This window comes from Gallinula chloropus, assembly GCF_964237585.1.
Source record: "Gallinula chloropus genome assembly, chromosome: 16".
In the NCBI taxonomy this organism is placed as follows: Eukaryota; Metazoa; Chordata; class Aves; order Gruiformes; family Rallidae; genus Gallinula; species Gallinula chloropus.
The window spans coordinates 12,598,923-12,743,101 of NC_140101.1; the positions used below are offsets into that span (position 1 = coordinate 12,598,923).

General features: G+C 42.9%; 5 protein-coding genes and 1 long non-coding RNA gene across 6 annotated transcripts in view; 2 read left to right on the forward strand and 4 right to left on the reverse strand.

Annotated features, from left to right (window-relative positions):
• The window catches only part of MAP1LC3A (microtubule associated protein 1 light chain 3 alpha), a 14,795-nt gene extending 12,020 nt beyond the window's left edge, over positions 1–2,775 (reverse strand). The window contains exon 1 of the mRNA XM_084271399.1: positions 2,651–2,775. Coding sequence (XP_084127525.1) covers positions 2,651–2,690 — 40 coding nt within the window. The 5' untranslated portion in view covers positions 2,691–2,775. The remainder of the gene's footprint in view (positions 1–2,650) is intronic.
• A 3,183-nt stretch (positions 2,776–5,958) lies between these two features.
• Positions 5,959–12,355, reverse strand: DYNLRB1 (dynein light chain roadblock-type 1). The gene is made up of 4 exons (XM_084271616.1): positions 12,246–12,355; positions 9,429–9,504; positions 7,851–8,018; positions 5,959–6,485 (listed from the first exon to the last, which is right to left on the reverse strand). The coding sequence occupies exons 1-4, from the start codon at positions 12,246–12,248 to the stop codon at positions 6,442–6,444; spliced, it is 291 nt and encodes a 96-aa protein (XP_084127742.1). The 5' UTR covers positions 12,249–12,355; the 3' UTR covers positions 5,959–6,441.
• A 4,913-nt stretch (positions 12,356–17,268) lies between these two features.
• ITCH (itchy E3 ubiquitin protein ligase) lies at positions 17,269–72,746 on the reverse strand (the record flags this gene model as incomplete). Its single annotated transcript, XM_084271443.1, has 24 exons — positions 72,690–72,746; positions 47,978–48,068; positions 45,594–45,732; positions 42,621–42,745; positions 41,373–41,510; positions 39,280–39,322; positions 37,071–37,240; positions 35,771–36,005; positions 35,040–35,135; positions 32,843–33,017; positions 31,848–31,914; positions 29,914–29,998; positions 28,589–28,717; positions 27,885–27,957; positions 26,899–26,970; positions 24,804–24,892; positions 23,990–24,149; positions 23,503–23,636; positions 21,013–21,153; positions 19,267–19,387; positions 18,801–18,905; positions 18,474–18,570; positions 18,030–18,102; positions 17,269–17,368 (listed from the first exon to the last, which is right to left on the reverse strand). The coding sequence occupies exons 2-24, from the start codon at positions 48,045–48,047 to the stop codon at positions 17,269–17,271; spliced, it is 2,637 nt and encodes an 878-aa protein (XP_084127569.1). The 5' UTR covers positions 48,048–48,068; positions 72,690–72,746.
• A 134-nt stretch (positions 72,747–72,880) lies between these two features.
• Positions 72,881–75,593, forward strand: LOC311197658. Its single transcript, XR_014617649.1, has 3 exons — positions 72,881–72,942; positions 74,868–74,942; positions 75,168–75,593. It is a non-coding gene; the product is annotated as an uncharacterized lncRNA (long non-coding RNA).
• Positions 75,594–83,118: 7,525 nt separating this feature from the next.
• AHCY (adenosylhomocysteinase) lies at positions 83,119–110,131 on the forward strand. Its single transcript, XM_084271630.1, has 11 exons — positions 83,119–83,159; positions 84,897–85,087; positions 87,105–87,180; positions 88,735–88,887; positions 94,179–94,291; positions 97,052–97,259; positions 97,997–98,084; positions 98,981–99,098; positions 104,625–104,819; positions 106,665–106,800; positions 109,931–110,131. The coding sequence occupies exons 1-10, from the start codon at positions 83,132–83,134 to the stop codon at positions 106,794–106,796; spliced, it is 1,302 nt and encodes a 433-aa protein (XP_084127756.1). The 5' UTR covers positions 83,119–83,131; the 3' UTR covers positions 106,797–106,800; positions 109,931–110,131.
• A 7,583-nt stretch (positions 110,132–117,714) lies between these two features.
• On the reverse strand, positions 117,715–123,478 carry ASIP (agouti signaling protein; the record flags this gene model as incomplete). Its single annotated transcript, XM_084271442.1, has 3 exons — positions 117,715–117,891; positions 119,380–119,441; positions 123,298–123,478. 3 exons carry the CDS (start codon positions 123,476–123,478, stop codon positions 117,715–117,717), a joined length of 420 nt encoding a protein of 139 aa, XP_084127568.1.
• Positions 123,479–144,179: the final 20,701 nt, after the last annotated feature.

Below are 144,179 nucleotides of genomic sequence, written 5' to 3' on the forward strand. Positions count from 1 at the left end.
TGGGGAGCGAGGCCAATCGACTCTGAAATGAGCCCCCAGGTCTAGGTGCAAGGTCCGTGTCTGTAGCGGCACGGGCTGCGCTGCAAACAAAGCTGGGAGCCTGTTGGCAGCCACACAACAGCTGAGCAGCCAATTCAAAACAACCACTTCAAGAACAGCGGGGCGAGGGAGCTGCGCAACGCTCCGACAAGGCTCACGGACAGCAGCGTCGTCAGGCTGCCGCACGCGCTCGCTACAGCCAGGACACGCTGTTCCTTTGACACAGAGCACAGCTTTGTTCGGAGAATTGTTTTGGGACACCCACGGTGGATGCGACCACAGAGGAGACACCTCATCACCCACAGTCAGGTCCAGCACATGAAAGCTGAGCGTCACTCTCAGATTTTACTCCCGTGCACCCAGACCAAAGACGCTCTGCTGGACCAGTCACAGAGCATCGCCACCCTCTCACCACCAATGGCACACTTCATCACAGGAGCAGTCAGTGCTCAGTGCCCTCAACACACTGTGGCTCAAACACCTGGAGTTTCCCAGCCAGTTCTTTTTCCAAGTCCTCAGTGATAAAGAATAGAAATCCAGACATTTTGTTCAGGATAGATCCAGGAGAAAGCAGATGAATAAGTAGAATAAATTGATGGAAAAACAAATCCTCAAAGTACAAGACAACATGTACTGAGAAAGCAGAATCCTCAGCAAGGGGTGGCAGACCAAGACCTAAGCAAGCCACTTGCCATGAACTTAGAGCCTGAGAGCTTTTTGTAAACAGTCATAGTCCTGACTCTGCTTTTTTTTCTGGCTTTTTGGAACTGTTCCACTTCTATAAAGTTCTGAAGCCTTAAAAATTAAGCCATTCTGAGAGTACAGTGTCACTGGCGATGTTTTCCATCAGCCCTCTCCAACTGCGTTATAAACAATCGCTTCCTGCTCCCGTTGTGTAATGATTCAAAGACAAAAACAAGTTGTATTTACTTTCTCTGACTGAGCAATTCCAGCCCTGACCCAAAGCAACCGTGTGGGCTGCCAGACCTCCTCCTCCTTCCCCTCCTCCTGGCCCAGCTCTGCAGACCAGTCAGCTGAGAGAGCAAAAGGGCAGCGGAAAGTACACAGAAACAAGGAGCACTTACAGGTGCTGCCACCAAACTCCCTCTCCCCCCTCTCTCCCTCCTGGGCTATTTTAATCCTGTCTCCTTTCAAGCACTCCGAGCCTCAGATCTTGTTTTCCTTCTGGCTCATGCAAAGTCTCAGCAATCTGCACAGGCAAACCAGGCTCCTCCTGACCTCAAAAAGCTGATTCTCAGTGGTTTAACAGCAGGCAGTTACTAAGGGTTTGATTTAGGACTTCCCTGCTTTTACTATGTGGCTGAGAAGAAAACAGCAGGGTCCCAAGCAAGTCTCCCAGGGCACCCAGGCTTCATTTTATTCTTGTTTGTGCACATTCACTTGGCTCACGGCTGTGGGAGGGGAAGGCTGGGTAAGCTTTCAAGGCCTGAAGGGTTGTGCCAATAAATTACCAAATATTTACAGTTTCCAAGAGAGCAGAGGGGGGTTGGATGGGCACCAAAAAGCTCCAGTTTTGAAACTCACGTAGGAAACACACCCTCACCTGCCTTTGGACAGTGTCTGAAGCAAAACGAGGCCTTGCCTGGCACGAATACACCAATTTCAGCACCATTCAAGGAGCAAAGCTCAGCCGACAGCCCCCTTGGGATGTCACCTGCCAGAAACACGGCCTCTCCCCACGCCAGCTGGCCGAGGGCAAGAGAAGCAGCAGTTGATGCTGCCTCCCGTGTCGCTCTCAGGCCTGGCAATCAACCCCAGTCCTGCCTGTGGTAACCCTGCCACCCGAGTTTTCCTACCACGCACATAACAAAGGGACAGCCATGATGTGAGCTGTAACTCTGCTGGGTCTCAAGAACAATCAGAGAGGGTGTATCCCACTCTGGGAACCACAGCTACCCGAACGCTGAGACAGGGAGCAGGGAAGGTCACTTCTGAAGAGGTCATCGCGCTCGGAAAGTCAAAACTAAGACCGGCCCCGGGAGGAGAGCGAGAAGGAACGTTCACGCCGGGCTCTCCCCCTCGCCCTGCAGCTGTCGAGCCCCGAACAGGCGTCACCCCAGCCCAGCCCCTCGGATGGCCGCGCAGGACGCGACACGGGCCGGCGACAGCACCGCACACGGGGTGCCTGTGCCCCAGCACTGCGGCTGCCCTCCCGGCCGGCGTACCGAGCGCCCCCGCTCCGGAGGACTGACAGCCGGGGCCGGGGCGGTCGGTGTCCGTGTGTAAACACAACTCCCGCCCCGCAGCGCTCCCACACGTGCCGGGGAGACGCCCCACGGAGCCCCCGCACGACGCCTCCCGGCCCGGTTGGGCGCGACCCGTCCCCCGGCTCCAGCGCTGCCCCCGGTGCGGGGGGTCGGCTCCTCGCCGCGCCGCCGGCCGGGATGACATCACCGCGCGGCGGCTGCGGCACCGCCGCTCCCTCCCCCCGCCGCCCCGCGCCCAGCCCCCGGCCCGGCTTCGTGCAGCGGAGCCCGACGGCGGCCGAGCCTCCGACCGCCCCGCGGCACGGGGGGGGGTCGCCCCAAAGGTCGGCGCGGCGGGGAAGGCGCGGGGGGGGCCCGACCCACCCCAGCCCCGCGCAACTCACCGAAGGTGCGGCGCTGCTTGAAGGGCCGGTCCGAGGGCATGGCGACCGGGGGGGTGTGGGGGGTGCCGCCGGGCCGGGGCGCGGGTGCCGGCGGGCGGCTCCGTCTGGCGGCGCGGCCTGTGCTGGGGCTGCGGCGGAGCGGGCCGGTGACGTCACCGCGGCACGCCCGGCCGGGGCGGGCTCGGCTCCTCGCCCCGCCCCCTCGGCGCCGCCGGACGGGGAGGACCGGGAGCGGGACCGGGACGGGAGCGGCGGCTGCGGCCCGGCCCGGCTCGGCTCGGCTCGCTGCCCCCGGGCCCCGCAGCCGCTGTCCAAACGCTCCTGGTCAGCTTCCCCTCGGCGAGGGTCTCTTCGTCTCAGTCGTCACGGAGCTCCTACAGCGGCTTGTGCCGCTGCCAGTACGAGACGGGGCTGGACGCCCTCGGGACGGTCGACAGGCAGAGCCGTGACAGAGCCGCGGCTGACCCCGGCCTGGCAGGAGAGCGAGCGGCGCCCGCCCGGCCCAAGGGCCGCAGGAGGACGCTGGGGCTGGGAGGGGCAGAGGCGCCTCCAAGGACCGGGCCGCCACCTCTGCACGTCTCGGCTCGAACCTCTCCGGGCGGTGCCGGTACCGCCGGCTCCCGCTGGCGAACGCTGCTGTGCGGGGAAGCATCCCCGCAGGGACACCCGCCGAGACAGTGCGAGCACGGGTGGAGCCGGAGCTCCTCCAGCCAACAGACCTGCACAGCAGCTCATCCCACCGCGAGCATCAGATGCTTGCAGTTCCCACGGCTGCCTCTGGCTCTTCTCGACTACCGAGTCTCTTGTTTTCCCTCCCGCAGCCCGAGCCCCGTCCATGCTGTGTACTGTAAAGACCGCAGCACGACTACAACTGGGGCAGCCTATTTCTGGAGCTGCTATAAACTCATCAAACAACAACTGCAAGCAGCATGTCAGTGTTCCACCGAGATCCACGTTTGATATTCCTCCTCAGTGCACGCAGCAACAAAAGCTGCCTTCTGCCAAAGTGCTGGTTCACCCTTTACAGAGAACATGTCACACAAGTGAACACAAAATGTTAAAGGGTTAAGTGAACCTCGATTAAAAAAAAAACCCCACCACACAAAAGATGCATCTATCAAAAACCAGCTCCAATTATGAAAAGTGTCACCAATTAGAAGAATGTATTTAAATTGAACAAATTCTTTTCTCCTTGTAGAGTTTATCCCAAAGGGAAACAGCTATTTTTGTGGCCACACTCCTTATTTAAGAAGGTGCACTGCAGATCCAAGCCACCTTGGATCACTCAGGTTTAAAGAAGATGGAAGGCAGCAGCTGGATTAACCCAGCAACAGCAAGCTGTCCTAACACGACCCAGGATCAACAAGCTGTAGGCACGCCAGCATTCCCACAGGGCAAACACCACTGACACTGAACACCCCGGATGCTTGTGAAGCCAGGCTGGCAGGGGGAAATCTCCCCAAAGGAATCCTGTCATGCTGGTCAAGGAAGTGTGTTTTTGTCAGCAGCCATCCTGTTGATGCTCAAGGCTCTGCTGACGTGGCAGCTTTGGTCAGAGCTCACTGCCCTGAATACTCTGCTGCCCCAGCTTTCCCCACAGATTATACTGGTTCAAGGGGCTGCTCTAGCTCTACAGGTGTATGACCAGCCTACATGGGTGTATCTGTGCCAGGCTTTCATGCCCTGCAGAGGTAGCTATACGTAACACTCAAGTGTTAGGATCAAACATAAACACACTGTAAGTGGGGAGCCACATGATCAGAGCTGAGCCATCGCAGGCAGACCAAGAGCTGCTTGGGAGGGCACTGGAGCAAACACAAGCTGGAGCACACAGAAGATGAGTTCCTGCAAGCCCAGCTTTGGCAATACTAACATGTTACTACCTCCTTTCCTCTGCCAGAGCCTTATCTCAGGGCAGAGTCAGCACAAGAGAGCACATCCTTGGGCCTCAAGTGCTGCTGTTCACAGCCCAGAGCTGTACCTCCAACTTCCTTTCATTAGCTAGTTCATGTGTTAGGGTTTGTTTTCAACATCTCAGCAGCAGATGCTTCCTCTGCCTTCAAGAGAAGGATCCATCAAAACTGATTTCTCTTAAGACAGCAAATCAGGCCCCTATCCAACCACAACACAAAGCAGCTGCAAAGGTTACCCAAGCTTTCTGACTAGAACCATAAGGTTTATTTTTCTATTCTTCCTCAATTTGATGATAATTGTTCCCTACAAATGACTCAGCAAACACAGGACACGCAGCAGAACTTTATCCCATCTCTCTCTTGATCCTCTTCAAGATACCTTAGGAAAAGTGAAATCCTCCCTGAGCTTCCATACTGAGGAACTGCTGCTGGTCAGATCTCTGTGACTCTCTGAGGTGCCTGATCCAAACAGGACACTTTCTTCACCCCTTCCTCTGTTTTAAAAGACAGAATTAACTATGAATGCCACTGTGAAGGTAGCACTAGGATGGTATAAGCCAGGCCCTGCCCAGATGTATTTGACAAGCATCTCCACACTCCAAACCAGTTACTCAGTTGAGGTTCTGCAGTTGAACCTGTAACCTGGGCCTCTGCTCAGGTGCACCCTGGGGAAATTCCTTTCCAGGCAGGTAAAACACTTCTATCAGTGTCTGAGGAGGCTGAAACACAAGCAGCAGCTACCCTGCCTGCAATCTTCTCCTCTCTGTGGAACAACTGAGATGGGGAAGGCACCGTGCTCTCTGAGCATCGTTCCCTGCTGCAGCACTCAGCTGCAGTGAGCTGCCTGACTACACAAGATAACATGCATCAGCTGTGAATCTGGGCTGTGAAGTCCCAGGCATCACTAAGACTCTTCAGCACAAGGCAGAGTTGTGTCTGTCACACACATGACAAACATCTTCAATGCAGACATTCTGCACAAGGTCTCAAGCTCTGCATGCCATTACCAGGCTCTTTCAAGGCTACAAAAATAACTCCTTTATTAGTTTGGAGGAACCACATGACCTTTTTCTGTTCTTAATGGCCATCAATAAAAAAAGAAATCATTAAGGGAAGATACCAGATCGAATTGTCTACTGAACTGCAGTAGTATGAGCTCTCCAACTGGCAGCCTTGATGGACTTGATCCTTACTCAGCCACAACCCTCCTGTGAGAGATAAAAAGTGGTGGGATAATGCTGAAACATACACTGTGCATGCACTCAGACTAAATCCTTCTTTAGAGAAAGCAACAGTAAAACCAGTCCTAGACAGGTTCTATTATCTGAAGAAAAACTCCATCAATTTTAGGAATAATTAAAATCTTCAGGAGGAAAAGACATCCAACAAAACCAATCAGTGATGACACTTTTTAATTCGATACGACCAGACTTTTTCAAAGGAACTTGTAAAACCAACAGAGTAAGACAGAACCAGAGGACAGGCAAGTTTCATATTTACAGTCTTTCAAAAGTAATAGTGTAAAAGCATCTCAAGTAGTGGTGACAGAAGCAAGGGAACATACAAAGAATAATCTTTTTTAGAACATTATTAGGATTTCATTATATTATTTTCTTAACTATTAAAAGAATCCATTGCATTTTTTACTGCCTGATTCTAATTCACCAACTTCTCCTCAAAACAACTGGTGATACAAAAAAAAAGCAAGCCACTTTTTCTCTATGTAAACAACAAAACCACCTGCTGTTGTTTCTCCAGACATTATTGAAGTGGCACAGCAAAGTTAACACTAATGCTTTATTCTTTACCATTAAATTAAAAAAAAACAATTGGGCAAAGGGAGGAAAAAAAAACCAACAACAGACCAAGTGAGTGTAATCATTCAGTTGGATTCTGGATGACAATCAGGAAGTAGTCTTTATCTGGAGAGAAAAAATAAAACATTCTTTAATTGCTGGTATTTGTTCACAACAACAGTAAATCTCAGCATTTTTCCCTGTCTCACTGACTGTGGGACCTGCAGAGCCCTGGCTTTCATTCCCAATGTGCTAAACAGGCTTGGCATGTCAAATTACTCAGTTTATGAGTCTTAATGGGAAAAAGCCTCAGCTTTGGAGGCTGCATGCTCCCAAGGCACCTGAATTTCACTCAGTGGGTGCCTGGGAAATAACAGCGACCGGCACACGCAGCAATGGACTCGGGATAGGTGGCGCAAGGCAGCGACTCCCTTACCCCACAGGCAGACTGCTGGGCTGCAGCAGCCAGAGCTGTGCTGCCTCTGGGGCACGGCTTATTCCTCCCTCTCCACCTTCCAGGTGGAAACCAGAGGCTGCCTCGGCACAAACCTCACACCGTGTCTTGCAGTACGAAGGAAGAGACCTGAGTTCTTGCCACTTGTTCTTGCTGCTTCCCAGTTTCTGATTTGATGAAATACTGAGGGTGCTTCCTGAAAAGGTGGTGTCTGCTACTGTATCCTGCAACTCACAGCTGCAGCTACAATATGCTCTATCGCTTTTCTCTGAACTAATATATCTATTGTGTGTAAATATTCAGAAGAGGTTAGTGTGGAGGAGCAGTGCTCCCAGAGGGCTGTTCCAGGAGACAGGACCAAAACTGTGGCCCTCCCACACCTGTAGGTGTGCTTGCCTCCTGTTGGGTAACAGTCACTTCATCTGTGTTTGTTTTTCCTTCTGGAAGGAAGTACTTTGAGCAAACTAGAAACAGGGTGCCTAGAGAGGTGGTTGTTGCCTCATCCCTGGAAACATTCACAGTCAGGTTAGACAGGACTCTGATCAACTTGATCCAGTTGAAGACATCCCTGCTCACTGCAGGGTGGGGTGGGCTAGATGACCTGTAAAGGCCCCTTCCAACCCAGGCTATTCTCTGATTCTATTAGGCTGGTTTGCTTTACCACTTAGTCTACAGTGCTGACCTGGAATTGCTTTCAAAACATATTCCTTTCCAGTCCTTGTGGTTTCACACTGAAAAGCACAAAGCACAGGAGGGTGCAACACCCTCTCAAACACTATTTAACACTTTGTACTTTGATCAATGTGGAATTAGGAAAAGTGCTTTCTCACATTCAAACATGAAAGAGCAAGCTTAGGTCAAGGGCAACAGCCTTCAACTCTGGAGAAAGTAAAACAGCTGCTTGGGAAAGAGGAGCTTGCACAGCAGAAATAAAAGCAGCTGGCAGAACTTTTATCTGAGGCTGACAGCGCCAGTCTCAGGAGAAGAGTTCTGCTGGACCCCCAATTCCTGCTTTCAGCCCACCCCACCAGTTTTACCTGGTGCAACCATGATTTCGTTCTTCTTGGAGCGGATGCGCAGGAAGGTGAGGTCGTTCTGCGGATCGATGTCCCGCACGGTGCTCCTGGCCTTCATGATGAAGCTGTGCATCAGCCCCGCGTACTGGATGGTTGTGGAGTTGTCCATAGTACTTTTGATAGGAATACCTGCAGGAACAGGGGCAGCAAGGGGTCAGTGCTCAAACTCCAGAACTAATGCTGCTCTGGGCATCATCAGGACCGGCCGGGGTGGCTGTTCAGCCTGGGCACATGTTGTGGCTACACTGGGCATTAGGGGTGTTCTTAAAGGCTTCACAGAAGAACACAAACAGAAATAAGATGTGGAAAGGCTAAGATCTGGAACCATGGGTGTAAGTGAGACCTGCTGACCTCTATTTAGGTTTAGATATCAGGGGGAAATTCTTTACAGAGAGAGTGGTGAGGGGCTGGAACAGGCTGCCCAGAGAGGGGGTGGATGCCCCATCCCTGGGGGTGTTCAAGACCAGGTTGGATGGGGCCCTGGGCAACCTTGTGTAGCTCCAGGCCTGGAGGTTGGTGGCCCTGCCTGTGGCAGGGGGTTGGAGCTCTGTGATCCTTGGGGTCCCTTCCAACCCAGACCAGTCTGTGATTGTATCAGCATCAGTATTTTAATTTTGCCTTTTAATTTATTTATTTATGAGATTTATGACTAGAAATAGTTAATAACAAAAATAAGCATCTAGGAGAAGAGGGGAAATACCAATGTTTTGATTTTTTTCTTCTGACTGGGAACAGCTTTTGCTCAGTTACACTTCTGCACCTATTACACTCTTTCCCACCCCACCAGCCAAAATTCAGCACGTGTCAGAACAACACAGCATCCAACTACCAAATACTGGCAGGGCAGAAAAAGCCATTGCAGGTGTATTCAAGTAAGTGAAGCTTCTGCCTGGAGAGCACAACTCATTATTCAATAGCATGAAGAAGCAATGAGCAGGAACACAAACTGCATACGAGTACACAATGATCTGATCTTCAACATATTCATATACAGCTGCTACCTGTCATCTTTTCCAAGGATTGTATCTAGGAAATCCTCCATTTAAATTGATAATGATACAACTTTAAGAAGCTGGGGTGCTCACAGTGTGTTTAGCATGCCAAGCCTGCTCTATTGGACCCTTCCATGGCTCCAGAAAGAAGCTTGTGAGTCCAGTGAAGCCATGAGCTCGAGCTGAGCTACTTGAGTCTGCCAGGACAGCAGCACCCTGACATGCACAGCAGCAAGATTTCAGATGTCAGGAGAGCTTCTAGTGCTACTGATAAAGGCTCTGACAGGACACAGTCTCAAACACTGCTCTAACTCAAATATTTCTAAGCTTTTGCAATTTATTTGATTTGTTACCTAAAATAATAAAGTCAGCTTGCAGAAATGGGAATCCAGTTCTCTCTTGTGGCCCAACTACTGTCCATCTGCTCTGGCTACAGGAAAACCTTTGCTAAAGACAGACCCAAAGCCAGCAGTACAGCCAGTGGTCCTTCAAGTGGATGTTTAGAATCAGATGTGGCTTGGAAAACTAAGCCTGAGACACACAGTACCTTCAGAATTGACAACGATGATTCCCTGCACTCCCTTCTGGCTCTGAATCCGCTTCAGTGTTTCTTCCACCTCAGCCTGCAAACAGAGAAAGCACAAATCAACACAAGATTACAGCTGCTATTTACCTTCCCCCAAACCTTTGTCATAACAGCCTGAAGACAAAGCTGGGCAAAGATGATTCACTGTTCTACACAGCACAGTGTACCTTAGTATTCCCTTTTTTGCACGATTTTTCAGTTGTTTTCCCATCTGTTTTTGCTCTTTGCTCATGTTTTAAGTACAATCCTGGAACTCCCCTCCTCCCCAGCCCTCCTGCATCAGCTCCTCCCTGCACGCTTGCAACTGGAAGAGTGCTTAGTCAGACCACTGTAATTTAGACATCAAGCCAAAAATAATGTATAAAAATATGCATGGATTTTATTAAAAAGTACAAAAAGGTATGTTTTGGGTGCAAGATTACCTGTCCTTTTATCAAATGAATACTAAGAGCAATAACAAGTAAGAAAATCGAGGAGAAAAACAATGAGTAAATGCTTTTTCTTTATGACTTGTGCCAGGATGGCTACAAGATTATAATCACCAACTAATTTACAACTTGGTGAAACTGCCTTAAAAACCCCACCAAGTGAAAATGAGAACTGAAGGCTGAGTCCCTTTGTCTTCCCTGTAAAATCCAGCACTGACTTCAGAAGAGCTCTCAAACCCTTCTGGCAACTTCCATTATTACATCAGTCTACATTTAAATACGACTCCTCTACCAAGGTCATAAACTCTCAGCATCTGAGGTGTTCTCCACAGATGGGTGAATGTTTATCACTTTATAAATTCTTATTAAAGGAAACAGATCCTTAAGATCCTGCACAATGAGTCACACAGAAGCTGTCTGGGAGGAAAGATGGGAATCTCCTAAACTCAGGAACAGTGTGACCTGCACAGGGATTTGGCCAAGATAGCTGTTTCTTCAGCATTATCAATACCTCTCTCTCCACTTCCATCCTGCAGCAAACGAGCAGAGTCATGTTATGATCCTTGTTCCCTGGGAACAGGGCTTGTCCTAACACAACCCCACGGCCTCAACCTCAGAAATACTAACAAACTCCCTGCAGAGCACTGAGTTGCCCACAGCACCACGAACTGTGGCTGGTAAGAGGTGGTACCACCTCAGGTTGTCTCCCTGAAGCAGAGCTTTTCAGCCTTATCCAGCAAAGAAAAATTCAGTCTTTTCAACAAAGCTCTTGGTTATTTCGTTCTGAATGCTGGGCTATTTCAAATGGAAGACAAGGAAAGTGAAACAAAGGACCAACTACAGGGTGTCCAAATGCTGAGAGAAATACAGTAGCACGTTGTTAAGTCTGAAATAATTTCCTGACTTCTCCCTAGCAGTGTTTAAGTCCTATTTCATGGAATACTTTCCTTCACTGGACCTTAACAAACCTATTTGGTAGCAAAGAAGCATCCACACAGAACTCCAATAGATAGTATATGGGGAAAGAGAGATGCAGCCTGAAAAAGGAAAATAACTATTTCCCCATCACCAATCTTATAACACCTGCTGTTTATGCAACAGCAGTCTTTTATCTTCCTGCTTTTATCTGTAAAGCTTTAACTTCCAGGCTTACCTAAAAATATGTCTTATTAGACCATTTCAATTTTCCATCTACTACTCAGGTCAGTATTTATTTCTTCACAGGTTTTTCCACATCTCTTCACCCTGATTTGGTGCAGATGCACCAGCCAGCAATACACCTGAACAGGAAATCACTTCCAGTACAACTGCAAGGGAACAAGTACTTTCCAGGTTCCTCAGAATACTAAACAGCCAGTTGTCTCAAAACAGGCTTTTTCACCCCAATTACTTTCCCCTTTAGGAATTCTTAAGCTGGTAGCCAGAAAAAATACAAAAATTGTCCCCTGAACACGATCTTCAGCCTGCCATCACATGTTTCAGGGCTTGGCAGAGTTAATTGAAGGTTTACAGGAAGGACATACTTTCCACTGCAGTGACTGTGGTAGAGGCCCATGGCCCACTGTGCCTGGTGGGCTGGGCTTGGCTGTCACAGTGAAACCCCTCTGCCACATGACAGGAGCTTCCTGAGCTGCCTGACCCAGCCACTGGCCTGTGAGACACTGGCCAAGTGCAAGATCAGAGAACTACAGAGCAGTTTGGGTGGGAGGGGACCTCAGAGACCCCCTGCCATGGGCAGGGACACCCCCACCAGCCCGGGGTGCCCCAAGCCCCATCCAGCCTGGCCTTGAACCCTGCCAGGGATCCAGGGGCAGCCCCGGCTTCTCTGGGCACCCTGGGCCAGGGCCTCCCCAGAAGCTGCCATCTCTTCTCCGGGCTGAGCCAGCCCGGCTCTCCCAGCCCGGCTCCAGCCCTCGGATCATCTCCCGGAAAGCTCCCAGCGAGGCGCCCACCTCACAAGAGGCACCAGAACCCAGACCCCGCCACACCGGGGGGGTCAGGAGGAGCCGGCGCGATTAAACCACCGCCCGCGGCCGGGTGCCGCTTTCACTCGGTGCCGGACAGCGGACACCCGCCCCGGCGGGGCAGCCCCGCAGCCCGGGGGCTCCCAGGGCCGCTCCTCCCCGCCTCCCCCCGCGCCTGCTGCAGGGCGGGCGGCACCGCCAGCACGGGCGTGCCCCGCACCGGCGTCCCCGCGGGCCGGGCGAGAGAGGCGGCGCGGGGAGACGTGCGCACCCGCCCGGCCGCGGGGCAGCGCCACAAGGGCCGCGTCGCCCGGCGCCCGGCCCCGCGGCAGGGACGCGGCCCCGCTCCCGCCGGCCCGGGCAGCGCCCGCCGCGGCCTCACCCACCATCTCGATCCGCCGCCTCTCCGCCCAGTCACAGCGCCACGCGCACGCGCCGCCCGCTCCGCCAATCCGCGGCGGGGGCCGCACCCCGGAAGCGCTTCTCGCCGCGCCGTTCCCACGGCCTCGGGGCGCGGCCGGGACGTCAGTCAGACCCTGCACCGAGCCCGGGCCCCGCGCCCGGCCTGCCCGCCCGGCGCCGCGTAGCGCTGCAGGAGCAGCCCCGGGAAGGCGTGTCGAGGGGTCACGGGGTAGGAAACGGGGAGGGCGCCGGCGTCCGGGGCTCCCGTACTGCGGAAAGCGGAGCCTGACCCACAGCGGTCGGGCAGCAAACGGACGGTGGCTCCGGCCGAGGCTGCAGCCGGGCGCGGCCGGGGCAGGGGGGCAGCGGAGGTGGGCGCTGAAGCGAATCCTGCCGCGGGGTCCAGGCACGCAGCCATCGCCTCCTGCAGTGGGTTCTTCCATTAACTTCCAGCCTAACGCCCTGTACCAGTCCCGCGTTAGAGCGGGAACCCTGGCTGCAGGACCCGCCCTGCTGGGACCGGGAGCTGAATCAAGCGGCGGGAAAATGACTATTTATTATTTAAAATAGTCTGCGGGTGAGCAGCACACAGCACCAGCAGAGTCCTGAGCCTGACCCAAGCAAGGCTTGGTTTGAACAAATGAGTGATCCCACGTACAAAATAACCTCAGCTGGGCCCAGTGCAGCTTCAGCAGCAGCATCAGAGCACAGGGAAGTAATGAGATGGAGGGATGGGGTAGTGATTGACCATGGATTGCACTGTGATGGTGGGAGTGGAGTTTGGGGTTTTGCCTTTTTTTTAAAACCAGAGATATGTAAAATACTATGCAGATATGAAAATCCTCAAGGCTGCACTCGCTCAGCACTACCCACGTTACTGTAGTAAAACAGCTGTGCTGAGCTACCCAGTGTCAGAGCTGAGAAAGACCCGTGCAGGGACCACTTGAACAGAGTGGGCATAAACAAGTTCAGGAGGCCTGATGGGAAATACCCACGAGTGCTGAGGGAGCTTTTAAAAAAGCTGATCAAATTACCTTTGAAAGGTCAGGGTGGTCAGGAGAGGCTCCTGATAAGAGGAAGAATGTCAATACTACTTCTCCTTTCAAAGAGGGGGAGATCAGGGTAACTACAAAGCTGGTCAGTCTCACCTGAGCAAGCTTTTTACGCCTCCTTCCAGTCACAGAATCACAGAGCTGTAGGGGTTGGAAGGGACCTCCAGATCCCATTGGGTCCAACCCCCTGCCCCAGCAGGGTCCCTAGGACAGGTCACACAGGTTGGGGTCCAGATGGGTCTGGAATATCTCCAGGGAAGGAGACTCCACAGCCCCTGGGCAGCCCAAACCAGAAAACCCAAACTTGCACAGTCATCCCTCAGTTTTGTTACCACTGCAACAATGGGACAAGAAAACACTGAAGCTGTGACTCCTGCAGACACTTCCTCCAGACCATCTCCCACTGAGTACCACCACAGACAGACCAGCAACCTGTCTCCTTGGGGCAGCATCCCCTGGACCAGGAGCACTGAAAATCCAGGAACTGTCTAACCAGTCCCAGAGGCAGCTGTGTCTGGAACGTCATGAATTTCCAATGCAGAAGGGGCCTCAGGAAATAAACACACCTGAAGAGCTTTGCTGGAAGGTCAACTTCAGCCAGCCTGACCCCACACCCCCAAAAGAGCTGACAGACAATTCATTTGCACACAGATGCTCTGTAACACAGAAGGAATAACAACAAGACTACGAGCTCTTTAAGTAGTTTTATAAAAGTAATTGACTTACTGAGATACTGTTACAGTTACCTGAGTATTTGAAATTACAATGCAAGGAAATTTCAACAATGAATTTCAGTACAGTATTTTACAATCCAGTGCTGCTGATCCCAGTTTATACAGGAGTTCACTAGAGCACATATACACAATGAAAATGAAAAGACACCATAAAAAGGGGGCTGGAGATACCAATAGAACAGAGAGAGGTGAGAGTACAAATCCAGTGCAGCATGTAATAAAAATGCAAATAAACAAATCTTTTTTGTTGTTTTACTTTTCTCAGAATAAAAAAGAAAAGCCTTTTTTTTTTAAAGCACAAGCAACTGGATTAAACAAACGATTTCCATACTTGATCAGATGAAGACATGACAAATTTACTGTGCATTTCATTAGTATATTAACATTTCCTGAGCTACCAACAATAAGGCTTTGTTAATTCTTAGATCAGCGGCTCAGCATTTAATTTCCTCATTTCTCATAAGGCAAAATTGCAAATAAAAGTCATCTTAATACTTGAAAATTGGGATCAATTGGCAGTTGCATATGAATGTACGTTTGTGACATACTGTGAATTCACACAGCTCAGGCTGCTCAATCAGCTGAAGTAGCAGGAGACAAATTCATTAATCGCTGCTGAAAATGTGATTTATTAACCCAATTCACAGTTACCCATTCTCTGGGATACCAGATGCTGTGGGCTCATCCACATGCTATTTTCACCAGATCCCCATAAAGAACAGAAAAGTGCACCAGTGGCTTATATTAATTCCTTTTTATTTCTACAGAGCATGCTGTAAAAAATGGCTTTGTTAGCATTCACAGTGCTTACAAAGCAAAACCCCTAAGTCATCTTAACCTCTGGCTGACTTCAGAAATAGTGCCAGTTTAACACAGTAAAGTTGTTTTAACTTTTTTCTAATACATATTCTGGGCAAACCTGATGTTTCAGATGTTATTTCCCCCTCCCTCCCCCCGATGAATTCTTTATTTGAAGTATTTTAAAATCGCATCTGGTGCTAGGGATATCCAGCCCCCTTTCCCCCATCCTAATACAGCAGAAAAGACATATAAACATGCCATTTAAATTAAAGAAAGAAAAATGGAATAAGTGGAATTCCAGACTGCAAAAATATATACAAGCATTTACCTTTTTCCTGAACTAAACATTTCAACCATAAAAATATTAAACAGCCACACCCTATAGAACTAGGGCTAAGGCTATTTCAATTATAACTATTATTTATTTTAAAAATATAGGGCTGAAAGCCTTTTGGGTGATATTTATACATTAACAATATTTCTAGGTTCCCCTACATGAATCATAAAGCATTATGCAGAACACAGACTATTTTTCATAGCTTAATCTTGCATTATCTTGCTTAATTTAATGTCTCTTGTAAATATGTTAGATAACTACATTTCATTGTAAGAATTAATATAAACAGAAAATATTTATAAGGCTTTTTTCCCCCCCTCCTCATGAGCTGTAATATATCCAAATACATTGAAGTTGGCAGATTTTCTTCCTAGTAAAACTACGAAGTCAGGTTAGTTCTCACCATCAGTGAAGCTGCAGGAGAGGGTCATCTCTGTATCATCAGAAACTTTTCCATGCTTTCCTTAGAATGTGCATGACACAAGAGCTATTCACTCCAGTGAGCAAGTCTAATCATTCTGCCATCCAAATAAGCACGTATCACTTTGTATGACCTGAAAAACTCTTGAAGTCAGTTATAAACTATAGTGTTTTGGTTCTTCTTAGGCTTGTTGCAGCTCAGATATCTCGAACCCTCCTAAAAACCTCTCCTGTCCCAATACTTTGAGCTGCAGCTATGCTTTAATATGTGCTACATGCTACTTGTTAGTGTCATGTCTCTCACTGTGGCTGACAGCTCATTTCACTGAAGCTTGCTTTCCTCCCTTCAGACAGAGAAAGAGCTGACCATACCCAAAAAGTGCATTCAGTCTAAAGGAGCAGTAAAATTCAAAACATTGTTGTAAACCAGAAGAGAATTGAGTATCAACAGATTCTAAAAGGAAACAAAAGATGCTATTGATCCAACTGGAACTCACTACAAACTTACTAGCTAGAAGCAGCTTAGGGTGCACGAGTTTAGAAGTCTCCCCCAAAAACTTTAGTTTCAGTCTTTATAGAACTAATCAGTGATGCTCCACCTCTTAAAAAAGAAGTATATGTATCTGTAATCTGTGTCTGAACTTTCTAATCCTTGTGTCCTTGGCCAGTATCACATATCAGTTCATCAGCAAAAATGGCAGTATTACCATTTCCTGAATCCAGTTGTTTTGTACCTCTTCCTGAGAACCCAGTAAAGTCTTCAGAGCAAACTGACTGCCACATGTAAGAATAACACTGAGAAATAATGTCCATTAACACTTTTGACAAGAAACATCAGTCTGCAAACAGGAATCGGAATGGAATCAGTGCAATCCCAGGTGGTCTTGTCTTTTGCAAAACAAGTGAAGTACCACAGTGTTTATTTGATTTAAAAGTTCAATGTGTTACACAGAAAAACCCAGAATTACTCTGAGGGCACACAGAAATGTTCCAACAACTTTGGGCGGGTCTCCATTTTGCTGAAATTAGCAGGATTGGGAAAAAACCAAAGCAAAGCGATGCCCTGGATTTGTGCCACAGTTTGATGTCCCCTTAACAGCAGCTTGAGTCCAGCTGGCATGTGAGCAGACTCCTGGCAGGGGGAGAAACAGTCTGGCCACACTTGAGTTAGTAAAAAGAGCTTAAGCAATGAATTTGCCCACGATACACAGAGGATGGTTACAAGCTGGCTCTGCTAACACTGCTGTCAGGAGGCTTAGGACGATGCTGCAGCATCGCAGCTACCAATGAACTTCCCAGTGCATCAGTAGCAAAAAATGCTACTAAAAAGGAAAGACAAAACTATTGTTAAAAATCTGTCAGTCATTAAGGACACATTCTAATCAATGAATGGTAAAACAAAGCAGAGCCCAAAGCTGCATTAAACCTCTACTTAGGTCATAAATCATTTGTAGCCATATCTGATTGCTCATTTGATTTCTGAAAGTGCTCAATAGAAATCCAGAGTTAACGTGGATATATCTCAGGATAACATCCATTTACTTACACATTAGTATTGTTAAATAAATCCAAGTCAAGTCTACTTTACAATGAACTGTGCAACAAGCAGAAGTGAAGAACATACATCATGTTGAGTTCACATTCTTCAAGGTGCAAATTTTCGCTACTCTTGCCCAAATCCTTCTGTTTCTTCAATTGCAAACAGCAGCTTTTCCTTCAACTGCTCATAATTCTTATAGGGTGGAAGGTCTAAGCGATTGAAACTGGGAATAAAGGGAAAAAATTAGTACTGAAAAATAATTAAACCATCACCAAAAAAATCCATGCTGAAGATGGGTAATTAAATGTTTGTGTAGACAGATACTCTGGTTTGCAGCCTGTGACAAGCTAATTAGCTACATAAATTTATATATTTCTGAGACTTGAAAGTGAAGAGTTGAAGTGCTTGATCAGCACTCGTTTCCTAGAAACACAGTGTACTTGGTAAGAAGTTTCCCAACTTCTCCTGGTTGGTTAACTACAGGAATCATTCACAGTTGAAATTTTTCAACTGGTGTGTTTTTACTAACCACTTACACACCTGAGGAACTGGGTAGAAGCTACTTTCTCTCTAGGGAAGGAGGAGTGTGAATGTGGCTACTATCGTGATGGATTGTAGTGGTAACAAAAGATCAATCCCAGCCTCTTTGGACAGCCCTGGTAATTACTTGAAATTTTTTGTAATACACAAATCCATGGAGGTTATAATGGAAACTGCTCCACCCCAAAAGTTTTTCAGAAGTTCAGCTATTATTGAAACACAAACCTTGTTCTTATAACTTGGTGTTTGCTGTCACAGTCTCAAGCATTTCAGCACTTTTACTAAAACCTCCAAGTAGATTCTTGTCAGCAAAACCAGAACAGTAGTAACATCCTGATACTCACCAGGTATGACTTCTAGGCAGCCAGTTTTCCTTTCCAACTTTTTCAATACAAAATTTTTGGGGTCCGTTGCTCCCTGTAACAAATTCAAGTCAACAAGGCACAGGTCTAGTTCCCTCTGTATCAGTAGGCAACGTGTTACAACTGAAGGATGAAAGGCTTAAACCCAGGACAGTTCCTCACACAGAAAAGACACCTGTCTTCCACTGTCTAACCCTGTCTAGATCAAAGTATGTCTGTGGTGACATGCATAAATTTGAGGTGATTTTGAAACTCAATGCCACAGGTGTAAACATTCCCTCCATCTCTTCTCCCATCATAGTTTAACTATATCCAGGACTTATAAAATAGCATTCCACATAAATTCAATAGAAGCATCCATGAACATGTTGATATTTTTAAAAGAACCAAGTTATCTAATGCATCAGAAGGATTACTAAAGCATACCCATGAGGTCAGCAAATCCTCCCACTGGTAGCCTGCATGTTCCAGTAACAAACTGCAAGAGTCTCATTCTCTTCTCATTATCTATTTCTTTCACAAACTGAAAAACAATTGAAACGAACATTTAGGTACAGATTTGACACTCAGATTTTTCACATCATCATCCACAGGTTAACAAATTACATGGCTTTACAAATAGCTGGATTAGCAGCAACAATTTATATTTCCACATTGTGGATCTGTTCAGTAATTCTGAGTATTGTTTACTAAGCTGTAGCTGCGCTCTGCAACTTCTGTCCTCCTGTCAGTCTGAGAAACAAGCCTACAAACCTGCCAGAACCATATGATCTGTCTGTTGGTCCTGGTATAGTGCCTGTAGATGGTGTGTCTCTGCCAGTCATTCAGATCAATTTCCTGCATTCCACACAGAAGCACCTTTAGAGGAGAAAAAGGGAAACAAAACATGTGAGGACACATTACGACTTTCCTTCTCACTCCCCACACAGCAAAATGGAACATCAGCTGTGCCCATGCTCAGAAGCACCTGCAATGACAATATGCTTGTTTTTAATTTTAAACTCTATCAAATTCATAAACTTTAAACTTTATAAACATCAACTGCTTGTGAAGTGTATTTGGAGGCCACAAAACAGAAAGCATCTCTCATAAAATGGAATGATAAATTCAACAGATGCTTCAGAAAGTGTCATTTTAAGAACCACCTAGAACCTGGTCCAGTCAATATGCTATCACCCATGGCATATTCCATCCATGGCATCACCCAAAAAGCCATTACCTCCAGTTCCTTAGCATCAAAATACTGCAAATACTGCTGTGGCAGAATTTCATTGAAGCCTTCAAAGAAAGCCTGAGTCTGCTCCTCAACACCCCGGGAAAGTCTCCACTCTGCTACTAGCCTGTGAAAGATACAGAAAGATAACGTAAGTGGCCTGTGCTAACCCAAGTCCACATCTTTGTTAGCCTATTTTGAGATGAAATGTACACTAAGTTTAAATTTAAAAAATAAGAGAAAAAAGGAAAGTCTGCAATGTTTTGGGGCATTGAATCATTTTATTAGCAAACTTGTACTCTGTGCAAAGGATTTTGTTTTTCCTTTAAGTTAAACCCCTATGCTTTCAACCATTCTGTATTTTAGATTCCAAGAGGAGGCAGCATCTATTCACTGGTTATAGTCATGACAGCACATCAGTCCTTGGTATTTGAAGAAAGAAAAACCACAGAGCTCACTCTGTTAATCATGAAACTTTGCTCTGTGGCAGAAACTCCACTCACTTTAATAAAAGGGTGAAAAGCAGGCAGGAGACCTGAAGAACCTGAATCCAGGGAGAAGCAGATATGTTGAATTCAAGCCTAACCTGTCAGGAGAACTGGAGTCTAAAGGAGAGATGGCTATTTCCTGTTTTCAATCCTAGAAATTTTGGGGAATTAAAGCAGGGCTCCGAGTAAGAGAAAAGACTATGAGTCAAACTGCAATCTGAGCTCTCCCTGGGTTCCTAGAAACTGGAAGTGGATGATTTTCTGCAGATCCTCCCCCCTTGTTTTCGCCCCCAACATGAATACTTTGCAAAACTGCAAAATGCCAGTATTTTTCTTCTGCAAATACCTTTTCTGTGAATCACTGAAATTATTTCAGATGACTCATATGGTGAATACAAAATCCACTCCCTTCATCCCTCACCCCTTCCCCTGAAAGCAGTCTTCACAGAATGCACCATAAGAGAGGAAAATTCTACTGGGATTCAGTTTATTTTGTGCCTGCAACCTGTGATAGTTTTTTTAAGTCCAAGCACATCCTCCAGGCTTGTCTGTTGAAGATCACACCTTAAAGCAGAGCACGTGGACTGCTGCACAGTGAGGAAGGAGGGGTATTTCAGGACAAAGTAGGTCACTGTTCACATTTTTATTCTTTAATTGCTCTTAGGCTCCTTCCCACTTATTGCTTTAGAACATTCCAGTGCTGCAATAACCATTCATTTGTGACAATACAACTTAAGACATCACTCACAGCACTGTGCTGTTACAAGTGCCAAGGCCTAACTAGACTATAAGCCCAGCTCAGATAAAACTACTCTTGATCCCAAGTATCTTTAAAAAACAACCACCATCACAAAACTAACCCAAACCATTTTTAAGTTTAAAACAACCCAAAACATACATAAATGGCTGGGCAGAAGATCAGCAGGCTATGAAGCAGCACAAGTCTGACAGACACACACAACAATGTAATGAAATACTGGCCCATTCACATTTGTTGGCATCGTGTTCTGCAAAAACTAAATACATCTAAGGAAAAAGCAGACCTCCTCTAGCTGTAATCTTTGGAAAGCATGGATTTAAAAAACTTATTTCTCTCAATATCCTTTCAAATATGATACCCAAACAATTACCACTTGTTGCCTACATCAGCAATTACTCAGAGACAGATTTTCAACAGTGCTTCAGATCACAGTTTGACAATCTTCTCTTGCTAGAACTAAAGAAAGAAAATAAGAATATTTTAAAATCTTCATTTTATTCTTACCTAATGTATTCCTCTTTGTTTTCTTCTGTGACCAGAATGTTGCTACCATTTGGCTTCAAATCATGGCTTTTGATTTCACCTAGAATTTCTTTATCAACTGAGAAAAACATTTCCAGGCCACATTCTTCAATATCATTCTCTCTGAAAGAAACAATATAATTTTAAATAGCTGCCAAGGCCTTGTTACTCATTGGAGGAGATAGGTATGAAGACCCTTAACAAAAAAAGGGTTGGAGCTAAGTAATCAAGATAAAGAAATGTTCCTAACACAATAATTGTGGTTTCTAAGAAGTACTGACTCATTTTACCAATGTGCATACAAAAATTGTAGGGCCAATCAGAAATTTGTGATCAGAGGTACCCTTAAATTTACCAGTCAGAAGGCTGGCAAGCTACTGGCTGATCTGTGGAATACAGAAGCTTTACAAGGAATGCCTTTTTTGCAGATATCATTACCTGTTAGAAGCAGTAAAGGTGCAAGGTAAGGACTCTGTCTCTTTGTCAGATAACAGCAGGTAAGAAGTGACTCAAACTGACTTTGAATGCTTAGTGCACTACCTTCAACTCCAGTATATTTATGGGATTCTCTTGGAAGTATATACTAAAATATCCCAAACTCTTAAGCTAACAGGGTACAAATGTTCTGGACTAAAGAGGAAAGTTTTAGAAATTTCAACATAGGAAGAATCTGTAGGCAAACACTGCTCAAATAGACCCTATTCTCTTATCAGCACGTAGAAGAACAGGTACAACAGAGGAATTTAGATGTTGACATGTGCTTCTGTAAAGTGAAGAATCATCTGCCTATGCAGAGGTTCTGCTGACCATTCCTGTCCACCCCAATGAAGTGGAAAATCAAGGTATTTGTCCTGAACTATAACACTGTGATGCAGCAGTGCTTCTGAACTTGATCTTTTCAAAATCCTTGCTACTGCATGAATTCTCAGGTGAGGAGGGAAGACTTCAGGTGGATGATGAAATAAAATCATCCTTTCCCTTGAAAATGAAAGATACCTGCTGTAGCTCAGTTTGAGCAGAGAACCTCTACAGGTCCCCTTCACAACTGAGAGAACAAGGAAAACAACCATCTGACAGGAGAAGGGCTGAGAAATTGAAAACTACTGGAAGCTTCCTGAAAAGTTGTAACGTTTAGCAAGGAATAAAATTGTATCCACCCTGAAAGGCATGACTTATTTCTCCTACAAATTTGCAGTAATTTTCCTTCATCCACTCCCTGTCAGGGTTCAAGGCTGGTTTGCATTGGGTTCTGGGCAACTGGGCTAGTGGAGGGTGTCCCTGCCCATGGCAGGGGTGGCACCAGGGGGGCTTTGAGGTCTTTTACAGCCTGTTCTATGATTCTAGGATTCATCAGCATTACAGATAAACAGGCTCAATCACACTAAACATGAAAATTGGGACTCTGTACTTCAAAGGTAATGTGCACCCCCCCTAACAAGTCTGAAGGTTTTTCTCCAGAATTTTCATCTCCTCAAATGCTTTTTGAAAGGGGCAAGGGCTTTCATGGACTCCAACCAAGGTTTCTTTGTCACTACAAAAATTGCTACTGATATTTGGGTCCTACTTGCTCTAGATACAGCCTTCAGAAAAGTTCTTGTTGCAGCTTTCAGCTGCTCTATTGCTTTCTTCTATGGTTAAAAACAGGGGGGAGGGAAAGAAGACACAAAAAGAGAATAAAGAAAAAGCAAACACTGAGTGCAGGTAAATAAAAGCACACGTAGCCAGCACTGTTTAGTCATTTGAAACCTGCATGTACAGAGTGAGATGTAAGAGTTGGTGTTGCTAGTAAGTTCTGAGTTTTCTGGTTCCTTGCTAGAGATGCAGACTTCTGTCTTTGACAAAAATCTTTCACTATGGACTGCTGGTACCCAAGAATAGTCTTGGAAATTTTGCACCAACAATCCACTGGGTGGTATCCTACACCACCACATATTCTGAATTAAAATGATGGGAAAAGGTAGCCTGTGATGTCTAGGACAAGGCCCCATTTATTGCTATAGACAAGCAGCCTAATATTGACACCCACAACCCCTGTGCTCTCTTTTAGACCATTATAAATTACATACCACCAAAAGAAGCAGACATAGAATAAAACCAACACACTCCAGCAGCACTGAAAGACTTAGTGATTACTGGGTGTTACAAAGATAACTCATTGCTTTGAAGCGTGAGAAGATGCCACACACACAGATGCAAAGACACAGCTCTGTCTAGCAGGGTAAAATACCACCTTTTTATGCAAGACTTTCCAGTAAATATTAACAGATTAATACTGTTTGTAGGGTAAACATTACTGTATGTGCAACTTGTTACAATTTAGTCAGAATTATAGTAAAGATTCCAGTAGTGCTTTGCAACTGATACACTTTCCAGTGGGGTTTTTAGTAATAAATGCACACTTACTTCTTGGCAAAAGTGAAAAATCAAAACACTGTGTGGTTATTGCAATAAAAAAAATGAAGTCAAACTCACTTTACCCAGATGAGAGAGTTGTAAAACTCTGGGTCAACAGACTCTAAATCCTTCAGTCCCACTGGCTTGTTTAGGATACGTTTATAGAATGGCAGAGAGAAACCAGTGTCAATGAATTTCCCGTGGAACAGAGCCTGAAGAACATGAAAACAGAGAAAATAATGCAAAGGATGATTGAATACTGTTGAAATTAATACTGGAAGGGGTGGCACTGGGCAGGGGGGTGTCTCTGAGGTCTCTTCCAACTCAAGAGCATTCTAGGATAACAGACAGTAAAAAGAATTACTGAATAATGTTGAAATGACAACATTCTGTACTATGTACCAATGAAATTCTAAGCCAAAGAATTAAAACAATTTAGAATATCATGACTGCTAATCTGCTGAATTGACTTATACCAATAGTAGTTATATCCAAGCACCTGATAATAGTTTTATCTAAAAAAAAAGAATTATGTGAGAAAACCTCTATCTACTTTTGAACTTACCATGGCAATGAATCTTCCAATAAATTGGAAGTATTTCAGGTGGTCTGGATTAATGTAGGAGGCTGGGTTTATCTGTAAGCAGTAGTTATCTTTCCCTGCATATTCAAACAGGCAATACATTGGGTTCAAAACTTCATGTGACAATAGAAAGAACCACTCCCTGAAATCACACAAACAATAAAAACACATTTCAAAACAAATTAATTTAGAAATTACTTTAGATAACTTGTGTTGATTTAGGAGCTTGTTGGCATAGAGGCAATCTGATTTCTTTACCAGAAAGTATGCTAGACCAAACTGAAACCAAGTTGAAACTAACACAAGTTATGAATTAATATGCAAAGTTACAATGATATACAACTGTCAGTGGTTTGGATAAAACAACATCCTCATCTAAATGAGTGGATTAAAAGTCTAACGCTGGCTGAAACTTCAGGGGTTTAGGGAGTGCTGATTTTAATACATGCACTTCTCTGTTACATGCCAGTGAAGACTTCTGACTTGGAAGTAGATTTATATTCACTTTTTCAATAAACTTCTACTTGGATATCAATGGTTGTGCCAAAGGCTTACTGTAATTCAGTAAACTGAGATGATTAAATTAATTCCTACTGCGAATTGAAAGCAATTTCATACAGTTTTAAGACATGCATACATCTTAAGGAACTGTCTTCCTCAGCTATTCTGAGGAAAGATAAGGAACAAATTTAGCTAATATTTTGAAAGCACTGTGGTTTAAGTAACTACTTTGAGCAAGTCTTCACACCAGCAACTTGCAGAAGAAGGTATTATTTGCCATTTCATTTCAGTTTACCTTGCAACACCTCCATAATCTAAGCCTTCTTCACCAGGGAAAATAACCCATAAACGTCTCCGTAGATCCTGAGGGCTGAAGCTCATTATCTTAGGTAAAAGAAAAACAATCAATTCTTTGTAAGAAAACAGCTATAAGCACTGCCCAGACTTATTACTATTTGCTATCAAGCAATATAGCATTTAATAATTCAGACCATAAACCAAACTGAGCACAAGCAGCACCTTCTTATGCAATGTTCATGGAATTTGAAATCTTAGTGCAAACATATTTCCGTAGATTAATAAGTAAAAGATGTGAATGAAAAGTAAACTGTAATTCTGAAATTAAAGATCAAGGATACTTAGGCCAGAAGCCTGTCTAGAAATACTACAGAAATCCAGGCAGTAAATAATGGGGCCCTAGCTGAGTAAATGTGGTGTTACATACCATACTGCATGGTACCCCAGTTAAAAGTAACAAAGACACCTGATCAAGGACTCAAAAAAAAATAGAAACAAAATATTTTTTCATTTTACAGCTTCATCTCCTGAAGTCAGTAACAAAAGCCTAGCTGGATTGTTTGGGTCTTATAAAAACTTAGGCAAGATCATAGATGCTAAGGAACTTTACTAATGCTGGGTTTAAGACAACGATGAAATGTGTAATGCTGATCTGGACAAGTGCCAGGGGGTTACATAGAGAAATTTCACTTAACACTTGTGTGTGTCCCAGATCCTTAAGTTTCTACTCGCAATTTGGGTCAAGATTTCCATCTTAAAATCTCTCCTAGATATCTGTAGTATCATCACAAAAAAATTATAACCTCAACAGATATCTGCAAATGATGGATGAAGTATAAAAATTAACTCCAGTCTTTGCAATTCTGTTTCCCCAAGGAAACACAAGATTGTGTAATTATCTAAACATAATTACATCATCTGTCTCTTGATTCTTTCCAGGACAGTATAATTTTATTACTTCTATGGTTACTGTAAAAGGACCAAGGGCAATTTCAGTAATAAGGCTGGAGCTAACTTTCAGTTACAGGTTTAATCTTGTCCCCTTCTAAGCCCTTTTATTTGAAGACATCACTGTTTTGAAATAAAAGACAAGCCAACTGCACTATTTGTTGCTTCTGCTAAGCCATTTTACAGTAATTTGAACAAGAAAGCATTAACCCTTGTTTAATAATAGATTTATCTCAAAACATACTATTCTATTAGTTCAAATTTCCTGGCCTGACACATCTATGATAAATCCTACAGGAAATGAAGCCTTAAGACATACAGTAATGTAAAAATAAAATCAGCTAGGGACAGATGAAACTAAAAGTTCCTCTCTTCTTAGATAAGGTCTGTATTTTCGTAAGTTACTTCGAAGTTAGAAAAATACAGAGGTGGCAAGGAAAGGTATCTGCCAGGAGGAACTTTTCCATGCACTTTCAATCCTGTTTCTAAGTACCTTATTAGGCTGACAAAGAGCTTCTTTCCACTTCAGTTTAACAAGAAATGGGAGTGATTTATTGCCCCAAAGAACACTCAAAAAAGTGAAAGTAAATTCCAGAACACTTGAAAATTTTGTGCAGGCACAAATTTTAATTGTGGTTCAGGTCTACAGACATTGACAAGAATGTCCCTACTAATAAAATAATTTATTTTCTTTTAACTGTTTCATTACTCATTTAAAGACCCAAAACACCCAGACTTAGATCAACTTAATGTATTTTTTTTTTATGTAGCCTATGCTTATATAACACACTGTTAGGAAAAATGTGCCAACAAATGTAAGCACAGCATGAAAACATCCTGAGAGTGGGAAGCTGCTCTGCCACAGCATTCCCCTCAACATCAACTTAGATTTTTTTTAAAAAAAGAGCAAATATTAAAAATAATTTAAAAATTACATTCTCTGTTGAAATAATTTTTACAGCCTGAACTTGATGCATGATTTTTTAATATATAAGTATGAATGTATCCTATTAAGCTAGTATTTTTTGTTAGTCTCACTTAAAATAACATTAGCAAGATGTCAAAGGATCAAGAATGACATGTGACAATAAAATATAATCAGCTCAACTCTTGATGTCCACAACCAGAATGCTTTCATACAATACCTGTTGAAATGAGTCCTCGAATAAGGTTTTTCTGCTCACTGTAATCTTTATGTGCTGTGGCATCACCAGTTGCTGAAATGGAAGTTTTCAGAGGTGAAGCATACAATCTTAACATTTCTGATCCAAAGTTTGGACTATTATTTGTTATATATATTGTTTTAAGAATTACAGTTGAATTTCACTAATCAAGATATTTGAATTTAAATCTACTCCAAGACAAATTGCTTCCAATGTTGGTATCTACAGGGAGGTGGATGTGTGTCCAGATCCTGCTTCAAAGACTACCCTCTCACAAGAGATCAATAATGTCAGCATGGCTTTCTACCCTGGTATTTAATATTAGAAAATTAGGTTATTGTGGTGGTTTAGCCCTGGCTGGAGGCCAGATGCACAAAATTCAGAGTGAAAAATTAGTGTCTCTGCTGTTTTTCAAAGGACAATTCATTTGACTCTTGAAGACTGGAACATTTAAACTTAACTTTTCCTAAACACTGACTCACTTAATCTTTTGATATAAGTAATGCCTTGAGGACTGAGGCAGACACACTGGAATCTGATACTATGCCACAGCATGTTAATGTGTAAGACAGTATTCTTCAATGTTTAGGCATGCTGTGTCAAATACCCTGCGTTTTCTTCCTTAAGTAGTTACTAATTAGTGCAGGAAGTAGATCTTGCATTAACTATAAAAACACTGTGCCTCCATATATTCCCTTATCAACAGCAGAAAGAAAACGCTATTCTGAAACTCACCACTTTGGGGGGAAAAAAGTAGCTAAATTGATGCTTTCCTTTATTCTAAGAAGTTTTAAAGCCATAGCTTGCCTAACCTTAAAGCTTACATGAGTTTATACAAGTTCTCTATTTACTGAATATTTTGATTAGCTTAGTTTGATTAGCTTTACTTGCAAGGCACAGAGTTCATGTGAAGCATGTAAGCAAAACCCCCAAATGCAAACAAATATTCCCAAGAAATTAATCTGTACCTGACACCAAAATCGGAAGTAATGGACCTTTGCCTTGAAGTCCCGCACATAAGCGATGTGGGGGCCATTGGACCTGGAACCAAAAGGAGAAAAACACATTAATTTCAATTTTTTTTTTTGGTAGCATAAATAAAATCCTATAAATGCAGTAGTTACAGTTGTGTGGTTTAGCTGGTTATCTAGTTGGGAGATTCTTACTCACTTTTCTATTTTGGGGTGTAATTTTCTAGTTTTTAAGCTAAAAAAAATAAAAATAACGTTCCTTTATAAATTGTGGAGGACAAGCACAGGACATTTTAACCAGTATCTGATTATTAACCACAAAAAAGACTCTGACAATAAGGATGGGGTGATATTCAGTTAGTTTCAGTTGGGAGTTAAATTCTGTTTTTATCTGCATTGTGGTCCCTAAAAATCAAAGCAAGAAAGGGTTGAGTGTAGTTTAAAAGAAAGACTGGTAACTGTAAGAAAAGTATCTGGTCATCAACAGCACTGATGAAACTCATCCATTACACTCAAATCTTCCACACTACTTGGCAAGAAGGATTCTGAAGCATTCACAACACTCCAGAAAATTCAGAAACATCGCTACATGTAAAACTTTCTGCATAAGAACATACCAAGAGGGGAAAAAACCCAATCATTTTCAAAAATGATGTGTGCTCAGCTTCCCTTCTGAAAAGTCAGTATGTCAAAATACTTACAGAGCAGACTTGCCCGTGCGGGGATCGATGTATGTGGTGGTTCTTCTATTGTGATCCACAAAATAGGGAATACCATCCACAGTAAATCGCATCTCCCAGCCCTCTGGTAAAGGTTTCTCATTTAATTGACTATGGGTACAAAAAAATACTTAGTAACTGATCAATTTAATGCAGTAAGTCAATTGAATACCTGAAGACAGTAAAAACTTTGGCAGATCTAAAAAAACCTACAGTTTGAGAAGCTTTAAATTCCACAGTTATTCTGCCTTTTTTTTTTTCCTCTTAAATCTTCATGTCAACTCTCAAAACAACCATTTCATTAAACATTAGCTCATTTGGTTGCACTACCTGGAATAACAGCAAATAGAAACTTAAGGGAAAAACATAAGCCAGGTTTATTGATGTTTCCTCTACTTCAGCAACAGAATTTTAACTTCTGTTACATTTTTACTTGCTAACTGACATAATTCTAATAAGTAGCTGTTGGCACCTCATGCATAAATCACAGCAGCCAAAAACTTAAGGTTTCAGAATGACAAAAATGTAAGAAAAACCAAAATCTGACTTCCAACTCAATTTTGGTACAAGCAAAAATAGATCTTAATGTATTTGGAGGACCTGAATAGTATCACTCCAAAGTGCTCTGAGAGTGACTTCTTTTCACAGAATTACATTGTAGGCCCATACTTCTAACTGTGAAGTTGGCATATTTGCTTGTTGGGTTGTACAAAGAATAATACTGTTCTCCGCACAGTCAGCTGCTGCAGACGTGACTGGGATGGAAAAGGTGCCATCTCTGGCTGCAGTGATTACCCCTCCACACATGCTAGGATATTACACTTCACTTTCTCTCCACAGAGAACAGATCAAGTTGCTTCAAATGAAAATTTTCAGCTCAAAAAGAAAGAATTGCTACTGAACACCCTTCACACCCTCAATGTCCTGCACCTACATTCCCTGCCTCAAGTAGTCACAGTGAACAGATCCTGAAAAAAACCCAGTATTCCATTACTTTCAGTAGTGCCTCAAGTTCTCTTTCTGTCTTTTTTAAAAGCTGTGAGTAGAGGAGCTGCAGTTTTTCAACTCTGTCTTCCTTCTGTATTAGCTATTGACTGTCTAGGAAATAATCAAATTCTTGTTGACGTTCCTTTGCACTATCACTGTGTGATAGAAATCCCTCCCTCCCCCAATGATACACATGTTTAGATATGAGAGTCTTATTTACAAAAGGAGGAGCAGTCCATGTCTCTGCTGCAGGCGGCATTTCCTAGCTCTTTGTTACATTTTCATTCCAGGTTTCCATGAAACCAGCCCTGATTTCTTACCCCTGACTCCTGGGATCCTCCCACTGAGTGATTCGTGTGTTGTGATTGACAAAGTACACTCTGCCATTGCCATCAGTTCTCTTTTCTGAAAGATGCAAAAGGAAAAAAAATTCAGTACCTACTTCATATACTGCTGAGACTGCATAAAATAAATTAATAATGTTAAGCCACAACCTCTACAGTCTTCAGGTTTCTCTGCACGTGTTTTCACTTTCCCTGTCATTACACCTCAATAGGGTAATTCATAAACAGTAAGCTGTCCTGGTAGTAATGACTGCTAATAGTCACAGGAAACTGCACAATCACCTGTCCTCAGACAAGTCTGCACTCAATGGTATTCATAGGTAAGTTCTTTAAATCTCGATTCATACCCTGAGAAGGGAAAGAGTCTCCTCCTGCACTGCTCATACCAACAACCCTGACCCCAGGAGACTCTGGGCATCGTAGGAATAGGATCATTGGTGTGGAGGAAGTTGCTCCTCACAGGGGATTTGGCTTCACTGACTGACTAACTTTTTAGAAAGGTTTTGCAGTATTTTTCTCAGATAAAATTTTATATGGATTAAAATATTGATGAAGTTAAATATCCATCTTAAGACCCTTTGGGATGGTATTTCTTGTTCAATCATAAGAAAGAAATCTGAATTGGTTGAAAGACAAAACATAAGCTGTTTGCTCCACAGGGAATTCCAGCTGCTTCAGTTACTGTGACATACCTTGCAGTAAACACAAAACAGGTAATGGATGTATACCCAAGCATCAAGAAACTACAAGGGCTTCATATGCAAGTAGGAAAAATCAATGCAGTTTCCAAGATGATACATTTATATTTTCTCTCAGATAGTTTAGCATATGCCCATGATTGAACAAAGCTTATGATCAATGCCCTGGTTTGGTCTTCTGTACCATTCTGCAGCTCTTTATGCAATTTTTATTTAGTACTGCAAAAAAAATAGAGTATATGAAACCAGGCCAAAATCTGACTACTACAGGTGAAAAGCTTCAATTTAAAAGAGAAGCCTGGAAGTAAATACTTGTGTATCAGAGTTACACTGATGGTTGGATTCAACACAGTGCAGAAACTCAGCTTTGTTTTTCCTGGGCAATGCCAACCTAAAGAACCTTCTTTGAAATGTACTGTGTGTAATGCAACAAAAGCACAAGTGTGGGGAGCAACAATTTTATGACATGAAACAGCATCAACACCAGAACTGTAATTCCAAGTAGTTATGTTTGAAAAGCAGACAACTCCAGGTCTAACTGAACCGAGTTATTACTTGCTTTAAAATTACACAATTCAGAGAACTTTACCTTTGTACCATGAAACTTGAATTCTTTTCTCTGCTTGACAGTCATACCAGAAATTGGTTTTACAATTGTTTTTGTGTACATACTGTTCTGCACACCCCCCACACCCCCACTCCCCAATTATATTAATAGTAAATTGTTCACCTGGTAAGGTACAAACCTAAATTTATTCTGGGGAGAGGGGCAAATCAAAAAGTGGTTAGTTCCCATTATACAAAAAAAAAATTGAAACCAACAATACTCTCCAAGAATTGGCCTGGAGAGAGAATTTGGCAGTCTGATTTAGAGATAATTTAGAATCTGATTTGGCAGGAATGGTATGGGGGGGGGGGAAATGCTGCCTAATAAAATGGTAAAAAAAGGATGACTGTGAAAGAAGCTATTATGATAGTTATAGGGAGAGTAAGCCAGAATACTTGATAGTTTCTAATCTACTTTGAAATGCCACATCCTTGTCAGGACTCCATTTTAACAGCACATTTGATTAGATTTAATTTTAAAATATTTTTAATTCAGATTTTCTTTTCTTAAAAAATAGCCCAGAACAGCTAACAACATAATTTGGCAGAAGTGCACTCTAATGTTTAATTACACCACATTACAAAACACTTTCAAGTCAGTCTTACCCCATCCATGTGGCAGAGGACCAAGAGGATCAAACTCTTTGTTCTGTGTGGATGAGAAGTCCTGGTTCTGCAAGTCACCGAAACAAATGGTGCATTAATGACTAGGCATTTGCTTTCCAGATGTTCTACCACAGCCAACATGAATTATTGAAGCAAATGCATTTTTGTTAACGTTACATATAAACAAAGATGCCAACAATTTATTTTTCTCCACAGAAAAGATCTATTCTACAGGCCTTGGCATGCTTAATTAACTACAGTGCCAAGAAAATTATTCTTTGTTTAGTGTCCCTGCCTACACAGAGGGAAAATTAGTACAGTAGCACCCAAAACAATCAGAAAGCAAACCACTTCATTCCTGCATTGAGGACAGTTTTTCCTACCACCATTCCCAAGGTCCATTTTTATTCTCTACAGATACAGCAAATTTAGAAGCTACACCATTCTCAATAAACTGACAGCACGAGTTGGATTTATCTAAAGGCTAATGTTCATCAGGGGTAAGCAATGGATGTAAAATTCTGGAAGGACTGTTTTCAATTTTCTTTCGTAACATTCATCGTGCAGATTTCATTTTACCCAAAGCAGAAATAAATGTCCTGTGAGCTTGCTTAGCCTCCATATCTTTGGCCAAGCCAATATAAGACACAATAGAAATAAACCAGGTTGTTACTAAGCTGTAGTTTGTTTTGTATCAATGGCTTTTACCAGCGTGACACAAAGTTTATCGAAGAACTCCACCTATATTCAGCTGACACACAAAATCCACTACACTGCACGTGCTGCCTGCAGTCACTACAAGGACAGGAACAAGTTACCTGCCGTGCTAAACACAAAGATACTTATTGTAGTGAATAATCCATAACAAAGCTGGAAGTCACCCACAGGCATGTCCAAACCCCCACACTTACACTATCAATAGCAAGAGACAGTAATGGGTTGAAAACAATATACCCCTGTTACTTAACCTTTAGAGTCATCATTCTATTCCTTACCCCATATATAAACCTCTGGTTAAACTGCTGCATAGCTCCTTGTAGCTGGCTGCGCTGAAGCTGCCACTGCTCGTAGTTTCGGACAGACTCCAGTGTTGGTCTCTGCCACGTCGTTGTTCTAGTGAAGTGGTCAACATAGTAAATTCTTCCCATGTTGTCAACGCGTCGCTCCCAGCTTTTAAAAAAATCACAAGCAACAATCTCAATAGCATGCAGTTTCAAGGGCCTGGAGGCACTTTCAGGCAGTATGTTGGAACTGGATATAAAGCATGGGCTCATCAGAAGACTTCCCCCCCCTTTTTTGGCATCCACTTAAACTTTGTAAGAGCTAAAACTGTTGGAAGAGGATCACATTTACTTAGTCATATACTATACCAAGTATTATATTTATCTTACGTACCATTTACTGTATTTTCAGGGGGTTTTGCATTAGTTTACAAGCTATACAAACCACGGTCAGTACTGCCATTACTGCATTTATTCCACTCATCCTGTAAGACAGCAGAAGCTGCTGGTTTTTTCCCAAATAGACAGCAAAACCCTTGATAGTTTGGGCTTTACAATGCTCGATTTCCTCACACTGTAGCTTGGCAGAAAAGGTGTGGGCATCAGGGTTTGCTTTGGTTTGGTTTTTTTTTTCCTGGTTTTGTTTATTATTTTCAGTTCATTTGAAAGCAGTACCACTTACAAACAGTGAAAAAACCTACCATTCTGAGTACACTTAGGTAATACACTTGTCAGTCCCCTGAGATCAAAATAAATTGAGTATGTAATGCTACAGGCTTGGGGCAGAGTGGCTGGAAAGCTGCTGGGCAGAAAAGGACCTGGGGGTGCTGGTTGATGGCTGAACATGAGTCAGCAGTGTGCCCAGGTGGCCAAGAAGGCCAACAGCATCCTGGCTTGTATCAGCAGTGGTGTGGCCAGCAGGACCAGGGCAGTGACCATCCCCTGTTCTGGGCACTGGTGAGGCTTCAGCTCAAGCACTGGGTTCAGGTTTGGGCCCCTCATTCCAAGAAGGACACTGAGGTGCTGAGGTGTCCAGAAAAGGGCAATGGAGTGGGAAAGGGTCTGGAGCACAAGTCTGATGGGGAGCAGCTGAGGGAACTGGAGGGGTTTAGTCTGGGGAAGAGGAGGCTGAGGGGAGACCTGATGGCTCTCTGCAAGTCCCTGGAAAGACAGTATAGTGAGGTGGGGGTTGGCCTCTTCTCTCAAGTAACAAGTGTTATGACGAGAGGAAAAGGCCTCAAGGTGTGCTAAGGAGAGTTCACATTGAGTATTAAGAATGATTTCTTCCCCAAAAGGGGAAGCAGTCTGTCCAGAGAAGTGGTGAAGGCACCATCCCTGCAGATATGCATAGATGTGGTGCCTGGGGACGTGGTTTAGTGGACAGACTTGTCAGTGCTGGATAAACAGTTGGCTTGATGATCTTAAAGACCTTTTCCAATCAAAACAATGATACGATTCTATTCTCCCATTCTGTGACAGGTCAGTCCCCTTTATGAGACTGCCTGCCAGTTTTTCTTGTTCAATGCCAAGTAGTCTTCACTATCTGATGTTTTTACTTTGTAATTCTGTGCAGTGTGAGAACCATTTGAGGACAAAGTGACACAGAATATTCTTGTGCTTTCCTTACATTTTTTTGAAAAATAAGAATCACAGAACAAGTGTGAACACAGCTTCCCTGTAAAGACTAACAGAATTGGCTGTTTGGATGTTAACAGCTGGAAAAGCCTAATAACCAATGCTGTTTTATAAGATTACAGTGGATTAGCATCTGGGAACCCCGAGGCACGATCAAAGGGCTGCAAATAGTACCCTCAGGATAAAGTGGTAACCATGGGCATTCTTGCTCAAGCTGATAGTTACCTCAGTCCCAAAATACTTTTCTGTGGTTTTGGTTCTCTGTTACAGCTGGGGCTCTCTACTGTCTTTAACTTAAATCTGTTTCTCAGTAAATCTGCACTTGCTTCATCTTTGACAGGAAATTCAGACTCTTATTTTTGACATTCAACTATATTCCATAGGAGGTACTATTCATTTTTGCAGAACTCCTTGGAGACAACCTGAAGCATCTGTTTGCACTGGGTTCATATTTCTATTTACAGTCATGTTCTTTACCTTTCAGAAACTGTCAGTCAAATAATTTTTGAAAAATTCAGGCACACCCTAGACAATCATATGACTTCTCCTGGCTCACCTTGGAGGAAGAGGCTCTGGCCGATCCCACGTGGTTCTTTTTTCAACGTGATCTACATAGTATACTCGGCCATGTTGGTCTACTCTTTGCTCCCAACTGAAAATAAAACAGTATTTTTATCCTTCTCCACATCAAACTACTCCATCCACTCATCTACAGCATAAAGATGAGAAATGTTTACTTTCATAAATAAAAAGATAAAATTAACGCCTATACATACAATTTTTGCAAACAGTGAAGCAAAGTTTTGTATTCAGTATCAAGTATATCAATAACCTGTTGAACAGACTTGTCTGTGGAGCAGAATGCCCTTTTAGAGTAACATTGCTTCAGTTTATATGCAGAGCTTATAAGGGCACTGGTGATATTTTCTGCATAAGCAGTGTCTGGTATGACTTACCCTGTGTTTGCATCAGATGTAACATTGCAGGGGAAAGTATTGCTCATTTGCCATTTCTATTGAAATCAAAATGGTAGAGCAACAACCAGCTTTTTCAAGATTGCTTTTAGTTTTCACAATTATCCTGTGAGCTAATTCAGACCTTTCCTACCTTTTGGTTCAACTACCTAAAAATTAAGCCAGATAAATAGTTCACCAGTTACAACAGTCACACTAGGAAGCTTTTCCTTTCCCTCACTCTGAGTCCAGAAACTTTTCTATTTTTAAATAGACTCTAAATGAAAGTTTTGAGTAAGTAAACCCAGCATAAAAAAATGAAAAAAATCATTACCCAGGTGGGAGAGGACCTTGACTGACTGTAGCCAGTGCCTGAGGTGAAGGATTTACTGGCTGGATCTGTCTTGATACTGGAGGTGTGGTGAGCACAGCAGTTGCAGGAGCTGTTGTTGCAGCTGTTGCCCCTTCAGGGCTCTGTTCTGAAGATGTATTTGCAGCTGTACCGGCCAGTGATCCTGCACTGGCCCCATCATCTTCTGTGGATGTGGATGAAGGACCATTTACACTTGCTATGATGTCAGAGATATCAAAAAGAGAAGAAAAAACCATCCTTTTAACTGATAATTATCACCAATTAATTTTAGAAGTTGTAAATCACAGAAGTGAACATGCAAGAACTGGCATTTCAAAGGGTTTGCATACAGCTACATTTTACACAAAAACTAAAAAGCAATTTTGTCTCACTTTGTACCAATGTTGTGCAAGAACTGCCAACAGCACAATTTTGATGTTTCTGATAGAATAAATTGTATTCACCAAAGCAAACTGCCTACTTCTTATAAACATTTAAGAGTCAAACAACAACACACCTTCTTGCATTTACCATTTCTAATTTGGAATATAAAATTTTTAAGAAGGTATCTGAGATTGCATGGAAATAAATAATCACAGAATGGGAGGGGTATACATATATTCTTTAAATGTTTTCTGTTTTAGTGAATGGCATGTGGCAGGTGGGATTAAGAGCTGTACACAAGCCAGGCTTTATTACTTAACTACACTGAATTAATGTTTTCAAGTAATTACTGTATCACAATTTCCCATCCAGTCTCGTCCATCTTTTTCAATTGCAATAGCAGGACTACTGAGGCAGACTGCAGCATATGAGGATAAAGAAGTTACTCTAAAAACTTTTCAGATCTATTTCAGTACAAAATAATAAGGAATGTTAAGTGCTACTGTTTCACATGATTTAACTAGAATTGTAGAAACAGCTAACTAGTATTTCAAAACACAGTGTTATCAACTTGAGACAGTTCTGAGAGTCCTTTGGAAGATTTCAGCTCAAGCCTCAAACTCAGCAGATCTCCTGGTGCAGCTCCAGCATTCAGCTGTGGTCTTTCGGTCCCATCTCCACACTCTGCAGCTGTATCACTGCAATCATTGCTTAGCAGACACTGAAGCAAGAACTTTCTAGTAGAAACAATGATTAAACATCACGTACCAAATGCAAGCTAAGAGATTCCTCCACCAGTTATGTGCCAAAGAATTTACCAGGGAAAAAGTGTACTTAAAAAATATTCATTCAAAGAGTGTGCAGCTCTGAAACAAGGGCCAGGCCCTCAGATACACACCAGCTACAGAAGCGGGCCTGCGGGGAGTGGGTGGAGGTGGTCTGGAAGGCCTGGGAGGTCTAGAAGGTTTGCAGTTTCCATTTGTGAGTAATGGAGAATCGCTGCCATTAACAGTCTTGTTTTCACTGGGAGCACCATCTTCACAGCTTTCAAGGCCATTTGAGTTAGTCCTTTTTCAAGAAAGAACAATGGAGAACTGTTCTAAATAGTGTATGGATGACATCACACTTAACAGAAGTCACTAGAACGCTATAGTTATGACTAGGTGAGGTTCTGACATTATAACAGTAATTATAAAACCCTGTGCATCTGCATAAGCACAGTAAGAGTTAATCTCCTGAGTAATATGAAACCTCAGCTGACAGAAGGACTGTGAAACACACATATCATCAGTGAAATATCCCCTCTCATTTCCCAACCCAATATACCTGCCTTTAGGCCCAAGATCTGCTCAGCTATTTCTGTCCACAAATTCCACTTTTCTCTAACACAATGGGAAGCTGAGACCCAAGAATGGCCTGGGTGCCTTTGCTCAGAACACACAGAATGCTTCAAATTTTTAGAAGACTTCCTTATGCATACACCAATTATCCCCCTAAACTCAATTCTGGAAAGGTGTAGAGAATTTAGGACTAAGCATTAAAATTTTGACCAACAGCTATGAATGAGTTTCTCAACTTTACAAGAATTAGAAAACTAGGTAGTACTGCTCAGCAATTCTGTACTATGCAGTTATACCTAGCAGAGTATAATTCTTACATGTTTGTAGCTCCTCAAGCAGGTTTACAGGTAGAGTGCTACTTCTAAAGCATTTTATCTTCTGAATATGCTCAGCAAAATAAAAAGACTGCCAATTAAAATTCTGGTGGGTTGACAGTTCAAGTAAACAGGCCATCAGTAATAAAACCATAACTTACAGTTTCAGCCCAGTAGCTCTAGAATAACACTGCTTTAAAGGTACACAAAATAAAAGCCAGTAGGTAAGCCTAAGTAAATAAGTTCTAGAGGATCAAGTACAATCATGTACATTTGACCTCAAACACACTTGCTCTACACTAGGTGTGGTGCACACAAGTCATATCATATCACACCAAACCCCAAGTAAATAGTTATAAAAGCGTTTAAGAATCTGGAGTTTGGCAAGTAGTGATCTCAAGTTTGCAAGAGATGTAGCCTAGGATTTCCTCAGTCCCAGAAAGCAAACTGCTGCTGCCTGAACATTGAAGTCAGAAGTATAACCTTTTATCTTTATGTATTTCACCAGTTGGCTTAAGGTATAACATTGCATATCAAAACAGTTATATATGTAATAATAACCACTGCAAGATATATTCCAGATCATTTACATCATCCTCAAAATGAACCTTTAACGAACACCAGACACCCCACTGGTTGGCACTACAGCCAAGTCATCTATTGTTACTATTACACACCCCCAGGCATTCTGAATACTCCAGCATGGAAACATTTTTCTGAGCATGAAAAAGCAACAGCAAACAAAACTTTCATGGGAAGACTCTAGATGACATAGATAAAGAGTTACACATCTATTAAAAAAAGAAGTGAAATTTAAGTTAGCTACTCCAGATGACATCCAAGAATGCTGCACATTGTACAGGTCCTTAAAATCCTTGTAGTACTGGGAACTAATTAAAGTGGTATGGTGCTCATTGCATGTTAATCCACAAACACGTATGGTCACAGTTTATCCTACCAAGCAGAAGGTTACATAATCCGATGGTGACCTTAACACACACACACAACTGCTAGACAGCTTTTGGTATCTTCTTAACAAAGCTAAATATAATTCTGATACCTCCACTCTATAAAGCAAATATATATATATATAAATATCCAGTGCCATTTACTCACCAGTGGAGTTTATTTTTAAAAAAATTATTTTACTTTGTTCAATCACTGGGAGAAGGATGAGGAACATGAAGGGGAAAAACTAAAAGATCAGTCAGGCATGGAGGCACACTGAAGCTGGAAGATGGGGCTCATATGGAAAACAATTTAAAATGTCAATGTACAAGGATAAAGTATTCTTGTTTAGGACACACTGAAATCTTAACAGATACTGTTGCAGACTGTACTCACAAAGTTTTCAACTGTCATCTTTATAAACTAAACAATTCCCCTTTCAGAACTGCAAATGCCAAGAGGCAGTAACAAAACGGAAAAAAAAAAAAGAGGACAAAAGGCTTACCGTGTCTCATTCCTTACTTTGGAGCTATCATTCTGTGTAGGACCTTAAGTACCAGAAAGACAACACCAAGTTAGCATAAGCAACATCTGAATCACTTCCAAGAAAAGCAGTCTTTAACACCTGAAGGTGAAACACTATGTGCTGCTCATCTATTGTCTTATTTCCAAAGTATCCAATTTGCATGTCTATATATGTGTGTGTGTGTGAAGATTTTTTTAAAGCACTGCCACTGTAATATTTTCACCTTACAGAAGATATAACAGGATCTAATTTAAGACTGAATATTCCCAAGCACACAGTTCAGTAACATTGTCTTCTGCCTTTATTGCAGTATCAAACAGCATTCTCCATTCTTCGAGTGGAGCTGGCTGTTCATACCCTTTTCAATGATGACAGGCAGAACAGGAAGGGAAGGAACTTCTCTAAAATCTTCTCTCTGGTTGGCTAGCAAGCAACCTCAGGGCTTTGTTTTCTGGGGGTCTCTAGCCTGCATCCTTCCCTTTATCTGTAACTTACTTCGCATAAAGGAATTCAAGCAGGTACAAAGCATGCCTGCACTCCAAACAGAATTACAGTAGCTCAGCCTAGATTTGCAAATGTTCAGCAACTGCTTATTCAGCCAGCTTGGAAATATTTGCCTTTTGTGTCAGCATTTGCAAAACTTGAATATGCAGCACAGAACTCATCCACATAGCAGAAGTAGTTATTTCCATAGAATTAAACAAATGCCATTAACAAAGAAATCGGATATCGATTCTGATGGGAACTATGCAGAGATCTAAGCCAACAGACAAGGATGTAGTCATGGCTTATAATACTGTGCTGCTCGTGGGCTGTGCACAGGAGTAGCTTTTGAAGTTATCTGCCTGTAAGTACCTTTAGCCTGCACAGTAAGAATGTGTTAGACTACTGTAAGATCGAACACTTCCCTCACGTGCTCCAGTCCCTTGATTACCTGGGAACCCCCTCTGAACCTGTGGCTTGCAATATCAAACTGTACATAGCACTCAAGTCCATTACCCACATGCTTTTTCTCAGCAGGTGAATTTTAGGAAATGGAAGAAACTACAGTTGAAAACGAAGTACTGCATAAGAGGATGATTTGTAACATTCACCTGGTACTTCTACCAACACACCTCAGCACACGCAATGTCAGCATTATTCACAGAAAAAAAATCCCACACCATCAACCATGTGATTGATCCTTTTAAACAAGATGCAAAGAAAGATGGACTAAAAGCTTTAAGAAATAATAGTTACAAAGCTAGTGTGTTAATTCAATGTTATCATGATGCTTAGATGGAATCTCAAAGCAACTTCCTCTAATTCTTTTAAAAGAAAAAAGCCCAAAAGCCTAAAAAATTGCCAATTAAGTGTCCAGCTTAGCTGCTACAGCAGATAGTCTCTCCAACACTGCCTTCAGGGGAAATAAACTCTTATCTACTTCTACTCTGCATCAGATAATACCCTCAGAAGTCTTCCACTGCCTGTCCTGCAGCAATGGAATTAAGCCTCCTTATTTTTTATTTTAGTGCAATTACACATTTCACATGTATTCAAGATTTTCAGTTAAAAATCATACTGGTTATCTGAAAGTGAAGACACCAACTAAACAGGATAATGGATCCCTCTCTGCAGCACTCCACAGGGAACACAAATTATGAAAACAATTATTTAAATGAGATTTTAAGAAAAAAATATATAAGCCTATGTAAGTTCCTAGTGAGCAGAATTATTATTTTTATACTATATCAAACTAATTTATTTTCTATCCTTTTCTGTCTATGATGCTATTAAGCATTCAGGGAAGCTAGAGACTTTCATTAAAAGATTTGGGATTGCTAGATATAAGTTAGCAAAGTTCAAGAAATAATGGTGCTGATCTTATTTTCATTGCAACAAGTCTGAAACCTGACCTATATCTGACTATAACTCCACCTCAAATAAAAATGCCCATGAGTTCCTGCCTCTACAAACAGTAAGTTATAGAAACCACTGATCCTACAATTATTAAAACCTTGTGTCAAAGCTTCCAGAAGAAAAGGCTTCACATATCAGATGTGTGTAGAGGACGTGAATCGAAAGCTACTTACTTCTTGTACTTGAGGCATCACCGTTGGTTAGGAGCTCAGGATCTACCTGCATCCCATCTAGACAGACAGACAGATCTCCTACCACTTCTGTTGGTTCTCTGTCACCAACAAGATGTAACGTCACCACCACCTGCTCAACTGAAAAAGTACAGAGAAGAACAGGAATTTATCTTACTACATGGCCAAAAAAGTGCATTTAAATGATGAAGCCGATCAGAGATCACGGTGATTAAGCGAAAAATACCACAAAACCAACTAAACAACCCCCAAAACTATGGCTCTGTTTCTCTGGATTTTTATGTTTTGTGTGGTAAAACTAATCATTTCCAGATGTCAGTAAAAATTATTTCTACAAGAAGGGCGAAAGTGTAGCATGTACTTGTTGCTGCCTAAAGAAAGGATTATCATTACAGCAGAGATTGAGCCTCATGTCTGTCCACTCTGCTAAAGCCATTAGTACATCTGTCCTCAAAAACCTACAGTATAGGACCTATAATTCACCCTGTTCTTCATACAGAGCAGATATCAATTCTATCTTCTGATCAAAATATTTCATTTATCTAATGACATCAAAATTCACCCTTAGAATGTGAAGATTTTGCATCACATCCCCAGACCATAGGTATTTTCAGGGTAAATAACTGCTTTGCAATGAAAGAGAACTATAAACAAACATTCTCAATGAAATAATTTGAAACAAACCCCAGTGATTTACAACATCCACATCTGAAAGTCCAGAAGATAAGCACCACAGCATAAAGTCCTACATTTTAGCAATATAAATTCAGTAACAGGTGTGTAGAAATCTGTAGTTCTCTTTCAAGCTTCACAGGATGCACATACTGCCTAAAGGCTGACTAGTTCCAAGATGTGTGAAATAATACACCATATCCCTGTAACACTATTTGGAACAAAAATAACTTTACCCATTTCCTGGTCCAGCACCAGGAATACATCAGAGTTTTCATTCTGAAGCTATATGAAAGGAAACCCTATTTTCTTAAATTAGGCTTTCACTCTTGCACATACTAGGGAAGTGAAAAATACCATGTTTTCAATGGCACCATAGCAGACTCTGTGTAACAAGAAAGATTACACTGAAAAAGTAAAAGGAAGCTATAACACTGCAATCTGTAGCAACAAAAGGAGTTCTTAAGAGCCATCTAGAGAGCTGCACACAGCACTCATTACCAGACAAATCCTGACAAATTCTGTGGCTTTCCAAGGTATTGTTAAACTCCTACTTACGTTTCATACTGTTTGATTTCAAAGTCTCATGAATATCCAGAGCAGCACTTCCCAGAAGGACGTCAGATTTTAATGTTTGATGGCTCCAGACTCGGAAGTTTAATTTACTTACAGGAGTGACGATTCTGAAAAGAGAAAGTGGAGCTCTGGGTAAGGTCACTGGCTGGCAGGGGAAAGCGGGTGAACCAAGCAACCTACTCCAACTGTCACTTCAAATTATTTAAAACCAAAGAAATAATGGTGGCAACATCAAAGCATTTCTAATTATCACACTTTAGCATCTAGTTGCTTTTACGTGTCACATAATCAAGACTGACAAGCCTGTTCACAGACTGAGCATATTTTATTATTACTATTTTAAAGGAAGTATCTAGAGAAAATCTACCAGCTTACAACTAGCATCCCAGTGCAACCAGGGTAAGAACAAAAGACTGATTCTTGCAGCTTCATAGTTCATGAGTGTTTGCATACCTTGATGTAAGAATTTTTCACACAGGGAATTTGCAAACTTGCTTTCTGAAGAGGTTATCAGAAAACTTTAGGACATCCCATAAAGGGGTAGGTATTTGGAAATAATAAAAATTATTTCAAGTGTTTTTAGATTACTGTTCCCCCAATAAGGTAGCACATACTTGCATCGTATTATGACCAAAACCAGGAATATAGACAAACTTATTTAACATTTTACTAGCATACTTCTGGCTTCAACATGCATTTACTGAGAACAGAAGAACACACTACATCTTCCACAGCTTTACAATTCAGAACCTTCCCTCACCACTTCCAGAAGTAGAATGTGGTACTTCTATACTGTGCTAACTTGATTATGTCCTTGAAGAATTGGTTCCAGGTTTGTTACCAGAAGAGTCCCTTATGGATCCAATTATCACAAGTGTCTCCTCACTCCCAATCAAGTAATTCAAAGAAGAATTTGACTGTTTATTTCTTCTTTCACTTCCCTGGGGCTTTTCATAAATTTTTACTTGATTTAGTGACAGAAAAATCTGAGCTTCATTCAAAGCATGATGGAAAGATCCCTTCCAGAGAGCAGGCACAGTACAAACAGAGGCAATGAAGCCCCTTTGCCGTCCAAACTAAACAAAGTTCCCTCTGAAAGATCTTACGGGCTGGTGAGGTGATGAAACCAATATACTGTAGCATCTGCCAAACAGAGTTTGAATTTGTCTACCTGTGATAGAAAAGGTACATCTCTGATCCTAGAAAAGCCATCAGCAGCATCACTTCTTAATCCTTAAAGCTCTTGATCAAGGACTACTTTTGCAGTAAGACCCTCCCCACTCCCAGATCGATGCCAGCAGTTATGGACTGGTAAAGCCCCTCACTGGAGAAGAAACACATCCCTATTGAAGCATTTTCTGACACGGCAGCTACTGAGCCTTCCTCCCTCCAGCTCCAAAGCTGAACCCAACCATGCTCATTTCAAAACTGCTAAATCTCATCAAACATTCTGCATCAAGGTGGTGACAGCTGACAGTGCATGGGATCACAAAAATCTTGGAGAACAAAGGAAGTCTCCCTTTCTTTTTAGGAAGAAAAAACTAAGAGACCAGACTTTTTCCTTAAAAGCATTCTGACTACAGCAGAAAGATGAGCTTCACAAAATAGATATAACAATTAAGAAGGGACTCTCAAAACTTTCTTTTCCCTAGAAAGTTGGTCTTAGGGTAAAATATTCACTCTTTTTTAAAAGAATATTCTAACATTTATATATTTAAAAATTATTTTCTTTGTGAGAAACAGGTGTTATAAATGACTATTTTTTCAGTGGATAATTTCACTTGTCTATGGTTGGTAAGTTCAGACATTCACAGTGAGATAAGCCCTTCAGAACATGCAGGTCCATCTAACAGATCACCTCCTAGAAGACAAACCCATGGTCCACAACCACCTGCAGAAGCCACTACACTGTTCAATTTTATACTGAATCTGATTGTAAGCAGAAGTGTCAAAATATTTCCTAAAAACCCAATTAACTTACTCCACTAAGCTCCATGTAGCATTACTGCAATCTTCAAAGAAGTTGACGTGCATTGGGTGTCTGTTCAGCATTTCAATTAGAACAAAAAGGGAAGAAATGAAGGAGGGCTTTAAAAGCTAAAAGAAAAATCTGTTCTGACACATTGATATGCATGTAAAACACAAGATTATTTCCTTAAAATACTTCTCTGCAGTGCAAAGTATGGTAAATAGCAATAATTAATACTTCATAATACAAAAGGTTTTCATCAGGCAGGAATGTTCAAGCTGTCTCAAGAACAATTTAGATTTTAAGCATAGGCAAATCTGCAAGCACAAGACTGGCCTTCATCCCAGTGTTCCATGGGACACATCCTTAAGAGAAAACTTTCATAGAAACTGCAGATCATTTTTTCTGTGCTTTGTACTTCCCATCATCTCACAACACAAATACTTGACCAAGGAAACATCACACAGCTGTGTTCACCTTGAATCTAATGCTAGTCCTATACTTGGAAGGCACAAACTAATCAGGAGTTTTATACTTGTGACATGCACAAGACAGAGCTAATGACCTGTGCTACAGCTCAATATGGGACAAAGCAGGACACAGAGAGCAGCTTCATTTTTCAGCAGTGGTATTTCTGAAACACTGTAACCTTACATGTCACAACAAAAATGTACATGGGACCATCTGCTTCAATACCAAGTTATCTTATTTTCCTTACTACTCACAGACTTAAAGCTTGTTTGATATGCCACATACATTAACTCAGAATATATTTCTTCAGAAGCACTGGGCCCTTTCCATAGGACATAATGCAATGGTTTACAAACATATATTCCAGATTGTAGTATATTTGCTCTAAAAATTACACCAGTATCTTCATATCATCTAAAACCGAATGCCTTGCTTACAATAAACCCCACAACCCTTAATTACTGTCAATTGCATTAATTTAGCTCAAATTAATTGAAAAACAAACCCAAACCTACACTGTAAGATGCTGTTTCCACTTTGGACTATTTGTATTGTTGCATTTTTCTGTCTTCTTTGATTGTCCATCTACTGAAACTTCCACATAAGGGCTAGGTCCAAACCATTTATTTTTTTCTTTTAGCTTTGCTGAAATAACTGTTAAGAGAAAAAGAATAATTTACTCAGCAAGATTTCACATGCAAATAACAGTTTTCAGTTGTGTGATTCAGTACTCAAGTATCAGGTCATCGATGCCTGCAAATAATGCTCAAGAAAAAAAAAGTAAAGAGTTCAGTGAACAAAAGTGTTCTTGCATTCATTTTATACAATGACATAGCTCACACAAACACCAAAAAGATGCAACAGTGCTTCTATAACATCAGACACTATAATTAGTAATAATCAGTGTGAAAGCACTTAAGTGTTTAAAATAGAAAATATCCTCTACAGCCTCCTCCTGTCTATCCCCAGCCAAAAATACTCCTCTGGAGTTTATTATACTTACTTGTTAAAAAAGCTCAAAGCCTCTGTTTTGCAGAAGAAAGATGTGTGCTCACAAGTCTACCCTGACATTTGATTCTTAGATTAGGGATATTCTTGGATTCCTTGGCAACACTAAACTATATTATCACTTCCAATTAGCCAGTGAACTACAGTGTTCTAACAAATAACAACTTGGTCCCCCTGTGTTGCCGTCACCCACCTCAGCTGCATTACATCCTTAAAAAAAGATGACTAATTCAAGCCCATATGGCTAATCTACCTAGATTCCCTTTATAGTCTATGCTCCTTTAGAGATTTAGAGAAGTAGCTTAGTATAAACTGCTCTGAACTGGCCCCAAAGGAAACCCTTTCTCTGCACATTATAGACACCTTTCAGAAATTAACTTCAGTTAGCTGACATTAAGTTACACAAACAGCTTGCCTTGCCTTTCCTTCCCCTCATGTTTCCAGTCCCTCTCTACTACAGCACCTCAGGCCTCAACACAACCAGCTATCTCAAAGACATCAAGACTTTGAGGCAGCACAGATCAGTCTTGTACCTAACTTTCATGGTTCTTTCTTACCCAGACAACCTGACAGTTCATTTAAAACTAATGAAGACAGAGCAGGGCATGAGGGTAATGCAGGTGGAACTCTGCTTTGGCAGGGGGGTTGGAACCGATGATCTCCTGAGGTCCCTTCCAACCCCTGTGATTCTGTGATCTACAAAAAATTTAAGGCCTGCTTGCACAGGAAACTGCTTGTTTGCAGACTGTGGCTGAACTTCTACAGAAATTAAGAACTGTTCGAACACCTCAACAGCCTCAATTCTAAACAATGAGATGTATTTTCCACTTCACTTTCCTCATGTGAGTCACAGGCCTTTAATGGAGTAAGCTTAGACAGCAGTCACCACTTCAGTCCTCAGCTCTGCTGCTCTCCACAGCTATGTGGAGGACTGTAACTCCTTCCAAACCTCTTCAAGTTTTCTCTCCAGTCTCAACCTACAGGGACAAGATTTCTCACAGTCTCATGGCCTGCTGAGAAAAACAAGCTTGTGACGTCAGTGTGACAGCTAGAAACAGTAGAACTTACTCAGATACAACTTCCTTCCTAGTCTAAAGCTTTCTCATCTATTTTTGACAACTTTTTCCTCCCCACAGTTATCACCTTTGCATATACCCCTAGATCTTCCATAGTAAAGGGTGCAAATTTTACCCTTGATGCTTAACACAGACCTGCAGAAACCCACACATCTTCCATTCTCAGGCTTCAGCTTTTTATGCTTCAGTAAAATTTGTAGAAAGCAGAAGTGAAAACTTAATTACCAAGTTTTCTTAACAGCTGCTCTGGTGGTGGGGCACTACAAAAAGCAAAACATCTCACACAAATCCATGCCTATGCAATCTGCAGGTTCTCAATTACAGTAATAGTCTCACCAGAACTTTTATTAAAGCTCCTTTACAATGGTGGCCATAAAAACATGTATCAAGGGAGAAGCAATAAGTCAAATTTAATGAACAGCAGTTCAGATTCACTTCACTTGAGATGGAAAGAGATTGTTAGGAAAAAGTGTTAGGTTTGGAATTATGTCAAGCATAACTGAAGGCAGCATTACATTACATTATTACATTTCAAAGAGTACTGTTCTGTACAATTTTTTTAACAGGATTCAAAAATAATTATTCCTTCCATTTTTTTAACACAAAAATATATAATTTCAGTGCATTTTAGATAAAATCCTGAATAAAATAGCTATATTTCTGCCATAACACCATTGATTTTATTGTGTGATCTCTTGGGTTTTGCAGTACTCAAAACTTCCTGAAATGCTACATACCAGTAACTTCCCTTTCATCATAGAAAAAATACTTTTACATCTCTAACCAGAAAAGATAAATCCTTTCAAAAGGCTTACCAGTAATTTGAAGCTGTGATTTCATGGAAAACCCGCTGGATGGTCCCGATTTGGACCCACTGCCAGCCATAACAGGGACTGGATCTTCAATCTGGGTGAAGAAACAACGTTAAGCATTTGAATCCTGAGAAAGGCAACAAGTCAGCTGGGTTTGGACATGCAGCTACATTACACCACCAAGACACCACCCTTGTTTTCTTTCTAGTTCCTTTCCATTTCCCCAAAGTACAGAAAATTGTTTAGAAAGGGCTTTGTCTCTATTATTACATGATCTGTAAATACTCAGGTCCTAGACAAAAGAGGTCTTTTGATTCTGTCCCTTCAACTTGCTTTCAATTAATTGAGTGAATGATGTAATCATCCCAATCACAAACAATCATAAAGTTTGCTGTACCTCTTATGTGTGCATGTATCTGCCTATTTTGATGTGGCAAGTCTTTTGTAAGAAGTTTATCTTCCCATGTCAAGTATTACTTGGTTAAAAAAAAAACCAAAAGGAAAACCACAATCCAGAAGCATTGGAAAAAGACTGAAAATAGTTAAATTAGAAAGTGAATTTCCAATTTAGGAAAGCAGCTTCTGTATCTCTCAACTTCACCTGGTCAGATCAAGTCTATATACGGGGTCTGTAATTCTACAAAGCACTTCACTAAAAGAAGGAACACCTCCCTTCTGACAGAGGGTCTGACAGCCTTCACCGACAGCCCAACCTTCCCTCTCACTGCACACTAATCCTCCCACTCCTCCTAGCTTGATCCTTCCAGCATCAAAGCAAGCAGGCATTCCTGCTGTTCTCTGAACACTATCAATGTATTATCAAGTCTTTGAGAACAGAAAATTTCACAGATATTTAAATAATGCTAAAATAGTAAGTTCTGGCATCCTACTAGCTGATGTTCGTGTTAACTACTGGAGAATACGACACCACCAAAAAAAGTACTAATGACTTCCTTAAATAGTATATACAGATGTTATTAGTACTACTAATTACCAGATTCCAAATGTGAATCACACAAATGGAAATCTTACTAGAGTAAAAATACTTTTAATTGAAGTAGTTCAGAAGTAGTATAAATTCAAATGACTTAGAGGTCAACTCTTAATTCTGATCATCTGATTAGTTCTACCAAACTCACTAGGTATCCATTATGCTTTAAGGAAGGAGTTGAATAGTGTCCAGACCAATAGAGACACACTTGATTGCCTAAAAGAGTTTGCATTTGCAGAGGGGCAGCTATTTTCCACCTGGAAAAATAACACTGCACGTAATACTAACATTAGTTGATAATTTTCAACTGGTCATACAGCAGGCACATATGCACGTAATATTCACTGAAAAGCACGTTAAAGCTAACCAATTTCTAAGCTTGCAAAACACACTAAATATTAATATTTGATAATTTTAATTGAAAATAAAAAAATAGTAAGTTCTAGCAGCTTAATCACATCTGACATGACTGTCCTGTGACCATTTGTTGCGTTAGCATGTGTACATGTGCAAGTAGGTATGTAGTGAGACATAGTTCTCACTAACCAGCTGAATTACAAATTTCAGGAATCAATTGATTCCCAGTGTTTCTGAAAAAAACACCCCAAAAATATATTACACATTGTTCAGGTCTCTCAGCTACCATAAAATCTCTATTTTTTTGGCAATAAAATTGAAGCATCTTATTTTATTACACATTTGCTAAAATCCAGAGGCTCTCCACTTCAAGCAAACTCTATCATTTCACCAGGATAAAGGAGAGTGCCAGAGGAAGCAGCAGCAAGCACCAATCTACCTGGGCCCTGCACTTCAATAGCCCTATTTCTCCTTTTGTGTTTCTGAACACCTTGACCCCAGTGTGCCTTCTGCTCCCCTTCAGTGCCAGCTGAAAGACTCCACAAGCAGTGTGGCTGGTTCTGAGCCAGGCATCCAGTGAGAAATAATGGCTAAATTCACACTGCAGCTTTTCTCCCAGCTGGGCACTAAATTTAAGTCTCTTCCCCACTGTGTATGTATATGCTCTATGCAGATTTTTCATTACTCTCAGAAATGTTATCCATTTTGATACCTCCATCTCCATCAATTTTTTGCTGGAATGGATCAGCAATTAAGAAAGTTTGTAGTGCAACAATAGGAAAAGGAGAAGAGAGATCTGAACCTGCCCTGGTGCAGCTTGAGGCCACCATTCCCTTCATCCTATCAACTGTCACGTGGGTGAAGAGACCAACCCCCATCTCTCTACACCCTTCTGTCAGGTAATTGTAGGCAGTGATAAGGTCTCCCCTCAGCCTCCTCTTCTCTAGGCTAAACACCCTCAGATCCCTCAGCTGCTCCTTGGAAGGTTTGCCCTCCAGCCCCTTCCCCAGCCTGGCTGCCCTTCTCTGGGCTCGCTCCAGGACCTCAATGTCCTTCTCGTAGTGAGGGGCAGCCTCACCAATGCAAAGTACAGAGACACAATCACCTCCCTGGATCTGCTGGCCAAAGTCACACACATGCAGTTGACTTCTCTATCTAAACTTAATTTTTAGCATTTAATTGCTCTTTCTTTATAGAGCAAATAGACCAATTAAATCTGCTTGGTAAGAAGCTACTGCATTAACAGATATTTTTAATGGTAACATTGAGTATGATTCCAGCTCAAAATCAGCCTAGGGCTAATTATAATTTAAACACAAAGTAAGATAACATACAACCTTCAATCATTATTAATATTAGTATCATTAAAATGTCTCCATTTAGTTTTATTACAATAGAAACACTATTAGGGCTCTGTGAAAAGCAAATGTCCTTAAGACAAGCAGTTTTTTGGCACCTGGGAGTGAACAGGCCAGCAAGCATGTTAACCACACTATGCCTTTCAAACTCTTGCAGTAGAAAGGAGCATGATTACCTTCAAACTGTTATAAATATTCACTTTATGAGCAAAATTATAATTTGAAAAATTATTATAAACTAGGTGTATGTCTGCTTTATAAATTTAGTGTAATGCAGCAAGTAATTCCACAAGTTGAAATTCATTCCAAACAACTGAAAATACATAATCAAGGGGGTTTTCTGCAGTAGAAAATTACACACATCTTCATTAATATTTAGAGATTTGTTTTGCTTTAAATAATAGTAAGATGACACTGCCATTTTTCCCCTCAGATGCTGCTACCAATTTCCAAGAAACTTGCCTGAATCTGAAATCTAGGAACATTACTTGAAAGGTTTGAAAGCTGTGACACAGAGAGCAGGGCAGCTATGTAACAGACACTCAAAGCATGTTCATATAGGAAGCATTTTCTTAGATATTTATAAGACAAATTATGTGGCATATAAAAATGATAAAACAGAGAATAATACAGAACATCATCTTGTAATTAAAAATAAACCATTCAAATGCTTGCCTGAGTTTCTTTGGTGGCTGCACAGCTACTCACAGGTAGGTTTGTTTTTATAACACGCTGCCATAACACGTAGATTGTTACATAAATTATGCTCAGCTTCATAATTGCATACGCCATTATTTGTACTCAGGCCGGTTTGAACAAACATTGCTTCAAATAGACCTGCCTCACAGTAGAAAACTCGGTCCTCACATCCTTTTGGGATACAGCACTTTGAATTCCACACCAGACTACTTTCTCAGAAGCTTCCCCTATGCCATGACCTGATGCTGTTAGGCCAAACTGCATCATCTTCAGTGGCACTTGAATCCCAGACAGAAAACTTCGTCACCTATTTTTTAATGTGAGTGGTGTGGAAGAAACAAGAGATTCTACAGGAGTGCAGGCGAGATGCTACAAACTCTTTCAGAAAAAGGAAGACAGAAAGGAACGATCGTAATTTATTTTTCTTCTAAGACATCATGAGAAAGAGTGGGGAGAGAAGTGGCTTTGAGTGCTTCTCAGTTAAAGCAAAGGAAGGGAAGAAATAAGGGAAGAAGTGGGAAGGAGCTTCTTATCCCACAACATCAAGGGATATGAAGAAAAATGCTATCAAAGCCTGAGAGATGTGTGCAGTGACAGACCAATTTAATTTATGGTGACTATTCGGTGATGGGATTCATCTGTTAAAGAAACTGACTTTACCTGAGAATACTATTTTGTTTCATTTTGATTTGAATGAATAGAAGATACAACTAGGTCAGAATGAAATCCTGTGACTATTATACATGAATAGCTTTGAAAATATGTTGGCACATGCCCTTTATAATTTAAAAAATACTGAAATAATTGGACATTGTTGACTGTTGTAAGCCTTATGTTGAGTAATTAATTTTCAGAACAGGCTAAACTGCTCTTCACTGGTGTACCAATTCAAAGTGCTATTTGCTGTTTCAACAATACAGTACAAAAGAAATTGTATAATGAAAAAACATCGTTAACATACCTAGTAATCTTAACAATGGTTTTGAAAAATCTCACTGTGTAACACAGGAAGATGTACTTTTGGGAAAAGTATAAAATATACAGTTCTGTATAAAAATACTGCATGTGAAATGTAACATGTCCCCTTTACAACAGGGTTTTTTTTTTTATTGACAAGTGAGTTACAGAGAATTAAGAGGAGATTAGATATTTCAGCAGAAGTTCAAAGTCACCTTTTTAGATAAATACTGCACTTCTCTATGTGCAAGAAATTAAATACAAATGCTTCCACTCTTTCCCCCCAAACACCAAAGCCTCTTTTCAGTTGAAGGCATGCATATTGTGGAAAAGTTCTTTCCTCTTAAATGTTAAGATGTAATTACTCAGTAAGCCTGAGCAGAGATAGCTAGTTTGGCAACTTGCTCGTTTAGCAAATTTGCAGTTAGTTTAAAGTCATCTTTAAAAAGTGGTTTGACAAAGCTGGTTTTATTGTTTTACATCTTTTGTTCCCTAAAATAAATTTTAAGGACATAGTTGGTTTTGCCCAAACAAGTAACACGTACAGAAAAAACTGCTGAGTAAGCAGCCCAAAGGAAAAGAATATACACAGATTATAAGAGTGTTGAGTACAGGTTGGAAAGGGAAGCAATTATGAGGTTTGCATCAAGGGATATTTATATAAGGAATGGAAATGAAGAGGGTTTTAAGAGCAGAATGCAGCGTAGCTCCCTTGGCCATTGCTGCATGTGAGCAGCATTACACCTGTTCACTGAAAACACAGTAAAATCAAAGTAGTCTTGGCCATAATACATCTGTTGAAATTTAAAATCCAGATGCCTATATTGTTTTGTGAAATACAGTGCATGAAGGGTTCTAAAACAGACTCCAGGTTGAGTGACTGAGCTGCTGTTGTCAGATCTCTGCTATCACTCACTGGAGTCACCAGATTAGAGCCAGTGCTGTAATGCCAGTTAGCACTATAGCACTACTTTTTTACTGTATATACACTCAGTTTAACTATTTACAAAGCTAACATACAGGCAGCTGTTTGGATAAGAATGAATGATATGCAAACTTAGAGACAATACTGGAGTCAATTCAATACACTAAAAATATATTTGTGGGAAATACAATTTAATTGGTTTAGGAAGCAACCCAAGTGACATGACCTTCAGAGGCTGAAGGAAAAGCAAGATATATAAGCCACAAAATGTAGAAGAGCTGCCCAACTTCTGTTCTCTCCCTACTATGGACTTGCTAGCTAATGAGAAATAAGGAAGACAGAAGGAAGAAATCCCTCCCTGGGAGGGTGGGGAGGCCCTGGTCCAGGGTGCCCAGAGAAGCTGGGGCTGCCCCTGGATCCCTGGCAGGGTTCAAGGCCAGGCTGGATGGGGCTTTGGGCACCCGGGGCTGGGGAGAGATGTCTGTCCATGGCAGGGGGTGGGAACTTAATGATCTAAACCACACTATGAATCATGCAAGTATAAATCAGAAAGGTTAATGGCTTTTACTGATAACAAAGACATTTCTTGCAGCAATACTGAGCAATGTTTGTGTCAAGACTGGGATGCCTCCACTCTGATAAGACTACAGCTCACATGACAGGCCAGCAAAAGCGCCTGTGCTTTAGAGAAGAGTGTGCCAGCATGGTTGCAGCACATCACACATATCATTCCTTTTCCTGTCAGCCCAACAGGAAAATACAGTGTAGCTATAAAGATACAGATACTCCAAATAAAGAAAAAACAACTAGCATTAACATTCACTTAAAATTTATACAGGCGGAAGCAAACCAGATTCTAAGGCAAAGGACTAGCATAAAACAACTCCTGACTGCTAAGAGTATACAATAACTATGTATAAAGCAGTTTGTTGTCACACAAAGGAACCTAGTGCATGATAAGCAGTGGACAGATACTATTAGTTCCATCCTCCATGTTGCACATAAGAGACACTGGCTACACCACCTCAAAACACAAAGCCATCCTAGTGCTTGAAAGTACACAAGTGTGAGAGACTAAATATATCTGTGAGAGAATGAGCATGAGTGGGTAAAATTACTTGAGACTTTAGAATTAAATACTACATTCTTCCTTCACACTAAACTTTGCCATACTAATTTCTCATAAACTCACAGGCAACGTGAACTGTAATTAGCCTGACACCATATTGATATCCTACAAAAGGATCAAAGGATGGCTCTATTCAGTATCAAACAGATTTAAAATTACAGTAGCAAAGACTAACACACTACAGACTAACAGCTTTTCTAAAAACACTTGGACAATTGTTTATACAACACTAATCTTTCATGCTGATTCCTTGTTTTTGCTAAACATCTATCTTTCAGAAGAGAACTGAGTATGAGAAACTTCTGAATCCAAAGTTTCTAGGTTGGTAAAGCTGAAAAACATTTAACCTGACCATCAGAACAAAGAGATTACCTAAACCAGACAGAATAACTCTGGAAACATGACCAGACACCCCATGACATTTACACTGTAGCTTTTACCTCAATCCCTGGGATCACCGGTGTTCCTTACGGAAACTGCACAGATTAGAAAAACTGGTCCATCAACTTCAACCTGCAGAGAAAAATGCTTCCAACAACACTCCCTGCAATCCAAATTAAACGGTCTTCAAACCTCCTAAACCAAAGACTTACATCAAGATTACAGAGAATTCATTCATTTGCATCTCTGTGCACCAAGAAGCCTGCTCATATGACCCACACCTCAGCAGAAACTGTGTTTTTAAATACATCCATATTTTATATTGAAGAATTGAAAAAGAGACATGTAAAGAAACAGTACTGAAATATACAAAATTGGGAGGAAAAAAAAATAATGTAATCTGTCAGTTTTTCCCCTTTCAGTACTACATCAGTAATTTCCCAACCACAAGCTGCTCTAAGACTACAGCTGTGGCAGGCAGGACAAAGGGACAAAACAGGCTTTGCCACCAACTCAGATGACTTGCCAATGAATTTCCTTCCTAACTAAAAGGATGTTAGCTTTTGCTAACTTTTAAGAAATCCTCCAAGAGTGAAAAAAAAAAAAAGACAGAAGTCTACATAGAAATCATATGCCTTTTGCTTGATTCCAAAAGCCTGGCAAGAAAAGCCACTGCGGAGCTGCACGAGATAATTAAAACCATTTGTGAAAACAAAGAGAGAGACTATTTTTATTTCAGCCATTTCCTTCTCATGGTACAATCCATTTCAAAGAGGACAACAATTCATATATGCAAACCACTAAGCTAAAACTGGTTCACTGCTGTAATCTTAGAGCAGTACTTTAAATGTCTGGTTCTTAAATACCACCTTTGGAAAACAACATATATTAAACTCAGCATGCATGTTAACCAACAGTAGAGGGAATTAAAGCAGAATAAGGCAGGCAGAGGAGCAGACAGTGAAACTAAGTTCATGGTAGTTACACTGCCAAGCAAATTTTTAAACTGCTGGTAGTAACTGGATTAACTACTGCATTTTACAAACCACTGCTTTCCAAAGTTAATTTTGGCCTCAAATGCTCTTTTTCAAAAAATCATTTGTAATAATATGGTTTACAACACAATACTGCATTGACTCAGGACTACATTTTATCTCAATACTTATCATAGAATGAGAGAGCAGTTTGGATTGGAAGCCACCCAGTCCCACCCCCTGCCATGGGCAGGGACACTCTCCACTAGCCCAGGATGCCCAAAGCCCCATCCAACCTGGCCTACATCTGTGATGAGGTTTCAGGAAAACCCTTCACAACCAGAACCATGTTACACCCTGCGGATGGGAAGGTTGGCAGTCACCTTGCTCTGCGAGTGCCAAAGCAAATTGCTTTGCAGACAACAAAACACCTATTCAAGCCCATTCCTTTTATTGCTGCAAGTACCCAGGTGTTATCACAGGCTGACAGCACACTCACAAAGTTCATTTCCAAGGATCTGTGAACTTTCACCCACTTCGTGCTTGGCAAAGCTATGTTCCTAGCCCCCATCTTCTGGAAGTTCACCCCATAGGTCAGGATTTTAAAAATCACTGTTGGTTGCCTTTTCTCGATGAAGTAACAAATCCCTAAAGGTGTGAATACAGAACCTTTTTACTTACCAAAGACAATCAAATTTAGCCCCGAACCTGTCTCCACTGGATTTATGTAGCAAGGTTTTGGTAGCAGGTAAGCTGCAGGGGTGGCTACTGTGAGAAGAGACATGGGATTGTGCACGTTAGACAGTGCCAGCTCCAGCCAGCTCTAAACCAGACCCACTGCTGGTCAGAGCTGAGCCTGTCAGCGATGCTGGCAGCATCTCTGTGATAACATATTTAAGAAAAGGTAAACATCACTGTACAGCTGCTGTGTGAGAGGAGTGGAAAATGCCAGAGAAACCACTCTGCAAACACCAAGGTCAATCAAGGAGGAAGAGAAGGGTGCTTCAGGCCACCAAGCAGAGATTTCCCTGCAGCCCAGGGAAAAGACCATGGTAATGCAAGCTGTTCTGCTGCAGCCCACGGAGGACTGTGTTACAGCAGATACCCATCTGCAGCCTATGGAGGATCCCACACTAGAGGAGTGTGTTCCTGAAGGATTGTGCCCCATGGAAAGGGAGCCACACTGGAGCAATTCTTGAAGAACTGCAGCCCACGGGAAGGATCCACATTGGAGAGGTTTGTGAAGGACCATATCCCAAGGGACAAAACCCACTCTGGAGGACAAAGGGCTGACAGATACAGAACCACAACCAACCACAATCTCCATTCCCTGCTCCCCTGTGCCACTTGGGGCAGGGCAGAGGTAGAAGAGTTGGGAATGAATGTGAGGTTGAACTTGGAAAAAAGGGGGGAGTGGGTGAAAGGTGGGTTTAGTTTTATTTATTACAATCCTACTCTCTTTAATTGGCAATAAATTAACCTTTCCCAAGTCACGTCTGCTTTGCACATGATGGTAACTGGTAAGTGATCTCCATCCACATTCTTGACTAATGAACTTTTTCAGTCTTATCGTCTCCTCCCTCCCTCAGAGGAGGGAGAGTAAGAGCAGCCTGGTAGGCACCTGGCAGCCAGCCATCCTTCACCCATCACTGCTCTACTGTGACCATCACATTTCCGCTGCATCACTCTTCTTTTAGAATGGTTTAGAGGAAGTTCTGCTTTCAACATATAAATTAAACTCAGAAACCTGTGAGCTGACAGTATTATGATCACAGTTTATGCCCTTAAGAGGTGAAAGTTCCAGAACTGGGGGCGACTGACTATACAGGGAACCAATTTCTGAGAATGAGCAATATTCTTCTTTGATAAGGAAATACCCTTCCAGCACCTCTGGAGTTCCCCTGACCTTACACAATTCATGCTATTAGGACTGTTAGACTGTTACTATAGATCTCTAAAAGGCATCAAGTTCGAGGAATAAGAACTCTCACATCTTGTAGAAATTTAATTAGTTTTCCCTCTTAATTTTTCTACTACTTTGCACTGTGAACCATGTCTTTAAATGCAGCTTTGTGGAAATACGGCTTAAAGTAATCTGTGCTGTAACTTCAGGGACATCCTTCCTCAGAGAGGAAGGAAGTACAGTTTCAAAGACTGAAGCAATGTAATCAACAGATCCATATTGACAGAGTCCTAGCAGGCAAACTCCCTTTTATATATTTTGCTTTTAAAAACCAACATTGGTGTATTTCCAGGTTTGTACAAAGAAATGTATATAGTGAATATAAACATTTTCTGGTAGTAACCATGCAAGAGAATTTTCTTAAGGGAAAAGATAAGTGTGACCAGAGAGCTACAAGCAGTCACTGTTAAACTGTGCACTACCAGTATGTTGATCAGGTATCCAAATTTATTTATTTTTTTTGATTTGCAGCGGTTTCATAAACACAATATTCTACAGCATGCAGCCTTGGTTACAGTTTACCTAAATCCCCCAGTACCTAACTGTAAGAATACCAGAGATGACGTTTCTCAACACCACCCGAATTTTATGCCAAAGGACAATTTTGAGCACAAAGACACACTGAAGAGAAGTCATCCGTGATAGTTACCAAAAGCAGCAATATTTTTTGTTCTATGTGTCCTATAAAATCTCATTTAGCCCTACAGCCACATTTCTACTTCAGCTGGCTCTGAGGCTCAGAGGCTCCTACAAAGCACAATCCCAGCCCTGAGCATCTCAGTCAAATATTCACATTGGTCTTCACAACAGGTTGGTTTAGACCTTACCATGAACACATGAAAAGGACATCTTCTGCAAAACTGTACCCAGAGTCTCCTCCTGCCTGTTGCTACGGGAAGGGGAAGGAAAGAATTTATCTGGAGGCCTCTGCTTCTGACTCCTTCAGATACGTGACACAGTAGTGGAAGATGGTCACACAAATCCACAAGCTATAAGCTACTTATTCATGTTATTCAATTAATTTTTAATTAGGGCAATGAAATACTCTTACTGTGATCACCCAGAGCAAATATACTGTCAAAGTTGTAAGCTATTTTTTCCCCTTTAAGAAATTTATTGTAATCTAGTAACTGATTACTTCCTCGAAAAGATAGTTCAAATCACCTCCTGTTTACCCATCTTTTTGCAGTTTTTACAGTTTTCCTGAAATGCTAGTAAAAATAGTCAGAAAAAACCCTATTCCTATATTTAAAACAAATATATTCAATGATTAGATGTTATTTCACATATAATGCATCAACAAAGTTTGGAAAAAAAAAACCCATAAAAACCAAAATTTTGCCTGTTACAAAATGCCTAAAGTTACAAAGCCTTGGGAAAAGTTTCACAGGATGAGAAAAATTTGTTTGGTTTTACTCTCAGACTTTTCTAAACATATTCTAAACAACTGTCAGGCAGCATTTTTATCTTATTTCTCAGAACCTTCCTAGGTGTTTTTTTGTTCTGCCCTAAGCAGTGCATTTAAAAAAAAATCTCCAAAAGTGATCTGAATAAATGAAAATGTGTAACTGAAAGAGCATGAGAAAAGAATGGTATCCCAAAATGAAAACGCTTCTGTGAATTACTTTAACTTTTTCACCTTTTTTTAATAGAACCACACAATAATCTAACTGGAAATGACTTCTGGAGGTCATTCTATTCAACACCCTCCCAAATCAGGGCCAGCTTCAAAATTAGACCAAGCTGCTCACTGTCTCTTCAATACGTTCAGTACACTACCCTAACTAGTAGTAAGATACCAGTTGTAATCAAGGTATCCTCAATAGACACCCAAGTTTCCAGATGCAGTAACAGTGAGTGGCTCTGTGGTCTTACACAAATGCACACGCTATTTTTTACACAAACGCATCTACTTTCCTAACACAAACATGCATTAATGCCTCACATTCCCAACATTTCAGGCCTTTTGTATATACCCTTGCCATTCTGCTACTACAACATGTCAAGAGAAACAAAACATGTTAAAGTAAAAATATGAAATTAACTACGATGCCTTGCTTAGGAATTTTACTCCTCTTGTATTTCCAACAGTATACAGAGATAGAGTGAATGAAGTGAAAGAGGTGACCTCCAAAGACAATGCCTCTGTTACCCTAAGCAGGCACCTTCCAATCTAGTTCAATTACAAGCCAGCTTTCATTTCACAAGAGATCTCTCTGTAAAGATAATTTACTTCTTTCAGGACTTCAGACAAACATAAACCAAACTACAAAATCCAGAGTGGAAATCATAGAATGGCATGGGTTGGAAGGGACCCAAGTATCACAGAGCTCCAACTCCCTTGCCACAGGCAGGGAAAATCTAAATGGGCTCCAAAAAAAGCCCATTTTATATGACAAGAATTATTCTGTTACATGACTTAAATCTCAGAAACGCAGTGTTTTTTCCCGTGTATGTTTCTACATTCCATTTCATATGGCTTATTGAAAGACTGAGATGAGCTTCTAAGCTAACTCCTTCTGAAGCATTCTCTATTTCACCGTTTTCCAAAAATAATTCTGGGTTTAGCAAACATAACAGCTGTTCCTTTAACACCATAGGATGTAGGCTTCCCTGCAGCTTTTATTAATAAATAGCCATATAACTGCTTCCCTTTCTATCAATCTAAGGGGGTTTTGTTTGCTTCCTTTTTCTTCTTGAAGGCTTAACAGCTTCCTAATTCTCTACATTTTTCCATACTATATACACACACAAATAAAATCATTCAGTTCTGAAAGTTTTATTTAAAAACAGGCTTATTCCCTTTCAGTTTGTTTTAGTTTAGTGCATTGTCTTACAGTTTCTAAGCTTCACTGAGGAAATACTTGCCAAAAGAGATTCCTATATTCCTACAGACCAACTTTGCACCTCCTGCACACTAATCTCTCTAAAAACTCCTTGCACACACCTTTCAGAAACACTATAGTTGACCTGCCTCATTTTTGCTATGGCATCTTTTAGAACAGCAACAGCTGTTTTCCAGCTATGAGTCTTTGAACTCTCACTGCATCTTCCTTAATCTGATTTGCTGTGTCTGTGTCCACATCAGCAAACACCAGTTGGCCTGCAGCTTGCAGTTTAGTTTCAAGCAAAAGCAACTCAGCTTCCTTGACCCAAGTTCATTCACAAGTCAAATCAAAGTACAGTCTGTGGGAACAGTCAGGGGATTCCTTTCCACAGTGCACTCCTCCCAATTAAAACTGCTAGATTAAAACACAGATACATTCCCTGTTTCCTCTTCACCTACTCCTTTCCAGTATGCATTCTGGCCATATGGAAAAGCTCCACAGGTCTATGCTATGTCCACTGACTCAAGCTTGTTCTTTTCCATTACTTTCCTTAATTCTGTTAATGTGGGCACAGGTATTTTCAGGCATGAGTATGCTTAGTCACTTTGTTTCAGTACTTTTACCTTCCACCCTGTTTTCATAGTTTCACACCACATTCTTTCACAGAGCATTTTCCTTTATTACAACAGAAAAAGGAAATCCCAAAATTTCCCACTCTCCATCACAGGTAGATCTCCTTTCTCCCTTCTGCACAAAATCAAGGCTGGATAATTGTTTCTGCAAAACTACTAGAAAGACATGAGCACAGCAGTTAAATTTAAGTAAATAAAAAGGATCTTTTTAGTCAAATAGACTGATACTGCATTTGATTCATATATCTATTTAACTTGAGTAATTAATGCTGCAGGTTAAAAAAACTTCTGTGATAAAGCATGAGATGTTTGTGTCTTCAAGCAGGGAAACTCTCTGTTTCTCTCAGGTCTAAGCAATGAGCTGGACCACAGAACTACATGTGGAAGGAAGACCAGTGAGTACCATTATGTGTGTAAATACATATATTTCTTTTTATAAGGAGGATAAATTTCGAGCAGTATTAATCATCTACAGTCATGCAGAATGAATAGAAAAATAAAATTCAATGTGCTAGAGAAAATAATTTGTCAAAATTAAAATTTCTTACAAATCTCTGAAGTCACATTTGAGCTCACTAAAGCCTGTCCTGTGCCACATAAAAGTGAAAAGGTCTCTCAACTCCTTTGAGTAACTCTCCACATTCTCAGATACTAAACAAGTAAATGTCACTCCTTTCTTCAAAAGAGCAAGGATGAGCCAAGAAACGACAGGTTGGTCAGTCCCATCTCAGTCTCAGAGAAGGCCAGGAAGTAAATTCATGTAGGAGCCATTTCCAAACATACTGTGAACCAGAAGATGATTCAGATTTATGAAGCAGAAATATTTTTTGACAGCTTTCTCTCTTATAAAATGACTTGGCAGTTGAGAAAACAGCAGTGAATGCTGATTATCCTTGACAGTGCCTCCTGTAACATCATCATAGACAAGATGATGAGGTATGGGCCAGACAAAGGTCTGTCAGGTGGACTGAAAGCCTGGCTGAACTGCAAGGTTCAAAGGGCTGTGGTCAGCAGCACACAGTCAAGTCAGAGACCAGTCACTAGTGCTGTACCCCAGGGGTACATACTGGACGGTACTCTAACTTCGTAATTTATGACTCAGACAATGGGACCAAACTCACTCTCAGCAAATACACTGATGAAACCGAAGTTCCACAAAGGGAAGTGTGAAGTTCTGTACCTGGGAAGGAATAAACCCATGCACCAGTAAAGACTGGGGGGCAGCTGGACAGAGAGCAACTTTGCAGAAAACAGGGTTCTATTGATCACAACTCAGCAATGCTTCCTTGCAGGGAAAAAAAAAACGTTGCCAGCATACTGGGCTGTGTTAGGAAAATCATCACTAGGAGGATGAGGGGATGAGGAAGGTGGTCCTCTAGCCAACAACAGTGAGAACACATCTGGTGTGCCAGTGTATATAGTTCTGTGCACCCTAAATGAAGAGTGACAGAGACATACTGGAGCAACACCAGCAAAGGGGACGTAGAGATGATAAAGTGATTGGAACATGACATATGAGGAGAGGCAGAGAGCATTAGAATTGTTAAACCTGGAAAAGAGAATGCTCAGGAGGACAGTGTTAGTGTATGTAAATACCTGACGGGGGTAATAAAGTATTAGTCTCCCCCCAGCAATAGGATAATAGGTAACAGACACACATTAAAATACAGGTAATTCCACTTAAAAACAGGGGATTTATTTATTTTACCATGAGGTGGTTGAACCTTGAGAAGCTTGCCAAGAGAGGTTAAGTCACCGTCCTCAGAGACATTCCAGACCCGAAAGAACACGCTGCTGACCGCTCTAACTGGCCTTGCTTTAAGCGGGTGGGTTTGGACCACACAATGTCCAGAAGCCCCTTCTAACCCGAATTATTCTGTGATTCTTTGACTTTGCTAAAACAAACTCCGTAATTCCTGTCACTTCATAAGCAGTTATATATCTAGTTATTAACAGACATAAAAAATGCTGAGGAATGTTGTTTTTGCAAACTGTAGAATAAGTATAATATTTTTCTATACTGACTGTAGGAATAAAAGACTCAAGCTGTCCCTTCCAACCCCTACAATTCTGTGATTCTGTCTCATCAAGAATCATTTACCAAAGAGTTAAGTGGTCTTAAATCACTGAAGCCTAAAGCTAAGTCTTATGGTAAAAGGAAGATAAAGGACAAGTAATAAAGGGATGACAGTTAAAGGCTATACAAGATGAACAACAGCAACTTAGAACAATACTGCATTTTGCTCAGTAAGCTTATGAATATTCTTCCCTTCACCAAGGGGAAGCAGGAACCTGCCAGACACAGTGTATTATACTATGTGCTGTTGTGAAGAAGGCTCTGGGTTGAGCTTGCAAACCTTGGAAGTACCTAATTCACAGGTAAAGAAGGGAGGGATTTCAGACAGTAATGAGGTATAGGGTATAGAGTGCTGAAAACTCTGACGACTGGTGTGGCTATTTCACTGCTCTTGCAAGACCATGTAATAAATTGCTGCTTCACTAGTAAGACTACTGGGAGTCCTTCCTTAGGACCACTGGCATTTCTAACACAGAAGGCAGCATCTACAGAGCATTTCATCATCTACAGCCATTAGTTTTTCTTCTTATTTACATCTCAGTGCTTGCTTCATCATATTTCCCCATTCCATTCACAGCGTTGCATTTCATTACCGGTGGTTCCCAGACACCCTTATTCAAACAAACCGACATAAACTTTTTAACTCTGGGGAGAATGTGTGGAAAGTGCTAAGAAATGTTGCTTTTGCAAACTGAAAAGGTTATTGTATTTTTTACTGACTTAGAGGACTCAGGCTGCCTCATCAGAAATCATTTGTAGGAAATTTAGGATAACACATAAAATAAGGGGGAATACTGTTCTCAAATAAGGGTTCAATTTGAGTACATAGCTCTGCTAAAAGATACAGATGATCCTGGACAATGAGATAAGGGGTTAAATCGTGACTGAGAACATGGGCTGCAACTTAAGGAAATCAGGCCCAACTAACAGGCTTCTACCATGCTGATTGATAATGGTGCACAAATTACCACATCAAGGCAAACAGGCAAAACAGGTGAAACGATGTGGGGTCTCAATAAATCTAATCATTTTGACCATTAGTAAAGATAACAAAACTTTTCAGAGACTACAAAATTAACATGCACATAACTGAAACCTGTATGGAGCTTTGACTTCCTTCAACTCCAGGCCCATGCCCCTCTAACTCAGTTGCCTGAAAAGTAAAGATAAAGGCAAGCATCTGCAAACTCACATTTAACTTCAAAGGGCACAGACAAAAAGGGTAAGATAATTCAGGACCCTGACAGACATGAAAACGCCTGGGCTGGGCCTGTAAAATTTTGGAAAAAACTTAATTCATCAAGAAACAGGAAGGAGGTGAAAAGTTCAACCTGAGGAAGACTCTGAACCTTCATTGCTGAGACCCCCAACAACCACCACCATGAGACAGTGCGCAGACGCAGTTGGGAGGACTCTTGGAACTCATTTTAATCCGAAGCAGGACAGGCAATGAATACGTATGGATGGGTGGCAGGGATATGGTACAAAAAGGCTGCAGGCTCTGACCAAAAGTGTGCCTACTTTGTTGGGTCACCTGCTCTTGCAAGAACATATAATAAATTACTGCTTCACTAACGTGTCTGCCTTGAATCCTGTTTTTAGGACCTTTGTCATTTCTAACAAATGGAAAAAGAACCCAGAAAGCTTGGCCATTAAATTACACTATTACCTGCATCAATTACTAAGAATGACAACTTCAGCCACTATTATAGTTGTTTTAAAGAACATTTTTACAAGTAGCCTTTGAAAGCCTGCTATTTACTAGCAGTCTATAAACCCAACACCAAAACCAGACCCTGTCACCTGGAAGACTCAAATCCAGTAGATACATTTTTCAAAAGCACAATAAAGCTGGTATCAACATTAATCTACACTATCTATATTAATGTAAAGATGATTCTTCAGGATGGTTTGTACAGAACTGTACAGCATAACACACCTTGCTTTAAGAGCATTTAACAACGCTGATGAAGGTTCCCATGTGTATAAAGGTACCACCCTCTGGGGGTACAACAAAGAGAACCCCAGATACACCTCTGTTTCTTTGCTCTTAAGAACATGGATAACAAGGGCCATGGAAGCATCCATAGAAAGATACTGACAAATTATATCACCTGACAAAAACTATCTTGCCAAACAGATTGTCACTGTAGGTACTTGAGCAATAAACCAAATCAAAACAGGCTGCACAGATCTGCAATTCAATCTGGCAAGGCTCATCAAAGAAATGATGAATCATTCTCTACTACCAGGGACAATCACAAATCTGAAATTCACTGAATCTCTTGAAAAAGAAAGTTCTTTGTCACTCACTGCTTGTACTCGCTTTAGCAAATCAGATGGTATAACAGACAGTTCCTCTTGACTGACTTTGACTCAGTTGTAAGAACTACTATAGCCAATGCACTGAAATCTTACCGTTAACGAGTTACCAAGTTATGAATATACATATGTTGCCCCACAAGGAAAATAAGCTGCTTCTCTGAATACCCTTGAACATTACAAACCACCAAAGAAATCAGAACTAGAAATCTAGTATTTGCAACAAAATGAAGTAATACTCCTGTGCACTAAAGGCAACACCAGCCAGAAACAAAGGTTGCATTTTTACAACCTAAAGTATACATTACTGAAGTACACAAATTCAAAAGACCTAATGGAAATGAGAATTGGGGTGGGGTGGTGGTATAATATATTATTTAAGTAAATACTGAGGTATCTCAAAGGTTTTTTTAGAACTAAAACTTGCAAGTGAAGTCTTGAATTCTAGAGGGATCATCTTCATGTTTCCTAACTGCAATAGAAGTCAATCAACTATTTCCTAAGAATTTTTTGCAAGTGACCAGATGGCAATGTGAAAGTATAGCCAGACTTCCAACTATAGGAATAAATAAAATCCTTGAATGAAAGTTTCAGTCTTTATGTTCTGTATCTTCTGTATGAAGAACTGACAATTCCATGTTTAAAAAGAACAAGATTGTTGGTTAACAACAAATACTAATTACATCCTTCAGTTTCAGTGGAATCACCATTCTGCAGGGATACAAGTTAATGCCCACATGCCTATGGAGAAGCTTAGAACCATCTCCTGAACTAAAATTGGACTGTGAACCAGAGGTTCACTCTGTTGGTAACAGTGACAGCAATACAGCTGCTGCAGCTATCGGGGGTGCAGACGGTACAGCTCTGGCAGCTGGATACTGCTGACAGAGCAGCCTCACCTTCCTCCCAGTCACACAGTCCTGCCCAATCTCTGTGCCAATTCTAGCGCTAAATCTCAACTCGCTGGTCTGTTTAAATTCAGTGAATCTTTGGGAGGGGAAAATGCCCAGGGCTCCTGAAAACTACAAACAATTTTTCTTTTAATAAAATAGGTATACTTTGCATATCCTGGCACAGTATTCTATACAAGGAGTGTAATTCAGCATGGACAGAGTTATTACACCATACATACGTACATGCCGTCGTGGCTTACTTGTCCATACATTACGTGGGAAACCGGAAAGATACTCACATACTGGAGTAACAGCACAGGCTCACAGGGTTATAATGCTATCTAATGACCTTCCCAATCAGGAAAGCATTCTTCCAGATGCAAACCCTGAATCTAAAACACACGTGGATTTCTGACAACTGTTCTTCTCAATTTTATTCACACTTTATTTAGTTTGTAGTGCAGAACTGCCTTACTGCATTAGATTACAAAGCGTGAAGGCAGAAGTACAAAATACAAAGTACAAAGTTTACTATTTTAAAAATAGGAAGTGAAATTTCAAAAAGCAAAAAAACAACCTCAGCTGTGGGACAAGCTTTCTCTCGTAACAGATCCTCTCCCTATTATTACTGTCTATAAAGTCCCTCCCCTCTCAACTCCCACATCCTCCACACTTAGCTGTGAATTTCTTTTTGCTGGTATCTTCTACGCTCAAACATACAGTTCACTGGGAAGTTCACAGCTTCAAAGAAAACACACATTAGTCTGAAAGCATTTTCACCTCTATCATCACTAGTACAGTATTACTTTGTTCAGACATTCACATCCCAGGTGAAAGCAAGTTACCTTTTCCTTTAATTGTTCACTAACACCATAAAAAACTTAGAAGTTCTGAGGGGCAGATGAGGGGTGGAAAGGAGGGGAAAGTAAAAAAAGTAACAATATGCCACACCTCACAGGATTATGTTTAAAACTTTTAAACCATTGAGAACACCAAAAAAACACCACCAGCAATGTCAACAGGTTTCCACACAGACCAAATCCATTTGCCCAAACTAGATTTCATAATGGGGTTAAATACATTGATTCAATGGGTGCACAAGAACAACAAGAACACTATTTCCTTGTGACAGCTTATTCATTGACCTGAACTACATTTGGTTCAGACAAATGTTTAACAAACATTGCACTGCTCTGGAAATCGTTCATTTTAAAATACAGCAAAAAGACAAAACGAGACACTCTGATGTCTTACTGGTAAACTCAATTTAACAAGCAAAAAACAGAGTATGCTAATTACCTGCAGAAGTGCCCCCACTCATAAGAAGTACTCCACTTTATGTCTAAGTGATGAACACTTTTAGATAGAATTAGGAATGTTACACACGGCCAGTGTTTACTAAATGACATGATGTAAACTACTGCCGAATACACAGGTCACAGCTATGTGGTTTGAATAGCTACAGAAACATTCTTAGTGTAGAGTGAGGTGGTCAGCATTTCCCTCCTCTTTCCTGCTACCATTATATAAAGACTACAGCACTGATGACAACACAGTCATCGGAAGAAGTGCATACCCTGAAGAACAGATGCAATGTTGCTATCCTTACAGGAAACCCAAGTCAGTATCACACTGCTACTCTGTATCCTCTAAGCTCCTCTAGTTCCTTTTTTCTTCACTTCCTTTACAGAGCCACATGCATTTCATAAGCACCAACACCAGGAAGCAGGATCACCCTGGGAAGTTTTACTTTGGGTAGGAAGGGTGCTCAGTAACACCTAGTGAACACACGCAGCTCGCCTCTTTCACAGAAGTTAGCAAGCCAGCTTAAAGATTAGACCAAACACGTTATCACCTTATGAACACTTTTATACATTAAACACCACATTTTTTATGTAGTTTCTGAAATTATTTATTTACAGGCATAGGGAAAACATTAAAATGTTTAGGAAGTGAATAGCAAAGAAATAAACAGTTGTGTATCTGACCATTCTGTCAGACAAGATCATTAATATAGAACTAAAAGACAGCTAGCACTAGGGATAGGAGCAGGCAGGAGGGATGGATACTGACCAAAAGCATGTTAAAAACGGACACAATCCACTCTTCTATGTCTCAGCACATACTCCTCAACTTGCTCAGTGTCTTCCTTAGCTTTTCTCACTGCACTGGACAAGACAGAGCTAAAAAGGGCAATAACCACTTAGGAAGGATTTGCGCAAGTAAAAGCTCCATCACAATCATGTGAAACTGAAGGAATCAAAGAGCCCATTTTATGTAAGTAAATAAACATGCTTCTAATTGCAAATTTTATATTATTGATAGCTATTTCACAACAAATGGCTGCCCATTTCTTGAATTAATAAATCAGAATCAGATTACAGACCTGTATTTACTATGTCTTTTTCTATTCGACATCACTTTCAACCTTAACTGATTTTTTTCCCCCTAGGTATTAAACTTTAAGAATACCAGGTACGTAGCTAGTACTGAGAGAGAATAAGTATGTCCAAAGGCTACTGTTAAAAAAAAACTAGACCTGTACAGAAAACAGAGAATATAATATGGACACTGATATTAACACACTCTTCTTGAAGGTCAGCTTCTGCATCATGAGCTACTTCATCCAAAATTCAAGATCTGCACTTCTCACGTAAAAGGCAACTCACCTAACATACACTTTTTCCTGTTAGAAACAGGGTTCCACACAATGAAGTTTTAACAATTCACCCGAACAGAACAGGCCTTTTCTTGCTCAACAACAATACTATTTGAGTCTAAGCTCTGAACTTCAAAATCCAATGATCTAACTGCAAACAGGTAAGTAGGTCTGATCATGACTGAAACAATAGGCCTCTCCTACCAGCACAGTTTAGAATAGCTCAGGCAGGTGGGTGGAAGGCAGGCATCATCAGTTTCTAAATGGGAGGACTGTAATAAAACTTTTTTTTAAAGAAACAACAGCATATTAACATACTGCCAAGTTTTTAAAAAGTATTTGAATAACCAGCATAACAAGATCTAGTATCGTGGTTCCTCAGAGAGGGGAAAAAAAAAAGTCTGCCCTTTTACCAGGGAGTTTGTTCTATGCCCCAGTATAGTAAAAGTAGAAATTCCAGGCATAACTTCAGAGCTGGTCACATGAAACAGGGCATGGTTTCTTTAAATGCTCTTTCCCAGTGTTACGATACTTTCGTTTCTCTAAGTGCAATTCTTACACAGATCAATCTTCAGCTGCAGCAACTCTACTACAGTAAAACCTGAATGCAAATCACTTAAAGAAAATGCTCAAGTCCATAACACTTTATTCTTTAAATGAGAGGATGAAGAAGAAAGACTACCTTTCCCTCTCCAAACTGTGGACACAGCATTAGCTCAGGTAACAGACAAACCAAGCTCAAGAAGGATTGCCTAAAACCTTGAAAAATACTCAATTTATGAGACAGTAAAAAGTAAATATCCAGAAAAACAGAATACTCCCAAGCTAGACTATAAGCATAGCTTGTCTACTTCCTCTTCTGAGGCAAACATGCACTTCAAAGCCTGCTATAGTTGAGCAAAGTATGGTTATAGTAAGCAACTGAAGCAAATACTCTCCCCTAGGTTATGCACACATACTGGCTTTCCTTAGGTGTAAGACGACAATGTAGTTCCCTCAATTACATGTAAGTACAGCAGACTAACAAAAATTAGAACAGTACATGAACATAACTGTACAGCCAAAGAGAAAGGCTTAAAAATAAACAGCATCAGGGACAGCACTCCCAGAAGCTTCACTATTACCATTTACTAGAGGTTCTTCTGCTCTAACCCTACAGACTCTTCTCGTTGCTTTTAAGGAGAAAGCAAATCGGTTTTACTGCAACATGAAAAGCACTTCACTACAGTTGAATGTATTTACCATCTTGGTTAAACAGCTTAAATTTACAAAAGAAGTTTGCTTATATTCTGTCATCAACTGATGCTGAAAATGCTGTTGGGAAGCAATTTATCTATTGCATATGCCATACAGTTGAAGAAAAATAATTTATTTTGTAAAACTCTGAAGAAACATTTTTCAAACAGTTCTAAGGCAAGCTTTCTTAGAAAGAATGATTAATTTAAACTGTACAAGAGAAAAAAAACATGCTACTTTACTACCTGTCTATCTGTTAGGTTATTATTACCTACTAACTTGCCCAAACCATTTTAAAACTTAGGAAAAAAGAAACAAGACAACTTTGTATTTCAGGTCTGTATCTTCAGCACGGAAGAAACAGAACTTTCTCTTAAAAAAAAGAAAGAAAATGAGGTGATGCTGCTTAACTAATAAATTCATATAAATAATCTCTCAATCTCTCTTAAGACCCAAAATAACTGTCTAATCTGTAAGAAGCTTTCAAAGTTAGCACTTAGAAGTCTCAGTTATTTTCCACTGTAGCACCACCTTTCACCTATACCTATCAGTTCTTTGTTTTAAAGACAAGAACAGTCAGCTTGGATCAGAATGCCACCTATTATTCCAGTGATCAACCGGAGGGCTTACATTCAGTGTAGTGATTAAAACCATCAACCAAAACCCAACTAAGAATACACACTACACCAAGTTCTGATTTAAAGAGCTATAACAGTTACATTGCTCTTTGCAACTAAATTCAAATTGTTTTGGACTTTGGCTGTAAGAGAAAATAATTTAAATTGTTTTTTCAAACAAGATGCTTTTAATAGCATTAAAATATTTTGAACCAAAGGCAGCTCACAGTTCATACTTCATTCTTAAACACCTATGCCTTTTTCCAGGTAAACACAAGCAAGTACTAGCAAGATCTACTGTCTTTCTCCCAACGTGGACTACCTTCTTACAAATACCAGTGCAGTTTTCTCTCCTTTTCCCTTTGAAAAAGATGGGTGGCAGAATAGCAGAGACCAAACAATTAGAAACTCCTGGAAAAAAAAAAGCAATAATGCATTGGGAAAAGAAGGCCTAAAATATCCTGGTTTCTGATTTCTTCAATTTCTAACTGAGCTATAAAGGTTAAGTTTTGCTGGGGATATTTTCCAAAGATTCAAGGGTAAAGGATGCCACACAAATGACAAGATATCCCAAACGCTACACACTCCTTCCTCTCTGTAGATCACACACAGCTCTGAAGCGCTTTTGTCAATTTAACACCACAAATTGCAGCTATTAAAAGAAGCTGAATTCTTGGATATCGGAGCCAATTAGATAAAGGCATCCTCAAACACCTTCTCCTGCTTTTATCTGAATGCTGCTGCCACACAAGGTCACAAACACCGCATCTGGAACCGGCAGGGTTAACAGCTGGAACTTGCGCGTGTTTCCAAAATAGAGCGGTGGCACCAGAGTTGCCATTCTGCTGTTTACAAGAGGGAACACAGTTCTGTATAAACCTCCGGCTCTAGTCATGCTTTATCGCTGGGAAACATAACTTCGAGGCATGGCTGTACTCTAAGGAGACAAAGGCAGCGAACACTCGCAAAGCGGCTGCAGCTGCCGCCCGACCTGGAAGGAGACCCCCGGAGAGCGGGGCCGCGCTCCTCAGAGAGGGCTACATACAAAGGGCTCTGCTACGGAGCGGCTGCTGGAAAGCAAAGCCTCTGACGGGAGCGAATCCCCAAGGCCCTGAGAGGGCGAAGGTTTAGAGGCTGATCTCAGCGACAAGCAGCCTGGAAAGGATGGCAGGGTCCGACCGGGACGGGAAGCAAATCCTGCTGGGGACAACTAGCGATGCAGAGCTGAGGGGAAACCGGCACCCCAGGCAAGGGCCGGGCAGGCCGGGGGCCGGGCAGGTGCCCCCACCTGCCGGAGCGGAGACAGGACTCCGCAGAGGAGGCCAAGTGGCGCTGGAGAAGGGACGGCGGCGCGAGGCAGCCCTCAGAGGGGAGCGCCGGGGTCCCAGGACCGCCGCCCCGTTCCCGGGGGAAAGAGTGACGCTGCCGCCCCAGCCCGGCCCCCGGCCCAAGAGCTGCCCCCGCTGCGGCGCGGGAAGGCAGCGCGGCGGGGAGGGCCTCCCTCCGCGGGGCTCTTCTCGGGGGGCGAGAAGCCCCTCACGAAGCCAGGCCTACGTCCGCCGGGGTCCCCCGCGCCCCCCTGCCTCCGCACTACGGCCGCCCAGAGCCGAGGAGAGCGGCGGGGCCGTCGCGCCGCGTTCCGTCCGCTCCCTTCCCCACCACTACCTCCGGCTCCTCCTTCCCCCCCGTCCGCGGCGCGGACCCCCGCTCCCCTCACCGGGCACGGCGGCGCAGCAGCTCCTCCGTCCCTCGACCAAGATGGCAGCCGGTCCGATCGCAACCTGAACCAGCGACTTTCCAAAGTCGGGCGGGATCTGCGCAAGCGTCGAGTCACTCAGCAGCCACGGCCCCGCAACGACTACAAGTCCCGGCGTGCTCCGCGCCGTGCGCTGCGCATGCTCACCTCGGGCCGAGGGGGCCGCCCGGTAGTGAGAGTTAAGGCGGGACCGGGCCGCGATGGCCCCGGTGCGGTAAGTGGGTTCTGCTGGCGGCGTTTCCCCTCCGGTTCGCTGGTGGCTGCGATGTGTGTGCTTGGGCTCGGCACTAAGCTTGCGTGAATGCTTGGCAGCAGCACTGGGTTCCCAGGCCGCGGCGGGGGGTTGCCCGTGCTGTGGTGAGGCCGCCCGGAGCTCCGGGGAGCTGTTTGGGCTCGGCCAGCCCCTCACGGCCGGGAAGAGGGCCGGGCCCCGGGGGGAGCTGCACGCACACACGGTGTGTGTATGTGTACACACGCGCTGCTGTCAAAGGCCTCCGTCGCCGGGACCAGGCTAAGTCAGGATGCCGTAGCGAGCCCGTGGGTTACGTCTCGGTGCCACCGAACCTGCGATCTCTGCGGGCTCGCAGGGCCGTGCTGGGTGCTGCCAGGCTGGTACCGGCCCGGCAGCTGGGGCAGCGCTGGCAGCAGTCGGGGCTTCGTGACACGCGGCTGAGGTTTCGCAGTGTTAGTGTTTCCACCGCAGGTACTTACACTATCGATACTGCTTAACCTCGACATAAAACCTGGCTTGTTTCACGTGTGTTTTTCTTAACCAGAGTATGTTATTGCCTAAGGGAATCCATCCAAATTAAAATCCACCTCCTCTTTTGAATTTGAGGAATAAGGTGGTTCTGTTTTCATGCACTGAAATCAGAGAAAAGACTCTAATTTTCAGAGAGTAGGGGAATATCCTCACTACTTTTTCAGGAACAAGAAACCCTTTACAACAGTTCAGCATGTTCTTACAACTGGTAGGGATGTGAAAATCCAGCTTGTCGTCCCTTCTTCACACACAGACTCCAGTAAGAGATCCCACAGCTGCAATTATGTGAGCGTTTCTGTTGATGAGGTCTAAGCAAGAAAACAATTCCGACTGTTTTCCCCATACGGAATAACATACATGCCTTAATGCCAATTAGCCATCTGTTATGACCAAGGTATATATATGCATGTAACTTCAAGCACTGGAATCACTTTAATTTCAACACAGGACAAAATGTGCTGCTCAGGCAGAGCCTGTGAGTGCTGGAAAGTCAGAAGTGTGTGGCTTTAGAAAGCCACACAAGGGTGTGCATCCCTGGGGGGCAAGTTACAGCCCAATGTAAGAACCAGCAAACTGAGCAGCTAAGTTCCACAGGTTGCTTTGTTGTTTGGGTTTTTTAATTTATTTTCCAAAGCTCTTCTTGTACCTTTATGTCTTTAAGTTCCTTTACAGATATTTGACTCCATATATTTGCAGTTCCATATTTAAATGGTCCATTCACATTAATAATAATAAAAATGAGTTCTGCAAGCCTTACTTAACAGAAATTTCTCTCTAATGCATCACCTACATAAACAGTCATCTCTCATCCATTGTTGTGGTATAGATTCCTCTCCTGGCCATACAGTGAAGCTCAGACTGGAACTCATCTGGAATTCCACATCTGCATAGTGGGGTTTCCTTTACAGCGTTTTTGTTCTGTCTCACAGTGGGTACATAACACTGGGCTTGTTTTTGCAGATTGCTTATAGTTTGATTCCCAGAACTGTAGGAACATTGCAGCTAGGTGTACTATGAGCTTTTATCACAGCTGTCTGGATTAATTTTAATTTTAGTAGAAGTTTAGTGTTTGCAGGAAGAAGCTGAATGCTACCCCAAGTACACATACAGGTGACTCCTGTTGAATTCAACAGATGTCCATATGTCCCTAAGGCAGTGTGGCCATTCGCAGTCTCTGGTTTTATCTGACTGGTTTTTAGGTTTCCAAGGTGAAGGTTGCTAAAGCCAATGCTAATAAATATCATTTTGTGTTTGTTTTCAAGGACACCACATAAATTGACCTTTGTGTTATAAATTTTTTTCCTCCTTTTATAACTGGCATTTAGGAAAAGTGATTATTGTTCAACACTACCCACCCTAATCTCTTTATTTTTCAGCTTCCGATGTCTCCAGTCAAGTTCCACTGGCATGAGCTGCTCTGTAAAGTTCATGAAAAAAATAATGCATTCCAGGTACACAGACTACTGATTAGTTTATGCTTGCCAGTGATATGGGGCTTTCTGACAAGATGCTTGCAAAGGGTTAAAGGGTGCTTGCTAACAAGATGCTTGTTAAGGGGAGGCTTACTAACAGGATGGTTTGAAGTGCCATAGTGTCTATGTCAGAGGTGACCCTGCATGAAGAATGTCTCACTTGAACAACTCCTAGTTAGTCTTGAGTGATTAGTGTTCTTGAAGTAATTTAAAGCAGACCCAGGACTGATAAGGAGGAAACATCCCAAGGAAGACGGTGCCTGGGATAGATAAGAAGGAAACATCCCAAGGATAATTGTGCCCATCTGGAACAACCACAACTATGCATGTGCCAGGAGAAGGAGGTGAAAAGTTCAACCTGATGAAGACTTCGAGCCTTCATCACTGAGACCCCCTGACGACCACCACCATGAGGCAGTGCGCAGGCGCCGTCGGGAGGAGTGTATGGAAACGACTTCCTGGGACCAATTTTAATACGAAGCGGGACAGGTTATGCATATATACAGGTGTATTGGGAAATGCCATGAACATGTAACATTCTACTGTATATAGTTAAGGTGAATTGCCATGCTTGGTGTGCACATCTGTGGTGGAGGATCCCCAGTGCACCTACACGTAATAAACACACCTTCTTTATAACTCTGTGTGAGTTGTGAAGTCAGTTTCCACGCATCACCAGGACAAGATGAAGGTAGAGCAGTCTTCACACTTTCAGAGATCATTTTCCCTGATCATTGTCTATCAGTGCAATGGAACAACAAATCATGAATTGATATCAGAAAATTGTGGCAAGCACAGATTAATACAATTGAACAGCAGAGTTGCTATGTGTCCTGGTTTCAGTCAGGATGGAGTTAACTTCATTTGTAGCAGCGGATGGAATGCTGTGTTTGGGAGTTAAAATGAAAGCAGTGCTGATAACACCCTGATGCCTTTAGTTGCTGTCAGACAGTCAAGGACTTTCTCAGTTCTTCATATTTCTCTATTCCTGAGAAAGGAGGGGCGAAGCCAGGACAGGTGACCCAAATGGGCCAAAGAGAGTATTCCATGGCAATTACGTCCTGCTCAGTATAAAGGGGGATGATGGGAGGAGGAGTGGGTGGCTCCGGGACGCGCGGTTTTCAGGGGACAGTCGGGTTCTGGGACAGCTCTGGGTGGCACGGCCTGAGTTGTGGGTTCGGTGAGAAACTGCATTGTGTATCAACTTTTTCATATATTTTTTGCTCTAAAGTCCTGATAGCATTGTTATATTGTATCTTTCTGCTATTTTAGTGAACTATCCTTATCCCAACCCACGGGCTCTTGGTTTCTTGTTTTTGGGGTTGTTATTTGCCCCTTCCTTTTCCCTTCCCTTGCCTCACCCCCTCCCCCTTCCTTTTCCTTTAAGGAGCAGGCAGCTGTGTGGATCTCGGCTCTATGCAAGATTTTACCTTTCTTTGTTTGCTTATTTGGGGAAAGGAGGAGAGTACTTCATTAGTTGCTTTTTCCCTATGCTTTCTGTAACTACAAGATACTCCGGATGGATGAAATTCTCTTGCTATTCTCCACTGTAACTTTATTTTGACTAGTAAGAACCCCAACAAATTAGGAAAGTCTGCTGCAACCATGCAGGATGGTCCTGTACAAAAGCTTTGTAGGAAAACTGTCTATAGCTCTTCAGATTTCCTAGGTTTGATACGGTCAGGCATTGCTTCTGGGAGTTAAGTTTGGAGAGGGAAAATTTAATAATATTTAAGTGTTTCATGTTTTTTAAAATATTTAAAAAAAAAAAAATTAGCAAAGCACACAAAAATCCAGCAAGAATCACATAAATACAAAATACGTAGGAAGGACCCTCTGGTCCACTCCCTGCTTGAACTAGGACCAAGGCTGGGCCTTGTCCAGTTGAGTATCTTCACAAACAGAGATCCCACAGTCTCTTCAGGCATTGTTTGAGTGTTGATGTGACTTTTTTTCCCGTTACCTAATTGAAATTTCACTTGTAGGATCTTTTGCTTGTCCCACATCCTGTCACTGTGCACCTGTGCAAAGACTATGGCTCCATATTCTTTACATCAGGTAGCTGTGCACAGCATCCCTGTGACAGACCCTCCTTTGCCTTCTCTTCTCCAGGCTGAAGAGAACCAGCTCAGCCTCTCATCTTTTGCTCCATCCCTGATAATCTTAGTGGCCTCCTGTGGACTCTGGTACTACATCAGTGCTTCAGATTCAATGGCTTAACACTTCTCTCTGACTTCAGGCTTTAAATGGTAAAATGGGTGATTTATAAATGCAGGGATATTTTGTTTTCACATTATTTTTCATTACTGGATTTCAAAGCACTTTATAAAAACTGTAAGTTAAGTCTTCTTATAAATAAGTCTTCTGGAGTTTTTTTGTTAACTAGCTAGTTATTGCAGCAAGTACTTTGTATTTTAAAATCAGGCTTCTTGCTTTGAAATTGTCATCCCTAAAAAGAGATTTTTTGTTGTGCTGTCTTGTCATCAGAGTCTGAATTAATTTCAGTCATGAAGATAATGGTGCAGTGTCAGGGTGTATCTATTTCTAATTGACTTTAAAATCAGAATTGATTCATTTGGCTTGGGATTTGGAAAAGTATTGGTAGGAAAAGATAAATTACTTCCTGTTGTCTGGAGAAGGAATGAGCAAAAACCTCAGGTTGGTGAGAAACTATTATTATTTCCAAATAATCTAATTAAAAATAAAATAGCCACAAAGATGTGTGGCTATTTAAGTATTTTATTACTCAATTGCTCTACAGTGCATAATCTGAGAACTGGGAGGGAGTGAGCAAGTGTCTTGAGAACGGAAATGACACAACCAAGATATGTAGATGTAGAGGAAGGACAAGATGCTGGGAAAATTGTTCCTCTCTTCCTCACACGAAAGGCTGGAACGTTTTTCCCTGGGACTGAAGAACATGATACTGTAAATCTGCTGGGGAGTTTTCAGAAAAAGACATGACATGCTGGTGCTGGGCATAGGAGAAAACACTCCATGCATTTTTTAACTGACAGCTCCATCCAGCCCCTGTCTGCACGGAGACCTTGCAAGCAGTCTTCAGGTCAGCCTGGCCTGTGGTGAGACAGCACAGCGCAGCACAGCAGATAGGCAGGTACCCATGGGCACCACTTGGATCCCAGTTACAGCTTTGCCCTCTGCATGCTGCACCTAGGACCCTTAAAGGACAGGAGCACATGCATTCACTGAGTGCCAGTGTGAGTTGGATGCCTGTTTCTGCCAGGCTCTTTTGAAAAGTGTTTTTGAAATGGAGATGCTAGTAGAGAGGGAGCCTTTATCTTGTTTAGACCCAGGTTTATTCCTGTCCCACCCTGATAACTCCCTTATTTATACAGTTGTAAATTATCCACATCAGAAAGGCTGACTCATCCCCTGAGTGGTTTACCTCTTTGCAAATTGCTCCGGTGTAAATCAGCTTGCATTTCAGAGCAGAACAGATGCTGATAAAAACCTACATAATGTCAAAACTAATACAAGAGGAGAAGCTACAATTTAAATAGCTGGGACTTGAGCCAAAGCCAAATAAAGCTAATGAAGAGGTTTCCCTTATGAATTATTTAAAAGTCTCTATCAGCTTCAGGGGTCTGTACCTTCTTTACCTTACGTAGCCCCTTGTGCCAGGGCACCCCAATGTCTCCACTAAAAAGAACAAAAACTCCCAAACTATCAATCCTGTTGAATAAGAGATCAAGTTGTGTGTTTCACTGAGTCCGTCCCTTGGAGCTGCAGCATTACACTTCTGAACAAGAACTCTGACCCAAACCTCCAGGCTTTGACTGCAAGGAAACTAACAGGCCCAGGCTTTCTGTATTCCTTGCTGAGTAGTAACCTTGCTCATTCACCCTGTTTATTTTATCTGTCCTTTCTCATGCTGTGTGCACTAAGTAACTGAGCAGCTGAATCACAAACTGCAGATGAGTAACAGCAAGGGCCAGGAAGGTTGCTGTACCAGTCCCATCACATACCATTAACATACCTGGTGCAGTGCTCATTATTTCCCAGACTGGATTAAGGGAGAATTTACTTGGTTAAACTTGCTCTGCAAGGCTCGGGGCTTGGTCTTTAGTTCACGTTATGCTCATGCTTGCTTCAACTGAGAGAGGGAGGAGAAAATGACGTTGCACTGACTTACCACCAAGCCAGAGCCTCAGGCTCTCAGGGACTGAACCAGCCACTTGTGTAACAGGCTGGCCCCAGATTCCTCTAAGAAACATAACCTGGTGGTTCTTCTCTTGTTGGGGGTAAATGGAAAGTAAGACTCTTCTCTTAGATTCAGTTTATGCTTGAACTGCTTGTACAAACAAGCATGTTCACAAGTAAGTAATTTCTAGTGTTCTTCCAAGAAAATCACAGCCCCCTTTGAACCCTTGGACTAACCGTACTCTTTCCAAAAGGCACCAGCTTGATCATACCAAATTCTTATTCAAATGTTGGTAGTCCTCATTTGCAGGAAAGTCAAAATGAAAGCTTTCTGCCCTTTGTTGGGTAGTTAATGATGGAAGTGGATGGTACCATCAACACAAAGTCAGGACATGCTAAAGTGCAGAGGTTGTTACTGATGAGAGGGGAGGAGAAAGTTGGCTGAGGTGAATCTGGGGTGTCTTGAATTTAATATCACTGGGGAAAATGGTATTATCAAGATGCTAATGCTTGTTACAGTAATATGAATGTTGCTGTGAACTGAACTTCATCCCCAGTGGTGAAGAGAACTTCATCTGTAGTGCTGCACCACAGGGGGAGCAGGAAGTTGCCTTCTGAAGGACTTTCTGTGAACACCAGGCAATACATGCATGTGCCAGAGTTTATGCTTGTGGCAGGGAGGGAAATTTCACTTGCTGCATTAACGGTAACACATTTTTTGAGTACTTAAGTGTATGCCTATGCTACACATAACAGCACTCTATTAACAGCCAGTTTAGAGCATGAACAACCAAGGCTCTAGTCCACAAGGGCTCCCTGCTAAGCTAAAGCAGCAGCGTGAGTCATCCAGCCTGCCAGTAAGGAGGCTTCTGCAACCTTCAGCTGCTGGCTGGGCCCTCGCAGGTGGTAAGGCTGCAGAGCAAAGCACTTCACTTGGAAGACACCGTGCTGGCATCACTGTCACGACCTTCATTAGGCACTTTGTGTCATTTACCATGATATGATCTAACTGGATCATCAAACACTGTGCCAGCCTCCCTGCACAGAGTGGCTTGTGCTAGCTGAAATGGTAGTTATGCCACACCTCTTTCATCTGCATCGTTCCCCATGGAGATTCTTCTTCACCCCTAATCAAACCTATGTGCAGGATAAAACATCAGTTTCCTAATTCAGGGTGTTCCTGAACGCTGCCAGCACGGTACTGTAGTGCTTTATAGGCAGACATTAACTTATTTTTGCAGTGTGTACGTAAGTTTGTGGGAAAGTGAAATCATTGTCTGCAGTTTATGGGTAAGGGTGACCTGAGGTACACAGTAATAAGGTCAAATGTTCTCATTGCTTGAGGGTACCACTTTGAGACACACAGGGTTTGTTTTGTTTAGGCTATTTGGCACTGTGCTGCACTTTCTCAGGTCAGTGATATACTCCGGATTTCACGCAGCCTGCCAGAACAATGGTCAACAATAGAAGACAGCAGAGGATGCTTGTCAGGGGCACCTAGAAAATGAACATGCAATTAACGATCGCTTGTGCAAAGCCTCCCCTAAGGGACTGAGCCAGCACCCCAAGGGGCTGCTGTGCTATGGTAGGAATAGAACTCACTCTCCCTGCTCCCGCAGCACTGCACTGATTATCAGACCATTCTTGCCACTCTGATACCCACCTAAGTAAATCCTTCTTATAGTGTATGTAATACATAGATTACCCCAGTCAAGAAACTTTGTGCCTTTGTGTGGAGTACCTGTGTGAAGCATCACCTGTATTATACAGAAGCTTAGATTGATGTTTCCTCCTAGTCTCGAAACCCACAGTACTTCTTAGCCATGCCAGTGTGCCCAATCTTCTATAGTTCTGAAAAAACAACATATTCTCATTATTCTAAAGTGATTTTTCCCTGAGTTTCACAGCTTTTCACTGGCTGTGAGAGATTTAAATTTACAGTGCAGAACTTCCCTACTTGAACTACTACAGTGAATGAATCAGTCACAGGATGTTTAACATGAATAACATCCTGTTACGGTTCACATACTCTGTTAGGCAGCGTTGTTCCCTACTCTTCTTTTTCCTGTTCCTTCTTCACTACAGCCTGTTCCCTCCATTTTGTGCCTATCTTGTGCCATCTGGTGTCCCAAATCCACCACTGACAGCAACAGTCAAAGGACCAGTGTGTATATGAGAAGGCAAAGCGCTGACTACTTACACATGAAGATGTCACAGCATACAGTGCTTTGAGTTATTAATCTCATAGATCAGAGGGCCAGGGCAAACCATACCATTTCCATAACTTGTCTTAAAGCACTCCTTATGCAGTTATAAGCAATTGAGGATATTTAGACAGGCATTAGAGCACCTTCACGCTAACTGGAGCTGATCTGTCCTCATTTAATAAATACTGTGTGCTCCTGGCACCCCCTCTTTGGCTTAGCTGTAGGCCTGTTGCTGGTCCCTTCCAGCCTTCACTGCGTTCAGCTGAACTCAGTGGGAGTTCCATGAAATGAGGTTTTTGTTCTGGCCTCATTAATTTAGGAAGGACATTCTATGTGTCAGGGTTGCCATAGGTTAGTGTGTAAAGACACTGACTATAGCTGACAAGCTGATGATCAGGTTTCCCAAGGCAGCTGTGAGGCGACACCTGATGAAGGCACATATGGAGCGTTTTGTTGCCCCTAGGTCACACTGTATAATGGAAGGCTGTTGGGAAGTTCCCTGTTTGCCTGTCAGCAGAGACAGGCGTGCAGGAGCACGCAGAAACTGCACTCTGCCAGTGATACAACCTGGGTGTCTCTGACAAGTGAGTAGGGGACTGTCATAGCCCGAACTCCTGTCCTCCTGCTGTGAGCTGGTGCATTCAAGCTGTGACAAGAAGGTTGTTGGTGATGTAAACTGCTTGAAACATGAGTGACTTAAACAAATGTGTCCCATTGGAATGGATGTTCTACTTCTTTGGGCACCTTTTGATTTACAGAACTGCTCGGTGTGGTATCAGGTGTGCCAGTGTGCCTGCAGCGTTCTGAATATCAAAGGTAAACGTTACCACTTGCATGTGTATTAACTGTAGGGCTACAGGTTTGCAGCTGGGACTTCTGTCCTTCTGCGTAAACCGGTCCCTGTTCAGTCACTGGAGATCAGCTGCTGCTCAGGTAACGAATACTGAACTTCATTTACGGGGAGCACTGTGAGCTGGGGTGACCTCTGCACTCAGGATTATTTCAATCTTTGCAAAATGGTAAGAATTTCTGGGTAAGTAGGAGGAAATCCTCGCTTTTAAACCTCGTGCAGATAGAAGAGGTAACACCCTGGTTGCAAAGTTCTCTCTAGTTTGTGGCTGGCGCTCACGAAAAACACGTTTCAGAGGTTAGAACAGGAGCGAACTGAGCGTGACCCCCAGACAAGGCTGAAGCAGGGCTCTGCCTCCTGCGTGTGCAACGGGCATTGGCTGTGCTGAGGGGCCGGGGCCTGCACCATTCCTGCCTTGCACCAGGCAAGCCGGCCGTAGCCTGGCAAGAGGAATGAACAGGCCGCAGCCAAGTCCAAGGTCCAGGCAGATAGAGGGCCCCAAGGCCGTGCCTCTGCTGTCTGTGTGGCATCTTGCGAGCACACTGCCCTGCCTCGCAGGCCCAGGTTGTTCAGTGCCCTCGGCAGTACCGCACAGTAACTGCACCCTGCCGAAATGGGACCGTGCAGGGAAGCGCCTAGGAGAGCGGGCGGGGGTGCGCTGCCTGGTCGCTGCCCCGTTGGTACCGGGGCCTGTTCCGCCGCAGGCGGTGGCGGGCTGCAGGCCGCTCTGGTACCCGCCGTGGCGCCGGGGCTCGCCCCTAGCACAGTGGCATAAAAGGCCTCCGAAGCCCACCGCGACCCCGCGGGCCTGAGGCCTCTCGGACCGCGCTGAGGCTGAGGGCGGGCGCCCGGCCTCCAGCGCGCACGTGTCGGCCCAGCCCCGCCCGCCTCTACTTAAGGCGCTCTTGGGGCTGCTGCTGCCTCCTCCGGCCGCCACAGCAGCCGCCAGCATGTCGGACCGGCTGCCGTACAAAGTGGGTGAGTGCGAGCCGCGGGGCTCTGGCGGCTTCCACCCTCCGCCGAGGCCCGAGTGAGCTCGGTGCGCCGGGCCCGGCCCGCTGCGATGGGATTACCGGGCCGCGGAGCGTAGCGAGAGCTCCGGTGCCGCGGCTGGATGCGGCCGCGCGGGGAAGATGGCAGCTGCCCGTTCGCAGCGGCGCCGCGGGGAGGGCGCGCCTGACAGCCCGCTCGGCGCCGTGGTGCGGGGCTGCCGCTGAAATACCCGCGGAGGAGGAGGGGCAGCCCCGAGAGGCCCCAGCTCCGAGCCGCCGCTGTCACTTTCCGCAGCGCAGCGCGGCACGAGTGGAGCTTCCACCCGAGATGTGGCCGCCCACCTGCCCCGGAGCGCACGGCGCGGGCCAGCGCGGCTGCCCGGGCCCTGCCCGCCCGAGGCCGGGTGCTGCGGGTGGGCGTCCGCTCACGCTGGGGCGGGTCGTTAGGTCTGGGACCTGTGTCAGACGCATCCCTAAGGGGTTTTGGGGTGTTCCCGCGGGGCTGAAACTCCGCAGAACCTCGTTGTGTATCCTTTGAAGGCTAAATTCAGAGAGAATGCTGATCTGTAAGGCTCGCATCCATAGTTTGCCTTGGAGTCTGTGAGCCTGAAGTACTACAGGGTATTTTTTGAAGTGGGCCGGGTAAAACTGCCAAGCCCTCATGAGGAGTAAGGTTCAAGACCCCCGGACTTGATACAGATGTTCCCATTGCCTGGGCCTTTATTTTCCGTCTCCTGTGGTGTAACGGCTGTGCACCACTCTGCTAAAGCACAGGCAGCGGCTTCAATGTCCCTCAGGCTTCGTTCTGCAGCAAAATGCAATTAGCTGGTCCGTGTTAAACACTGCAGCCTGATTCAGAGGTCCCGGTGTTCCCAGGTGCTTTACACAGCCTGTGCTCTCTGCGTAGGTGAAACAGAAGCATCTGGCCGTGTTCTTAAGCAGAATGGGTAAGCTGCTCAAGTCTCTGAGAGCTAACTGAGCAGGAGGTGCGGGTGATGCCACAGAGCTGTGCGCTGAGGTGCTGCCTGTTTGCCCCTCTTTAAGGCAGGAGTCAGACCTGCATGGTGTGTGCAGTACTTTCTGCCCCAACCCGGCCTGTCAGCCTGAACCTTTTGTTAACTTTTGCTGAACTTTCCTACTACAGATCCTTTTTGCAAAGGCAGAACTATACTTGTGATGAAGGTAGTTACGGTGCCTTGAAAGTAATCTTTGTGGATCCAGGGGGCTCCAAATGCTGCAGCTTAGCTCCTAAGAGGGAAAGCTGGGCCCAGCACCTGGTGCTCTTGGCAGGGAGTGTACAATGTGTGCTCTCATGTGGAGAGGCCCAGACAACCCCCCCACACATGCGAGTCTTAGTGTTGTGGAAGTAAATCTCTACAGGCTGTATCTGCAAAGAGGGGTGCTTAAGGCTGGGGCTTACTGAATTAACGGGCCTCAGGATGTCTGCACGCTACATTAGTTGATTAACATACTCATGGAGGAACATGAATTTTCCAGAGGGCCTGTTAGGTTTGGTCTAAACTTGTTTGAAAAGCCTGTGTACTGTAGTAAAAAAGCAGGTAGTAGCAGGAATAGGGTCTGGTTTTTTTCCCCAACTCTGTCTCCCAGCTGTTGCTGGGTATTCAGTTCAGCTGTTCCAGCCATTGCCTATCCACAAGTGTGAGAACAGATACCAAGGTCTCAGCTATTTAAACTCTTGACACCTGTCCTTTTTCTCTTGCAGCTGACATCAACCTTGCAGACTGGGGTCGCAAGGCCATTGAGATTGCAGAGAATGAGATGCCAGGGCTGATGAAGATGAGGGAGATGTATGCTGCATCAAAGCCGCTGAAAGGTGCCCGTATTGCCGGTTGCCTTCACATGACTGTTCAGACAGCAGTTCTCATAGAGACCCTTATAGAGCTGGGAGCTGAGGTAAAGTGTCTCTGAGTTTGTGGGCTCTTAGGTAGTGCTCTGCTGGGGGAACTGCTTCTGTAACCACCTTGTGGGATCCTGGCCCATGTCTGTAATTCTTGAAAGAGCCTGTGATCTCCAGGTGGATGAGTCTTCTCTCCTTAGGCAGAATGCTTGTCCCCTGTCATGCATGCACCTCTGGATGTGGTATGTGTCTTCCTGCTGCACAAGCTGCATCTTCATGAATGTCTGTGGTGGGCTGGGTTGCTGGTTTCAGCAGCCCTCAGCTGTGTGTACAGTGCCCAAAACTGCTCCCACACAGTTGTGTTGTGCTCAGGCACGCAGTGTTGTTGCTGGTAATGCTGAAGCTCTAGTGACTGCCTCCAGCCCAGATTAGCCTGTATTAAGAACCACACTGTGCTGTGGTAAAGTCACAAAAAGCTAGCAAAGCTTTTTGAGAGCTCATGCTGGCCCTTGAGCTGTGCAGGAAAAGAGGGAGGCAGTGTGGACCAGTGGTTGAAGGCTGAGAACTTTGAATTTGTTGTGTAACTGGACCAGTTGCCCTGGTCCATATTGAAGACTGAGATAAGCCACATACTGCATTGTCCTGTGCCTGGCTTGCTGAATGTAGTTCAAACATGGCTGAGCATTCACTGGACAGGGTGTGTGGGGAGCCAGACATCTGAGCACAATCCACATAGCTTGTGTGCTGAGCAAGGAGCTGGAACTTGATAGATTAAGTACATGTGGGATCTGAAATCCCTTATTCCTGGTTTAGTTGCCTGAACTAGGGCTGCCCAGAGGTGCCATACATGGGATCCTTCCCTGGGAATGGTTGGAAGAGCTGAGTGGTGTCATGCTGACCAAAAGGCACTGGGAGAAGGGGAAGGTCTCTAGCAGCTAAGGCATTTCCTCAAAAAGTGGCCATGGTTGGTGTAGCAGCATGCCAGGTCAGCCTGGAGAATGCTGTGCAGGTGTTATTCAGTCTGCTCAGAGCTGTTCCAGGGTTGCTAACAGTGCAGTGCTGAAGGAGAGCTTTGATATGGAGGTACAGTCCTGGCTTTATTCCAGTGCCTCTTGTCCCCACACAGGACTTAAAAGCAAGCAGTGCTCAAGGTCATGAATTCAGATTTCTCGTGCTCCTTCCAGGTGTGTGTTCACTGACAAGTGTTGGTTGTGTAGGCTCAGGTGAGGTGCTTCCTGCTGCAGCCCTTACTCTGAAGTCTCAATTCCTGATGCAGTGGGATGAGTATCTGAAAGCAGGCGGAAGGATTATGCCTCACTGCCCTCTCTGCTCAAAGTCTGTTATTCATAACATGCAAATACCTGCCAGCCAGCCCTGCAGGGAGCAGAGGGGCCACTCGTGTGGCTCTGGGATGTGGTTTCTGTGCCCACTGGGGAGCTACAGTAGCTATGCTGATAGTTTTCAATGCAGCTCAGCAACATGCTGTTGCTTTTCTAGGTGCCTGAGCCTAGTTATGAAATCCGTGTGGAAAGCGCTTAGCTCAGCTGGAAAAGCTTCCATGGCTGGAGCACAGAGTGGGAGCTGGGTGAGCATGATCTTGGACAATGCCCCTTGATTGAGTGTAGTTTATCAGCTCAGTTTCAGACTCTGCTGGGTGCCAGCAGGTGTTGCTGCATGTCCATATCTCTCAGTGGATGCTGAGTTACGTGGCTGTTCTGAAACTCTGAACTTTATTGACCAAAACTCTCTAAACCCACCCTGCTGTGCAGTTCCTGGAGATCTATAGCTGAGTGTACACTCTGGCTGGCTGGCAGAAGCTCTTGTGAGTAGTGACATGGCTGAGTGTGTCACACAGCTAAAGCTCTGTTACATTCTCTTCTAGTGTGACATAATTTTCCCTGACCCAGCCAGATAGTTGGTTTTCACCTTAGCTTTGCAGAGCTACTGAGAAAGGCAGCAATCTGCACTAACAAGCCTATTTGCTCTTGCTCCCTTTTTAACTCCTGTGTCTAGAAGAGAGTACCTGATATCTTGGAACTTTGTTCAGCAAACAAAACTTGGGTTGTTTTCCAGGTACAATGGTCAAGCTGCAACATTTTCTCCACTCAGGACCACGCTGCAGCTGCTATTGCAAAAGCTGGAATCCCTGGTAAGTTTTCCCTGCTCTAATTTGGCTCTGCTGAGTTGGGCTGTACTGCCTGTTCTAGGTAAATCAAACTGTGCTCTTCTGAAGAAGCTTCAGGATAGGAATAGCCCATCAAAAGCAGCGATTATTACAAACCAGGTTGTTTGATTCAAGCTGCCTTGTGTCAGAATATGCCCAGTGCTCCTGACAGTGCCTGGTGTTAGGCTGTGGCAGAGCTCAGCTGTGTTACCAGTTTTAAGCCTGGTCATTAAGATGATTGAATGGGCTGTGTAATTAGATGGATTGGTGTGTAGGTGTGTGTAGGAGGTGGTGGTTGGTGCTTTCCAGCAAGTTCTGTGCTAAACTTGGGTTGGGGACAGGATATTAACTGCAGTATGCTCTGTTCCAGTGACAGGGTTAATACTCAAGGTATTTTAAGGCTAGAGCTGAGCCAGCTGTGTTGCTGCCCAATATCCCTGTAGTGGTTTATCAGGATGCTGCTATTTTCTTACCATCACCTTCCAATAAAGAGCAATTCCTGTTCCTTGCTGTGTCACTCTGAAGTACATACAGTCCTCATGGCTCTGTGCTGGGAATCATGTGGCCTGAGCCTGGATATTGACAGAGGCTAAATCTGATTTCTGGCACCTTTGCTTTGGGAGGTGTCTTTCATTTCTGGTATCAGTAGTTACTGCCACAAGTCTTTCCCCAACTGGGGTGCATTCTAAGGTAACAGAATAAAGTGGTGCTGCCTTCAGTTCCTTTACCAGCTGCAGGCATCTCCTCTGCCTGTTGCTGCATGGGATGTCAAAGGCCCAGGTGGGACTGCCTAGATCTGATGCTACTGCCTTCCTCACTGCTCTCAACACCATGACCTCAACTGAAGAGCGCTTTACAGGTGGGGTCTTATTTACCACTGAGGCTCCAGTACAGCATGAAGTGAGTACAAATGCCTGGAAAAGCAAGAATACTACTGGGTGCAACATGCTAGTTCTTGCAGCATGTTGCTGGTGGTAGATGTACAGATACAGAAATATGCCCTCGTAAGAGCAGACAAGGTGCAGCAGCTGGGATTTTAGCACTGTGCTGGAGACTAGAATTTGAACTCAAAGCTCTTGAAGAGTTTTGCAGTCTGGTGCTTAGCACATGCCAAAGTCTAGTCCCTTTTTTTCCCACTGTGCTAGAAAATGCTGTAGTTGTGTTTTCAGTTATATGTATCAAAAATCCAGTGGCTATTTCTAATTCCTGGTAACCTGAAGTATCTTAGGGGAGCAAGTGGAGTGTTGTGGATGTGAGTCTGCTTTAGCTTGCTTTGCCTTCTGCCTCTTCATGTGGAAGAAGGAGGAGAGCAGCAGAATCTTAACATTTTGACCAGGCTTGGTGTCCTGGAACAGAAGGCAAAGTGATTCCATTTCTCATACTTACTTCAATGCAAATGTCTCTTCTGGCTTGCAGGCACAGATAATCATCTGTCTGGTCTGCTCTGCTACTGAGAGCTGCTGATGAAATACTCCTTTGGCTGCTTTACTACATGCTGAGTAAGAAACTGGCTAACTGTGTGTGTTTGTTCCCATGTAGTGTTTGCCTGGAAAGGGGAGACCGACGAGGAATACTTGTGGTGCATTGAGCAGACCCTGTACTTCAAGGATGGGCAGCCCCTCAACATGATTTTGGATGATGGTGGAGATCTCACCAACCTAGTTCATACCAAATACCCACAGCTCTTGAAAGGTGATTTCCCTTTTGTTTTGTCAGGCATGGTTCTGCTTGGGGGTCTGTTTAAGGAGCCTGTTTCTGTGGGAATTCCCTCTTTGTGTAAAGAGGTGGGGGAAGAGGGACAGGCATGTGCAAACAGGCTACAAATGAGTATGAAAACTGCTTACAATCCAAGACCAGAATCTCTTACCAGCAGGAATTGTTCCCATCTCTGCTTTGCAGTATATAACCTACAGTGACTGTCCTTCTGGCCATCCTTATGCAGTGCCCATTACCTGAGAATGTCAGTGATGCTGCTGACTTGCCAAAAGCTCCCTGGAAGTGGGCTGTGTTTTGTAATTGCTTAATGTCTGCCTGTAATTAATATTTTTAACATGGCTGCTTTTTCTCCCTGTCCTATCACTACACCTCTGGATGAAGTCATGACAACCTGTAGCCTTTCTTGCAGAGGGAGGTTTTCTACCTTGTATAAACCATGGGCCATTACCTCATCCAGTTAGTTGGCAAAGATGCTGTGATGGAGCCAGGGCTGGGACTCAGACTCAGTACCTTCAGTCTAAGCTAGAAAAAATAAACACAAGTCAGTGTGGTGTTGCTAGCACACTTATGTAAAAGGATTTATCTGTAGGGAATTTGGCATGACCTGCAGTAGCAGGCTGAGCTCTGCCTGGCAAGTGTGAGAGAGTCTCTTAGCTCTGCTGGAGTCCCTTGTCTGTGCTGCTGCAAGCCACAGGTACCTGGTGTTGCTGAAAGGCACGTTTGGTCTGGGACATGAAGGCAATGGAGAAACTGTACAGTGGGGAGTGCTGGTGTTCATTCTTGGTCCACAGAGGTGAGGTTGCTCTAGAAGCACACTGCATCAGTTCTCCTCTGACTCTTCCACTGCTTCAAGAGGAAGTTACAAGGAAAAATCTGAAGGCAGCAGGCTATGGATAGGGCTGTCTTGAGGGGCTGTTCCCCATCATGTGCTCCTGTGAGTGGGGGCACACAAGGAGGAGAGGCTGAGGGGAGACCTGATCACTGCCTTCAAGTACCTGAAGGGAGGTTGTAGAGAGGTGGGCGATGGTCTCTTCAGCCAGGGGACAGGAGGTGGGACAAGGGGAAAAGGCCTCAAGCTGCCCCAGGGCAGGGGCAGAGCAGATATTAGAAAAAAATTTTTTACCAAAGAGTTGTCAGGGCCTGGAACAGGCTGCCCAAAGAGGGGCTGAGTCACCAACCCTGGGTGTGTTTGAAAAAGGGATAGATCAAGATACCAGGGATAGTATCTGGTAGTCAGATTAGGGATATGGTTTAGCATAAGATGGGAATGGTTGGACTTGATGTTCTTAAAGGTCTTTTCCAACCTTGGGATTCTGTGCAACTTCTGTGTGACAGCCATACTTTCTCTTTCATACTCAACTTACTGTCATCAGTAATCCAACAGTGAATGTATTAAACTGTAATGAGGTTTTCATTAGTGATTGCTCAGCCATGCTGGGATCCCCTCTTTTGTCAACGATTGCCTTTGATGTTCATGACTCTTTGCTTTCCTGCCCTTTGATGCCAAGGGATACAACAATTTCTCATGCCTCATGGCCTCTGACAATTGCAGGAGGACAAAAAAAAAGCATTTTCCATGTTGATAGTCCTTGTTTTGTAGGGCTGTTGCATGGGCACAGCAGTGAAACACACCAGTTGGTGGTCCTGTTCCTGGGGGTCCTTGTGCTGAGCTGCTTTCACACTTCCAGCACTCCTGCTGTCTGCTGCTTTCTCCCCTCCAGCCCTGTGCTCCCTTGTATGTGTCTTGTGTTCCTGGCATGGAAGGAGTGGCAGTGCAACAGCTGTCAAACTGTCGCCTGTCTTGGCTTCTACCTCTAGACTGAAATTGATACAAAACATCCTGCCTGCTTGCAGTTGCTTCCTAAATTCATAGGAATAGCTCTTCCAGTGGGTTTTTGAGGAGTCTAGGCAGGATGCCATACCTGCCAACATTTCCCTTGCCAAAAGTTGTGTGCTCTCTGCACTGACTGTAGTTGAGAAGCCTCCTTGCAGCTGTTCAGTAAAATAATTGAGACTGAGCTGGGAGGGTGGCAGAACTTCATCTGTTTTGCCTCACAGTCCATTGTGCCTTGGAAACTGCAAAACTTCCAGAATGGGACCCACTGACTGGAGCCTGGATCTCATTTGAACTGAGCTCCGTGCTCAGCCCTTTCCTGCAAAGGCTGCCTGAAGGAGCTGTGTAATGACTTTTGTATCTTGAAGATAATAGAGGTTAATGTATCCTAAGGACTTGTGGTGATATTTGACCTCCGTGGGGAAGAGACAGGACAAGAGTGACATGAGCAGAACATGCAGAGTGTGTGGAAAGACACTTGTGAGTGCAGGAGACGTTTTGGCATGCAGCATCTGACAGTGCCATTGGCCCTTTAAAGGATGGACACGTTTTCTGGGCTAGTTTCAAAGGGAACTGTCTGTCATCCACACTTCAGCTGCTTCTGATTTAAATTGAAGTTAGTTCAGTCCTGGTGAGCAACTACAGTTGAAAATAGGGTTCTTTCAAGTCTGCTTCAGCTGGGAGATGTGTTAAATGGCTGTGTGGAAATGCTCAGCAAACTCCCCTCTCCCTGTGACTGCTGTTAAAAGGCAGAGTGGCCTTTGTACTTCTGGCTTACTCCACTAAACTAAATGCCTTTAAAACCAAGATAAATAAAGTTATGAGCTGGAGAAAACTAGAACTGAACAAAGTCATTCGTGGAATCACAGAATCTCCTGGGTTGGAAGGGACCCCTGGGGATCATCAAGTCCAACTCCTGGCTCCACACAGGGCCAGCCAAGTCAGAGCATGTCATCTGAACTCATGCATGGGAGGTCTCTGGCGTCTGTGCCAAAGACTATTGTTTAGAAAGGATGGAGAAGATGGATCATTTGTGCTTCATCAATGTAGACTTGCTCACTGGCTAAGAAATACAGGGGAACAAAGCAGGTCTGCATGCTTACCATGGCTGTTTCAATCTTTTTCTTGCTGTAGGGGCCCTTCACTGTTGTCCAGTCCCCTAAATTACTTGGGCACTGAAATTGAGTGATGTAGGCAGCACTCTTAGAGCTGTAAAGTCATTTAGACCACCTCTAAATGTTTCCTGGGGCAGCGGGCAGGTGGTCTTCAAGGATGAGAAGCTGCTGTGGTGTGTGTAAGGTGAGGTTTGTGTAGTGCAGTTTCAAAAACAATCTGCTAAGCTTAGAAATTCTGTCAGCCTGGAGAGCTTTTGACTGATGAGTGTGTCTCCTAGCTGCCCAACAGACCAGAAGAAATGGCAGGTTTGAGCTGGAAGCTACTTCTGTGACCCCTTCGCAAGGGGATGGATCTAGGCAGTTGAGTTAGAAAGTCAATGCTTTTGAGACATTACTACAGATGCTGTTTTCCAGTGTACCAGGTGATGTTCTTTAGCCTGTCCTGTCAGCTCTAAACAAGCCCTAAATACATTTCTGGGGCAGATAAGCCTCACCAGGCTCTAGTGTAGTCTCATTTCCTCTGTGTAACACATTGGCTGGGTCATACTTCACCATCTTTTGAATGACATTACAAGATTACAGCCTAACATTTTTTTAATAAGGTGGAGTTTCTTTTAGCCTTCAAAACTAGTAAACACAATGTTTGTTACATCATCATGGATGGCAGGTTAGGGTGATGGTTGGGCTTGGTGATCTAAAGGGACCCTTCCAATCAAGACAATTCTATGATTCTGTGATTCCTTTTGGTCACTATTTTATCTTTATTTGAAGTGAAACCCTAAAATCTGTCTGAAATGACACTGACTGGAAATAAAATTGGTGTTTTTGTTTTCCCAGTTTTTCCAAATAAAAAATGCTTTTCCTTCAATAAATTGATGAATGAAACTACCCTCTTAGATGAGGAACAAATTGCACTTGGGAAAGTAGGAAGATGCAAACAGAGCAGAGCATTGCTTGTTCTTGTACCTGCTCTAACAGCTCTGGGGCTCCTGGGGTGTCTGTACAAATCCTGGTGTGAAGCTTCGAGACTTACCCCCAGTCTGTGTCCTGGGATGGTGCTCATCTGGGGTCAGGTCCTGGGGTTCAAGTGTGGGGGTGATCTGGCATCTCTAGTGGGGTTCAAGCAGGGGGAGTTGATCTGACATTGCTAGTGGGGTTCAAAGGGTGGGGCCGGTGTGGGGGTGTGTTGATCTGGCATTGCTGAGTCCAGCACAGGGCCACCGAGATGAGGAAGGGAGTGGAACACCTTATGAGGACAGGCTGAGGGAGCTGGGTCTCTTTAGCCTGGAGGAGAGGAGCCTGAGGGGTGACCTTATTAATGTTTATAGACATGTGAAGGGTGAGAGTCAGGAGGAGGGAGCCAGGCTCTGCTCAGGGGTGGCAGCGACAGGACAAGGGGCAGCAGGTCTGAGCTGGAGCAGAGGAAGCTCCATGTGGATATAAGGAGGAACTTTGTCACTGTGAGGGTGATGGAGCCCTGGGACAGGCTGCCCAGAGAGGCTGGGGAGTCTCCTCTGGAGACATTCAAACCCACCTGGATGTGTTCCTGTGGATTTAGTCTGGGTGACCCTGCTCTGGCAGGGGGTTGGACTAGGTGATCTTTCGAGGTTCCATCTGACCCCTAATGCTCTGGAATTGCTAGCGGGGTCGGGGAGAGGGGGGGAATGCGATGTGGGGGTGTCAGTCCGGTGTCGGTAGTGGGCTTCAAGCCGGGGGCTGACCCGCCGTCACCAGCGGGCCAGGCTGCGGGGGCAGCTCCGTGTGCGGAGGGGCGCTGGGGGCGCGGGGCGCGGCGCGGCAGGCCGGCGCTAGGGGGCGGTGTTACGCCGCGGAGCGCGGGCGGCCTGTCCCGTGCCCGTTCTCCCTCCCCGGCCCCGGCCCCGGCCCCGGGCCCGGCCCCGCTCCTATTCAGCAACACAACTCGCGCTCACCTGCCTGAAATACGGGAGGGCTGCGGGTTAAAACCCCCCCCAAACAAGCATGTAGGAGTTGGGAGCGATGTGTTACACGGTGAGGGAGAGGATGTAAGGAAAACGACAGGGAAAGGGGCAATATCACTGTTCATGTGCACGTGCGGGGGGTATCCTGGGCTGTCACTGGTGTCATCACTGACAGGTCCTGAGCAGAAAAACCTGTGACTGTTGCTTATTCCTCAGTTTTGCTGTCAAAGTGACGGTAGAACTGTTTTGCTTACAAGCATCCTTCCTGCAAAGGGTTTGTTTAACTCAGGCCTCTGGATGATGCTCCCAGCATCTGGGTGAGTTGGTCTGCAGCAGGGTTAACTCCAGCAAAGGTGAATCCTTTTACTTTCCCCACAGGAATCAGAGGTATTTCAGAAGAGACAACCACTGGAGTTCATAACCTGTACAAGATGAAGGCCAACGGGACCTTGAAAGTGCCAGCAATCAATGTTAACGATTCTGTCACCAAGGTAATGCAGCTGGAGCCCTTTTGCTCTGGTGTGCCACCTGACCAGTTTGGTATTGGGATGTTTTCATTCCCTTGCAAATACTCTGTCTCTTGGTGAGCTATTCTTGACCTGGTACTGAGCAGATTTTCGCCATATCCTTGAAGTGAGCCCGTGATGTCTCTAATGGGATGTGCCATTGTAAATACTCTGCTTCCAGAACATCAAAGGCGTTTTTTTGTATGTAAGGACACACATTCTTCTGCATTTTAATTATGTGAAAACACCTTTGGAAGTCATGGCTCTTGGGGTGCAGTCAGTTCCTGTGGCAAGGGACATGTCCTCACTCTGAGTACCGTAAAGCCCACTGGTAGGTGACAAGTCCCAGCTGGAAACATGACTTACGTGAGCTTGTTGATCAGACAAGGATGTCTTTGAGCAGCAGTTGCAGAGAATAGGGCTGGAGGTATTTATTTCTTGCTTAGCTGTGTTACTGCTTCACTGGACAAATCCTGGTCAACTCCTGAGAGGTGAGGAGAAATGGTGTTTAAAGGGTACTGGTTTTTGGATGCAGATGAATTATAGTGGGAATTTCAGACATACTTAAACATTCTTCTGGATGTGTGTTAAATCTAGTCACTAAAGCTGTGTCAAGTTGGCATACTAACACTGTGCCATTGGGCATGGCAGTTCTCACTGTTCAGCCAGCTTTCTCTGTGGTTTGCTACCTGAAGAGTATTTACTTTCTTCTCACAAGATGCGTCTGACATTTTTATTTCATAGCCTAGTGGGCTGGAATCCAATTGATCTTCGATGAAGCTTGTTTCTTTGCATCCTTTTCATGTCTATTTATGCCTCCTGTATAATAACTATTAATACTGTTTAGTAGAGTTGGAAATTCAGGTGTTTCTGTAAAAGCTTCTTGAATGGATTTGGGTTGAGCTCACTATATTCTAGTGCCAAACAAGTGCTTATTTTCAAGTATTGTTTGTTATTTAGTAAAAGACACACAGTTGTGCATCTTCAGGAAGACCTGCAACTGACCTGACAAATTCTCCTCTCCAACTTCAATGTTTTCACTTGGTGCTGGTTTTCAGAGAGAGAAAGCAGGCAGCATCCAGTTCTGTTCTGATGTCGGCATCCGGCACTCTGCTACCTTGCTGCACAGGAATGCACAGGCACCTGGAAGGCTTTGACTGGTATTGGGGAAATTGGTGATGAGGAATCAGATCTAACTAACCGTGCTGTTTTCCTCCATAAGAAGGCTTATGTTGAAAAGAAAATGTACTGGAGGACTAGAAAAGAGGATTACAAACTGGCACTAGCTTTGGAATTCAAAGGATTTGGAACACATTTTCTGAAATATTAATGCCAAATTTTCCATATGATAAGACTTAACCCCAATGCCTGTGTCTGAGGTGTCACTTCTTACACATTAGTCCTTGGCCAGCTTCTGTGGTAGGGAGGGATACACCACTGTACCCGAGCTGGCTCAGATAATGCTGCAACATTTTGATTGTGAACGTTGTTTTTTGTTATAAAGAACTCTCCAGTTGTAAGCCTCAGCCTGAAAACCAAACTGTAACATCATCTTATGTGTGCTGGATGGCAGCCATTGCTGCAAGGTCAGTGCTGATTGGAAGACTGAGGCACACCTAGGTGTGCAGACTGAAGACTGCTTGTAGCAGTCAGAGCGCTGCATGTGTTAGGGAAAGCAAGAATGATTGGTGACCTAAGGCTGTAGAAAGCACAGGGCAGGCTTTGAGACCAGAGTTTTGCTGTGGGTGGTGAGTTCTTTATACCCCTGCCTTGGGAAGAATAGCATAACTTTGGCAGCCAGGTTTTATTTTTTTTAAATTCTTGGCTTCTGTAACTCTTCAAACAAACCTGTTTATACAGCCCTTCCTGTGGGTCAAAACAAAGGGCCCAAGGACAAAAAGGAGGAGCATTACAAAAATTGGTCCAGCAATATGTCTTTCTGAGTTTAGGAAAAAGTTCAAGTGGAGTCCTATTTGACAACTGAATTGGCATGGCAATCTTGATTTGGAGCTCTGGCTGTTCAGCTCGTGTTAATGCTACAGTAGGAGGATGTTGTGGGATGGGGCATTAGGAGATGAAATCCAGGGGTTCTTGGTTGCAGTGGCCATTATGGTGAATAGATACTTGCTGGATTTTTCCAGATCTGAGTGGTGCTGAGGTCTGCCAGTGTTGTGTAACTTCCTGGGGGAAGACACAATTTTGATCTTCCTGGGCTGCAGGAACCAATTTCTTGAGGTTGATGTAGGCAATTTGCTCCTTCTTAAAGGGTGCATGTGCCTTGCAAAAATAATAGGTGGTAACCAATTGTCTAGATAGTTGTGCCTTCCTGTAGCTCTTGGTTCAGTTCATTGTCTGATAAACAGCATCAGAGAACTGCTGGTTAAGGAACTTGGACCTGCCTCTGGGTGCAGGAATCGTGTCAGCTTTTATTTGATAAATTCTGGTTACCTCTAACAAGCTTTTAACATGTCCAGGACCTGATCAGGCACAGTGTGTTTATGAAAAGCTACTCACCAGGGTATGCTGAGGCCTGTATCTGGTGTAACTGTATAGATTGAAACTGGATAAACAAACACACCAAACCAGGTCATCTTGCTCCCATCCCTCACTGTGATTAAAGTGTTTAGCTGACTGTCAGCCTCCTGGTTTGTAGTACTTGCATATAAATTCATGTTGTTTCTCTGTGGATGTTTACTTGAGCAACTTTCATCTGTTGTGAAACTGCTCCTTTTTCTTCTTCCTCAGAGCAAGTTTGATAACCTCTATGGCTGCAGAGAGTCCCTCATCGATGGCATCAAACGTGCCACGGATGTCATGATCGCTGGGAAAGTGGCAGTGGTGGCGGGTTACGGTGATGTGGGCAAGGGCTGCGCGCAGGCCCTGCGGAGCTTCGGAGCCCGGGTCATCATCACTGAAATCGACCCCATCAACGCGCTGCAGGCGGCCATGGAAGGTGAGGCCTGCAGGAGGTGCAGAAGTTAATGCATTAATGCATGGCACTGGAGTAATCAATTGTAGCTGGCCAAGAAAGTTCAGTGGGTTTCAGCTCTGTCTCTGTCAGTACACGTGACTCCAGTCACTGTGGGAGCTCTTTCCTTACAGTTAGGACAGGAGTTTGCTAGTACAGGCCTTGACGATACATTGGAGTCAAGGATATGGAGACCATAGTGGGCTAAGGCCCTTGTTCCCCCATTTCTTAATGCTGTCAGCCTGGTTTCAAATGGGTTCATTACCTTCAGGTTGTGCAACTCTAATCTCCAGTGGGGGTTAAGTCTTTACTAGAGTATATCCACAGTAAAACACAAGTAGATGTTTCTTGGGGAGCAGTCCCATGCTCTCTGCCCTTCCAGCTGTGCTGCCAGCATGCTCTGGAAGCTGTGCTCTTTTCCTTCTGTGGGTGCTTCATGTAGTTGCCACTTGGTTCCACATTATCCCATTTCTATTCATACCTGACTAGAACCTGCAGGTTTTGTGGGTGCATTTTCCTTTGCAAACTAGAATCCAGCCAAGATGCTGTGACAGATCTGTGGGCATAAGACACTGAATGTCCTCACCCATTTCCAATCTGTAGACCCATACATTCATAGGCATCTGTTGTTCTTTCTCCGTACTTTTCTATTTGTAATATTGTAGCTCAGGTTTTAATAAGTGCTGGTAGTTGGGTAGAGGAATACATTTTTCTCTTTTCAGGTTATGAAGTTACAACCATGGAGGAAGCCTGCAAAGAAGGCAACATCTTTGTTACCACCACCGGCTGCACTGACATTGTTCAGGGCAGGTATGGTCTAGCCACTTGAATGAAAGTATACGTGTACAGTTGGAGTTTTTAAGATACATTCATAACTTGCCAGCAGTGTAGTGAGTGTTAGTCTCCTTTCTGGACATTTAGTATCAATTTAGTGAGAAATTGGGGCTTTGTTTCTTCAGTTCTGTTGGATGTTGCCACATTGCAATTATTCCTGTCTTACAGCGTGTAATGATGGAGAAACAGAAGCTGTTGAGGGGTAGACAGACTTTTGGAGAATGAGAGCACTGGGGCTAAATTCTGTGTTAGGACAGGTAAATGTGGACAGAAGAGGAGGTAGGTAAAGGTTGAAGTGATTCCATCTGTGAATACAGGTAGCTGACTTGAAACTAGCCTGTTTGCAAACCACCCTGTGGGTTTTTGTTTACTGCTTTTTAGATCTGAATTTATAGCTCCTCCACCCTATACAAACTCATTCCAGTCTTTGCAGTTATGACTGTACATGTTGGTAGTAGAGGATCAGATTAACTGGGAGGGAGGAGATAAGACCATTAGTCTCTAGAAATGTAAACCTGCTGGAAACTTTAAAGTCATGAAGAAAACTATTTCTTTTACATAGGAAAGAGAATAACTTCATGTATCTCAATTGACCAATTAAACAAATTAGTTTTACTTCACACACTGGGAAAATATTCTCTCTGTAACCTTTTACATCCTCAGGAAGTATCCTTCCCTAGAAGCTTGAGACTTTTTCCCAGTAGGTTTCGAGTGTCTGGAAGATTAGCAGACCCAGATGTCTTGTGAGAATCCTGTGCAGTCAGTGAGCCAGGAGCTCTTCTCCCTGAGCAGAGCTGTGGACCACAGCATCTTCTGGTGCTGAAGAGAAATTTTTTTGCACATTGAATTTTTATATAACTTTTTTTTTTCAGGCACTTTGAGCAGATGAAGGATGATGCCATAGTGTGTAATATTGGCCATTTCGATGTGGAAGTTGATGCAAAGTGGCTGAATGAAAACGCAGTAGAGGCGGTGAACGTGAAACCTCAGGTGAGGCAGCCCTGGCACAAGCTCTCCTGCTAGAAAGAAGTATTAGCTACTCTGTGTCTGTTTCCAGGAAGGGGGGTATTTCTCTTCAGGTACTTTGTGTTTGTAGCTTTCTTAGAAGCCAGTGTTGCTCTGGGCTGATCAAAATGGAGATTCTCCTCTGCTCTTCCCCAGTTAACCTTGTGTTGGTATTGTTCAATTGGTTCCAGCCAGTGCCCAAGTGTACAGCGTGGTCTCTGAGAGGTACCTGATTTGGGTTCTCAGTGTGTTCCTCCTTCCTTGACAAATCCTTTAGCAATGGTTGTGTAGACAATTAATGGCATCAAATTCATTCCATATGGGAAGTCAGCTTGCTTTGGGGTATGGTAAGGAGGCATGGGAATGTGTTTCCTTTGATAATCCCAACTGAAAACAGGGCCATAACTCACTTTCAGAAGGCAAGGTAGGTAATGAATACAGAACAGACCATTAGATACTTCTTAAGAGCAGCACCCCTGGATGGCCTCGTGGCTGATCTGAATTTCCTGTCAGGAAGCTGCTTGCTCATGTACTGCTCTGTACCAGAACAGTCTTGGTCTTGGTGCAGGGTGCCAGGATTAGAGTGAATCTCAAAGGAATGTCTTCTGGGATTTTGTCAAGGAGGTCTGATAAAATTCACACCTTTTTGTTTTCAAAGTGGTTTTTTAACTCGGAGATTGAAGCCTCAGGAAAGCTTATCTGGAGCTCTGCCAGACTCAGACTTCTTTTCCAGACTTGGTGGCTTCATTTTAGAAACCTGGATAGACCAGAAGTCTGTGGGCAGGAAAGGTGAGATGCTTTATCCTTGCTCAGCTCGCATTCCCACCATCTATTTACTTTAAGCTATGGCTGTAGCTACACATGAACAGAGAGATCTAAAAATTTCAGCTTTTCAGCTGTGTCCTAAAGCAGAGAAACAAAACTAAGCTAAATTAAAACTTGTGTGTAAAACAGATGTTGATGGAGAACATCACATAAAGCAAATAAGGCTTTGTCTGACTTCTTCTTGTTGCTTTTTAAAGAGGGAGTGTGCTTCCTGATAGCAGGATTCTGGGACAGGTTTTGTACATTTTTTTAAAAACACTACATCCAAGCATGTCTTGGAAGGGCAGATTGAGATCTACTTATTTCCATAACTCTCCTGTGGCTTACTAGCCACCCACATCAAACTCTTGCTAAGCAGTTGTGTGAGTCTCTTCAGGATCCTGTTTGCTGTTGGGGCACTCTCCAGGGCTTAACTAGGCATGAAGTCACACCTTCAAGTTCTCACTACATACAAGTCTGTTCTTGCTCATGACCTTAGTGTGGAGCTGACTTAACAGCTCTTGCCCTGGAGCTGCTTGCAGCTGGCTGCTTGCTTTTTGGTAGCTTGTGGTCTACAACTAAAACTGGAACTGCTCGAAAACTCCAACGTTGTTGAAGGCTAAATTGGGTGATAATACAGTAATGTACTAACTACCTGCACCTGGCCATTCAACGTGGCTCTTGAAGTCCACTGTTGGTAGAGGTGTAGTCCCTTTCTCTTTATATGCTTTGTATTGAAGGAGCCAGTCTGCCACGGGTACATTGGGTGCAGTGACATGCAGTCTAGAGCAAGGTATGGAAATTGTAACAAGTTTCTGGTTGGGAAAAAAGTAAATCACATTTTCAGAAAGATGGAATTAGGGTCAAGGTTGTTCCTATGTTTTAATGCTGAGGAACCACCTCCTCCCCTGAATCTCTCTGGTCTATTACATAAATGGCTGCTGTCACAAGCAGGATGTTCAGAGCGACCCAAGGGATACCTGCTTACAGAGCAGAAGCTGTGAAAATAGCTGCCCAGTGTGCTGTGGGTGCTGTAAGTATGTTCGCTTAAATGTCATTAGCTAGAGTTGGTAAAAGGTGCGCTTTACCCTTGGGCTGTTCTTGTACTCCTCCATCTGCTAGTTACCACTGGAGATGGGATGTACCTGGAGGACAATCTGATCTTACATGGCCGTTCCATATGTTTGAAGCTTTACTGAAGTGAGGATAGATGTGTGCATTGCCAAGCACAATAAAATCTGGTCCCTGGCTCAGGTTAGTACTTGGTTTTGTTGACTTCTAGCAGTGAATCTGAAGCACTGTTACCTAGTTTAAATCTCCAGTTGGATTCTGTTATTGTGTTCAATGCTGTATGTAGCTACACTGTACAGGTGGTAGAGCCCTATGCTCCATTTTGCATCTGTTTAGATTTCTTGTCCCTAAAGACTTTGGACCCACAAGACAAGGTAAGGAGGTACTTGCCGAGCTGGTGTTGCTTGAGCAAGTTCTGCTGTGGAAAAGCTTCATTATTCATCTTGATTCTCTGTGTCTGATTGCCATGGTGGGTGGGCAGTTGGGCAGGAGTGGACTAACACATGCCCTGAAAGCTTAAGTGTTCCAAGAGGGGGAGAGGCAGGACTAGCAGCCAGAATGTGAATGTGACTTTAGAACCCTGAACTCCATAGTTGAAACAAATGAAAAGGCATTGAGTAGAAATTGCAGCAATTGATTAACTCTTCCAGGTCATACATTAACTTCAGATATCTGCAGCTAATGTCCCTCACCACCTGCATGGGAATTCCTCTGCATGTGTTGGGACCTTTCACAGGGCAGCAGTGATGAGTCAGTACAATGGTTGGTAGAAATGCTCTTACACTGAAATCTGGAGGGGAATTATCTGGCCATTGCTGGTTCCTCAGTTTTGATGCTCAGGTTCATCAGAGGGACACTGCTGGGTCATCTTGTACCCAGTCTTATGGGTGCCTCACAGGGAGCGCATTCCTGTGTTAAAGGTGTGAGATCTTGCACTTATCATTAGACAAAACATGTCTTTTCACATCAGTGTTTTGGGTGTGGTACCCTCTGTTTTATAACACTGTTTTATAAGTACTAACTTGCTAAATACTCAAATTTTTACTGAGACCTGGCGGCTCTTTTCTATGTCCTGCAGCAGGGAAGGGGGTATAGTACAAGAGCAAAAATCTAGCCTGCTATGAAGACACGTGTCTCTTGGTCAGAGGATTACTGCCAGAGCTGAGGCTTGCTACACTTTGGGTAGAGGTCTGCCCAACACACAGGTTTCCAGTACCACATGGTCTCCATTTACAGCTGGTGAGCTGGTGTAAGAAACATGTAATACTTCAGAAAGGAAAATGCCTTATCATGCCATTCTGGCCCATCTGTTGCTTTCAAAGTATGGCTAAGGAGGGAATAGCTTATTACTGAAAGCTGACAAGTTGTTTTCAGAGTGGGTTTGCACTGCAGTCCTGCCCAGCTGAGTTCTGGTCTTGGAGACTGATGTGTAGCACAAGCTCAACTCTAGAGGGGAAGGAAAGGTCAGAGTGGGATCAATGAACTTTGGTTATGAACATCAGTTATTCATGTAGCATGGTGTGGAGGAAAGTGCAAAGCAGCCAGAAAGTCCAGAGTGAGCTAAATGCTGATGGCAAAAGGGAGGAGGTGTTTATGTAGGTGTGGAGATGAACTTAATGCTTGGATAACCTGATTATTCTTCTCTAGCAATTTTATATGAATCAGTGTGTTTATCTGCCCACAGATGAGATGCTGTGGCACAGATTTAGGCTTCTGCTGGTGCTGCTCCTACTTTGCATTTCTTTCTGTGCAAAGATGTTAATTTGCATTTTGGGCATTACCCTGTGCAGTGGAGTCACACCAGCAGCCTGTGAAGGTGTGTGACTCTGTGCACACACCAGTAGCTGTCCAGGTGTGAGTTGGGTGGATATTACATGGATATAATATTTGGACACCTAAACCACATGATTCAGACTTCAAAACTGAGATGCTATTTAACTCCTACTTTTTAGCATTTTAATCTGTAAGTATAATTATTTCTATTTAATATGAATAATATCACAGCTGTTCTCAGGGTTTACAGTGTTCTGCTTTCTGGCTGCTTCCTTCTGTGTTTTCATTACTACTACTTGTAATTTTATAGCCTGTATGGTATTTGTTTTGGTGCACTGTGCATTGTGACCAGTGGTCCACAGTGGAGAATCAGTATCCCAAAGCAACATTGCAGCTGCTGAGTGGAGAGAATTCTTACTAACCCTACTTTGCTGTAGTGCTCTTGGACAGCAGAAATTAAGGATGATATTTGGTCTTCTGTTTGAGGTAGTTACTGTCTGCATATGTTGTGCTGAAAACATAACATTCTCTTTGTGAACTCAAGAAGCAGAAAATAGTGCTGTAATTGAAGCTGGGGAAGGCAGGTGGAGGCACAGACCTGCTCTGGAGGCAAAGTGCTGCTTCCAGTGCAGTGGTTTCTGTTGGTTTACTTTTGACACCTCTGCTAAGGACCTGCACAAAGAGTTTTGAGTTTGGGTTTTGTTTTCCGAAAATGGTATTGTTACAACAAAAGCTTCATCCCATGTGGCTTTTAACTTGCATGCCAATTGAAGAATGAAACTTAGTGATGTGTGTTCTGCATCAAATAAAGTTATTTTATTTAAATAGAAGTACAGCTGTGGGGATGGAGCCTTGTAGGCCTTCACAGTTCCTGTGTTGTGATGGCATAAAGACAAATGGACTTGTGTAAAACACTAACCTTTGTCAAACCTGGTAGTTGATTGTCTTTTAAATCTTTCCAGGGGGTTGATTTATTCCTACCTGCTTGGTGTAACATGAGCAATGAACTCCAGTGAATACTGAATATTCTTGTAACTTACAGACCTACTGCTGTTTCATTCTGGGCTTCAATATTGTAACCTCCTAGAGGGGCTGAGGCAGGGGAGAGAAGAGCTAGTGACTGGTGGAAAGGAGAAGCAGAGCTAGCTGAAAGCTTGCAGGAGCCAGATCTGGCCCAGACAGTTGAAGCACATACTAAGCAATGTTATCTCCTGCATTGCATAGGACTCTCATACTGCTGAAGAGCCGTCTCTGCACACCTGAGACTTGATGCTGTGTACAGAGTCCAGTTATCCCCAGCATGGCCTGGAAATCAGGCTGAGTGGAGGACCGTGTCTTTGCCTCCCTGATGTGCACCAAGAGCTACAAGAGTTGTTTATTATACTGTAAAACATTGGCCTTATGGAATTGAGAAGAGTTAGAGGGGAGCAGTTCCAGCAGGCTGAGGACTCTGGCTCTTACCCCTGTTTTAGGTGCGGAGGCTCTGGACTGTTGCATGCTGAGGTGTTCCCTCTTCTCTCCTGTCTCTCCACACACCCAGTTAGGCATACATGAACTGCATTTTACTGCTAGCAGTGCTCCCCACCACAGCCATCTGGGATGACATGCATGTGGAAAAACAAGAACGAGATAACTGTTTAAATGTGAAGCAGATGCTGAGGTTCATGTTGTGTGAAGTCCAGGATAGCTCCAGCCTTCACAAAACCTGCCTGGGAATTGAGGGAGGGCTGTCTCAGTTGTAAGCAGTCTGTGTTGCAAGCCCACTGCTGAATTGTTGATGTGGGAAGAAAGGCCAGCACGCTTTGCATGGTTTCAGATGCTCTTTGCCCTGACCCAGCACTGCTTCTGCCTCTCCCCACCCAGGTGGATCGCTACACGCTGCGGAATGGCCGCCACATTATTCTGCTGGCAGAGGGTCGACTGGTCAACTTGGGCTGTGCCATGGGTCACCCAAGTTTTGTGATGAGCAACTCCTTCACTAACCAGGTGCTGGCACAGATCGAGCTGTGGACCCATAGTGACAAATACTCTGTTGGAGTCCATTTCCTGCCAAAGAAGGTGAGTTAGCATAGCAGAAAGATGGGAGCTGGTAAGGAAGCCAACTCCAGATGGGATTGGGTAGATTTTTGTTTGTGCTTGAGTTCATTTTCCTACTGAATGTTGTTGTCCAGGGAGTTTCTGTTCCTCAATGAATGGTTGGATTTGGTTGTGCCAAGACTAAGTGGGCTTGTTTTTGTGGCTAACCTCTTGTTCAGAACTGTGACTGCTCTGTCATATGTGATAGGAACGTCTAGTCACTTTTTGGCTTGACCTGGGGCTCTTACCTAAGGTGCTGGGAAGCCCTGTGCTGCCTCAGGGTCATCAGGGAGCTTCTCCCAACCAGCTTGTTCCTTCTGCTGAGCAACAGCTTTCACTTGCCTGTCCAGCAGCAAAGTCTTGTGGGGCAGAGTTGAAGCTGAAGTGAAACTAGAAATTGCTTTTACTGTGGTTGATGGACTCTGGGTCTCATTTGCGCCTGAGCAGAGCTTGTGATGATCTGTCCTAATAACTTCACAGGCTGTTAATGGCAGATTCCCTCAGGATCCCCTTTAAACTTCTCCCTGCATTGTTTTGTTCTTGGCAAAATCTGGATCATGTCATAACTCTCAAATTCCTTTTATAAAACTAACCTGGTTTTAATTTTCCATAACAAGCTTGAGAATTTAATGTGGTCATTTAAAAAAGATGCTGGAGTTAAATCCCACTGCCTCTGGAATGCAAACAGGTGTGAGACTAAATGTGGAAATACACATTCTACTTCCCAAATGAAAAGTATGTTTGGGCTTACCTAGGAAGTGTTAAGCTTCCAAAACTGTCCCTAAGTAATCAAGCAAAGCATGCTAGAAATACAGGGTAGGAGATGGTCAGCAAGCTGAAACATAATTGACGTCAAAGCAAAAGTTGTGTTGACAGTTCTCTATGATCAGCCAGTGCTGCTTCCTCCTCTTCCTGAACAGCAGTTTTTAGACCTGAACTAGAAGTGAGAGGTAATGCCCAGGTCAGTTAATTACAAATGGAATTGCCTGCTAGTGGGTCATATGGCTGTGATCTCTTCAGGCTCATATGTGCTGTGACAAAATGCACTTTTTACCCTCTGTGCTCCACAAAGGATTTCACAGAATAAAGCAGAGATGGGTCAAAGAGCTTTGTGATAACTTTCTGGCTCCTATCTTTCCTTGTTCTGTGCAGTAGCTTTAAGGCCCAAATGTAACTTGACAGCACCTGGTCCCTCTCTGTGGTGTCTTTTCTATCTCTGAATCTCCTCCATGGCTGTACGTTCCCCTCTGACATAGCAGCTAGTTTCCCATTTTACTGTTTGTTTTCTGACTCTTCTGTACCTGTATCACTTAACTGCCTAACACATGTACCCATAAGATGGGATACTTGGAAAGGAGATGCATTTTTTCCAGTATTAGAACTTATCTAAAGGGGTAAGATGATAGTCTTACAGCATGTCCAGCTGTAGTGGAAATGTGATTGGGGCATTGCATTCTGCCACAGTGGGTATCTGTATCTCTGGTTTCATCTGTTCTTTACTTGGTGGATGGATTTGAATGCATAAATGGGATTGAAATGGGCTTGATTATAAAAATGTTGTCTGCCTCACTTTAAGCTTGACTTGACTCCCTTAAAAGCACTGGGGCTTTTCCATCTGAACACAGTTCAGTGCTCAAAGCAGATGCCTCTGAGCTGAAGCAGCTGGGGTGTGTGGGCAGGAAGAGAGCTGTCTGACTGTCAGTCTGTTAAGCCCTCCCTGGGACTGCTGGTGGTGTTCTTGTATTCATTTCTCACCATTGATCATGACTTCCTGAACTAACAGGATTCCATTCTGATAATATTCTGTCTCAATGTTTTGCTTTCCAGCTGGATGAAGCTGTGGCTGCTGCTCATCTGGACAAACTGTGTGTGAAGCTGACGAAGCTGAGTGACAAGCAGGCCAAATACCTGGGCTTACCAAGAGATGGGCCGTTCAAGCCAGACCACTACAGATACTGAGCAGGTGGCACTGCCCAAAGACCAAAGTGCAGGGATACAACCTTCCAAAGCTCTTGTGTGCGCTGGGTTTCTGAGAACAAGCCCTTTGCCAGACTCCTCTCTGTGCTGCAGAACCCTTCCCCTGCCCTTACCAAGGGAGCTTCAGGGCCTTAGTGAAAGAGGACTGCTCTGACTCTTGGAATTAGAGTTGGTTACCTAGCTTATGTCATGGGGAAAAGAATCCTATGCACCTTTTATTGGGTCCTAATGTCCCAATAAGGGGAGCAGGACAGAAGATTGCTAAATGAAACTGCGTAGTCTTGTCAAGCATGTGGCTGGCAGCCTCTTTGGACAGACAGGTCCTGTTAGGAGGCTGGCAGTGTTAGGCTTCTTTCCACAAAGGTGCCCTAGCTGAAGTGCATGTTGTGAAACTGGAGGATGTAGGGAGGAGTATAGGTTCCTTGGTCCCCTTCCAATAAAATCAAATTAATCTCCTACTTGGAGGTTAAAGCTGGAGGGTTTGTTTCCTGGATTAATTTGCTCTAACGGTTTTGGCCAGAAGCAAGACCCTTCTATGCTTCTTCCATACCAACTCGAGGAAGGGGGAGGCAAGAGTGATTTTAAATATTCTTTTAGCAGCTTTCTGGTGTGGTGTGGAAGGCTGGGAAGCCACTGAGGGGATGGTTGGGTTTAAAGACCTTGTTTGATCCTCAGAAAACACCAGCAGCACATTTCTACCCCTAACTTGATTTTTGAATTGTCATGTCTGCTGTATCTTGTTTGTCACTGACTAGAAGTGCTTTTATTAAAGATCTGACTGTGGCCTGGCTTGGTTTGTGTAGTGAGGTGCTTTGGGTCTTGCCATGGATTTGTTCACTTCTCTCTGATCCTTCAGCTACTGAAGATAAGTATCCACGTGGAGTTTCCTCAGGGCAAAGTCAGTGCTGTGTCTATCCTGTGTCATACAGCTGGGCTGGGAAACGCTGCTCCTCAGGTTATCTAATTTGAAGGGCTGAATCTTACAGGAAAAACACTTACCCCTTTGCTCACACAGATTTTATTTACTTACATATGTGTAATGCAAGTCCTCTCCTGCCACTGTCCTCTTCAGTCAGCATTATATGGTAGGCCACCTCTGCTCCTGCATGTGAGAAGGTGAAAGGTTTGGTATGATGTTAGAATGTGCTTGTAGTGCTCTGAGATTCATGGCCAAGCACCAGGTGTGATGTCAGTGAGCAGCTAAAACAGATGGTGTCAAGTAAGAACTGTTGGAGGAGGAAAACCAGGTTATGAGTAAGAGTATTGCTCAGTATGTGACTCTTCATGCTTTGTTTTGCATCGACCTCTCCAAAGCACCAGGCAGACCCACCACCCTTAGTACACATCTAAATGTAGGTGGTGGTCACCTTGTGCCACAGGTAGCTGCATGTGGCAGAGAATGATAGAAAAGGTTGCAATAGGAAACCAAGGACAGAGTGTTGTCCTTATTCTTCAGTAGTTCCCTCTAGGTGGTCTTTGGCTTCTCTAAACCCATTTATCAGTTGATCATCTATCCTGGTATACAGGGGTGTGATTCTGCTATTGGACTTGGGTCATGGATTCATAGAATACTTTAGTTGGGAAGGGCCACACAGAGGTCTCTGGTTCATCCCTGTCCCCACACTGGGTCAGTTAGATGAGGTTGGAGATCAGCTTGCTCAGGTGAGTTTCAGATGTCTCTTGGGGACAGAGATCACATGACCTCCTTAGGATTGTCTGCCAATATTTGACCACCCTCTACATCAAAACATTCCTCTGTACATTTAACTGGAATTTTGTGTTGCTCATTGCTTCTCATTTTATCCGTCTGCATCTCCAAGAAGGGTCCAGCTCCATCTTCATTGAACATTTGCAGCAATAAATTCACCTTCTCCAGGTTAAATAAACCCTGATCTTAATCTCTTTGTGCATCCTATACTTCAGTCCCCTCATCTTCAGGGAACACCCTCTGTGCCTAGAAGAATGTCAATACTGTTGTTATTCTGGGAAGCCAAAACTGGATGTAGGCACCTTTAGAGTGCTAAACATGGGAGAAGGATCCCTTCTCTTGACCTGGCTCTGCATTTGTTTGCACAGCTCTGGATAAACTTTGGCTGCTTTACTGCATGGGCAAAGACCTCACGCTTCACAGTCTCTGGACAAAGGCTGCCTTCACTGGTCCATCTTTCATAATTTTACTTTTAAGTTCTTTTTGAATAACACATCCAGCAAAGCTTCTCCCTTAGTTGTCTCACTGACCACCTGTGCCTTGGTGGTCTGCATAAATCTGGATTGCTTGTGGACAAATCTACTTGCCAGAGTGGCTGGGAAGTCTGCTAGGATTTGCTGTCAAGAGGTTTATTTCCAGTTATCTGAAGAAATTTTCAGCTACTTCCAATTCTGGTCAGGTGATCTTTGTCAGATGCCCACCACAGTGTGACCTGAGATGCTCTGATACTTTACCCAGAAACCTTTGACTCAAGTCTCAGAGTTGCAGCATCAGAGAACTTAAAGATGAAAGGGTTAGCTGGCACCCTGAATTTATCTAAAAGACATATCACATTGGGGGATCAACATAAAGTGTGTTATGATGGTGGGTTTTGGGGTTTTGTTTGGAATGTGGGTTTTGGGGGGTGGGGGTATTTGACAAGATGTCTCTAAGTGAGGCCTAGAGACCAGTGGTTCAGTGTTAGTGAAGCTTGGCTCTCATTTGGTATGTTGGGTAGTGGGTCAGGACATTTCTTCCCCCTCCCTCCCCAATTTCTGTTTGTGTTTATTACAGATTGCTTCCTGAATTAATGTGTTTAATGCATAGAGAAACTTGTGTGTGTATGCATGTATATCTGACTAGTGTTCCTCAGATTTGAGGTCTTGTCTTTCCTGGTTGTTGGGGCTCTTAGGAAGCCTGGCAAGCACTAGGTTCAGGAGCAGCAGCTCCTGAGTTTCCAAAAATATTTCTAGTGAGAGATCCTGTGTGTAAAACTATACATGGGGAGCCCAGTGCAAAGTCATGCTTAGTCCCTGTTCAAACTCCAGAAGATTTAAATTCTTTGAAACTGTGATTCAATAGATGAGCCAGGGACTCATCCAGAAATCAGCAGCTTTACCAGGTCTGAAATGTCTTGTCTGCTTTGCAGGGCCCTGGGCCAGGACACCAGAGCACCACTGCCAGAAGAGAACTGACCTGTGACTTCCTAGCACAGTATTGTCATCGATCCACCCCATGAAAATCTGCTTTGCTGCTGAAAATGCAGTAGTTTGGACAATTTAACAATGTGGGAATTTGTCTTGAAATGTGGTTTGAGTTGATCAAATATAAAATTTATATATGGAATATATTCTGCTAGATCTTCTATGTTATTGGTTGAAGAGGACTAGATCAAACACAGACCCCAGTAAAACCCCTGGCAGAGGTTCTGTTTCTCCCACTCCCTGCAGTGCAATTCTGGTTTAGGGCTGGCTGCAGCAGCAGTGCAGTGCCCAGTACCTGTCAACACTGTGGGCTGGCAATCGGCAGTGTTAATGCAAGAGGGTGTTTGGTATTTTTGTCCAGCTCTGGCTGTGTGCTGCATAGCCATTGCTTAGGTACAGCTTGGCAGCCTCTCTTAAAGGGGGTCATCTAACCCCTTGCTATGGTATGGGCTGTACTTTGCCCAAACTCATGTGTTGCTTCTGTTTGAACTTCCCCTCAAGGGCAATTCTGAATAAGCTTTAGAGTAAAATACACAGATTTAACTTCTGCTTCAGATGCTTTCCAGAATGATTAGAAGACTTTGAAATGTGACCTTTGGTGTTGCAGCTGATTTCCTTAAAAAAAAAGTATGTTTTGTTTCATGTCCTGATGCCCTGCTAATTTCTCAATGGATGTCTGGTCCATGGTGAAAGAAAAGTGTGCTCAAGAAGGCCAACAGCACCTGTGGGGTTTAGTGTGGGGAAGAGGAGGCTGAGGGGAGACCTGATCACTCTCTACAACTCCCTGGAGGGAGGGTGTAGTGAGATAGGGGTTGGTCTCTTCTCCCAAGTAACAAGTGATAGGACAAGAGGAGATGGCCTCAAGTTGCACCTTGAGAATGGGTATTAGAAAAAATTTCTTCACTGAAAGAGTGGTCAGGCATTGGGCCAGGCTGCCCAGAGAGCTGGTGGAGTCACTGTCCCTGGAAGGGTCCAAAATACACATAGTCGTGGCGCTCAGGACATGGTTTAATTGACATGGTGGTGTTGGATAAATGGTTGGACTTGGAAAAGATCTCTAAGATCATCAACCTTAAACGTTCTCTGGTTCTGTGCTCACAGAACTGCTGTTTTTCACCAACAGCCTTTAATGAATCATTTTATTTAATGGTGCACTCAAGGAAAGGTAAGGCTGGCTCTGCTCGTGGTTGGTTTCTGGTGGTTGAGTTGTGCAACACTGTTGTTCACCTTTTTGGGGCAGCTGTGCAGAGTGGAGGGAAGGCTGTATGAGATCAGAAATGGCATTTTAGCTGCGAAAACTGCCAAAAATAGCAAGATGGTCAGCAAAATCCACCAATGGCAGAGTGTGAGCAATTAAAGTGTTTATTAAAGTATGTTAAAGTCAATAGATTTCCACTGAGGGGTCTGAACTGGATCACTAGGGGAGGGTCTGATTTGTCTTTTCCTGCCTTTACAGGTATGAAACGAACGCTGTGTGTGAGTTGCATCATGATGTTGTTATGGCCATTTTAGGGGTCCCATATTTCAGACCAGGATTTCATCTCCGTGGATTTCCTGGATAGAAATACGTGTGCATGTGCCAATTAGGATATTTTTTCATGTTGCTGAAGAAGCCTTGCAGAAATGACTAACGCCTCCTTTTTCTTGTGGGAGAGAGGCTGAGCCATATGCTGGCCATCTGCATATCATCTGAGAATTTTGCCAATAAAACCTCTGTATTGCCTCAGAAAGTAATCTGCAGGCACCACAAATTTAAGAAGGGCTCTTTGAGGGTGATGGATTGTTCTTTGAGGCAGCCTGGTGTGCCTTTGGCTTTGGGCTGCTGCTCCAGATGGGGATGGTTTCCTACAGGTCCCATGTCACATCTGCCAGCCTTGCATGGGTGTTCATGATGTGTCTGAAGTGGTACTGGGCACTTAACTGGTCCTTTTGTGAAAGTCAATTACTGGGGGAGGGAGGAAGGTATGTGTGTAATTTTCATATCCCTTCTTAGCACCTTCAGATGTAACAATGCAAGCAGCAGAAGATACCTGTGCTGGTTCTGGAAGATCAGAAAAACCTAAGCTATCCTGGCGTGCCAGACTGACCTTTGGGTGCTTGGTCCCCAGATCAGGGTAATTTGCTGGGAAAGGGGAAGAAAATTCCACCAGATCCTCTCTAGGTATAACCCTTCTCACTTGTTGATTAGCTGTTTCCAGTACACTGACCAACAACAGAGCTGCAAGCTTCTGCTGGCTTCAGGATCTTCAGTGTATCATGGGATCTGAAGAAATTGGTAGCATTATTAAAGCATGTTAGATAAGTTATCAGCAGAACATCTCAGGGTCTATAATTGGATCTTTCTGGAGCAGCTGTTGGTCTTTTGCTGTATTCAAGAACAGTATTAAGTGTGTAATGAGTACTAGGATGTTACAACATGTCCTGTAGCTGGCAGTAGAACTACCTTGGGTCAGGAGTCACAAGATTTTGCTGCAACTTTACAGGAGCTACCAAGAGTGAGGAAATGCATTGTGAGTCTGTTGTGTGTGTGTGTTCTCATCTTTTGTGCTATACCTGCACTGATGGGAGCTGATGATGCCATTGAAAAAGACCTGGTGAGTCTGGATACTGGCAAAATGAAAGCTGAAACAGCTCAGAGCAGAGATGGTATGAACAGTGATGACAGAACCACTCACAGAGGGCAGAGACCAGCACTGCCCATGTGTGTGCCCACCTGTTGCCCTCAGTTGTGTTGCTGTGACTATGTTGTGACCTGCTAACCAGGTGTGAGCCATTACCAGACTGGAAGACTTCATTCTTTGCCTTTGGTGGGGTTGCCATCAAAAGTGACATGGAACTTTATCTCATCCCCATAGTTAGAAGAAGATGTGGTGGTTGATGTAGTTTGCATCTGACATGGGAATCAGTTATTTCAACTATACTACTATACTACAAAAATCTCAGATCATGTTTCTGTTTGGAAATGAGTAGCTGTTTGCTGTGCACTTCCAGTTCTGGAAATGGTCTGTGACCAGTCTGTGATGGGTATTACAGAGGCAGTTGGAGTTTAACAATGCAGTAACCATAGCAGGCCAGCCCATGCACCTCCTTCTGTGTCTTGGAGAAGTAGACAGAAAAAAAAGTGAAGTGCTCGTGTGTGTGTGTGTGTGTGTGTGTGTGTGTGTTAGGAAAGTCCAGTTTTAATTAGTGTCTTTTCAGCCCTGTTTCTGCAACTCACTTGTATCTCAGAGTTAAATAGATGGTGGATGTGAACAAACACTAAACTGAGTGTTTATGGTTGCTCCTGGCCATAGAATGCTCTGATTCAACTTGAATTGCTTTGGTGAAAAACACTATGATTTAATGCTTTTTTGCATTGGCCTTGGATGTCATTTAATGTCTACACCCATACAGCCAGTGACCTCAGCACTGCAGTATCTCATGAATAGTGCATCCCACAACACTCTGAGAAGCATGTTTGCTGTAGGAGTAATCCCATGTCCTTTCTGCACTGTAAAATAGAGCTCCCACAGAGTTGGCTTTGGGCATAACATGTACAAGTTCTCCTTGTCTCCTCAGTTTGGTCATACAAATCTCCATCTGGTTCTCCTATAATTAATTTTGTCATGAGGTTAGCACTATTTCTGCACCTCAAAGGGACTTGACTGCATTTTTCATCACCCTCAGCCAATGCAGCATCACAGACACGGTTGACTCATCTACAGAAGTTTGAAATTCAAAGTCGTTCTACCTTCCACAAAATCTTTCCTTCTATGAGAAGATCTAAAGACTGATATGGGGAGTTGTTTGTGTTCCTTCTGGAGTGTCCCAGACAGTTTCAGTAACTAGCTTGGAAAGCTATGAGGTGTTTAGAGCGGGTTTGCTATAGTGGTGTGGTTTTTCCCCAGCTGGCATCTCAGCCAGTTGCTTGCTGCTGGGGTGGGGTGTCCTGGCAGAAAAAGCCTTGACTCTGTATAAGCACTGCTCAGCAATAATGAAAACATCTCTATTATCAACACTGTTTTCAGCATAAATCCAAACACACAGCCTCACAGTAGCTACTATGAAGAAAATTAACACTATCCTGGCCCAAACCAGAACAACAATCATTAGGATGTTAATTCTACCACTTGTTTTATGTATCCAAGTTTTAATCCAACTTGGATTTTATGGTCTTAGAGTTTAACAATAAGTCAGGACTTTAGATAGGAAAATACAGTATCTGCTTTAAATTGACACAAGATATACAATATTCAGAAGAGCTCGTAGTGATTTATTTGTGCTTAGTCCTCCTAAGCTGAAATTAGGGCAAAATTTCCATCAGTCTCTAGGAGCAAAATTACTCTGTCCTGGAGCGTTGCTGGGTTTGTCTGTAAGCTTGAATCCCCATAGTTTTCAGAGGAATTTTGGCATGTGACAACTAAAAATTGAACACCCCATCTTTGTCATGTAGCTGTTTTATCTGATGACATTTCAGATAGGTCCCTGGAACTCTTCCACTTGCAAACAAGGCCTCAATTTAATTATCTGTTCAGACTAAACACAGGAAGCAAATATTAAGTGTACATGTTTTACTGATTTCTGTGTCCTATCACTACCTCATACAATGTGAACTTGACCCAGGAAACTAAATTTATTAAGGCTAATAACAATTTCAGAGTATTTGATTATATATAGTCTTTGGCGTGATAGCTGAGTGGCAAAGCATAACCTCTTTCTAACCAATTCCAGTTACAAAGAAGGCTCGTTAATAAATCACTACATGTAAATGCTATATTAAAGAGTATGTGCATATGTGTTGAAAAAACCACAGCTCTCACTCTCATATTGAAAGGATCTTTCCTTTTCCTTCTGTGCATCCTTGTACCATCCTCATACCATCCTCTTCTTCACTGGTTCACCTTACGTGTCTCTAGCTCCTCGCTGTGGGTCTCAGCACTTTCTGCTTCCTTAGATGACAACCACAAGCTGTGGCTAACATCTTCATTAGTGATCTGGATGGAGGGGCAGAGTGTGCCCTCAGCAAGTCGGCATCTGATACAGGTCTGGGAGGAGTGACTGATGTGCCAGAGGGTCATGCTGTGTCCAGAGGGACCTTTGCAGTCTGGGGAAACAGTCTGCCAGGATCCTTGTGCACTTCAACAAGGAGAAGCTCCAAGTCCTGCACCTGGCAGGAACAGCCCTGTGCTGGGGGCACACAGCTGGAAAGCAGCTTTGTGGGGTCCTGGTGAAGACCAAGCTGAACACGAGCTGGTGATGTGCCCTTGTGGCAAAGGTGGCACCCTGGGATGTGTTAGAAGGACTTTTGCCAGCTGGTCAAGGAGGTGATCCTTCCCCTCTGCTCAGCCCTAAGGCCACGTCAGGAGTGCTGTGTCTAGTTCAGGGCTCCCCAGTACAACAGAGACAGGGACATGCTGGAGAGAGTCCAACATCAGAAACCACTTTTCTTTTTTCATAAGGCCAGGGTGACTGAGCGCTGGCACAGGTCGCCCAGGGAGACAGTGGAGCCTCCCTGGAGATACTCAAAAGCTGGTCCTGAGCAACCAGCTCTAGGTGGGCCTATGTGAGCAGCAGCTTGGACCAGATGACTTCCAGAGATCCCTACCAGCTTCAACAGTTCTGTGATTCTGCAAAGATGGAGTGTGAGCTGCTGTCTAGAAAACAGCTGTTTGACTCCTGGCTCTCCACCCTTCCCTTTCCCCTCCTGCTGTTCCCCTCCACCCTAGTAAAATGTAATTTTTCTGACCACCAGGACATTCTGGTAAGCAAATCGTCTTTTTTTCCACAAAAGCTGTTGTGTGGTTATTGATATGATTTTAGTATCAATCTAGGAGAATTTCTTCTGAGAATTTTGAAACAACTTGATGGGAACCTACCTAGTAAAAGAAGGGGCCAAATTCTCTTTCCTAAGACCACTGCAGTGTATCATCCTTCCTTCTCATCTTCTTTTTATCTTAAGTGAATGGCTTACAGAGTCCTGAGCCAGGGTATCTGATTGAAAGACATGTATATTTAAAAGAATTCAAGCTTGCAGGCTATATGACAGCTGATGTACTTTATAAAAGGAACACAATGACATCTTGTCTTCATTTGGGCTCGTTTTTAGGTTAATTTGTCATCTCTCTCTCCATATATATATATCTATCCAAGATGAACAAATGTTTCTGTCAACCTCTGACCTAATGTTTTGAGTTCTGTGCTTTAGACTGACTATTCAAATAAAGTTCATACAGATTGAGCCCCTTTAGCATGTCATCTGTATAAATGTGTCTGCCTGGAAGATATTTTTTTCAAGCCCTTAGCCATGTTTAGAAATAAATTAGTAAAGAAATCTCCTCTCAATTAGACCTGAACAGAGGATTATACGACTCAGGATTGGGATTAGAAATTCCTGGATAGAAAACATCCCATTGTGAAAGCTAAGGTAAGGACAGTGGTGCAGGCAGGTGGAGTGACTCTGGAAGATGTAGCTTTACCCCTGGGAGTGCACATGGCTCCTGTGGTCACTGGCAATAGCAGTGGGACGAAAGGGAAATACTAAAATCAAGAAAGGCCCACAGGAAAAATAAGGTTGTACAGGAGCAGGGGAGAGGAAAATTGTAGGTACAGAACAGAGAAGGTAAAAGGCAAGAGCAGGTAAAAGGGAAGGTAAAAGAGAAGGTAAAAGGCAAGAGTCTGGCAGATGAAGTCTCTGCAATGTTGGAGGCAGCTCTTGGGTTTACTCCCTCCTTGCTCTCCTGTACCACATCTCTCCTGGTGGTTTCCTCCTGTGCCATCTTGGATAACTTAAGATTAATGCAAAGAGTTTCAAGAACAAGAGAAAGATGTCTTCTAGACATATCTTTGCTGCTGCCTTGAGCCTCGTCCATACCTTCAGAGCTGTTTCTGAGCCTTTAAGGGTGATACAGCATTCAAGTTGTTTCTTTTTTAATCTGTGGTCACTAGTGCATGCAGCATGTGGAGATTGCCATCCAAATTCATGCTGGAGGTACATGGGAGTTGTCTGTAGTAAGAATGGGCAAAGAAAGAGAGATTGGTTGCTTGTAATGGAATGGCTGGGGAAAGAAACCTGATTTTTCAGTCATGAGGCACAGATACATTCAGGGTTCAAATATGCCACATGGTTACTGGTAGCATGTCTAAATACACTGGAGGTGGATGTGCTGATGTTCAGCTGGGGATGATTAAAAATGGCCTTTTTGGTTTAGGTCTGTCTCTTCAAATAGAAGAACCTGTGTAAGGTCTCATCCTGATAGCTGAATATGTATTTTCAGTGTGATATTTTGGCTGTGCTGGAAGCTGGTCCTGTGTTCTCCACTGGGGCTAACCCAAGCTTTGGTTGCTCAATGGATTAACTAGTCCTGGTTTAGTGTGACTGTTTGCATACCATCAGTGCAGCGTTTGTAGTGCTGGTTAGACAGTCTGTGGTTAATACAACCTTTCAACATCCCCCTCCCCACTCCCCTCCACCCCAAATAAACAAGAAAACCCCAAGCCAACAAGAATACAGGTCAATTTTTTAAAAAATAGCTGTTCAATAGCCATGCCCTTGGTTGTTGGCTCTCTGTAAACACATCCTGTTTGTGATAGCATTAACCCCATGGAAAACAACATTGTCCATTTAATTTTAAGAGGGGTAAATCCAAGCTGCCAGCTTCAAACTTTGGTTGCCATACACACAGGACAGTTTGAAATACACACTGGAGAAGCTAATGAAAGACAGAAGCCTTACTGTGTTCCCAGTTTTGGCTTAGCACTTTGGGTTTAACATTAGACATTGGCAGATGGTCTGAAAGATTCGGCACTTGCACAAAGCACAGTAGTTACAACATGAATTCAAGTGTGGTTTGCAGGTTTTGAAGTTTGGCACACAGTCAGCAGCTGGTGTGGGCCTTGGTTTTGGAGATATTTTCCGTCCAGCGTTTTTCTAGAAGAAATAAACATTAAAATTCATAGAGATGTAAAGTATGTATGGGTCAGAACAAAGCATAGGTGCAATGAAAGGGAACCTGGGGAGCTTCTGGCTTGAGATGCATAGGAGGGTGCTAGCAGTGAGACCTATATTAGTAACAGTGTAGAGATGTGGTGGGACAGGGTCATGGGAACTGCTGGTTTGAGACCAGAGTACCAAGAAAAATGGTAAATCTCCTGACCCTCATGTTGTGAGTAATTAGAAACATGACTGGAGAGAGCGCTGCAGAATGTTCTGTAGGGGAGAGGAAAGGGATGCAAGAATCTGCACAGATTACTGATGTTATCAGTAAAACTCATTACTCATGGACCTCCAAACTTTTCAAATGAAAGAGTGAAGCCTCCCTGTAGATCTGTGGGGCTGATGCCTACTTTGTTTCCTGAGCTGCAAGGATGAGAAGAGGGGAGATGATGCTCTATAGTGCATGTTTGTCAAGCTGCCTTTGGAGCTCAGTAATCCTTCAAGCCTCAGATTTGTGCATGGGAATCCTCAGCTGCAGGAACAGGTGGGCTGAAAAGGATCTCAGCCTACCCAAGGAGCAGTGCTTCTTCATCTGTGAGTCAGAAAGGTGGAAAACTGGGTTGATCATGTCCCTGCGACCTGAGAGGGATCGCTGGAGCCCTCCAGCTACAGGCACCCTATGTGCTTCTTTAACTTGGTAGTCTCTCAGGAGTTTTAAGGTAAAATGTCCAGTTGTCTCTGAGTGCCTTTAGGAGTTCTTAAGTCAAAATACTTTGACAAAGTTTGATCGCAGGAATGTCCTGCTTTGAGCTGAAGGTGGAACTAAATGGCATCCTGAGACCCCTTTCATCCTGTGAACTGAGGAAGTGTTTCACGGAAGGATAACCACACAGGACATCAGTCAGAAAGGGAGGGAAATAAAAAGGAGCTCTAAATGTTTCTGGTTGCAGCAATAACTGGTTTGGCTATAAATGGCTATCATGACATACTTCAAGGAAAAATGGTATTTTCTGCTTTTCTAAACAATTTTATAACACAGAAGACCAGCCCATGTGATACTTCACATTCGAAACCTATGGGTAAGGAGATCTATCCATCTGGATCTGCTGACCTGATAAAATTGCCAATTAACATTTTCAACCAAATACCAACTTATTTGAACACCTCTACTTGAATTTTTTTGGGCACTTGCAATTAAAAATTGGCAGATAGGGAGTTTGTGCCCCAGATTCCAGAGCCTGGGAATGGTACCTCTTCATGGCAGTTGAAGTACCTTTTGTGTAAGAGAGGACTGTAAAAACCAAAAGCAAAATAAACAACCCCCTCTCCCCCCAACAATACTCTTTAGCTAATCTAACATAACATAGTTTTCTTCCCACCATTAATGTGGATTAATGTGGCCTTGCAGATTAATGCACTGAGGTAAAATATAGATGTAATAAACTGTTCTCATTCAGCAATATTTTCTGAACAGCCACTTACCTTGGAAGATTTCTTGTTCTCTGCCTCTTTCCTGCTGACTTTCTGGGACCTTCTAGTTAAATCTTCAAAGAGAATAGCACAAGATAATTTTAAATCAATTTTACAGTCTGTTATTTAATTGAGATGCTTAATAATCTTTTTGTGTAAGGGAAGGCAGATAACCTACACTCCACCAGTGCCTAAGATGTTCATTTCTAGGAGCTGTCTTCACTTACAAATGGTGTGTCTGAACTTGTGCCATCACTGGTGCTGGTGAGAAGCAGAAGAGCACTGATGTTTGTAATTTAGGAGGGTTTTTTACACATTGTGAACAAGGAAAATAACTTCTTTAGTTTGCTTGTTTTTCTTTAGTTGGGGGGGTGGGGGATGAAGGGTGGGGCTGGAAGGGACGTCAAAGCCCATCTAGTTTCCACATCCTGCTGTGGGCAGGGACACCCCCCACCAGCCCAGGGTGCCCAAAGCCCCATCCAACCCGGCCTTGAACCCTGCCAGGGATCCAGGGGCAACCCCAGCTCCTCTGGGCACCCTGGGCCAGGGCCTCCCCCTCCCCGGGGATTCAGTAAAGAAGAAAATGATGCCCAGTGGATGAATGCAAGGGAAATGTAGAGATGGGTTTATTGACAGGTAAGTGCTGTCATTATCTCTTCTATAGCTCCTCTGGGTTGGGTAAAACACCTGCTTTTCCCAGCTGGCCTCTGATCTCACGTTCCTCATGCTCTGCCCAGTGTGTTTGCCACAGCTGCCAAGCTCTGTACAAATCTCGTCTGTGACAATACTGGAAAATGTAATACAGCCTTGTGAAAATACTGGTAACACACAGCTCTAATCCCCATTGATACAACTGTGATTTGAAGTGCTATAAAAATTATGCATTAATTAGATGATTGCATGTTTTGCCAGTCGATTCTTGCAAATCCTTTGCTTACCCTCTAATATGTGATTGAATTTAAGCCAGACACAGCATCTTTTGATACCATGAGCCCTGTGATTGATTGACAGGTGTCTAAACTTCTGATTGCAAATGAGTTTTATTGCTTGACTGGCTAAATGTCAACAGCAATATTTAAAACTTGAGCTGTAACATGTGTGCCAACGTTCCCTGGTTGGTGTGGCCAACCAGAAGGAACAGGACTTGGTATAAGAATAAAACACCAAGATAAGAAACTCCATCCAAATTATTTAAGCCAAGCTGACAAGAAATTTTTCTGGTGGCTTATGCAAAAATAGATTATGTGTAGCAGGGTGACAAATTATAACTGATGAATCGTAAAAGAATTGACAGCATCAGGAGGGGACAGGAGGCTGTGGTTATTTAAACAATCTCTTAATTAATTATTTCTGTGGCAGTGATGGGAAAGCCCAGCCTGAACCTTTTGCCTCGTTACAATAAATACTACTCAGTGCAGTTTCATCCTCCCCCCTGAGCATTGCAGGGGTTTAGCTGGGGCTGCAGGCAGAGGGAGCAGGAGCAGCACCAGCACTGAAGGAGCCACCTCTGCACCTGCCTTTCCCTCTTTGGCTTCTTTTTCCATCTGTTTCCCGTTTGCTTTAGTTTCTCCCATTTAAACCTGTCTCTGTCCTCTGCAGGACTGTCTCCAAGGCAGTGTGTGTCTCTCTCTAGCAACTCTTGCTGCTCATCTCAGCACCCAGCGCCACGAAGGGCACAGCTCCCTCTCTTCATCCAGCTGCTGTGTAGTGCACAGAACCCAGCAAAAATCAGGGGAAAAGGATGGGCCTCCAGTTACAACTCACAGTACACTGCAGTGAGGCAAGTGGCCTTGTTCCCAGCTGACTTCAGTGAAAATGGTGAGATCTGATCTCATCCTGCTGCTCTCAGCAGGACCTATCAGCAGGGCTGGAAGGTCCCTCAGTCTGGTAACCAGAACCCAAACCCAACATCAGAGTCTGTCCTTTCTCCTGCGCCTTCTTTCTCCCACTATTTGATTAATTCATACTTAGTTTATCAAATTATAATTCAGTTCTTTTAGTTAGTAAGTGATAGAGATAATGTGGCTACTGGCTGTCTGAAATAAAGCCCAGAAAGGTTTGAGCACGTGCCGTTTCAGCTCCACCAGCCCAGGGTGCCCCAAGCCCCATCCAGCCTGGCCTTGAACCCTGCTAGGGATCCAGGGCAGCCCCAACTTCTCTGGGCACCCTGGGCCAGGGCTTCCCACCCTCCCCAGGAAGGATTTCTGCCTCCCAGCCCCTCTCCAGCTGCCCTCCTGCAGCTGAAGACCATTCCCCTGGGCCTGGCCCTCCCTGCCCTTGGCACCAGCTCCCCTCCAGCTCTCCTGGAGCCCCTCGAGGGGCTGGAAGGGGCTCTGAGCTCTCCCCAGAAGCAGCCTTCTCTCCTCTGGGCTGAGCCAGCCCATGTCTCCACCTGTTTCCAGAGCTTCAGCCCTTGGATCATCTCCATGGATGAAGGAGAAGCTGGAGTGTAAAGGTAAGCTGGAGGTTATACTGTTTACCTAAATTCAGCCCCTCAGTCTGCTGTGAATTTCTTTTCTTAGTTTGGCTAATTGCTTCATTTCTCTGCTGACTGTGAAATGGGTAAGTGACACAGCTGGGCTTCACCTTGGAGTGGTGAGGGCACATGGATGCTCTGCTCCTGAGGGAGGACAGCCAAATGGGGCAGAGAAGGAGGGAGGGGTTTTGTGAGGCATTGCAGAACCACCCAAAGGAAAAGATCCTGAAAGCATTAGGGGGTTTTTGTGGCTCTGGATATCTGTTGGCAAAGCAATCTGGCTCTATCTGCCATGTTTAGGCCATGGGTACATTTAATGAGAAGACAGAGAAATGAGCTGAAGGGAATGCATTTTATGTCTCTGATTTTAACTGGACAAAAGTAACTGTGAGAAGTGTGAGACTGTGAGCACATCTTCAAGGGTCACAAAGAGTGTGAAAGAATATGGCTTGGGAGGCTGCAGAGCAGCACAAACTTTAATGAACTTGCAATTAAACATCCTTGAGTTAACTCAGGATTCAGAGGTTCAGTTATCATTGAAAAATGCATGTGTGGGGCAACTGTTTCTTCTTAATGTCCTGAGCAAGTGGCAGAGAAAATACAGGAAACAAGGTAAGAAACCAACCTGCTTTAAGCAAAACTCCTGAAAGCCTGTAGAAAATGGAGAAGCTGTATATTTTGAATTATTAAAATTTTGACACAGTTATGGATGACAGAAGCTGTATATTTTGAATTATTAAAATTTTGACACAGTTATGGATGACATTCTGCAGCTAATTATCTCCAGATGCCTGTAAATTTTTTGAAAGAAAAGAGTTGGCTTAAATTACGTTGGAAGAGTTATGGCAGACACTAGGAAAAAATGTGTGTAGGAAAGAGTCAAGTATTGCCCTGTCATGGTTCTTCCTTGACAGGACAGATGGTCACCTGCCAGTAAAGACAGGGACATAGCTGGTCCTGTCTTGGGATAAATAGATGACCTCTGTTTCTGCCTTGCAGTGCTATTTTCTTCCTCTGGTTAAAGATCACTTGTCACACAGGTAAATTGAAGTTATACTAATAACTTAGAAAGCTGTGAGAGCAGATCCTGGAAAAAAAAAAGAGTTATGTTCACTTCTCTTTGCACCAGACTTTCAAAGGAAAATTAATGTCTGTATTAACAGAAACCCCACTTCTCTTCAATGTGAAAAACCCTTGCAGTGTGATAGGACCTGAAGTGAAATCTGTAAAGCAAAAATAAGTTGTCTGCTTATTGTTACTATTTTTCTACTCTAAACTGTGGCTTGGCACGTTACCACCCCCAGGTCTGCACCACCACTGCAGTTCTGCAAACTGCTAAGGCATCTGTATGAAATCAGAGTGTTGCAGCAAGCTATAGAAATAATCCACACTACTCAACAAATGTATTTCCTGGGAGTCTTGGGATTTGGCACTGAAAGGCAGATTTTACTAACCTACTATGGAGATGGGTGGGAGATCTGAGAGATTCATTTTGTTGCTCTTCGTGAGGTTGCATTCTCTCTTCTCTTCAATCACCATGTGAGAATCGGCAGCTCTGAGCCAGCTGTAGCAGAGCAGTAGGCTTAGGAAGAGGTTCTTACTTTCCATCCTGGGGAGGAAAAATTCCATTGTCATGAAAACCAAAGCTGGTCAAAACCTGCATGTAGAAGAGATGCAAGGATATGAATCTCAGCAATATTCTTCTGTCGTGTTGTGTGGCTTTAGCAAGACAGCTTTAACAATTCTCTTGGTTCCAGCACTGCCTCTAAAACATAAGATTGCAGTTGTCTGAGTGGTAAAATGCTGTCTCAAATGCAGCTCTCAGATGTGTGTGGGTTTTTTCCTGCTTTTTTATCAAAATGTTTATTTTCTCCCAAAATGTGAGTTTTCCCCACTGAGTTTCAAGTGGTGTTTATCATATGGCCAAGGGGAGAAGAACTTCTGCTGTCACGTTTGATCAGTTCAATCACATCACCAGATTTTTTTCAGAAAATCTAGTTTTCAAATTTGTGCTAGAAAACCTAGAAAAAATAATGATAATTTTAAACCCCGACAAGTTATGTTTCACATTAATTTTCTTCTTTTAAAAATAAGTCATGAAGCAATATGTTGCTTTATTGCACCCTGATGTGGCTGCTCTGATCCCATAGGGAATCATAGCCACAACTCGTGCAAGTTACAAAAAGCTCAGTGCTGTAAAGCATTTAAGAGCCTTGGGCATTAGTATGTACTTAATAACTTCTAAGATGCAACAAAGTCCATGGGATTTGAGCATACTCATGGGGAAACCTGAGCTTTGTTGAATGCGGCCATGGACCTTGGAAGAAAGATGCTGGCCCTGGCCAACCTCAGCATGATGCTGTGCAGTGGTACAGGGTACACAGACAGTATCACCATCCCAGTCTCCTTTGCTTGTAGATTCTTAACACTGTTGAGGTCCAAAGTTGATTTTTATTTCCATGGACATTAGTTTTACGCTGTGCCAGTTAAGGGAGCCTTCCCCCAGAGGAACTGCCAGCCTCCAGATCCAGGAGTTGCTTTCTGTCAGTGAAAACCTACTAGTAGCAGTAAAAAGAGGGAGTGAAACCAAATATTTTGAGTAATTAATCTGGTTGCATTGACTTACTAGAGAGTTAAAAGATGGAGAGTTTCTGCATTGGAGGAGCTTCAATCTAATCACTGCTGCTAATCTGAATCTGTATTACTCAACAAGCCTCCACTGACCCACTTCCCTTGTGAGATGTCAAATATTATGACTCTAATTCCAAGTGCTTGCGCTCATTTCTCAAATAGTCTGTTCTACAGGCCATGCTCGTGTAACAGATCAGTGCTGGGCACATCGACACTGCCTTCATTGCTGGTTATAGCTGTGCCATGAGGACTCTCTTAAGATTTGCAGGGGTGGCCATGCTGGATCGTTTCTGACTTAGATATCTGCATGAGCTGTGACCAAATTAGATATATCTGATCCTGGAGTCCTACAGTAAAGAGGGTTAACCTCACTGACTGCTGCGTTGTCTGTATGTCAAGTGATATGTAGCTAGTGGAGTTCAAAGCTGGTATGAAAGTTGAGACTCCAGCTGGTTCATAGTCATGACTGTGGGTAGACTTTGAATGAGTGGAATAAAATTCTGTAATAGGAGATGGGAAGAGTCTTTAATTGGATCATATATCATTTACTAGAGGAGAAAGTACATCTTCTAAAAAAGAAAATTAAAACTGCAGTAAACAAAAGGAACAACTCCTGCCATGAAAATATGTTGTGATGGTAAAATTGTGGGCTTGAACTTTCTGCTAGAGCAGTTTAGGAAAGAATCAAGATGACATGTCTGTTTTCATTTTTTACATACTCTGATCTCAAACTCTTATACAGATGTTCAGCCTTTGCCTGTGGTAAATGCCTATGAATAATGGGAACGATGTGAAAGTATTTTCTAGGTCAGGAACCCAGCCTGGATATTTTTTTCCTATGCAGAAGAGGTACCATTTCATTTGTTTTCCCCGTCTCCTTTCACAAAAGATGCCCAAATCTGACTGAGATTTCTCGATGCTTTCTAAAGACTGTTCTAGCACATAGATATATAGTCTATATACATAGGTAACCATTTGTGTCATAACTATAAACATTCAGATCAAAATTAGAACTTTATGTAACTAATGTTACCAACCTCTCATATTTTATGTATACACTTAAAATTCAAAAAAGAGCTGAATAATGGCTTGGGTACCAAAAAGCTGGTCTATGTTTTCCAAATATGCAGTTGGTCAAATAAATTACTTAAAAATCAAATCTATTACTTAAAAATCTTTGCTTGCTTAACATTTAAGTATTTCAGGATTTCTGTGGGATCTAGGTGTATAGGAAAGGAAGAAACTTTATACAGTGAGAGTGATGAAATATGGGACATGTTGCTCAGAGAGGTGGTAGATGCCCCATCCTTGGAGACATTCAAGGTCAGGTTGGATGGAGCTCTGAGCAATCTGATCGAGTTGAAGAAGTCCCTGCTTATCGCTGGGAGATTTGAACTAGATGACCTTTAAAGGCCCCTTCCAACCCAAATCATTCTATGATCTATGATAGAGGATGACAGGTAGATGATTTAGGTTCTACTTCTTTCCATGGTTTGAGCTGGAGTGATGAGAGCAAGCGATGAGCTGGATGGAAGCTGCTTAGATTTACACATAGAGTGCACAAGAAGCTGGGAGGGGACATGGCCAGGACACCTGACCCCAACTGGCCAAAAGGATATTCCATACCATATGACGTCATGCTCAGTATATAATGTGGGGGGAAGCTGGCTGGGGTGTGACTGTAGCTTAGGAACTAGCGGGGTGCAATGGTCAGTAGGGGGGATGAGCAGTTGTCCTGACCATCACTTGTTTTGTGTATTCTATTATTCTTATTTTATTCTTATTCTTTTTTTCCTTTTCTGTCCTATTAAGCTGTCTTTATTGCAACCCATAGATTTTACCTTCTTTTGTTTTTATGTTTCTCCCCCCATCCCACTGCAGGAGGGGGAGTGACTGAACAGCTGTCTGGTTGTTTTAGTGGCTGGCTTAAACCACAACAGTCCCAAAACATTGTTTCCATTGTACATTGTCTTTATCTCAGCAGAACTGCCAATGAATGCAATTGTGCCTGTGCAAATTTAATAAAATAGTAAAATTTTACAGCTTGCATCTGTTCACTTCAAACAGGGTGACATCTGAACATGCTCCAGTGTGAAAATGCACACCTAGCTGCATCTCCTGATTTGGATTCTTGTGTGTGTGTGTTGTGGGGGGAGGTTGCCAAAAGTACTTAGGTGGTAGGAATTTTACAGCCTTTGAGCAACTGTTTGAACCTGGAAAATGCATATATTGGTGCATATGTATTTGATCTGCAAACTATACTAAGTGGCTAGAAAGGTAACACTCCATAAAGCAGCAGCAGCCTGCTGGATGTGTGCAGCAGAGTTCATTAAAAGGTGAGAGAGGTGGAAAGTGGAATCAGATCTGAAGATGAGGGAAAGAAGCACTCGCAATGTTGGGTGTCATCTTTGGCAAAAAGATGACAGCTTTTGACATCTTTTCACAAAACCCTTGTTCAAGTTTCTGCTTTTATTCTTTATTTCTTCCCATTATATATATATACTTTCCTATTTTTTCATTATTTTTCTACTTTTCCTTCTGGGACTCCTCACATGCTTTTTTAAAGCAATCAAACTGTTTTCCTGAGCTGCAGAAAGCTTTGTGTCTACTTTTCTATGAACACACATTTTTAAGAGTTTATTTTCCTATTGACCTTCTAACAAAGGAGAAGAAAATTGCTTTAATAACAGTATCTTTAGAGGGTTACCATTTATTGCTTTAATGAAGCTAAAGTTGAGTAGGAGAACTTTAACGCATGATTTTTTAATTGTTGTTTATGGCGACTTAATCTTGCCAACTGCTGAAATTAACCACTGAACTTTAGCCACAGTTCAGCAAATTATGTAATTAAATAGTTAACATGTGGCAGTGTCCTTTATTGTCAGGAGAATGTCAGAAATACATTTAAAAACAAAGCAAAAGCGAGCATTTATAAGTTTGTTGACTGTCATAAGAGAACGCAGTGCCCTTTTCTATGCCATTTCCTCTGTGCTTTTGTTCACTGTATTTAATATGTAATATATTATTATACTTAGCCCAATTGTTAGCTCTCATAAGCATTTTGCCTAAATTTAAATTTGGAAGTCGACAAATGATGTGAAACAGCTTTTGGCTCTTTTCAGTGATGTTATATGAAAAGTCTTGATGATGAAATTTGATTTCCCCAGAAACACTTTGTACCTTCAACACTTTGGAGGGGAACTCATTTCCTGTCTCAGCTGATTTCATTCCATTCCCCACAGAGGCAACAGAGGGAAGAAATTGAGACTTTCCTACATAAAGTCTGCCATAAACAATGGAAGGGACAAGTTGGAATGTTCTTAGGAGGTGTGACAAATTTGGACCAACTCATAAATAAACCATCATCATTATAAATAGCTGGAAGCAGCTGCTTAGGAAAAGGAAATGTTAAGGTACGTGAACAAAGAAATATAAAATACTGAAAAACTTTTTACATGGCTCAGTAACTTGCTGACAAATCCTCATCTATGCTCTGCTGCTGTGCTCCCATTTTGAAAGGGATAGGGCAGAAAAAGAGGCAACATGAGGGAAAAAAACAAGAATTGATGGATGCTTTAAAAGATTTTAATGTGTTAGGATGGAGAGAGTGACTGAGAAAGTTAGGAAATTAAATGTGGATGTTAATAGAATGACTTCTGAGTGATTATTTCATGGTCTCCTAGAACCATGCTATCCAGTCTCCAGAGCAATCCCATCTCAACCATCTGGTTTCACCAAAGGAACAGCAAAAAAAAAAAAAAGGGAAATGGTGTGTCAAGGGGCATTTGGAGGGAAAGGAGTGAATCCACCTGAGGCACATGGGAATCAGTAGTGCTCCAGGCAGCACTCCACTGGCCCCAGCCTCAGGGTTCCTCTGCAGTATTAATTTCCTAACAGCAGGTTAGGGTTGACTACACAGAATGCAAAGCTGAGATATGTGTTTTATCAAGGCTTTAAAGTGTGATGGAGTGGCTTTGGTGGTTGTCTGGCCTCCAGCCAGGGTCAAACCACCACAGGGTGGCCTCCTGAAATTGTCAATCCCCTTCCCATGTTCTTCCATGATCCCCTGGAAAGCTCTTTGCGAACCCCAGCCAACACATCTGCCCTTGTTTTGTACATCATTGAAATACAAGAAAAGTTGAATGAGAGCTTAACAACTGTGACTCTATGAAAATGTGGCTATGTAGTATGCATACACACTTAGCATACACTGAATTCTGGTTGGTTTGTGTGGGTTCTAGGCTTTGTGTGTTATGAGCTGGTCCCTTGGAATCACAAGAAGGAAACTAGTGCATTTCTGTTCCCCTGTTGTGTTCTGGTTTTTGAGTTCTTAGGCCATTTAGGGATCAATTTGTCACGCTTTTCAAGTGAATTTGTAAAAGCCAAATACTTGAGCACATTGAAAAGAGAATTTCCCAAGTACATCAGGGAATATATTTTCCTTGGATTTCTGATCTATTAATGTTTTGCTTTAGGTACAACTTGGCAGCTGTGGTATACTGTCCAGGTTGCTGGAGGAGGACAAATACAGGTTGTTTCATACAGCCTGCGCTTCAGACTGAGGTGAAGAGATTCTCTGGGGTTGCTCATGAAGTTAAATGTCCAAATATTTTCTAATCTTTATCAGCTTTGTTGACTCTGCTAGATGATGTTGCATTGCCCATGTTAGTGATTTCTTAGAATCTTATAAGCTTAGAATCTAAGCTTTACTTATTTCTAAGTGAAGTAAGAGAGAAATAAGCGAAGCTTAGAAATAAATGAAGCTTAATTCTCAAACAGGGAGGAACTATTTCAACCCTGACTTGCCTTGCTGCATTTTTGTAGGAAGGGAGGTGACTGTCTAGTTCTTCTCTCAACTTCCTCATAAAAAAAATGTCTGTTGTGGCTTGGTACAGTGGAAAGGTGTATACGTGCAACAACTGTACAAGCCGTGCCAAGAAAGTTTTAATTCCTGGCATGATTCCCTAAGCTGTCTACAAAAATTGAAAGTAGTTTTGGGGTCCTGGTGCTGAGAAATGCTCAGTTAGCTACTATAGAATCATAGAATACTTTGGGTTGGAAGGGACCTCAAAGATCATCTAGTTCCAACTCCCCTGCCTCCCTGGGCAGGGACACCTCCACTAGGCCATGTTGCCCAAAGCCCCATCCAAACTGGCCTTAAACTCTTCCAGGAATGGGGCTTCCACAATATCTCTGAGCAACCCTTGCCAGGGCCTCACCACCCTCAGAGTAAAGAATTTCTTCCTAATGTCTAATCTAAACCTGCCCTCTTTCTGCATGAATTACTCCTATCATGACACTCCCTGCTGAAGTCTCTCTGCAACTTGCCAAGTCTCAGCCCCCAGCAAGCAACAAACCTTTGGAGTCTGGCAGATAGGGGCCTCCATCTCCAGGAGGGTTTGTCTGGTGACTCACTAAGTTCAGCCTCGTCCTTCTGAACGCCACTGAGCCTGCTAACCCACACCTGCAGATCCTTCACTGGTGATGTGGCAACCCAACCAGCGTGCCCTTGCAGAGGTGTGGGGCTCAAGGCCTGTGGCGCTCCCTGCAGCCGAGACTCAATGTTTCAACATGGCAGCGCCAGCAGTGTGCCCTGTGGGATATCACCCCTGTCATCACCTGTCAGTAGCAGCCTCCTGTGGACTCAAAGTGGTGTCTTTGCATTGAGAGTTAAGTGCTGTGATTTTTGCTGGTTGCTGCTGAACTCTGGTGTGTGTCCCCTGTTCCCAGCCCCCTGTATATCAGATGCTGAGTGTGCAACTTTCACTTAAACATAGTGCTCACCTAACCACCCAAACACCAGTAACTGCCATACCTAAAGTACTGTTGTGACCTCACTACTCCCAGCAAAGATGGAGTGTAATGAATGTCCTTGTGTGCAAATCCAGCCCCTCCCTTTGACCTTAAGTGCAGGGTGAATACAACAGCCTTTTTCCTGTGGGAAATACCCCATATATTCCCATCTGCTACAGATCATAAATAGGAAATCCTCAAAATACTCCAAGTTTTCCTCTTTTCTTCAGTACAGCTACATGTAGTATAATAAATACCACCATGTTGCCTAGAGATAACTTTCTTGGCTACTGCCAGCCCTCCTGTTTGCATCTGCTTGCATGGGCATATGTCTGCAGGGTTTGTTTTTCACTAGCTCAAATCACTTGTATTTATACTTACCACAGCATTTGAGTTCTGCTGAACTCAGCTGTTCTGAAGGCCATGAGAGCAATGCTAATTCCACTTACCAATGAGTTTCAACATTGAATTGGGAATTTGGAATGACGTTTATCTGGATCTCATACCTAACTGCACAAATATCATTGCACAAATGCATTTCACACAAACCACAACGGCCATCGTGTTTGTTCTGAACATGATTGCATATTTAGAAGACTCAATGATTCTTGATTTTTTTTTTCCCACCATATCTATTTTTTTTGTTAGTAAAGGGCCAGGGAAAACATCACCACTTGATTGTCCCATTTGTGTACTTTTTTCTGAGGATTTGAGATTCTGTTCCAGCCTGATACTTCATTCATTATTGTGGTTTTGGTTTTTGTCTTGTTTAAAAGAGATGTAAACCATGCAGTAGTGGTCCTTGGGTCTAAATATAACCTCAGTTTGGTGAAAAAATGATCCATGTGCTATCTCTGAAGGTAATTATGCCTGTAGCTGATAAGCAACCTTTCTAAGGCTTTAGGCAAATTTAGGTCCAAGTGTTTTTTCCTAGAAGGTTAATAGTTGAGACTATTTTTGTAGTTCTCCTCTAAGACCTCTAATTAGTGCTGTCAGCTAAGTTTCTCCTCCAGCCCATGTGTTTTCTTTTTGGCTTTCCAGAAGTTACCATGGAGCCAGAGCTGCAAGTGCAGCTCAGTAGTTATGGGTTGAAATCCTTACTCACCTGTATAAAATGGTTCAATCTTAACTTGTTTTTGAACAACCAACCAAACAGCAATGACATGAACTTATACAATTAAGATTTTTATGGGATGCCAGTGTCTTACATCCAAATTACTGCTTTTTTTCTTCAAATTGAAAACAAAGGCATAAAATACTGGGAATTCCAAACTGGGAATTGACATGGGAGGGCTTTTCTTATTCCTTTTGCTCTTTCTTCTAGACTCTTATCTTTAATCTTTTGTGTATTTATTTTTTCCTCTTAGAAACACAGGGGCCTAACACAACTTTTCTCTAGTGTCTCTATACCAAAACCACTCACCATCAGTTTACTAAAACAAATTGTATCTGTTGTACAGGGATGAGTGCACTAGAGAGACTTCGGTAGCATTTGATGCAGTATGTAAAGTTTCTGTGCAATTTCAACATTGTTTTTAAGTTACTGAGGCTGTTTACCCCTACTCCTTTTATATCTATTTTCTGATTCTACCTTTTGTTTTCTTTCATTCTACCTTTTGTTTTCTTTCATCCACTGTGCCCTGTTGCTTTTGACAGTTTCCTTTAAACAAATTTCTCTTGCCTTTCAAGCCTTTCAATCCTTTTGCCTTTTGTAGTCTTTCATTGTTTCCCTACCCTATCCTCATCATCTCCACTGGATAATCCTGAGGAATGAAGCAGTGAAACTGCATGAGATGCAACAGCACAGAGGCCACGTTCAAAGTTCAAACACTTAAGCCTGAGAGCAAACGAATTTCTGAAGTTAATGGCTTCTGGATTTTAAATGATAGAAGGGAAGAACTGGGTGTATTGATCACAGCAGGAGCAAGAGTGACAATGTGATGCAGCTGTGCAAAAAGCAAATTCAATTCTAGCATGTATCAAGAGAAGTATTTCTAACAGAAATATGAAAGGATTTCTGGTCCAGGATATTGGTCTTCATTTAGAGTATTGTGTCCAATTTTGGTCGCTCATGTGGAGCAAAATACATTTAAGTTAGAATGGATAACAGCAAAGAATAATAAAATTATTACCAAATTTCATTGGTTGAGATGCAGATGCTGTATGTTTTAATGAAAATGAGTTTCCCATCCAGCTTCACCAGCTTAACAGTTAGCTCTGGTTACCTAGCCTTCCTTCAAGGAACAACTGGTTCCACCAGTATCAGATGAAGTGTTGTGGTTGGTTGCATTGATCAATCAATCAATCATTCAATCAATTAATTAATTCACTGATTAGAGAAGAAATTCTGGATTACTTTAAGAATTTCAGGGTGAGGGATTTATTTTCTTTCTTGATGTTGAATGTACATCTCAGTTATGAGAAGCCCCCCATTCATCAGCCAGTATGTTAAATGTTTTGTGGTAAGTTATTTGGACTGGATGATTTAAAACAACTTCTGTGCCTGTCTTCTGGTTGACTTGTGGAAGGTAAAGTGGTTTTAATATCTGGTCTTGCCCAATAGTGAATGAACTTGTTTTTTAAAGAAATTTTCAGCTTTTCTGTGTCAATTTTGGTTTAAGTTCAAGTCATATGCTGTTGTGCAATAGATACAGACCATTGTTAGGGCTTGGTTTATTTCCTGGCCTTACTTTGAATTTAGTCGACCTGCCACAGGTTAATATCTTGCTTCCTGCTTATAAGTAATTCTAATACTCAGAGTTATTTTTGCTAACATCAACAGCTTGCTGCATTTTATCCTTTTAAAATGACTTTAGAGCAGTGCTCTGTTATTTGAGGCTGAGAGGCAGGATTCTGATTATTTGAAAATGTGCTCCCACCTTAGTACTGGAACTTGTGGTGCTTTATGAAGTGTGCTTTAAGTGTTCTGGGCTGTCCCTCCCTCATTTTCTGCATGTTTAAGTCTTTCTGCTAGCTCGTTTGGGAGAGATAGAAGTTATTCCATGGAACTGCCTCTGGGAGGGCAGACATCTTGTCAGGAGATGAGAAACCAGCAAAGTGTCTGTCTTGAAGACTGGAGAAGAGAGGAAGCTGTGAAGCCATTCCTGTTCTGTGCTGACTTTCCAGAGGAAAAAAGACACCCATATGAAATATTTGTGCCCATATTATCTCATAAGAGCTTATATATTGTTTTCATTAAGGGGCATTACTCTTTTCATGCATCCTTCTACTCTCTTCCTATGCATGACTAGATACAGCCTTCACAGACCTGCATACGTGAGATTTCCTGTCTGCATTCACTATAAAGCCTCCATTGTCTTAGGTTTTGTTCTGTCTTTACATTCAGGAACAAATTGACCTTTCTAAGAGGTGGTTTGGTTGGGTTTTTTTTTAATAGGAAATGAGTTGTGAGATGCTTGATTGGTGACTGGCAAAGGCCAGTGGTGAATTCCTTCAATAACGCTAATCCTCCTAAAGATGATGGTGATGCGACAAATAAGAACAATAGTTGATTTATATCTGATGGTAAAGACAAAATAAAATAACTCTTCAGCCTTTTCTGATGGCTTATTTTAAGAGATTTGCTTGGAAGTGAGAGGACAGAGAGTTTCCACAGTGAGCAGAACCAGAAGAAGTGCTGAGTGCCATATGATACCTATTTGCAGTGGATGGAAAGCAAAGTGAGTAATAAGAGATGCAGTGTTGGTAGAGGTTCCCTGCTGTGTAGTACATGCATGGAAGATGGGGTACAGCTGTGGTGATCAGACTTGGTGATCAATCCAGGATGTTAAACCTGAGAGACTGTTAGGATCCTGAGAGCACCCTGCAGCCTCTTCCCTGCTGCTGTTGGCTTGGCTGCCTGTGCCTGAGGCTGGCTCCAAATGGTGCATCTGTAACCTGGGGCCAGGCTGCTGGGGAAGAGCTGGGAGACACCCCCTCAGAGGTTCCCTGCTTCCCTTGAGTGCCACAGAGGAGGCAGGAATTCTTCCTTAGCTGAGGGCAGAAGGACTTGTAAAAGTGGAACTTGAAGGGACTATAACTGAAGGGCTAAACTTAAAAAGAGAATGAGAAATGTCTTTTATTTTCCATCTGTAACAGAACTTATAAATATCCTGCACTTCTGCTCGCCAATATCCTTGACATCCTAAACTAGAGGGTCCTGACTTCTGTTAATCTTTGTCTTGTAATAAGCACAATCTCTGCTTGAAGGTATCACTTGCATATTGGTGACACATGTTGGCCTGCCACTGCCAAGAAAGTACTGAAGGGGGGAGGGCAGAAAAGGCCTTTCTGGCATGGTCACTGATGATTACAAGGGAAAACAGAGGGTTCTGGACATTACTTCCACATCCAGGCAAATGTGTGCTATCCTGACTGTGGTGTGGACAAATAACAATGATCCAAGCCATGGAAGTTTGCAGCTACTTGATGCAAATCAGTTTGTTGCACTCATGTCCCATGTTAGAAATGAGGAAATAGAAAATAAGAGTAAGATCAATTGCATTGTTCATGCCTGGGTGTGGAAAACCTGGCATCAGGGACTTGGATGTTGTGTGCCATATGGAAGAAAGATGTCAGAGTGGTCATGGGTATCTCTGCAAGATCAATGAGTGATCTGGACTATCTCTGCAATGTGATGCAAGGCACAACTATCTTCATGGAAGAGGGGAAATCCATGTGTGGGCCATAAGTGGGAAATAAGTATGAAAACAAATGTCTGGAAGATATGTCTTAAGTGATAAGCTACCCATAGGAAAACAACATGTATTCTAAGAATGAAAAAATTATGGACAAACATCTAAGAAAATTGCTATTGTACCTTCAGGGTGGAAATACTGTTCTGGAAAGCAGTGACTCAAAAGCTTTTGGGTGTTATAGTGGAAATGAGCTCTACAGTGTAACACTGCTGTCAAAAGTGCTAGTGTAGCTTTTGAATGAGAAAATGGGACCAACTTCAGTTGCAGAGAGAATATTTGAGATTGGCATAGCTATTTCTGCCACCAATTGACAGGAAGGACCTTGGATAAACTAAAATTGATAAAGGTAATTAAAAACCTTGTTTAAACAGAGTTCTCAAGGTTGAATCTCTTCAATATCAAAGGAACTGTAGAGTGTCTCAGTTCCTGAACGTACTTGGCAAGGTTGGAGGGAGGATGGGGTGGCAGAAGGGTTTTCAAGCAAGATGACAAAGGTATAATGAGATAAGTCACCAGAAGTAGAAGCAAGATCTAAAAAATTTCCAACATCTGGATTGTTTTGGCTTACTAACAGTTACACTTCAGAACATCCACCCAAAGGCTGATTTGGGTTTTCTGCTATAGAAACTGTATTTATTTAACTAAGGAATACACACTCTAAGGAAAATTGCTGGCAATAACATCATTGGCTGTGTTATGGCTCACTGATGATGAGACCTTCCAGTTTATTTAGTCTTACAGGTCTCTGAATCTGTGCCAGGAGTGTGGATGTTCACTTCAGCTAGGACATATTTGCAGATAATCCTGGAGACAAAGATGCTGCTTTTACAGTTATGACACCAACTTGGCCTACTTCTCTGCTTATTGTTTTCCAACGTGCATTGTTTGTTTTCACTTATATCCTTAGATCTCTGAAAAGTCTTTTTAGTTCTAGGAAAATAAATGTGCAGAGTGGTGTGCTTTGAGTCAGACCTACTGAATCCCCTTCCAAAAATCTTAGGAAGCATACACTGAAACAACAAGCTTTGAAATTCAACGTGCAAATGATTAAAAAGCTCATAGTGAATCCCTAAACAATATATGCACAGATATTATTTAGGGGTATATATGTATTAAAAATACGTAGTAACTGCAACGTACGTATTTTTTTCATACATCATGATCCCTGAAATGCAAAGTGTATTGCTTTCAGACAGTGTGCATGAAGCTTATTCTCTGCTACCTTGTATAATAAAAGAAGGATAGAAAATAGGTCTTTGTAAATTCTGCATGATTTGGACTCAAAAAGGTGTCTTTATGGATTCTTTCTACTCCATGTTTTTAACTGACCACAGGAGTGAGGCAGGTTTGCACAGCACAGAGCTTTATTTCACTTTATCATACGTTACAATGGATGATTCATTGTGGGTCCTTGTGGATGTTTCCCCACAGTGGGATCAGTCACCTTTATAATTGTTCTTTTAATCAATATTACCAGCACCAAGAGACATGGGTACTGTTGCCAGCTTCAGCCTTCCCACAGGGCTTCTCCTAAGAAAACCCGTACCTGCTGCCATCAGCAGCTGGATACTGGACCTGCAGCTGCTCGGAGCACAACTCCTTACTTCAGGGCTGCTTCACAGTAAACAGCTATAGGCACCTTTGAAAAATACCTGGCTAAATCCACTGAGAAGTGTTCTCTGCTGGAGAATTCAGCATTCAGCTTAGGCATCTTTGCCTGGGATGCTTGTATTGACAGGATGAAAGCATAGTGAACGTTTTGCTAAGCAGTTACAATTACCATGTTGAATAGTTTGAAGTGCTTAATTAACCATTATTATTAATGTGATGCCTTCCTAAGAATTTGTGGGTGAGAATGCATCTTGGATTTTTTGTTTTGGTGACATGAGCGTTTAAAAGGCAGAGAGAAGAGAATGTGTAGCGAGTGATTCTGGGGCAGAGCGCTGCTCAGTGCTGCCTTCCACTTCCATGTAACTCAAATCCGATATACTTATTTCAAATGAAATGAATCTTTAGCCATCTGAGTCAAAGAAGATCGAGGAGGAATAGTATGATTTGAAAAGCAAATTTCTTAAGCAAATGCTGTTGAAGAAGGCAGTGGGTTTTTCCATTAAATTTGCTGGTTTTAGGGAATGTTTAAAATTAAAGTGATGCAATATTTCTTTTGTGCAAAAATGTATGGGAACACTTGATAAGGTGTGAAATTTCTACCCAGGGCTTTTAGTAGGTCTTACTCTGAAAAATAGCGGAGGCCAATTTGTGTGTTCAGCTCTACTTACAAGTCTGTGTGTAACAGATTAAAGGGAATGCTGAAGTCCTCAGTTTTCAGTAAACTTGTTTGTTGGGTTTTTTTTTCTGTGTAGAAGAAAAATAACATTTTTCCCTAGCTATCTTCACTATCTGTCATCATTCTGTATATATTTTTTTTCATTTGGGCTGGCCTGAATGCTTGTGAAAGCTTTCTCAGCCTGCTTCAATGGGGGGAAAATATTCTTTAAAGTGGGAGATGGATAGGGAAACGCAACTTTGATATTTGGAAAGCCAAGCTAGAGACATGTTCTTTCAAAAAACCCCCAAACCCAACAAAACCCCCCAAAAACCCCAACAAAAAAAGTCCCCAAACAGCTAATAAAAATAAACCACAAAAATCCCCCCCATCCCCACCCTACTAGCCTCAAAAGACCTTTTTGAGAGAGGCTGGGAATACAACCGACCGAAATGTTAACTGGAGAGAAACAAAATGCACGTAGCTCTAAAAGACAGGGAGAGGGAGGGAGGGAGGAAAGGGGCAGAGACAGAATCTACAGTCAAATAATGCCTCTAAAGAACCCTCCCTGTCAGAATCAGAAGTGTTTCTGATATTAAGAAGATGACCCACAAGCTGTGAAAATGCCAGTGAAGCAACAAAGGGACTGCTGAACACAAGAAGTTATCCTTCTCTTTCATCCCGTGCCTGGAAGTCAAAAGAAAGAGCTGTATGATGTGCAGGGAGAAATAAAACGGGAAAGAAAAAGAAAAGAAAAACCCAACCCAAGAGAAAACCCACGGAAAAGAAATGCATCCATTTAGGAAAATGACAAAGGTACTAAGATGGACAATTTTTATTCTGGCTGCAGTCACTGTAAAATTGATAAAGTGCTGTGGAAATTTAGGTTGGAAGAAAAATGCTGGTATTGCAAAGGCAATCACAAACTGTTTCTACATTTTAAATCTTGTTAGCCAGGCAAAGTAACTGTTGCTAAACTTGCACAGAATTATACAATATCATGAATACTAGTGGAGGAGTATACATTTAGGGTAGAGTTAATTTTTTTTGATGCGCTGCAGAGAGAATTTAAAGGGAAAATTAGAAAAAAAGAATTACAGTCTGCAGTTTGAAGAGATATATTACCATTTCCAAAACTACTGAAATCTAAATCCTTAAAGTCTTTCAGGACTTCAGGAAAATAAGGATTTTTATTTCAATATTATATAGTAATTTTATTTACATCACTTGGATGGGGGGAAAATTTAGCTAATCAATTGCAGCAGCGTAAAAAAAAAATACAGCTTAAGAAACGTACTTTGTTAACATTAAAATCACATTATGAAAGTGTGTGAGAGATAATATAACATATAAATTAATCTGAAAAACCCCACAGCCCTCAGATGTAGGTAGACTAAACTAAAAAGCAGAATTTGCAACATGTAATTGAAGAGCCAGATACATGAAGCAGAATGAAACAATCTAAATCCCGGGCAGCACTGGAAAAGAAGTAATGGAAGTTGAACAGAAAACTGGAGCAAATAAATGCAGAGGAACAAAAAGGTAAAATATCAAAGTTAGAGTTTTAAACCCTTAATGCTTCCCAGACGAGCGAGTTAGATTTGCCGCACTGATGCGAGCACAAAGGAAGACAGATATCTCCAGTGCCATGTAGCAGTAAAACACAACCCTTAAAGTCCGAGCAGCGCAGTGGAAGTTAAATGCCCTGTAGAAGAGGTTAAATGTTTTGGTCCTACCGAAACAGTAAGTTGTTGTCCTATTCATCAGGCTCTAATGAAAATCAATGCAGCTGGTCTCCTTGTTCTGCTGATCCGCAGAGAATATAGGCAAAGCTTTTGGGGTGGTTTGTATTCCCGTTTGACTGCTCAGCAGCCTGCTTTTAAATATCACCTCCTCCTGAAAGTGATGCAGAAGCATTTACTAAATTTTGGCTGACAAAATTATAACGAGGGTGGACAGTCTATTCTTTTCTACTTGAATTTCTGCTTTTTCTCAATGCCCTCTTTTTTTTTTTTCTTTTTTTTTTTTTCCCCCCTTTCACTGTTGCTCTGAAAAAAATCTGGTGGAAAGTTGACCGTCAGCCCCTCCTTTTTCTCCCCGTTTGAAAGCCAAGGGGACAGTCCTGCTCCAGCAGTCTTCAGGCAGAGAAGTCTTCAGCTGATGGCAGCTAGTTTTTTCTGTCGCTCAGGTAGAAAAAGGTGCATAACAGAGGAAAGACTCACCAATAAAAAAACATCTGCTGTGCTCTTTAGTACTTGGTTAGAGCTCATTACTCCAAGTTTCCGTATCTGGCAGTCTCGCTCTCTAGAAAGTTCATTATATGTGCTGGGCCTGTGCAGTGGTTTCCTAAGCGTGAGAATAGTGGAGTATTTGATTAGCTCCACTCCAGTGGCATAGTTTTATGGAGTAACTGAAAGTAAGAATGTAGAGGAGGGATGGCTTTTTTTCTTGATAACTGCATGTACAAAACCAGATGAGTGTAACGAAATGTGGACACGATTATTCAAAACATACCAAATGTTCCTGCACAATTACCAAGGTTGAATATTGCACTGCAATGGTATATGGTGTACTTTTTGGTTGGCTATGTTATAGCCATGAGCAGGTTGTGTGCCGTGAAGGGTTGTTTTAATGCCTGCTTGGTTAAGCTCTGTGTGAGAGGATAGGTAGAAATAAGTCATCGCTAAGCTACTTAGACACTCAGAAGGTGGTTCGTGTTCGCAGCCTAGGGCACCCCAAGTTTCAGATTGGATTAAATAACAGAGCCCCACTGGGATTTTGGAAGTTGAATGATCGAATTTGATTTCACAGTCTCAAGAGTGTTTGTATGAAAAAACGTGATAGTGGGGGGAAACAAGGCCCTGATATGAAATAAAACTGCAGACCCTTTGCATTGCTCTGTGTGATAAACAAATCTATTTTTATAAAGACTTTTTTAGCATTGCCCCAGGATCTCATCAGGACTATTCTGAGTTGGAAAAAAAAAAACCTCATTGGGGAGTTATTTTTAGTTTTAATTTTTTTTCTTTGTACACCTCCCAAAATGTGGGAGTTTAGGTGAGAAAGACAATACTAAGGTAACATGAGCTGACTTTACAGGACTTGAAACATTTGCAAAAAACCTGATGCCATGGGAATTGCTGCTTTGGAGTTGGAACCCCTCCTCCCAACCCACATAATGGAAAATTTCTTAAACATCAAAAGTTTAAATTTTATTTTCTTTTTTTACTACTTCTGATTTAAGGCACTGACAGATTGTTGAAATTGCTTTTTTTTTTTTTTTTTGAGTGCTGTCTAGAATGTTAGCACACTTCTTGCCATATGAGAAAAGTCAGTTTTCCGTCTCTTTAGCCACTGATTTCTTCTGAGAGGGAAATAAGACACTGCAGGCTGATTCTTTATCCCAACTCTTCATTATCCCAAGTCTTTGCTGATTGCGACCTTTTTTTGTTTGCTTTAAAATACCATGCTCATGTGATTGTCCTGGATATGTCATGACTGATTTCCTAGAAAACTTCTTTTGCTAGCAGTATTGCATGTATGTTCCATGAGTAGGATGATTTTGTTTATTTTTTTTGGTCTTTCCTCCACTAAAAAATGACTTTCTCAATTTCTGTACTGGGGTTTTACCTTTCCAGAGTTACAGTTTCTGTTCTTCCCTTCAATGGTGAAACAAAACACTCTACTGACTGTGAGCATAGGATTTAAAAAAAGAATTTGGCAGAAATATGAGTGGTAAGACTCCAAAGGGACAAAACCCACATAACTATGTAAGTCATCTATTAAAGTGGGTGAATTTATTCAAGCACTTTGAAGTTACCACGGATTTGTATGTTTTCCTGATTCAAGGTAACTTTTGTGCAGAGACGGAAACCTAAAGTAGCTTCACTCAAGTCGTAATGCAACAATTCCAGATTTGTATGAAGGTGATTAAAGATGGAGAATAAAATTTAACCAAAAATCAACTTTTGACAGAAGACCTATGTAACCATATAATATCACTGTGTAAATACAGTGCTAAAGCATAGTACTGCTATAGTAAACTGGTAGCACTAAGGTAGGCTTTCAGCATTTATATTAAGCCCCACCAGGGTGGAAAAAGGGCTGTTAGTATCTTTTTGCTTCAAACTGAGTCAGTTCATAAAGAAAAACCTTCCGCATCCAAGATGTCTCTTTTTGCCACAAAACCTGAAGGAATTTGTTTCTCTGTTCTCTGCCTGATATTGTCCAATGGATACTTCTAAATGCCTTTAAAAAAGTAGTAATTAATAATTTAATATTTACATCATTGCACAAGGAGAGGTAACTAAGCAGCACACCTGTAACACTCCTAATGTTCTTCGCTAAGGTGTGTGCTGCTGTAGTCATGCAGTAGTAGTGAAAAGATGTGATCGGGAAGTAAGTTTTTAATATGAAACCAGCCATTTTTGGCTAAGCTGCTGTGCTTTGCAAGCCACCAGCAATGTACGAGGACTCGGGCAGGTGACATAGGTAATTAGTTGTTAAGCGTGCTGATAACAACATGACTTGTACGTGGAAGATTGTGATAGTTGGGGCAATCTGACATGCAGAGGGCATTTTGCTCGTAAATCTTTGGGCACCTAACTGGAAGTTCATTTCCCCGTTTGATTTGAAATGTGTGTGGACAAATTTACCCAAATCATCTGACATCAAATTGAGTAACTAAGTCCAGTCTGGGTATTGCTCAGTTGTTGTTACAGGCAAATACACCAAAGACCAAAATGTTTGCAGAAACTATTGTTTGGTGTTAATATATGAGCAAAATTATACTGCAGAACAGCTGGGGATTTCTGTTCCTACTAAAAGAAATGTGCAGTACTTACACTTTCCCAAAAAGCATCCACAGTGTTAGCTTGGATCCTGGGGCAATTAGGGATTACCCACCAACACACAAAGGCAAGCTGTGTCCAGCAATGAGAAATTTGGGAAATAAAATTGTCTTCTGTGAGTTACCTGAACATGCTTGAGAAGTGATGTGTGAGGGAGGAGAAGGAGATGAACATTATGAGCAAAAATAACCATGCAGCGCTTAGAGTAGCTTCTCAGATTAGGACTGAGAACAAACCTACAACAGTGGGAAGAAGACAGGCTTGCACAAATATATTTCTGAGGCTTTTGAAAAGACAAATGTTTTTCCCTTGTTCTTTGCTTGTGTTGCTTTTTCTTTTGTTGGGTGATAGATACGAAGCGGCACACTTAGCTGTACAACTGGTTGAGTTGTAGAGGGTTGGAATGCTTTCAGTTGTTAAAATTGACATTTATCACATGAAAAACTTGAACAGCAATCGAATTTTCCAATTGAAAGAATTTCAATTACAAAATTTTGCGTGCTGATATCTGCTGGGGAATTTACAGCATCAGCAGTTCCTTTTCTTTTGAAAACACTTTTCTTATTCCATTTCAGAAATTCAACTTCAAAATGTTCTGATTTTGTTCCTTTTTAAAAGAAATTTGAAATAAGAAATAACTCAATAAAAATTTCCCATGAAGGAAAATTTATTTTTCAGACATGGCTGTTATCTGAATTAGGGCCAGATTCTGCCCTTAGCTTCTATTCCAGCCTTGAGGCACCAAATTTAACATCCTTTTATATTGTAGGCATTTATGGGATGTAATTAATTTTCTCATTTAGAAAGAAAGAAATCCCAGGGATTTGTTTTGTGTTGCTTTGGAATGAAACTCAGCTGTCACTCTGGAGAATGGCCTAGGTTGTCAGACTTAATGCAGGAGGGCTGGTTTGCATTCACAGTACCAGCCATTGTAGCCTTCTGAGAAATTTGGGTGTGCATTTGTGTGTGTCTAATCTCAGTGTTGCATTTTTCTCCCTGTTTGACTCAGTATATTTTCTATTGCTGTAAGTTTACAAAAAGATAAACCTATGTATTTTGCACCCCACACCCCCACCCCCGTTTCTTACTTCTTTCCACAGTTGGCACATCTTGGTCTTCTCTACTGTCTCTTGAACATACTCTTCTATTCTTTTGGTGTATCCAAACTTCTATCCATCTGTTCCCTTTTCCTCTCTTCAATGTGTTTTCAGGTTCTTTCTGTCTTTCCTTTATCCACCTTCTTTTCATTTTTTCTTTCTGCTCTGTGTCAGTTCTCCCTGTTTTTGCCATCCTACCCCTCTCCTCGTAATTTCTTCTAGCTCCCTCACCATACCCTTCATCACTGTGATCCTCAACACCTACTGTCATGTGACATCCTGACTCTTCCATGCCTACCTCCTGCCTGTAGCTGGGACCCCTCCTCATGTGCATGTCTTTCTGCAAATGTTATTAGTGGCATTAAGAATGCAAGAGAAGGAGTTCTCCTGTTCCCATATGGATCTAGAGCTGCATGTGGTCTGTCTGTCATTCAGACAAGGCTCAGTGTGCATCCATCACCTGCAAAGTCCATTGAATTGTCTGTGAATGATGACAGATCATATTTTTTAGCTGCCTAATACAACATTATAACAGGATTTACTGTCTTTTGAAGTTATGTTTGTGTGACACAAAGCAGCCTGGTACATCCTTGTTTTCCTGCAGTTTTACAGCGTCAGAAAGTAGCACTTCTAATTTATTTCTTTTCTTCTTCGTTGCAAATGCTTTGATGAGGAAACCATTGTTATTCTGAAAACCTATTCAACGTGGCTTATGGTGTATTTTTTCTAATATGTTAATAAGTAGAAGTCCAACTTTAATTTAAGTTGCCATTATTTACAAGGCTTTCATGGGTTGCAGTAGAGAGAAGGGTCTCTGCTTCTGAGACATGTTAAAATCATCAGGTGATCTAAACATATTTGCTGGAAAATCTGAAGGGACAAGCACAGAGTTCACATGAATGTGTGGCTCATGTCTAAGAGGAGAAATAACATTTGTCTTTGAACAGCACTACAGTTTAAGACTAGGAACCCCTGTCTAAGGAAAACCACATTTCTCCACTT

What these genes read in the sequence shown, in the direction of transcription:
- DYNLRB1 (XM_084271616.1), bottom strand. An exon ending in CATCGTTGTCAATTCTGAAG is followed by an intron (nt 8,019 to 9,428) that starts GTACTGTGTGTC and finishes CTGTTCCTGCAG; the next exon opens with GTATTCCTATCAAAAGTACT. An exon ending in CGAAATCATGGTTGCACCAG is followed by an intron (nt 6,486 to 7,850) that starts GTAAAACTGGTG and finishes TTTTCTCTCCAG; the next exon opens with ATAAAGACTACTTCCTGATT.
- AHCY (XM_084271630.1), top strand. Translation starts at nt 83,132, where the DNA reads ATGTCGGACCGGCTGCCGTACAAAGTGG. An exon ending in TGCAAAAGCTGGAATCCCTG is followed by an intron (nt 87,181 to 88,734) that starts GTAAGTTTTCCC and finishes GTTCCCATGTAG; the next exon opens with TGTTTGCCTGGAAAGGGGAG. An exon ending in ATACCCACAGCTCTTGAAAG is followed by an intron (nt 88,888 to 94,178) that starts GTGATTTCCCTT and finishes CTTTCCCCACAG; the next exon opens with GAATCAGAGGTATTTCAGAA.